General features: G+C 46.0%; 6 protein-coding genes across 7 annotated transcripts; 1 reads left to right on the top strand and 5 right to left on the bottom strand.

The window, feature by feature from the left end:
* Nucleotides 1–20,821: 20,821 nt before the first annotated feature.
* Nucleotides 20,822–56,869, bottom strand: LOC122924102. Its single transcript, XM_044275027.1, has 5 exons — nt 56,754–56,869; nt 48,227–49,825; nt 47,109–47,142; nt 43,233–43,290; nt 20,822–23,697 (listed from the first exon to the last, which is right to left on the bottom strand). The coding sequence occupies exons 1-5, from the start codon at nt 56,857–56,859 to the stop codon at nt 22,123–22,125; spliced, it is 3,372 nt and encodes a 1,123-aa protein (XP_044130962.1). The 5' UTR covers nt 56,860–56,869; the 3' UTR covers nt 20,822–22,122.
* Nucleotides 56,870–56,906: 37 nt separating this feature from the next.
* Nucleotides 56,907–58,458, bottom strand: LOC122924111 (E3 ubiquitin-protein ligase TRIM39-like). The gene has a single exon (XM_044275036.1). The coding sequence runs from the start codon at nt 58,446–58,448 to the stop codon at nt 56,907–56,909; it is 1,542 nt and encodes a 513-aa protein (XP_044130971.1). The 5' UTR covers nt 58,449–58,458.
* Nucleotides 58,459–69,530: 11,072 nt separating this feature from the next.
* On the bottom strand, nt 69,531–89,401 carry LOC122924101 (E3 ubiquitin-protein ligase TRIM7-like). The gene is made up of 5 exons (XM_044275026.1): nt 89,249–89,401; nt 88,021–88,135; nt 86,762–86,840; nt 86,526–86,679; nt 69,531–70,607 (listed from the first exon to the last, which is right to left on the bottom strand). Exons 1-5 carry the CDS (start codon nt 89,399–89,401, stop codon nt 69,531–69,533), a joined length of 1,578 nt encoding a protein of 525 aa, XP_044130961.1.
* A 2,423-nt stretch (nt 89,402–91,824) lies between these two features.
* LOC122924106 (E3 ubiquitin/ISG15 ligase TRIM25-like) lies at nt 91,825–94,120 on the bottom strand. The gene has a single exon (XM_044275030.1). The coding sequence runs from the start codon at nt 94,105–94,107 to the stop codon at nt 92,530–92,532; it is 1,578 nt and encodes a 525-aa protein (XP_044130965.1). The 5' UTR covers nt 94,108–94,120; the 3' UTR covers nt 91,825–92,529.
* Nucleotides 94,121–94,762: 642 nt separating this feature from the next.
* On the bottom strand, nt 94,763–102,327 carry TMEM220 (transmembrane protein 220). Of its 2 annotated transcripts, XM_044275031.1 has the most exons (6): nt 102,108–102,327; nt 98,562–98,591; nt 97,778–97,838; nt 97,566–97,692; nt 95,924–95,983; nt 94,763–94,895 (listed from the first exon to the last, which is right to left on the bottom strand). In XM_044275031.1, exons 1-6 carry the CDS (start codon nt 102,240–102,242, stop codon nt 94,763–94,765), a joined length of 546 nt encoding a protein of 181 aa, XP_044130966.1. In that variant the 5' UTR covers nt 102,243–102,327. The 2 variants fall into 2 exon arrangements, with proteins under 2 accessions (XP_044130966.1, XP_044130968.1); XM_044275033.1 differs by lacking the exon at nt 98,562–98,591.
* A 3,105-nt stretch (nt 102,328–105,432) lies between these two features.
* On the top strand, nt 105,433–111,542 carry LOC122924105 (manganese-dependent ADP-ribose/CDP-alcohol diphosphatase-like). The gene is made up of 4 exons (XM_044275029.1): nt 105,433–105,551; nt 108,848–109,447; nt 110,708–110,824; nt 110,993–111,542. The coding sequence occupies exons 2-4, from the start codon at nt 108,877–108,879 to the stop codon at nt 111,337–111,339; spliced, it is 1,035 nt and encodes a 344-aa protein (XP_044130964.1). The 5' UTR covers nt 105,433–105,551; nt 108,848–108,876; the 3' UTR covers nt 111,340–111,542.
* Nucleotides 111,543–123,242: the final 11,700 nt, after the last annotated feature.

Below are 123,242 nucleotides of genomic sequence, written 5' to 3'. Positions count from 1 at the left end.
TGTCTGGTTCACCAGCAGGTGGCAGTGTATCTGGCAGAGAGTTTCTTTACATAGAATGGTACTTCTATATATGATTTTTTCACCCACAGTGAAACAGATGGATTTACTGATTATATTTCACTATCACAAATGCAGTGCAGGCCGCAAAGGTACTTTATGGCCCCCAAAAAGTGTTTTTTTCACCCACAATGTCCAAGTTGTATTTACTGATTGTATTTCAGATTTGCAGTGCAAAGGTACTTTATGGGGGAAAAAAATATGATTTTTTAACCCACAGAGATACAGATGGATTTATTGATTTTATTTCACTATCACAACTGCAGTGCAGGCCGAAAAGGTACTTTATGGAAAAAAATATATGATTTCTTCACCCACAGTGAAACAGATGGATTTACAGATTTTTTTTCACTATCACAACTGCAGCGCAGGCCGCAAAGGTACTTTATGGCCCCAAAAAAGTGTTTTTTCATCCACAATCTCCACTGATTATATTTCACTATCACATTTGCAGTGCAGGCCGCAAATGTACTTTATGGGAAAAAAAATATGATTTTTTTAACCCACAGTGAAACAGATGGATTTACTGATTGTATTTCACTATCACAAATGCAGTGCAGGCTGCAAAGGTACTTTATGGCCCCAAAAAAGTGTTTTTTTGACCCACAATGTCCCAGTTGTATTCACTGATTATATTTCACTATCACAAATGCAGTGCAGGCCGCAAAGGTACTTTATGGGAAAAAAAATATGATTTTTTTCACCCACAGTGAAACAGATGGATTTACTGATTGTATTTCACTATCAGATTTGCAGTGCAGGCCACAAAGGTACTTTATGGCAAAAAATAAAAGTGTTTTTTTTTTCACCCACAATGTCCCAGTTGCAGGCTGCAAAGGTACTATTTTATGTATTTTGTTAAGTGGTTGCCTTGTGGGTTGGATTATATAGTGTTATTTGCATATTGAGGACGGTTGTTATATGTAACAGTGCAGCCGACCTGCTGGGCATTATATGTGTTATGTGGTATGGTGTATTAGCTACCTATGGGACAATTAGGTTTGGATTACAATGTGTAATATGTCATTGATATTAGGATTTTCCATTGCCTACTGTCTCTTGGGGACACACCTTTGTGGATCAGTATCTCCAACATTGCTGCTTATATTTTTATATTTATTATTGTCTCTGATAATGAATTGATTTGCAATAATAAAGATATATTAATTTACTATTCATGTGTGTTTTGTTTTTGGTGATTGAAAAAAATTCCAAATGCAGTGGAATTGGAAAAAAAACAATACTGCCACAGTTTTATGGGGTTTGTTTTTACGGTCTTCCCTATTTGATGAACCTGACCTGTTCCCTTCATTCTTCCGGGTCAGTACGATTACAGAGATACCCAGGGGCGTCACCTCGGCCCTAGAGGTTTTGTCCCAGGCCCCGAATGTACTGCCTTATGATGTAAAAACAAGATGACTACTGACCAGGAAACACTGCAAGAGCTGAAGGACCTGTGATGACATCACAGCCAGGAGATCTGTGCTAGAGACAGAGCTCAGTGGTGGAGAAGGACCTGCGATGATGTCACCGTCATGTGATCCGTGTGGAAGGGGGCGGAGCTCAGCTGTGAAGAGGAGAACTAGTGGAGAAGACCCTGTGATATGAGGAGAGGTAAGTGAAGATATGGATTCAGTGCGAGAGCCAGAGAAATGCTGAGAGTTGTAGTTCTCCTCTCTCACACCACCTCCCTGCTTGGTTGAGGGGGTTAAGTTATCAACATGAGACTGTATGTTAGGGCTGAAAAGAGGGCGTGATGTTATTTACATGGGACTGTATATTGGAGGGGCAGAAGGGAGGGGGTGATGTTATTTACATGGGACTGTATATTGGAGGGGCTGAAGGGAGGGGGATGTTATTTACATGGGACTGTATATTGGAGGGGCTGAAAGGAGGGGGGATGTTATTTACATGGGACTGTATATTGGAGGGGCTAAAAAAAAATTTTACATGGCGAGGGACAGCAGGGTAAGTAGCGTCCATCACACGGCAATTTTTATAACCAATTGCAGTCTGTGTGGCTGTTCAGACGGTGTAACCTATTTTTGGCGGTGAAATCAATGGGACCGTTTTTTACAGCGGTTTAGACAGGAGTGCGCCCGCATAATGGACGATAAAAACAGGTACAGTGCGGATAAATGACATTTCAGGAGTTATTATATTTAATTATATAATTAAAAATACTCACGTCATCCAACGCGCAGGGACACTGACTCCTCATTGGATGCAGCAGGACCTGCACTCCCAGCGTGATGACATCACACGATCACATCAGGTCCTGCTGCATCCAGTGAGGAGCAAGTGGTTTTTTTAGCAGTCAAAAGAAAATGCTGGGGGCCACATTATTAATGCCGGGGGCCACTATTGGGCCATTATTTACAATTGGGGCCATTATGGGGGGTTGGGATAAGCCAATGAAATTCATCCATTTTTAACAGCCAGATGGCAAGAAAATGGTTGTAAAAAAGCTGTGACAGTGTTTCTGCTTCTAACGGCCTATTTATTATATTTTTTTACATTCGTGTGCATGTAGCCTTACATGGGACTGTATGATGGAGGCGGTTTGACAGGGAGTGATGTTTCTTACATGGGACTGTGTGCTGGATGAGGCTGAAGGGAGAAAAGGATGTTTTGTACATGGGGCTGTATGTTGGAGGAGGCAGGAGAGATGGTGTGATGTTATTTACATGGGACTGTAAGGTGGAGGGAGGGATGTAATTTACATGGGCATGTATGTTGGAATGGCTGGTGCATTATAATTTCTGAGGGCACTACAGGGAGTATTATAACTATCGGGGGCATTATAAATACAGGGGACATTATCAGGTTCCTGATTGCTACAGGGGGCACTATAGGAGGCTAATACATCGGCCCTATTACTACTGAGGCGTCTGTAGAGAGTGTTATTACCACTGGGGGAATTATTTCTACTGGTGGCTCTGTGAGGGTATTATTAATACTGGAGGGCTCTTCTACTAATGGGGGCACTCTTGGGGAGCATTATGACTGTTGGGGGCACTGTAGGGGGCAGTATTACTAATGGGGGCATTCTAGAAGGGAATTACTATTGGTGGGACTATGAGGAGCACTATTACTGTGGGAACTCCAAGTTGGGGGATGATGATAGGAATGAGAGGAAGCTAAGATGTCTGTGTGTCACACTCTGCAGAGACGAGGCGGCTGAAAGAACTTGCACAGACCAAATGGAGAAGATGATGACAGAGAAGATCTACATCAGAGGAGACGTCACTTGGGAGGCCCTGGATGTGAGAGGTACGTGCTGCTGTATAGTCCTGTATGATTGACAGTGTCTATGCAGCAAGTAGTGCAAGTGCGGGGGGCGGGAGTGTCAGGCGGTTTGGGTGTTTGGGCCATATGCACTAGGGCTTGGGCCACAGATCTTTTGAGACCCTAGCAATGCCCCTGGCGGCGATACCATATTTATATTGTTTTTCTTGTGTTTTAAAATTAAATTTTTTCCAAAGTTTACTTTTTTTTTCCCTTTTGATTGTCATACAGTATTCTGACCCCCAAAACTGTTTCCCCATTGTGTCTATGCCTTACTCTAATTTTTTGCTGTGCGATCTGTAGGATTTATTGATACCATTTTGGAGTGTGTATAAATTTATGATCACTTTTTATTTATTTATTTGGGAGGTGAAGCAATAAAAAAAGCGGCGATTCGGCCATTTTTAATTTTTTCTCCCATAACGGGCATTTTGGGAAGCGGCAGTGCAAATACCTCCAAAAATAGTTATTACTTTACATTCCCCATATGTCTACTTCATGTTTGGATAATTTTGTGAATGACATTTTATTTTTTGGGGACGTTAGAAGGCTTAGAAGCAAATCTTGAAATTTCTCAAAAAATTTCCAAAACCCACTTTCTAAGGATCAGTTCAGGTCTGAAGTCACTTAGTGAGGCTTACATAATAGAAACCACCCAAAGGAGACCCAATTTTAGAAACTAGACCCCTTAAGGTATTCAAAACTGATTTTACAAGCTTTGTTAACCCTTTAGGTGTTCCACAGAATTTCACTTTTTTGCCAGATTTTCCATTTGAATCCATTTTATTCAGTTACAAATCAAGGGTTAGCAGCCAAACAAAACTCAATATTTATGGCCCTGATTCTGTAGTTTACAGAAACACCCCATTTGTGGTCGTAAACCGCTGTATGGGCACACGGCAGGGCGCAGAAGGAAAGGAGTTTTTTCGGTATGAGATGACAGTTTGATTGGCACTATTTTAGGGTGCATATGACTTTTTGATCGCTTGGTATTACACTTTTTGTGATGTAAGGTGACAAAAAATTGCTTTTTTGACACTGTTTCTATTATTTTATTTACCATGTTCATGTGAGGGGTTAGGTCATGTGGTATTTTTATAGAGCAGGTTGTTACGGACACGGCAATACCTAATATGTCTACTTTTTTTTTTTACATTTAACACAATAATATTATTTTTTAAACAAAAAAAAAAATCATGTTTTAGTGTCCCCACATTCTGAGAGCCATAATTTCTTTTATTTTTTTGGGTGATTGTCTTAGGTAGGATCTCATTGTTTGCGGAATAAAAATGATGGTTTGATTGGTATGATTTTGGTGTGCGTATGACTTTTTGATCGCTTGCTATTACACGTTTTGTGATGTAAGGTGACAAAAAATGGCTTTTTTGACACAGTTTTTTTTTTTTTTTACGGTGTTAACCTGAGGGGTTAGTTCATCTGATATTTTTATAGAGCAGGTCATTACAGACGTGGCAATACCTAATATGTCTACTTTTTATTTAGTTTATTTATTTATTTAAGTTTTACACAATAATATTTTTGAAACAAAAAAAATCATGTTTTAGTGTCTCCATAGACTCAATTGTCTTAGGTAGGGTATCATTTTTGCAGGATGAGATGACGGTTTTATTGGTACTATTTTAGGGTGCATATGAGTTTTTGATAGCTTTCTATTACACTTTTTATGATGTATGGTGACAAAAGGCTTTTTTGACACCGTTTTTATTTTATCTTTTTTATGGTGTTCATCTGAGGGGTTAGGTCATGTGGTATTTTTATAATGCAGGTTGTTACAGACGCGGCGATACTTCATATGTATAATTATTATTTTTTTTACATTTAACACAATATTTTTGAAACAAATAAAAATCATGTTTTAGTGTGTCCAGTCTGAAAGCCATAGTTTTTATTATTTTTTGGGCGATTGTCTTAGGTAGCTTATAATTTTTGCAGGATGAGATGACGGTTTGATTGGTACTATTTTAGGGGGCATATGACTTTTTGATCGCTTGCTATTACACTTTTTGTGATGTAAGGTGTCAAAAAATAGCTTTTTTGACACCATTTTTATTTTATATATTTTACGGTGTTCACCTTAGGGGTTAGGTCACGTACGTGGTATTTTTATAGAGCAGGTTGTTACGAACGCGGCGATACCTAATAGGTCTATTTTTATTTTATATTTAAAACAATATTTTTGAAACAAAAAAATCATGTTTTAGTGTCTCCATAGTCTGAGAGCCATAGTTTTTTTTTTGGGCAATTGTCTTAGGTAGGGTATCATTTTTGCAGGATGAGATGATGGTTTGATTGGTGCTATTTTAGGGTGCATATGACTTTTTGATCGCTTGCTATTACATTTTTTGTGATGTAAGGTGACCAAAAATGGCTTTTTTGACAGCGTTTTAATTTAATTTAATCTTTTTACGGTGTTCACCTGAGGGGTTAGTTCATGTGGTATTTTTATAGAGCAGGTCGTTCCAGACGCAGCGATACCTAATATGTCTACTTATTTTTTTATTTTTTTACATTTAACACAATATTTTTTAAACAAAAAAATCATGTTTTAGTGTCTACATAGTCTGAGAGCCATATTTTTTTTTTTTTTGGCCGATTGTCTTAGGTAGGGGCTTACTTTTTGCGGGATGAGGTGACGGTAAGATTATTACTATTTTGGGGGGCATACGCCTTTTTATTGCTTGGTGTTGCACTTTTAGTCATGTAAAAAAAAAAAAGTGCTTTTTTGACACAATTTATTTTTTTTTTTTTATGGTGTTCACCTGAGGGGTAAGGTCATGTGATATTTTTATAGAGCAGGTCGTTACAGACGTGGCAACACCTAACATGTCAACTTTTTTTATTTATTTAAGTTTTACACAATAATATCATTTTTGAAACAAAAAAATATCATGTTTTAGTGTCTCCGTAGTCTGAGATTCATATTTTTTTGGGTGATTGTCTTAGGTAGGGTATCATTTCTGCAGATGAGATGACGGTTTGATTGGTACTATTTTAGGGTGCATATGATATTTTGATCGCTTGCTATTACACTTTTTGTGATGTAAGGTGTCAAAAAATTGCTTTTTTGACACTGTTTTTATTTTATATTTTTTACGGTGTTCACCTTAGGGGTTAAGTCACGTGGTATTTTTATAGAGCAGGTTGTTACGGACGCGGCGATACCTAATAGGTCTATTTTTATTTTTATTTTATATTTAAAACAATATTTTTGAAACAAAAAAATCATGTTTTAGTGTCTCCAAAGTCTGAGAGCCATAGTTTTTTTTAAAACTTTTTGGGAAATTGTCTTAGGTAGGGTATCATTTTTGCTGGTCGTTACAGACGCGGCGATACCTAATATGTCTACTTATTTTTTATTTATTTACATTTAACACAATATTTTTGAAACCAAAAAATCATTTTTTAGTGTCTACATAGTCTGAGAGCCATAGTTTTATTTATTTTTTGGGCGATTGTCTTAGGTAGGGGCTTACTTTTTGCGGGATGAGGTGACGGTTAGATTATTACTATTTTGGGGGGCATACGCCTTTTTAATTGCTTGCTGTTGCACTTTTAGTGATTTAAGGTGACAAAAAATTTTTTGGGACATCATTTTTATTTTATTTTTTTATGGTGTTCACCTATGGGGTTAGGTCATGTGATATTTTTATAAAGCAGGTCATTACAGACGTGGCAACACCTAATATGTCTAGTTTTTTAATCATTTATTTAAGTTTTACACAATAAAATCATTTTTGAAACAAAAAATATCATGTTTTAGTGTCTCCGCAGTCTGAGAGCCATAGTTTTTTTGTTTTTTGGGCGATTGTCTTAGGTAGGGTATCATTTCTGCAGGATGAGATGACGGTTTGATTGGTACTATTTTAGGGTGCATATGACTTTTTGATCGCTTGCTATTAAACTTTTTGTAATGTAAAGTGTCAAAAAATGTCTTTTTTTTACATCGTTTTTATTTTATATTTTTTACGGTATTCACCTTAGGGGTTAGGTCACGTGGTATTTTATAGAGTGGGTTGTTACGGACGCGGCGATACCTAATAGGTCTACTTATTATTTTTTTATATTTAAAACAACATTTTTGAAACAAAAAAATCATGTTTTAGTGTCTCCATAGTCTGAGAGCCATATATTTATTTTTTTTGGACAATTGTCTTAGGTAGGGTATCATTTTTGCAGGATGAGATAACGGTTTGATTGGTACTATTTTAGGGTGAATATGACTTTTTGATCGCTTGCTATAAAAAAATTTGTGATGTAAGGTGACAAAAAATGGCTTTTTTGACAGCGCTTTAATTTAATCTTTTTACGGTGTTCACCTGAGGGGTTAGTTCATGTGGTATTTTTATAGAACAGGTTGTTACGGATGCGGAGATACCTAATATGTCTACTTATTTTAAAAAAAATTCATTTAACACAATATTTTTGAAACAAAAAAATCATGTTTTAGTGTCTACATAGTCTGAGAGCCATATTTTTTTATTTTTTGGGCGATTGTCTTAAGAAGGGGCTTACTTTTTGCGGGATGAGGTGACGGTTTGATCATTACTATTTTGGGGGGCATACGCCTTTTTGATTGCTTGGTGTTGCACTTTTAGTGATTTAAGGTGACAAAAATAGCTTTTTTGAAATCATTTTTTTATTTTTTTTGATGGGGTTCACCTAAGGGGTTAGGTCACGTGGTATTTTTATAGAGCAGGTTGTTACGGACGCGGCAATACCTAATAGGTCTACTTATTATTGTGTTTTATATTTAAAACAATATTTTTGAAACAAAAAAATCATATTTTAGTGTCTCCATAGTCTGAGAGCCATAGGTTTTTTTTTATTTTTTTGGGCAATTTTCTTAGGTAGGGTATCATTTTTGCAGGATGAGATGACGGTTTGATTGGTACTATTTTAGGGTGCATATGACTTTTTGATCGCTTGCTATTAAATTTTTTGTGATGTAAGGTGTCAAAAAATTGCTTTTTTGACAGCGCTTTAATTTAATCTTTTTACGGTGTTCACCTGAGGAGTTAGTTCATGTTGTATTTTTATAGAGCAGGTTGTTATGGATGCGGAGATACCTAATATGTCTACTTATTTTTTTACATATAACACAATATTTTTTAAACAAAAAAATCATGTTTTAGTGTCTACATAGTCTGAGAGCCATAGTTTTTTTTATTTTTTGGGCGATTGTCTTAAGTAGGGGCTTACTTTTTGCGGGATGAGGTGACGGTTAGATTATTACTATTTCGGGGGCATACACCTTTTTGATTGCTTGGTGTTGCACTTTTAGTGATTTAAGGTGACAAAAATTGCTTTTTTGACATCCTTTTTATTTTATTTTTTGATGGGGTTCACCTAAGGGGTTAGGTCATGTGATTTTTATAGAGCAGGTCGTTACAGACGTGCAACACCTAATATGTCTACTTTTTTTATTTAGTTAAGTTTTACACAATAATATCATTTTTTAAACAAAAAAATATCATGCTTTAGTGTCTCCGTAGTCTGACAGCCATAGATTTTTTTTGTTTTTTGGGCGATTGTCTTAGGTAGGGTATCATTTCTGCAGGATGAGATGATGGCTTGATTGGTACTATTTTAGGGTGCATATGACTTTTTGATCGCTTGCTATTACATTTTCTATGATGTAAGGTGACCAAAAAATACCTTTTTTAAACCGTTTTTATTTAATCTTTTTACGGTGTTCAACTGAGGGGTTCGGTCACGTGTTATTTTTATAGAGCAGGTTGTTACGGACGCGGCGATACCTAATATGTCTACTTATTTTTATTTTTTTATATTTAAAACAACATTTTTTAAACTAAAAAATCATGTTTTAGTGTCTCCATAGTCTGAGAGCCATAGTTTAAAATTTTTTGGGCAATTGTATTTGGAAGGGTATCGTTTTTGCAGGATGAGATGACGGTTTGATTGGTACTATTCTAGGGTGCATATGACTTTTTCATCGCTTGCTATTAAATATTTTGTGATGTAAGGTGACAAAAAATGGCTTTTTTTAAACCGTTTTTATTTTATCTTTTTACGGTGTTCATCTGAGGGGTTCGGTCATGTGGTATTTTTTTAGAGCAGGTTGTTACAGATGCGGCGATACCTAATATGTCTACTTATTATTTTTTTTTACTTTTAACACAATATTTTTGAAACAAAAAAATATTATGTTTTAGTGTCTCTTTTTATTTTTTGGGCGATTGTCTTAGGTAGGGTATAGTTTTTGCTGGATGAGATGACGGTTTGATTGGTACTATTTTTGGGTGCATATATGACTTTTTGATCGCTTGCTATTACATTTTTGTGATGTAAGGTGACAAAAAATTGCTTTTTTTACACCGTTTTTATTTTATATTTTTACGGTGTTCATCTGAGGGGTTTGGTCATGTTGTATTTATAGGTTGTTACGGATGCGGTGATATCTAATATGTCTACTCATTTTATTTATTTTTTTCATTTAACACAATATATTTTTAAACAAAAAAAATCATATTTTTCATCTCCATAGTCTGAGAGCCATAGTTTTCTATTTTTTTGGGGCAATTGTCTTAGGTATGGCTAATTTTTAATTATGGTTACAGTCTGTTTAGAAAGGATCGTCAAAACCGGAGAGGGGGAGGGGTCTGCCTTTATGTAAAGTCTTGTCTAAAGCCCACACTCCGTGAAGATATAAGTGAGGGACATGAACATGTGGAGTCACTGTGGGTAGAAGTATATGAAGACAAAAATAATACATTTCTAATAGGAGTTTATTATAAACCACCTAATATACCAGACTCCACAGAAAATCTACTACTAAACGAGATACACGAGGCGGCAAATCATAATGAGGTGGTTATTATGGGGGAACTCCGCAGATATAGACTGAAACTGAAAGCTGTACATCTCATAAAGGAAACAGGTTCTTGGCAATAACCAAAGACAATTACCTCTCCCAACTGGTTCAGGACACGACTACAGGGTTGGCCATACTGGACTTAGTATTAACCAATAGGCCTGACAGAACAACAGACGTGCAGGTCGGGGGACACCTGGGAAATAGTGGCCATAAAGTAATAACCTTCCAATTATCCTTCAAAAGAGCGTTTCTACAGGGAGGAACAGAAATACCAAACTTCAAAAAAGCTAAATTCAGCCAACTAAGAGAGGCTATAGGCTTAACTACCTGGGACAAAGTCCTTAAAAATAAAAATACAGCCACAAAATTGTATATTTTTAATAGCATCCTAAAATCTCATTGTGAGAGGTACATACCGTATGGGAATAAAAGGTTAAGGAACAAAAAGAAACCAATGTGGATAAATAGAACTGTAAAGAAAGCAATAAATGACAAAAAGAAAGTATTTAAATCACTAAAACAGGAGGATAGCACGGAAGCACTGAAAAACTATAAGGAAAAAAATAGAATATGTAAAAAACAAATAAAAGCGGCCAAACTAGAGACTGAGAGATTAATTGCCAAAGAGAGCAAGACTAACCCTAAAATGTTCTTCAATTATATAAATGGTAAAAAGTATAAATCTGAAGGCGTCGGCCCTTTACAGAGGAAAATAAACTGGTAGATGAAATGCAGAATGTAAAGGTAAATTCCCCATTAAAAGTGTCCTGTCTGACCCAGGAAGAAGTACTACAGCGACTTAAAAAGATTCAAATAGACAAATCGCCAGGGCCAGATGGCATACACCCCCATATCCTAAGGGAATTAAGTAATGTCATAGCCAGACCCTTATTTCGGATATTTGCGGACTCTATACTGAGAGGGAATGTCCCACAGGATTGGCGCATGGCAAATGTGGAGCCAATATTCAAAAAGGGTCCAAAAACAGAGCCTGGTAACTATTGTCACGGCCACGGTTATGGTCGTGACTCCTTGGGAGCCGCATACAGTTGCCCGCGGTTTTGGTTGTTGTGTCAACCGCAGCTGAGGCATAATGTACTTGGCCTCAGTGCGGTTGCCGCGGACATCAGCTTTGTGTGCGGCTCCCGGGGAGTTATGTGTGTATGCACGTTTGTATGTCTGGTGTGCACTGTGTTTTATGTTTGTGTGCGCACGGACATCATTCCCCGCACTGTGGTTGCCCGTGGCAACGTTTGGTTGTTGTGTACATGTGGTGGCACTGTCCCGGCCCTCGGGCTGACTCCCTGGACGGCTGCCACCCATGTCGTTGCCAGCGGCAACAGCCACAGTGTGTTCTGTTGGACACTTTCCCTTTTATGTGAGTTTCCCTTCTGTGGTGTTTGTAGGGTTAACTCCCTTCCCAGTGTGTGTGTGTGATGTCACTGGGTGTGTCCGACTGTGGGTGTGGCTTCTTGGCCTATATAGTCTGGGGCGTTGGCAGGGCTCAGTAGGTTGCTGCAGCCTTGCTAGCTGGAGCAGCCTCCTGTGTTTCCCATTCTGCCTGTGAGAGCCACCACTGTGGTCATAGGTCTATGTGATGGTAAAATGTATTGTTGCTATCTTTATGTCATCTGTGTGTTGTTGGTGGATGTTGTTCTGTTGGGACTTTCATATGTGTCTGTGCAGCATACGGTTCTGGATCCCTGTCTGTTTAGGGATCCAGTCAGCAAGGCTGTGGCAGGTTGGCGAACTTCTGTTCGCCTGCCATTTCCGTATTGCTGTTTCTGTCCCCCTTTTCCCAACAGCTTGGCCATTGAGGCTCCTGCTCCTCCGTGTCAAGGAGGAGTAGGTCGTCTTACCCAGCTCCTAGCGCAGGGATCTGCGGAGGGTAAGATAGGGCTCCGAGGTTCCTGCGCATGGGCCCTCCTACCTTAAAGGTCGGCCCATGCAGGTTAGGAGTTAGGGTCAGGGTAGGGATGCCGTAGGAGGTGACCTGCTCCCTATCCTGTGGCCTCATGGCCGAGTAGCCACTACAACACCTGGCATCTCACGACTGAGGGTTTCCCCCATCCTCAGCCGCGACAACTATAGGCCGGTGAGTTTAACATCTGTTGTGGGTAAATTGTTTGAAGGTTTTCTGAGAGATGCTATGTTAGAGCATCTTAACGGAAATAAGCAAATAACGCCATATCAGCATGGCTTCGTGAGGGATCGGTCATGTCAAACTAATTTAATCATTTTCTATGAGGAGGTAAGTTCTAGACTTGACAGCGGTGAATCAATGGATGTCGTGTATCTGGACTTCTCCAAAGCATTTGACACTGTACCACATAACAGGTTAGTATATAAAATGAGAATGCTCGGACTGGGAGAAAACGTCTGTATGTGGGTAAGTAACTGGCTGAGGGATAGAAAACAGAGGGTGGTTATTAGTGGTACACACTCAGATTGGGTCACTGTCACTAGTGGGGTACCTCAGGGGTCAGTACTGGAGGGGTCACTGTCACTAGTGGGGTACCTCAGGGGTCAGTATTGGAGGGGTCACTGTCACTAGTGGGGTACCTCAGGGGTCAGTACTGGAGGGGGTCACTGTCACTAGTGGGTGTACCTAGGGGTCAGTACTGGAGGGGTCACGTCATAGTGGGGTACCTCATGGGTCATTACTGGAGGGGTCACTGTCACTAGTGGAGAACACAGGGGTCAGTACTGGAGGGGTCACTGTCAGTAGTGGAGTACCCAGGGTCAGTACTGGAGGGGGTCAATGTCACTAGTGGAGAACCACAGGGGTCAGTACTGGAGGGGTCACTGTCAGTAGTGGAGTACCTCAGGGGTCAGTACTGGAGGGGGTCACTGTCACTAGTGGAGAACCACAGGGGTCAGTACTGGGCCCTATTCTCTTCAATATATTTATTAATGATCTTGTAGAAGGCTTGCATAGCAAAATATCAATTTTCACAGATGACACTAAACTGTGTAAAGTAATTAACACTGATGAGGACAGTATACTACTACAGAGGGATCTGGATAGAGTGGAGGCTTGGGCAGATAAGTGGCAGGTGAGGTTTAACGCTGACAAATGTAAGGTTATGCACATGGGAAGGAATAATGCAAGTCACCCGTACATACTAAATGGTAAAACACTCGGTAACACTGACATGGAAAAGGACCTAGGAATTTTAATAAACAGCAAACTAAGCAGTAAAAACTAGGGTTGAGTGAACCCGAACTGTGGAGTTTGGGTTCGTACCGAACTTTAGGATTTTGGGACCCTGGACCTGAACCCGAACATTTCCTCAAAAGTGGGGTACGGTGTTCGGCGCTTTTTTAAAGGCTGCACAGCAGCCAATCAACAAGCGTCATACTACTTGCCCCAAGAGGCCATCACAGCCATGCCTACTAATGGCATGGCTGTGATTGGCCAGAGCAGCATGTGACCCAGCCTCTATATAAGCTGGAGTCACGTAGCGCCGCACGTCACTCTGCTGTTACAAGTGTAGGGAGAGGATGCTGCTGCTGTGAGGGAGAGAATAGGAGAGAATCTAACTCAGCGATCTACAGAGAAATAGTTGTGTGGGTGCAGGGCACTATCGTTTTTCCCTGCCCTGAGCTCATTGACCAAAAATACTAACTTTTAGAATTCTGTTAGTTAAGTGGGTGGCCGCGGCGGCCATGTTATGCATGCTCAGTGCACCAGCACTGCATCTGAGCTTTTGGGACATTGCAAATCACAATTTTTTGGGGGCAAACTACAACATCTGTATTAGTCAGTGTGCAATTTAAGGTAGAAATACACCCATTATTTTCTGGGGTTTTAAAAACACTATTCTTTTCAAAAAACTGTATTTTCAAGATCTGCAAGTGTTAAATTCAAGTTTAATATATACAGCTTTCATATTCTGTTAGCAAAAAAAGACTTTTTTGGCAATCTACAACATCTGTATTAGTCAGTGTGCAATTTAAGGTAGAAATACACCCATCATTTTCTGGGGTTTGAAAAACACACTCTTTTGACAAAAAACACTATTTCAGGCCTTGCAGCATCAGCACGTGTGAGATTACAAGCTTACATACTGCTGTCAAATTCAGTTGTTAAACAAACACTCATTTGGGCACAAAAAATGTAGTTGGCAGCCTTTGATGCAGATGTCATTGTGAGATACATCCTTAATACATTTGGGTTACATTCAGAGATTTTACATACCGCCATTTGGTGCACCAATATTGAATTCAGGCCTACACTGGTTCAGACCGTGTGAGATACACCCTCTACATACAGGGGTTTGAATCAGCCATTTGAAATACAGCCATTTTGTGCAAAGATATATTTACTGCAGGCATACACTGATTCAGGGCGTGTGTGACCCTCCCTATACATACAGGGGTTTGAATAATTCATTTGAAATGCAGCCATTTTGGGCAAAAAAATCTTTAATTGAGGCCTAGTCTGGTTCAGGCCGTGTGAGATACACCCTGTACATAATGTCGTTCTATTCTACTATTAATTAAACACCTATTTAGGGCAAGATCCTAAATTTATAAAATATGAGGAGAGAGTCAAATAAGGGACGTGGCCCCAGTCGTGGTGCTGCTGGTGGAGCTCCTGTTGCATGGAGAGGACGTGGTCGATCTGTGCCAGCTACACACACAAGTGAAACCCCTTCCTCAGGTGCGAGTAGAAGACAGAACCTGCAGCGGTATTTGGTCGGGCCTAATGCGGCTCTACGAATGGTGAGGCCTGAACAAGTACAGGCGATAGTAGATTGGGTTGCTGACAGTAGATCCAGTTCCTTCACATTGTCTCCCACCCAGTCTCCTGTTGAAAGACCACAGTTGGCACCTGCAGCCGATGTCCATCAGTCTTTCACCTCACCCCCTTGCAAATCAGCCAAGCAGTCTGAGTCCCAAGTCATGCAGCAGTCTCTTCTGCTTTTTGATGACTCTGTTAGCAGGGTTTCACAGGCCCATCCACCTAGCCCTGCACCAGAAGTGGAAGAGATTGAGTGCACCGATGCCCAACCACTTATGTTTCAGGATGAGTATATGGGAGGACCATCGCAGCACGTCTCGGATGATGACGAAACACAGGTGCCAACTGCTGGGGCTTTCAAAAGTGTGCAGACCGACAAGGAAGTCAGGGGTGAAGACTGGGTGGAAGATGATGTGGAGGACGATGAGGTCCTTGACCCCACATGGAATCAAGGTCATGCGAGTGACCTGTGTAGTTCGGAGGAAGAGGCGGTGGTCGCACAGAGCCACCAGCACAGCAGAAGAGGGAGCAGGGTGCAAAAGCGGAGCGGCCGTCCTCTAGACAGTACGCCTGCTACTGCCCACTGCAGCAAAGGGACCGAGCACACCAAAGCCAGCTCCAAGGAGTTCCCTGGCGTGGCAGTTCTTCAGACAATGTGCTGATGACAAGACACGAGTGGTTTGCACGCTGTGCAATCAGAGCCTGAAGCGAGGCATAAACGTTCTCAACCTGAGCACAACCTGCATGACCAGGCATCTAAGTGCAAAACAGCTGCAGTGGAGTAGACACGTCAAAAACCAAGAAAGGTCTCTGGCTCTTCCTGCTTCCTCTTCTGCTGCAGTCTCGGGCTCTTCATCCACCTCTGGAGTGACAGTGCCACCCCGTAAACAGAGGATCTGCCAGCAACACCAACACCTGGGTCACCAAGCATCTGCACAATGTCCCACGGAAGCGTTCAGCTCTCCATATCCCAAATGCTGGAGTGGAAGAGGAAGTACCCCCCTACCCACCCGCGATCCCTGGCCCTGAATGCCAGCATTTCTAAATTACTGGCCTTTGAAATGCTGTCATTCCGTCTGGTGGAGACGGATAGTTTTAAAGGCCTTATGGCGGTGGCTGTCCCACAGTACGTCGTGCCCAGCCGCCACTACTTTTACAGGCGAGCCATCCCTTCCCTGCACAACCAAGTGGGGGACAAAATCAGGTGTGCATTGCGCAACGCCATCTGTGGCAAGGTGCACCTGACTGCGGATACGTGGACCAGTAAGCACGGTCAGGACCGTTATATCTCCATAATAGCACACTGGGTAAATGCAGTGGCGGCTGGGCCTGAGGTTGATAGCAGTTTGGCGCATGTCCTTCCACCACCGAGGATTGCAGGGCGCTTCAGTTTGCCTCCTGTTGCTTCCTCCTCCTACTCTGCTTCCTCATCCTCTACCGGCTCCTCATCCGGTCAGCGTAACACCTTCACCACCAATTTCAGCACAGCCAGGGGTAAACGACAGCAGGCAGTTTTAAAACATATCTGTTTGGAGCTGTGGACGGGCCTTGAACAACAGACCGACGAGTGGTTGCTGCCGGTGAGCCTCAAGCCCGGCCTGGTGGTGTGCGATAATGGGCGAAATCTCGTAGCAGCTCTGGGACTAGCCGGTTTGACGCACATCCCTTGCTTGGCGCATGTGCTGAACTTGGTGGTGCAGAGATTCCTTAAAAATTACCCCGACATGTCAGAGCTGCTGCATAAAGTGCGGGCCGTCTGTTCGCGCTTTCGACGTTCTCACCCTGCTGCTGCTCGCCTGTCAGCACTGCAGCGTAACTTCAGCCTTCCCGCTCACCGCCTCATATGCGACGTGCCCACAAGGTGGAACTCCACCTTGCACATGCTGGACAGACTGTGCGAGCAGCAGCAGGCCATAGTGGAGTTTCAGCTGCAGCACGCACGGGTCAGTCGCACTGCGGAACAGCACCACTTCACCACCAATGACTGGGCCTCCATGCGAGACCTGTGTGCCGTGTTGCGCTGTTTCGAGTACTCCACCAACATGGCCAGTGCCGATAACGCCGTTCTCAGCGTTACTATCCAACTTCTATGCCTCCTTGAAAAAACGCTTCTGGCGATGATGGAAGAGGATGTGGCACAGAAGGAGGAGGAGGAAGAGGGATCATTTTGTAGGGTTTCCGGCCAGTCATTCCCAAGTGGCTCTGAAGGTGGGTTCCTGCACCCACAAACCCAAGGTACACAATTGTCCAGCCAGGGCACAGTTCTGGAGGATGAGGAGGTGGAGGATGAGAAGGAAGGAGATGGAGGAGGAGGAACTATGTTCACAGCAGGGTGGCACCCAGACCAGCTCATGGCCATCACTGGTGCGTGGATGGGGGGATACAGAGGACACAGACGATAGATCAACCACAGAGGACAGCTTCTCGTTGCCTCTGGGCAGCCTGGCACACATGAGCGATTACATGCTGCAGTGTCTCCGCACGACCGCCGAGTTGCCCACATTCTAACTTGTGCTGATTACTGGGTGGCCACGCTGCTGGATCCCCGTTACAAGGACAACGTACCGTCCTAAATTCCGTAACTGGAGCGTGATCGTAAGATGTGCGAGTACAAGCGCATGCTGGTAGACGAGCTGCTGGTGGCATTCCCACCTGACAGTGGGGGCACTGTGGAAGCACAAGGCGATGGTAGAGGAAGAGGAAGAAGTCGCCAACGCAGCTGGGGCACCGCCAGCGCCTCAGAAGGCAGGGTTAGCATGGCCGAAATGTGGAAAATCTTTGTCAGCACGCCACAACAACCAGCACCACCAGCTGATATGGAACGTCTTAGCAGGAGGCAGCATTTCACCGACATGGTGGAGCAGTAAGTGTGCACACGCCTACACGTACTGACTGACGGGTCTGCCCCCTTCAACTTCTGGGTCTCCAAATTGGGCACATGGCCTGAGCTTGCCCTTTACGCCTTGGAGGTGCTGGCCTGCACTGCAGCCAGTGTACTCTCTGAACATGTATTTAGCACGGCAGGAGGGGGTTATCACAGACAAGCGCAGCCGCCTGTCCGCAGCCAATGTGGACAAGCTCACGTTCATTAAAATGAACCAGGCATGGATCCCACAGGACTTGTCTGTACCTTGTGCAGAATAGACATTTATACCACCATCAAACATACATTCTTCTACTCAAGTCAAGTGCAATGATTCTTTGTTTCTTTTTTTTTATTTGTCCCAATATTTTGGGGGCTACCTACCCCAATAAAAAATAAAAAAAAACATTGTTGGCTGCCTCCTCCTCCTCCATTGCTGCCTCCACCTACAACACCACATTCACCGCCTCCTCAATCTCCGACTCCATATCCACCTCCTTCTCTGAGTTGCAGGTTAATAATTTGTAATTTTTAGTTATTTTATTTCATTTTTAGTTATTTCCCTATCCACATTTGTTTGCAGAGCAGTTGCCATGCTCCTAAGCACATTTTACTGCCTTTTACATCCCTCTAGTCCTTTTCAAGGACTATTTTAGTGCCCTAAATTGAAAAAAATCTTATTTTCAATTGTCGGGTGACATATTACCATTTTTGGCGTATACAAACCCCTGCTGTGCCTGGGTGACAGGGGCCTAAATCCCTCAAAATCCTCTGTTCTATTGCTGGGTGACATGAACCCCCTTTTGCCGTGAATGAACCCCTGCTCTGCATTGCTGACAGGGAACTAAATTTAGTGAAAACATCTGTTACTGCTGATGGCATTCCCACCTGACAGCGGGGGCACAGTGGAGGCACAAGGTGAAGGCAGAGGAGGAGGAAGAGGTCGCCAACGCAGCCTGGGGCACCGCCAGCACCTGAGAAGGCAGGGTTAGCATGGCCGACATGTGGAAAAGCTTTGTCAGCCTTGGAGGTGCTGACCTGCCCTGCAGCCAGTGTATAGTGTGACCAGTGTGTTTAGCCGGCAGAGAGCATTATCACAGGCCGCAGCCAATGTGGACAAGCTGCCGTTTATTAACATGAACCAGGCATGGATCCCACAGGACTTGTCCGTACCGTGTGCAGATTAGACATTTATACCGGCCTCAACCATCCATTCTTGTACTCAAGTGCACTTATCCAATATTTTGGGGGATACCCCAATTTAAAAATAAAAAATAACACAAATCAGTGTTGGCTACCTATTCCTCCTTCACCGCCGCTTCCAGCTACACCGCCACATCCACCGCCTCCTCAACCTCCTACTCCTAGATCCAGATGGTTATTTTACATTTTTCTGTATTTTATGTTATGTTACATTTCCCTATCCACATTTGTTTGCAGAGCACTTGCCATGCTCTTAAGCACATTTTGATGCCTTTTGCAGCCCTCTAGCCCTTTCCAGGACTATTTTAGAGCCATGTTAGTGCCCGAAAGTTTGGTTCCCCCTTGACTTCAATGGGGTTCGGGTTTGGGGTCAAGTTCGGGTCCTGAACCGGAACTTTTTTTTCAAGTTTGGCCGAACTCGTCGAACCCGAACATCCAGGTGTCCGCTCAACTCTAGTAAAAACCAGTGTCAGGCAGCTGCTGCCAAGGCCAATAAGATAATGGGTTGCATCAGAAGGGGCATAGATGCCCGTGATGAGAACATAGTCCTACCACCTTACACATCATTAGTCAGACCACACATGGAGGACTGTGTACAGTTCTGGGCTCCTGTGAACAAGGCAGACATAGCAGAGCTGGAGAGGGTCCAGAGGAGGGCAACTAAAGTAATACCTGGAATGGGGCAACTACAGGACCCTGAAAGATTATCAACATTAGGGTTATTCACTTTAGAAAAAAGACGACTGAGGGGAGATATAATTACTATGTATAAATATATCAGGGGTCAGTACAGAGATCACTCCCATCATCTATTTATCCCCAGGACTGTGACGAGGGGACATCCTCTGCGTCTGGAGGAAAGAAGGTTTGTACACAAACATAGAAGAGGATTCTTTACGGTAAGAGCAGTGAGACTATGGAGCTCTCTGCCTGAGGAGGTGGTGATGGTGAGTACAATAAAGGAGTTCAGGAGGGGCCTGCCTTCCCTGCCATCGGGTCCCCGTCACAGCAGAGCGGGGACCCGATGGCAACTCACGTGGACATCGCACGTGCTGTGGTCAGCGCTGACCGTGGTACATCAAGGGTTAATGCACCGGCATCAGTGTTTTCACCGATGCCGGTGCATACACCAGGGGTCTGGCTAATAGTGACTGCCGGACCCCGCTGCTGATCCTGTACCCGCCCGATCAGTCCGCCGTACATGTACAGCACTGGGCGTTAAGTCACGTCCGGTTGCGCCGTACATGTACGGAGGAGGTCCTTAAGGCGTTAATTTTTGTTTATTTTTTTTGTTTATTTATATTTTAAAAACTTTTGGGGTAATTTTTCAAACTGGTGTAAAGTAGATTCCACCTTTCATTTTTGACAGCTTCTTTGGAAAATGAAAGGTGGAATCTGATTGGTTGCTATATGCTACTTTATACCAGTTTGATTAAATATCCCATATTTTTTTTACACATATTTTAAGTCCCCTAAGGGGACTTTAACAAGAGATTGTTTGTCTCATAGACTGCAGTAAATTACCATTGCAGCCTATGAAGCCCTGCCACCTACAGGCCTCCATAAGAACTACATACCTCCCAACTTTTGAAAATCGGGACAATATGTGCAGCGCGCATCACAGCAATTTTTTTCATACTAGTCCACGCCTCTAACTCTGCACAAAGCATAATTACTGACTCAGTCAGAACTGCAGCAGCCGGGGATCGGTTGAGTATAAGTTCCTTTATTTTTTTTACAGCATGTGAAGCCTCTGGGTCAATTTTGGGGGTCAATGTGGATGGAGAAACAAAAAACAAGCAATATCAATAATCAAAATTAATTTATTTGACAACATTATTAGAGCACAGTATGGCAGTCTTATTATAGCATTGTACAGCAGTATTATTTGAGCACTGTGTGGCTGTAATACTTGAATGTAATGTGGTTTTATATGAGATATGTAGAGCAGCACCCACCACCTTCCACTCTCCTCGGCCTTTCTCCAGGGTTGCTGTAGCAGCCTCATGGGCTTCATCTACGGTATTTATGTTTCCACTATATCTGCCACCAGGCTACGAGTAATATGTGGATGAGTCTAAACTGGGAGTCGCTGTGTAAGGGGTAACAAAAAGACAAGTGATGTAATTCATCTAAATTTACTTGGCAACATTATCAGTGCACAATATAGCATTATTATGTGAGCATGGTATGGCAGTATGAAATGAACACACTGTGTGGCAGTATTATATGACAATTGCATGGCAGGATTATATGAGCAGGCTGTGTAGCAGTATTATTTGAGCATTGTACGGCATTAGTTGAGCACACTGTATGGCAGTATTACTAGAGCATTGTATGGCAGTGTTAGTTCAGTATTGTGTAGCAGCATTATTATAGCGTTGTATGGCAGTATTACTTGAGCAGAGTATGGTGGTTTTATTTGGGCACTGTATGGCAGTATGTGAACAAACTATATGGCAGTATTATATGAGCGCACTGTACGGCAGTATTAAGCACTGGTTTTGCAGCTATAGAGCATTTTATGTGAGTATTTTTGAGCGCTGTATGGTGCTATTTAGGTACTGTTGTGGTTGTCCAAATTATAGTATCTCATTGATGTGACATTAAAGGGTTAAAGTTTGTATATATGTGTGTATATACTCCTGCCTGTCTACTACAGGTCATTTATGGTCATATCTGGCTAATGCACTATCCGGTGTTCAGCGCCCCCATCCAGCATCAGCATACAGGTCTATGGTAGGTAACATCTAGCCTCAGCTGGGACCATGAACTGTGGATCGGTGCCCAGGACCTCCTTGTCATCTAGTCATATGGGTGTCTACCTGCACCTATTATACAACCGTTGAGGGCATTATTTATGCAGTGTATGGTAGTGGCGGCATTTCATAACATTGGTATTTACACAACTGTATAGAGATGGCTTTTGGGCACCATATAGCATATTTATACCTATACTTTATGACCCTACGGGCAAACGCCAACATGAGATACCACACAGGACATCTGGTTACATTATCAGACAGGTTATTACTGGAATGGTAGACAATCAGACAACCAATAAAGCTGAAGGTTCACTAACCTTCAAGAGAATTACAGGTAGGTCCTTCAGCTTTTGCTTTTGATCCAGTCAGCACTATCAGACCAGAATAAAGCATAAAGGGGCTCAGTGAAGGTGGCAGTGAAGGTGTGCAGGTGTCTAACAGGGTCACCCAGCTGGTAAAAGGACAGCTGCCCGGCCTCGTAATCCAGATATACCCAAAACTTCTGACAACAAAAATTACAGGACAAATGAACAACGTTACTTTCATGAACGGCTAAACACTGGTAATTATTCCTCCTTAAAGTCCAGGAGGCCCCATAGACACCATTTCGATAGGGGTAGGTTGCACCAAACCTCCAGTTCCCCTGTTTACTGGTGTCCACCTCCCAGTAATGTTGGCCAGATGAAAAACTCTGAGTACTTAAAACCTTATTTTCAGGAAACCTCTCTGGGCAATCTGCACCATCTTGGTCTTCATAAATCAATGATGCAGTCTTCAAGTCTTCTGATATACATATATTATTAGCAGCCATATTAACATCCAACGAGAGGTCCACAGGGTCCAGCAAAAACAGCCAGGAGTTGACATGAGATGTCACATCAGATACTTGTTGATGTATGGTTTTCTTTATCAGGTCCTCATCTAGGTCACCTGTACCTTCAAACTTCTGATCACAAAGGTCTTCATCGTCCTCTTGGCCCCAATTGTTTTGAAATTTTGGGTCTTGCAAGACAGTTATATGATCAGTCATCTTACACAGCTCCTCGATTTTACCCATTTTCTTGGACAGATGGTTCTTCTTTATCTCCAGCTGTTGGATCTGGTCCAAGATGAAGACTGATACCTGCTTTTCCTGCCCAGAGATCTCACTGAGGACCCTTCTCTCCACGTCCTCCAGTTGTTTTCTAAGGTCTTTGAGCAGAGCGTTGACTTTACCTTTTATCTTAGCTGCCTTGCCCTTTTCTTTTTTCAGGCGTTCCTGTAGATTCTGGATTTTTGTTTCAGCCTTCTTCTTCTTAGAGGTCAGTGTCTCCAGAACCTTTGTAAGCTTCTCCTTCTTCTCTTCAGAGGCTTCATCCAGAGACTGAACTTGGTGGCCATTGTGGTCTCCATCAACCCGACAGTAGACACAGATACACACCTCATCTTTGGGGCAAAAATACTCCAGGATCTTCTTGTGGTTGGAACATTTTCTGTTCTGCAAGGAAGTGGTGGGCTTGATCAAGACGTGTTCTGATGATTTGTTGTGGACTTTCAGGTGCCTTTCACATAGAGAAGCTTCACACAACACACAGGACTTAACAGCAGGCACCGGGCAGTGTAGACAGTAGGTGCAGATGACTCCAGCCTTTTTTTTCTGTCCTGGTGGAGGCTGGAAATGGTTTGCTATACTTTTCAGAGTAACGTTCCTGTACAATGTTGGCCTATGATTGAACATTTGCCTGCAGTCAGGGCAGCTATAAGAATTCCACTGGGAGTCTAGCACACGATCAATACACTTGAGACAGAAGTTGTGTCCACACCTCAGGGTGACGGGATCTGTGTAGATGTTCAGGCAGATGGAGCATTTCAGCTCGTCTCTCAGATCTGCAGACGCCATTATGGAACTGAAACGTATCTGTGCACCACAATGTGCTTCCTGTGAGCTCAGACATTTGAGATGGGTGGAGACTCTTTTAACCCCTCACAGACCAGGCAAAGCTTTCAGATTTTTGCGAACGTGTGGGGTTTCATTGCTATAGTGTGTCTTTTGTCCGCATGATAAGATGGCTACAGATTGGACCTTGTAGTTCACCCCCAAGGTTCCTATACATGATAGAAATGGCTGATAGAAATCAGAAAAACCTGATCAAAGAGGATGCTTCCATGATTTGGGAGAAGGATGACCTGATGAGGGTTGAAAAAGGTCCACTTAAATTAGCTGATGACCTTCTGCTCTATCCAGTGATCAGCTGCACTGTGTGTGGAAACTTGGCAGCAAGTGTTCAATTTTCCAACAATGCCACCACAGATGAAATTAAGTATTACACAGCAGGGCTGGCATACCCGGGCAAGTTCTGTGGCCCACTGGTCCTGGGAGGGACACAGCTGATTGTAATGGTGAAGCAGAGTGCCATTCGCTCCCTGCTCCACCATTTATCCACTGGCGCTCCACGGCAGCAGCACAATGTCCTCACACATCACACTGCTTGTCTGTGTAGGAGGAGGAGTGGGGCAGCCTGGGCATCAAACCTCTGCTCCTCCTACACAGCAGTGCAATGTGTCACAGTATCGAGATCATCGAAGGAACCAGGTGAGTATTTACTGTTTGTTTGTTTTTCACTTCCTGGGAGGGGGCACATATCTGGGCATAGAGTCTTAAAAAATTAGCAATCTAGACGAGTCCACAGGTGCCCCTGACGAAGTGGAGGCGAAACCCGGGTCGGGCGTTTCATAAGAGCACATGCACATTCTATATGCGTGTTGTTTTATGGATCTTGTGAGTACAATAAATCACGTCACTTAAACTCAGTTGGCGGTATTTCACTATGTTGGGCCGTCTCTTCTTGGACTTTTAGGAGATTTGAGCATTGACCTTAGTGGGAACCAAAACTGAGGAATCACATTGATAGATACCTTTTGTCTCCCTCAGTGTGAACTGCACTCAAAATGAAGCAGCATGGTTTTCTATATTATATACATATCTGGGCATATCTGCTGTGAGGGGACACATATCTTGGCATATCTACTATTAGGGGGCGCATATCTTGGCATATATACTTTGAGGGGACACATATCTTGGCATATCTTCTGTGAGGGGACACATATCTTGGATATTTACTGTCAGGGGACACATATCTTGGATATCTACTGTGAGGGGACACATATCTTGGCATATTGTTGAGCCTTTTTAGAAGTATAAACAGTTATATCTACTTAGTCTAGTTATCATGGATATTTATTGCCTTTAAGAGCAATGTTGGTTTATAGTCACTATTTTTATATGGACTTCTGGGAATGAGACTTCGTTCAGATGAAGTTGTGTTTTTGTAACCAATAATCAATCGTCATTTAGACAGTTAGAAGATACATGACATCTGTGGTAGTAGAGGCTTTATTGTATTTCTTATCTGAACATAAATTCTACAACTTGAGAAGTGTCAAGATGTTCCTCCTAGTCTATATTATAGTTGGTTCATGTATCAAAGTTTGTCCCTCAGCTCCCATATAAGGCTTCCAGATGTCAGGTGTGTATAGGCTTAAAGATCTCAGGCATGTATGAGTTAACCCTTAATGGTATGATGCTTATAGCTTATACAACAGTGCCACCTAGGAATGAGTAGGTAACACTACACCAGTAGAAAAAGTGCATTCTGGGTGGTGTTATGACGTCACATTCCTTATCAATGCACATGCCTATCCGACAATGATTGGAAAGTTCCAAACTAGGAAGGTGTGCTCATCTGATAAGTTTTTGGTTAAGAAACCACATACCAAAAGAGAAAAAAAAAAGGAAGAAAGAACAAAGAAAGAACTGGGAGAAGGATCTTGATATCAGAAAAACCCTTGAGAGCTGACTTCCCCTAGACTCTTCCTATCACCTACATTCTAGGGTCATGTATGATTTTTATGCGTGTGTAGTATTGATAAATTGATTCGCTTAAAATCTAGCCAAAATCCGCATTTTGTGTGGATATAGTGTTAAGGTGCTACATCAATATTGGCGTTGTTCAGTTACGATGCATATAACTGAATAAAGGATCTAATATTGAATTCGGAGAAAACTTCTCCGGTGGGAATCTTTATATTCCCTAGTTTGATATTAAGCCGATGAATTTATAAGCTTTATTGCAATACTACCAATCTGAGATTGGTCATAGTTTTAGCAGAGCAATGGCTCATATCTGTCATTTTCTTGAATGCATTTATGAATGTGCATAAACAATTGATTGGTATATCTCTCGTAAATTGAAAGAAGTATTGCATAATTTTCTTGTGTTGGTTGAATAGTGTTTTGTTGGCACCATCTAGTGGCAAAGTTTGGGTACTGCATATAATTGAAATTTATTTTGATTCATTTTTTATTGTATTAAATTTTTTTGTATAATAAATCATTAATATTTTTGCATAGACGCTTGTACCCTGTTCTTACTGATTGCACAAAATAATTAGGTTCTCGGTCGAACTTTTTGAGGTGTTTATGTGTCCACCTCACGGATCAATATCATTTGAATAATTTTTCTTTTGATCCATTAGTTATTTTTATATAAAAGCATTTATATATAATCTACTACTGCGAGGGGGACACATATTTTGGCATATATACTGTGAAGGGAAAAAGAAAAGGGCTTGGTACTGTATTAGCCAGTAGTGAGAAGTCTTGATGCTCTCAAAAAGAGAAGCAATATACAGTCAGGTCCATAAATATTGGGACATTAACACAATTCTAACATTTTTGGCTCTATACACCACCACAATGGATTTGAAATAAAACAAACAAGATGTGCTTTAACTGCAGACTGTCAGCTTTAATTTGAGGGCATTTACATCCAAATCAGGTGAACGGTGCAGGAATTACAGCAGTTTGCATCTGTGCCTCCCACTTGTTAAGGGATCAAAAGTAATGGGAAATAATAATAAATCATAAATCAAACTTTCACTTTATAATTCTTGGTTGCAAATCCTTTGCAGTCAATTACAGCCTGAAGTCTGGAACGCATAGACATCGCCAGACGCTGGGTTTCATCCCTGGTGATGCTTTGCCAGGCCTCTACTGCAACTGTCTTCAGTTCCTGCTTGTTCTTGGGGTATTTTCCCTTCAGTTTTGTCTTCAGCAAGTAAAATGCATGCTCAATCGGATTCAGGTCCAGTGATTGACTTGGCCATTGCATAACATTCCACTTCTTTCCCTTAAAAAACTCTTTGGTTATGTATGCTTTGGGTCATTGTCCATCTGCACTGCGAAGCGCTGTCCAATGAGTTCTGAAGCATTTGGCTGAATATGAGCAGATAATATTGCCTGAAACACTTCAGAATTCATCCGGCTGCTTTTGTCAGCAGTCACATCATCAATAAATACAAGAGAACCAGTTCCATTGGCAGCCATACATGCCCACGCCATGACACTACCACTACCATGCTTCACTGATGAGGTGGTATGCTTAGGACCATGAGCAGTTCCTTTCCTTCTCCATACTCTTCTCTTCCCATCACTCTGGTACAAGTTGATCTTGGTCTCATCTGTCTAAAGGATGTTGTTCCAGAACTGTGAAGGCTTTTTTAGATGTCGTTTAGCAAACTGTAATCTGGCCTTCCTGTTTTTGAGGCTCACCAATGGTTTACATCTTGTGGTGAACCCTCTGTATTCACTCTGGTGAAGTCTTCTCCTGATTGTTGACTTTGACACACATACACCTACCTCCTGGAGAGTGTTCTTGATCTGGACAACTGTTGTGAAGGGGGTTTACTTCACCAGGTAAAGAATTCTTCGGTCATCCACCACAGTTGTTTTCCGTGGTCTTCCGGGTCTTTTGGTGTTGCTGAGCTCACGGTGCGTTCCTTCTTTTTAAGAATGTTCCAAACAGTTGTTTTGGCCGCACCTAATGTTTTTGCTATCTCTCTGATGGGTTTGTTGTGTTTTTTTCAGCCTAATGATGGCTTCACTGATAGTGACAGCTCTTTGGAAATGAACTCTGGACCTTTTATCTGCTCATTGTAATTGGGATAATGAGGGAATAACACACACCTGGCCATGGGACAGCCGAGAAGACAATTGTCCCATTACTTTTGGTCCCTTAACAAGTAGGAGGCACATATGCAAACTGTTGTAATTCCTGCACCGTTCACCTGATTTGGATGTAAATGCCTCAAAATAAAGCTCTGCAGTTAAAGTGCATCTTGTTTGTTTCATTTCAAATTTTGGAATTGTGTGGATGTCCCAATTTTATGGACCTGACTGTAAAATATTGTAATACAATACCTTTTAATGGCTAACTAAAATACACAATGTTATAAGGCAAGCCTTCGAGACTCTGAGGTTCCTTCTTCAGGCCAGGAATGAAAATAATCTCTAAAGAAACATGGACACAGGAAAGAACAGAGAAGTGGAGTAATAAATTGCATAACACCAACAAACAGAGGAATGGTCTTTTAAAAGGAGTCCTTAAAGAGGACCTTTCATGGGTTTATATCAATTGGGATAAATACCTTTACTTGCGGGGCTGATGCTGCCACCCTGCCTAATTTTTTTAAATATCGCTCCTGCGCCCGGCCGTGCCCCACTGAAATTTTCGCGCTCAGTATGGTAATACTGAGCATCGGTACAGGGAGGAGGAGACGGCAGGGTTTCTCGATGGGCGCCTACTTCTCCCAGGCTGTGACGTTCTCTGCTGTGATGAAAAAAAACTGAGCGGATATCTGTTTCTTTCAAGAGACGCATTTTAAGGAAGGATGTGTTCCCAGTCTGCCCCGAGCCCATTTTCATTCCTGGTATAACAGTTCTTATGTGAAGGTGTCGCGGGGGGTGGGGATTGCAATCTCCAAAAATGTACCATTCATACACATACTCCCCCAGACAGACACAGAAGGCCGATATGTCTTTGAGAAGGGAAAAATAGGAGGAGATTTGGTAACACTGGTCAGTCTATATGGTCCTAATAGAGGACAGCAAAAGTGGGTGGAGAAGACCCTGAGAAGAACATGTTTGCTGAGGGGATTAGATTAGTAGAGGGGGATTTAAATGTGGCACTATACCCGGCACTAGATACATCGGAAGGCTACTCAGGGCACTTTCAAGCCTCCATGATCTCTGAGTCATGCCTGGTTGATACCTGGCGTCTACTCAACCCGACAGAGCGCGATTATAGTTTTTTCTCAGCCCCGCATAATTCCATCCAACGTTTAGATTATATCTTTATCTCAGAAAACCACATTGAATTGCTACATCAGGCAGGCATAGATTCTATTACGGTGTCACATCATGCCCATGTCTCAGCCTTGGTGTCTTTTGTCAGCCTGCCCCCGAGACAGTGGACATGGCGGTTGAATGAAACTTTGTTAGACAAAGGGGAGGATTTAAAGGCCCTCCAGCAAAAGCTCCAATTGTTCTTTCAAGAGAATAAACCAGGGGACACATCGGTGGAGGCGGTTTGGGAAACACATAAAGCTGTCATGAGAAAGGAGCTTATGGCTCTGGGGAGCAGAATCAAAAAAGACAGACAGAAGATATTACATTCTCTGCTGGCTCAGATAGCTACTATAAAATCCCTTCATAAAAGTTCTAAGGCGAGACAGGCACATGAGGATCTGCAGAGGTTGAGGGAGGAGTTGAAAGATCATCTCAATGTATGTAATGCAAAGGCATATCAGTATTACAAGTACTGCTTCTATGCTCACGGGGATAAGGGTACCAAACTCATAGCTAGACTCATAAAGCAAAGGAGAGACTCTGCATTTGTCACCTCGATCAAATCAAAAGGGGGTAAAACAGTCTCAAGAACAAAAGACATAGCTATAGGTTCCAGGAGTTTTATCAGGATCTATATGGGCTTCAGGAATATAGGGGTTTGGTAAGACAGAGTCCAGGTTCAGAGATGGATAGCTTCTTATGCAAGCTGCATCTGCCCCGGCTGTCTGGGGAGGAGGCAGAAACCCTACTTAGGCCGGTTACAGAGGAAGAAGTGGGAAAAGTGATTCAATCAATGCCTTTGGGTAAGAGCCCCGGCCCAGATGGTTTCCCCGTGGGATACTTCAAGAAGTTTATGCCTGTCTTATTACCGCAGTTCACTAATTGGTGTAACTCCATTATGTCAGGTTCACGCCTTCACAAAAAACCCTTAGAGGCAACAATAGCTATACTTCCAAAAGAAGGGGAGGATCCTCATCAATGTGGGAGCTACAGACCCATTTTGCTTCCTAATGTTGACGTGAAGATATGGACCTTGAGATTGAGTCCCTTTCTACCTGAGCTCATACACCCTGAACAAGCGAGATTTGTCCCGAACAGGGAGGGGAACCATAATTCCTGTAGGCTTATATCCAGAATACAGATGGCCAAAAGACAAACACTTTGTGTTATTAGGATTTGATGTGAAAAAGGCCTTCGACAGGGTCAATTGGGTCTTTTTACAGAAAACATTATTGCGCTTTGGAATACCAGAGAGGTTTCAACTGTATATAGCAAACCTAGCACCAGCGTTAGAGTTAATGGGACGCTGCCGGACCCCTTCCTTATTAGGAACGTCACGAGACGGTGTGCCCTCTGTCCCCCACCCTATACATCTTTGTTATGGAAACCCTCTTTCAGGCCATCAGGGACCACCCAGCCATAAAAGGGGTCCAGATTGGAGACAGGGGGCCAAGCTATGTAAATGCAGCATTTGCAGATGATCTTCTCATCATGGTCACAAACCCTATCGAGGCCTTCCCGCACCTGCTAGAGTTATTTGACCTTTATGGGAGCTTGTCCAATTTTAAGGTTAACCACTCCAAATCTGAAGCCATGAACATCTCGCCCCCTCAGACCCTCAAAACCTCAACCCCAGTTACATGGCAAGGGTCTCACATTACCTACCTTGGGGTTAAGATACTCTCCCAACCGGGTAAGCTGTTTTAACTAAATTACTTGCCATTGCTTAAAGACATCCAAACACACTTAAAGGCCCATAGGATCCCATATGTCATATGGATGGGATGGAAACATTTACTAAAAACCTTTATTATGCCCAAACTATTATATGTTCTGCAAATGCTTCCCATTTTTCTGCCCTGCTCTTTTTTCTCTACAATAAGAAATACTTTTTCTGACTTCCTGTGGAATAGGAGGAACCCTAGAATAGATTACCCAAGATTAATACTAAGGAAAGAGCATGGTGGATTTGGCCTCCCAGATGCCCGTACATACTATAGAGCAATACACCTAAAGAGATGGCTCCAAATTCAGATCCCCAACTAGAGAGCTCAAGGCAATGAAATAGAACTAGCATGTCTCACGCATACACAGAGAGCAGATCGGTGGTGTCTTAACGCCTCGCCTATAGAAGACAACCCTCTCTTGAGAGGAACAGTGTCCGTGATACGGACTGTAAATAGCGACCATGATCTCCTTGGACAACCGTCCCTAAATATGCCAGTAGAGCTCATCCCTTTTTCTGTCAGATCTGGGGTAACTGACCTCGCCCCGATCTGGGAAAAGTTTAAGAATTTCACGGTTAGGGATGTCTTGGGAGATATATCTAAGACGGTGGAGTACCCTCCACATACAGTGTCTTGCAAAAGTATTCACCCCCCTTGACTTTTTTCGTACATTACAGCCTTAAGTTCAATGTTTTGTTAATCTGAATTGTATGTGATGGATCAGAACACAATAGTCTAAGTTGGTGAAGTGAAATGAGAAAAATATATAAATAAAACTATTGTTTAGAAATAGAAAACAGAAAATTGTCCTGTGCGTATGTATTCACCCCCTTTGTTAGGAAACCCATAAAACGCTCTGGTGCAACCAATTACCTTCAGAAGTCACATAATTAGTGAAAAGATGTCACCTGTCTGCAATCTAAGTGTCACATGATCTGTCATTACATATACACACCTTTTTTGAAAGGCCCCAGAGGCTGCAACACCTAGGCAAGAGGCATCACTAACCAAACACTGCCATGAAGACCAAGGAACTCTCCAAACAAGTAAGGGCAGTGGTGTAGCTATCAGGGAAGCAGCTGCTTCGGGGCCCGAGCTCAGAAGGGGCCCAGGAGCAGTCCCTGTATTTCGTCACCCCGGGCCCCTGTGGAGGACTCGGCTCTTTATAAACAAGGCACTTTATCTCGCGGTGTGGTTGGTGGACCGATGGCCACGCCCCTCCCTTCTTCCTACTGGCTACTGTACCAGCCTGTCACCTGTGATTAGTGCGTCACCACCTACTTTTCACCGTTAGCCGCCTGTGATTGGCTACTGTATGTGTGGCTCAGGCTCTTTTTTGGTCCCGCTGGATTCCTATTGGCGGAGGACCCTGTCACTGGGCTAGTTGTAGGCTGCGATTGGCTGCCTCCTCCAGCTGTTCCTGCTTCATTCACCATTTTGTCTCCTGGAGTAAGGGGGCCAGACAGCAGTGTGTGGATGTCCATGAGTGATGGCCAGGCGAGTGTCTATGGCTCCCCTCCGGTCACCTTGAGCGCCACCTGGACGTCACTGCTTCCTGGGTGTGTGTGCGCCCTGAGTCCTCCATGCAGCAGCGCCCCCTCCTGTCCTTCCGGGGCAGGACTGTGTGATGGGACTTGTAGTGCTCCCCTCACATTCATAGCACAGGGCTGCACATGTTACATCCATGTGACACTGCGCGTACTACACGCATACTACAGCTCCTGTGACATCCGTGTGAACAAGTACCTGATATGCTGCACACTCTGCATAGTACGTAGCCGGATATTACACGCTAGTACCAGGCCGCTACTTCTAAGACGTGTTTTGTACATGTTACATGCTCCGCACAGGACATATAGAGCTTTGTGTGCGACTCCTGCTCCGTACGTAGTACACGTGACATATTACATACATGTTATGTTCATATTACATTCTCTGCAGTACATGTAACGTATCGTGTGCACCTTGCGGTGAATATCGCTCCGTACATGTGACATATTACATACTCCATAGTATGTGTGGCGAATATTACTCTGTACATATTATATACTCAGCATAGGAAACGCATACACAGAATTTCTACATTTCATGTTAACCTTGTATGTTTCACACATCACATATGTCATATGATTCACGGTTCGCACATGTTTCCTTCAACTGTACCCCCCCCCCCGGTACTGTGTAACGCTGCGTGTCCGTGTGGTGTATGTGGACCTGATGGGGATCTTTTCCCGGCTACGCGTCTCGGGTGCCTCTGTGCAGCCGATTTACTGTGACGTGAGAATGGCCGTGTTGTTTGGAAATGAGGGGGATTCTGGGGGTGTATGGGGTTTGGAGGGTGTGTGGGGGGGTTTCTGGGGGTTGGGAGGGTGTGTGGGGGGTGGGATTCTGGGGGTTCAGAGGGTCTGTGGGGGGAGGATTCTGGGGGTTTGGAGGGTGTGTGTGGGGTGGGATTCTGGGGGTTCAGAGGGTCTGTGGGGGGAGGATTCTGGGGGTTTGGAGGGTGTGTGTGGGGGGATTCTGGGGGTTTGGAGGGTGTGTGGGGGTGGGATTCTGGGGATTCAGAGGGTCTGGGGGGGAGGAGTCTGGGGGTTTGGAGGGTGTGTGTTGGGGATTCTAGGGGTTCGGTAAATCAGACGGGTCTTTACAATTGCAGCGCAGGTTTTAAAGGGGTTGAGTTGAATAGAAACTCCGTCAGCCACTGTGAATGTTAAAAAACAATAAAGTTGCTGAGAGGGGTATGCAGCAAAAAAAAGTCACAAAATAGCTGTATGAGAGGGGTATGCACAGGAGGAGGGGGTTTGGGAAGAAGTGTGTGTGTGTGAGGGGGCCCGTACAAATATTTGCTGTGGGGCCCAGTCAGTTCTAGCTACGCCTCTGAGTAAAGGACAATGTTGTTGAGAAGTACAAGTCAGGGTTAGGTTATAAAAAAATATCCAAATCTTTGATGATCCCCAGGAGCACCATCAAATCTATCATAACCAAATGGAAAGAACATGGCACAACAGCAAACCTGCCAAGAGACAGCCACCCACGCACCAAAACAGGGCAAGGAGGGCATTAATCAGAGAGGCAGCACAGAGACCTGAGGTAACCCTGGAGGAGCTGCAGAGTTCCACAGCAGAGACTGGAGTATCTGTACAGAGGACGACAATAAGCCGTACGCTCCATAGAGTTGGGCTTTATGGCAGAGCGGCCAGAAGAAAGCCATTACTGTCAGCTAGAAACAATAAGGCACGTTGTGAGTTTGGAAAAAAGGCATGTGGGAGACTCCCAAAATGTATGGAGGAAGGGGCTCCGGTCTGATGAGTCTAAGATTGAACTTTTCATCCATCAAAGAAAACGCCAAGTCTAGCACAAACCCAACACATCACCCAAAGAACACCATCCCCACAGTGAGACATGGTGGTGGCAGCATCATACTGGGGGCACTGGGAAACTGGTCAGAGCTGAGGGAAAGATGGATGGTGCTAAATACAGGGATAGTCTTCAGCAGAACCTGCCCCACTGTGCGTGATCTGAGGCTCGGACGGAGGTTCACCTTCCAGCAGGACAATGACCCCAAACATACTGCTGAAACAACACTTGGGTGGTTTAAGGGGAAACATGTAAATGTGTTGGAATGGCCGAGTCACAGCCCAGATCTCCATCCAATAGAACATCTGTGGTCAGACTTAAAGATTGCTGTTCACAAGCGCAAACATCCAACCTGAAGGAGCCGGAGCCGTTTTGCAAGGAGGAATGGGGAAAAATCCCAGTGGTAAGATGGCAAGCTCATAGAGACTTATCCAAAGCTTGGAGCTGTGATTGCCGCAAAAGGCGGCTCTACAAAGTACTGACTTTAGGGGGGTGAATAGTTATGCACATTGACTTTCTGGTATTTTGTCCTAATTGTTGTTTGCTTCACAATAAAACAAAACATCTTCAAAGTTGTCGGCATGTTCTGTAAACTACATAATGCAAATCCTCAAACAATCCTTGTTAATTCCAGGTTGTGAGGCACCAAAACACGAAAAAAGGGGGGGGGGGTGAATACTTTTGCAAGGCACTGTAATCCGCATGCCCTTAAACGTAGTAACTTTCTAGACAAATTGGAAGTTCATTCTGCTGGAAAATTACTATCTAAGAAAATAAGTGTAGATGGGGAACAGACATGGTTTGAGAAACTAATGGATAAAGACTCTGTACCGAGGAAACTAATCTCGTGCCTATCTTTCTCCCTGCTGACACCCAAGACAAAAGTCACACCGCAGTACATACAGACATAGGCCTCAGAGCTGGGAAGAGTCTTCTCAGAAACTGATATCCTGCGTATGCACTTACACTCTCACGGGTTCTCAAAGTGTGTTAGGATTCAAGAGCACTCTCATAAAGTCCTGACGCAATGGTACAAAACTCTCAAACAATTGTACTTGAGAGGTCTTCAAAACTCAGACAAATGTTGGAGATGTAGATCAGGGGAAGGCTCATTGAGCCACATATTTTGGTCATGCCCTAAGGTAATACCTTTCTGGTCAGAAATAATATGCTCAATCAAAAATATTTTAGCACGCCCCTTTACGCTGACTCCAGAGGCCGTCCTCTTATGGCTGCCTACTCCAGACGGGAAGCCCTCTAAATGGGACCTGGTCACTCATCAGATCCAGGCAGCAAGAATTTTAGTCCCAATAAAATGGTTAAGTGAAGATCCTCCCACATGGGAGCAATTCGATCAGATATGTCGATTGGAGGAGCTTGCTAGTTGGGCGGACAAGAAACATGAGAAATTCCTAAGAATGTGGAGTCCCTGGACAACACATAAATTAAATAATTCCCTAGAGGTGAAATATAAATATTGGGTGCTCTCTGAAGTGAGATCTTTCCCGACAACTAGGTATGCATAGGTCATCTTCTGTTCTAGTTGTAATATGTCATGTTTTATCATATAAAGTACTGTCTCATGAATAAAGCCTGAATATGGCTTAAATAGCCAGAAAACCAGGTGTGCTGGTTGGAGGGGGAGTGAGGGGATTATAGCCACTGCCCCCTCCCTTCAACTCCTTTCCTTTAGACCTTCCCCCCCCCCCATCCCGCCAACCACCCTTCCTCCCCCTTTTTGGACCCCCTCTCATCCTTACCTGTGAGGCGGACTGGTTGCTTCCACGTGCAGAGCTGCCTAGGGGGATAAGAGGGAGGGGCCTCATTATACACTACACTGTTCTACAATAGATGGTAATGGTACGATCCTGCCTATGATATGCCATCATGGCTGAGCAGCCTGACAGGAAAACCCACCAATATGTAGTATATACAAGTGCCAGAACGTAATGTGTAGTGAGGCCACGCTCCCTCCCCTCCCAAGCAGCTTTACAAGTGGAGGAAACCATATCTGCTCATATTTTAGGACAGGTTGCTGGCGGCCATTTAAAATCATTCCAGGAGAACTCCTTTAAGAACTCCTTCTCCAAGACCATTCCTCTGTTTGTTGGTGTTATGCAATGTATTACTCCACCTCTCTGTTCTTTTCTGTGTCCATGTTTCTTTAGAGATTTTTTTCATTTTTGGCCTGAAGAAGGGACCTCAGAGTCTCGAAGGCTTGCCTTATAACATTGTGTATTTTAGTTAGCCATTAAAAGGTATCAAATCACAATATTTTATACTGTTTTTCTTTTCTAGAGCATAAAGACTACTTTGACGGGGGCACATATCTTGGCATATCTACTATGAGGGGGGCACATATCTTGGCATATCTACTATGAGGGGGCACATATCTTGGCATATCTACTATGAGGGGGCACATATCTTGGCATATCTACTATGAGGGGGGCACATATCTTGGCATTTCTACTATGAGGGGGCACATATCTTGGCATATCTACTATGAGGGGGCACATATCTTGGCATATCTACTATAAGGGGGCACATATCTTGGCATATCTACTATGAGGGGGCATATACGTGGTCATAACTGCTGTGAGGGGGCATATCTGGGCGTAGCAACTGTGAAGCTTTTCCCGAGTCTGATTGTCCACACATCTCCTCTGTCCTTCTTCTCATCCCCTGGTATGTTGTACTGAACGTTACTGTCTCTATTTCCTGTGGCGAAACCAACCTCGCCACAGTGTTTTGGAGGGGGCTGTTTGCCAGCCTCCTGCCCCAGGATTACGGCCCTTTGAGATACTTTTGCTAACTTTTAAACCCCTGAACCTATTCAAGTGAATTTTGGATAGGTTTGTCCCCAAGTTATACTGTTTAAATTGATGTAAGTTATATGTATAGACAATGTAACCTCACAAAGTTGAAACAATTTATAATAAGTGTAACTTGTCAGCTTGGGAGGAATATGCTGGGTGTGGTTCTATTGTCCCATTGTGTGTTTAAATGGTCCTGTTGTCTCCACATGTGTATTGGCGATCTCCCCTTTGTCCTGAGAGATAATTGGATTGCCCTCGGTTGTCTCTGGGACAGAGAGGAGGAAACCATGATGCATTGTGGGGATGTGTTGTATCTGTTCTGTGTCGCAGTCTCCCTTCTGGTCCTCTAGGGGACGGGAACGATTGGTTGCTGTACTTGCATTGTGTGTGTTGTAAGATATTGATTGGTTGGATTTCAAAACCCTGTGGGCAGTACTATGTTTGTTTTTTATGAATAAAAGAGGCTGTATCTGAAGTACAGTCAGACCACTGGTGACCCTCAACACGGAGCCTTGTCTCGTTACTGGGGGGATTCCCTGTATGCTGTTAGAGACTGATTGCCAGGAGTGTAAGCCGATTGTATGCTTTTCCTGTTCGTCTGCTGGCAGCTATTTGCGAGGTTCCAGTTTGGAGTGCTATTTTGTATCCAGTTCGGGAGTTTGGTGTTCTGCAGTAGCTGTGCCTGTCTCTCCGAAAAGGGCATATCGCCTAAACGGATTTTAACCCCTTGTCTGCTGAAACGGTCCGTTACATTGGTGGCAAGCAGCGGGATCGTTCCTACAGCCAGAAGGTCAGCTACAGGAGACACCATTTCTTTGGATTTTACAACTTAAGGGCAACGCATGTCTCAGTACAGCGACCCTAAAAGCACCAGGATGGAACCAGCAGTGGAGTACAGATACTCTGTGGAGGAATTTGACCGTATGATGTGGTTGCGGCTGAACTTCTTCGGACCCAATCCAGCTGAGAAATACGTGAAGTTCGTGAGGAGTCTAGTGTTCAAGACCCTACTATACCGGGCAGAAGGTGACGGTCAGCTGCCACGTTGGGTGGACCTCCATCGGAAGTTATGGTTGCGGGACAGAGGGAGCCCAGTCTCCATTCCCCAGCGGCAGTGTGAAGTGCAGGGAGAGGAGAGCAGCGGCCTCCCTCCCCAGCGGCAGGCTGAGTTACAGGGGGCAGAGGTAGTTGTTCCTGCCCCCCAGCAGCAAAGTGATATGCCGGGAAGGCAGTGTGAAATGCAGGGAGAGAGCAACATCCTCCCTCCCCAGCGGCAGGCTGAGTTACAGGGGGCAGAGGTAGTTGTTCCTGCCCCCCAGCAGCAGCATGATTTGTTGGGAACTGGGAGCCTAGTCTCCATTCCCCAGCGGCAGCTTAACGCACCAGGGGGAGACAGTAAGCCCCACAACTGTGCAGATGGGACCGTGGTCTCTGCACTTACAGCACAGGGGGTAGGGACAGTCGGTCCTGTCCCTCAGCAACAGGGCTGTTTAGCCAAAAAGGAGACAGTCTGTCTCCCCCTCAAACAACCAGATCTCCAGCCATCTCCGCAGGGATACCAGAAGGAGGAGGTAAGCGAGCCCTCCCCTTCCCAGCTACTTCCCAACCGAGTTCTGGGGGCAGGGGATGAGCCTGCAATACCCACTGATCCCTTCCCAGTGGAAGAGCTGGCATCAGGGCAGAGAGCCGCTAGCCTCTTCTCCACCGACCCCCTTGTTACAGGACTGGCTTGTACCCCCCTCACCCCAGCGGAAGAGCTGGCATCTGGGCAGAGCGCAGTCGGCCTCTGCCCACCAAGTACCTACAGCTCCAAGCTGGAGAACCACAAAGCAAGGAGTAGCAGATGCACACTCAACAGCTGGGGACCTACAGAACAGAGCCAGGCCCCAAAATTCAACAGGTCCAGTATTGGGTTGTGGGTGGGCTGCCAGACTAACTCAGGTACCGACCGGCGTGAGGTCAGGTATCTGGTTAGTCTTCCCTGGGGGGGGGGGGGGGGGAGATGTGTGGCGAAACCAACCTCGCCACAGTGTTTTGGAGGGGGCTGTTTGCCAGCCTCCTGCCCCAGGATTACGGCCCTTTGAGATACTTTTGCTAACTTTTAAACCCCTGAACCTATTCAAGTGAATTTTGGATAAGTTTGTCCCCAAGTTATACTGTTTAAATTGATGTAAGTTATATGTATGGACAATGTAACCTCACAAAGTTGTAACAATTTATAATAAGTGTAACTTGTCAGCTTGGGAGGAATATGCTGGGTGTGGTTCTATTGTCCCATTGTGTGTTTAAATGGTGATGTCTGTCCTGTTGTCTCCACATGTGTATTGGCGATCTCCCCTTTGTCCTGAGAGATAATTGGATTGCCCTCGGTTGTCTCTGGGACAGAGAGGAGGAAACCATGATGCATTGTGGGGATGTGTTGTATCTGTTCTGTGTCGCAGTCTCCCTTCTGGTCCTCTAGGGGGCGGGAACGATTGGTTGCTGTACTTGCATTGTGTGTGTTGTAAGATATTGATTGGTTGGATTTCAAAACCCTGTGGGCAGTACTATGTTTGTTTTTTATGAATAAAAGAGGCTGTATCTGCCAGCAGCTATTCGCAAGGTTCCAGTTTGGAGTGCTATTTTGTATCCAGTTCGGGAGTTTGGTGTTCTGCAGTAGCTGTGCCTGTCTCTCAGAAAGGGGCATATCGCCTAAACGGATTTTAACCCCTTTTCTGCTGAAACGGTCCATTACATTTCCCTTCTGGGTTTATTAGGTATTTCTTTACATTGACTATTTCAATCCAGTATCTGGTTCTTCTATGATTAGGTCAGATGTAGACCCCTCCACTCTCCTTCACACCTGATTGAACTCTAAGGCCTCTTTCACACGAGGGTGACGGATTAGGTCCAGATGCGTTCAGTGAAACTCGCACCATTTTGCAAGCAAGTTCAGTTAGTTTTGTCTGCGATTGCGTTCAGTTTTTTCCACACGAGTGCAATGCGTTTTGATGCGTTTTTCACTGGCGTGATAAAAACTGTAGGTTTACAAACAACATCTCCTAGCAACCATCAGTGAAAAACGCATTGCATCCACACTTGCTTCCAGATGCAATGCGTTTTTCACTAAAGCCCCATTCACTTTTATGGGGCCCAGGGCTGCGTGAAAAATGCAGAGTATAGAACATGCTGCGATTTTCACACTCATGTACACAACCCATTGAAACGAATGGCTCAGGATTCAGTGCGGGTGCTATGGGTTCACGTCACTCATTGCACCCGTGCAGAAAACTTGCTCGTGTGAAAGGGGCCTAAGTGGTATCTTGTCTTTCAGACCTTGGTCTTTTCAATGCAACATCTTTTAAGTGCGAATCTATAAAAGAAACCTGCCATGTGATGATTGCCTCAATTCAATTCTCATATAGTATAATGTACCCTTAATTCCTCGTAGTTCTGCTGTGTCAACGGATTCACTGCTGAATTATCTCGCACTGCATGCTAATGAGGCGAATAGAGTTCAGCGTGACATATTCCTCACACTTGAGTTCAGCATTTTGTCTGCTATAAGCACTCCCCTAATCGATTCAACAGATAAACCCCTGTAACTCCATATTCCGAGCATGCGCGTAGTAGTACCAGTCTTCCGACGCCCTTTCCATTCTCCTAGTGCGCACGCCTGGTCTTCTCCTCCAGGAAGTGACGACACAGCGCTTCAAAAATTTGAAGAGAAGAAGAACAGGAGCATGCGCTGCGTACACTAGGAGGATAGAAAGGACGCCAGGAGACTGGTACTACTGCATGCATGCGCGGAATTTCTAACGACACTTGGGGAAAAAAAGGAGGTCTCAATCATTATAAGAAAAGCGGGGAAAAAGAGCGCTAAAGGTTAAACTAGTGACATCAGTACTTCATTTCCATGATTAGAGGGAAATGCACTCCGGTGGATTACAAAAATACAATATGCCTAGTGCTAAAATCAAATGCGATATACTGTTCTAGTCATGAATTAAACAAAGGGCAAGTTGGTTAATAGGGTAAAAATGATATGACACGTTCCGAGGTACCAGTCGGAACTGAAGCTGGGTTTGGTTTCAAGTTTTAAAGTCTTTTTCCACTTTAAACATCAGTTACCAAAGTTATTCAACGAAGACACGTGTGACTTCACAAATAACTAATTTCGGCTCATCGGAGCCCATACATTTTAATATAGTACAGTCGGATCTCCGTACAGTATTAGTCCGCAGTTTTGAACAGAGACTTCAGATGTAACGTACAGTACAGACCAAAAGTTTGGACACACCTTCTCATTCAAAGAGTTTTCTTTATTTTCATGACTATGAAAATTGTAGATTCACACTGAAGGCATCAAAACTATGAATTAACACATGTGGAATTATATACATAGCAAAAAAGTGTGAAACAACTGAAAATATGTCATATTCTAGGTTCTGCAAAGTAGCCACCTTTTGCTTTGATTACTGCTTTGCACACTCTTGGCATTCTTCTTGAGGAGCTTCAAGAGGTAGTCACCTGAAATGGTTTTCACTTCACAGGTGTGCCCTGTCAGGTTTAATAAGTGGGATTTCTTGCCTTATAAATGGGGTTGGGACCATCAGTTGCGTTGTGGAGAAGTCAGGTGGATACACACCTGATAGTCCTACTAAATAGACTGTTAGAATTTGTATTATGGCAAGAAAAAAGCAGCTAAGTAAAGAAAAATGAGTGGCCATCATTACTTTAAGAAATTAAGGTCAGTCAGTCCGAAAAATTAGCAAAACGTTGAAAGTGTCCCCAAGTGCAGTCACAAAAACCATCAAGCGCTACAAAGAAACTGGCTCACATGCGGACCACCCCAGGAAAGGAAGACCAAGAGTCACCTCTGCTGCGGAGGATAAGTTCATCCGAGTCACCAGCCTCAGAAATCGCAGGTTAACAGCAGCTCAGATTAGAGACCAGGCCAATGCCACACAGAGTTCTAGCAGCAGACACATCTCTAGAACAACTGTTAAGAGGAGACTGTGTGAATCAGGCCTTCATGGTAGAATATCTGCTAGGAATCCACTGCTAAGGACAGGCAACAAGCAGAAGAGACTTGTTTGGGCTAAAGAACACAAGGAATGGACATTAGACCAGTGGAAATCTGTGCTTTGGTCTGATGAGTCTAAATTTGAGATCTTTGGCTCCAACCACCATGTCTTTGTGTGATGCAGAAAAGGTGAACGGATGGACTCTACATGCCTGGTTCCCACCGTGAAGCATGGAGGAGGAGGTGTGATGGTGTGGGGGTGCTTTGCTGGTGACACTGTTGGGGATTTATTCAAAATTGAAGGCATACTGAACAAGCATGGCTACCACAGCATCTTGCAGCGGCATGCTATTCCATCCGGTTTGCGTTTAGTTGGACCATCATTTATTTTTCAACAGGACAATGACCCCAAATACACCTCCAGGCTGTGTAAGGGCTATTTGACCATGAAGGAGAGTGATGGGATGCTGCGCCAGATGACCTGGCCTCCACAGTCACCGGACCTAAACCCAATCGAGATGGTTTAGGGTGAGCTGGACCGCAGAGTGAAGGCAAAAGGGCCAACAAGTGCTAAGCATGTCTGGGAACTCCTTCAAGACTGTTGGAAGACCATTTCAGGTGACTACCTCTTGAAGCTCATCAAGAGAATGCCAAGAGTGTGCAAAGCAGTAATCAAAGCAAAAGGTGGCTACTTTGAAGAACCTAGAATATGACACATTTTCAGTTGTTTCACACTTTTTTGTTATGTATATAATTCCACATGTGTTAATTCATAGTTTTGATGCCTTCAGTGTGAATCTACAATTTTCATAGTCATGAAAATAAAGAAAACTCTTTGAATGAGAAGGTGTGTCCAAACTTTTGGTCTGTACTGTATATCTCCAAATCGAGTCCCTCCTCAGCAGATCCCCACAATCATATCTTCCTCCCACTATCCATCTCCTTCTACAACCCCTTAAACCTGAGAACCATTCCATCGACCCTTGCTCCCTTTCTCCCTCTTGCAGGAGCTCGCTCTATCTGTAACAAACTCTCCTACATTCATGACCTTTTGATCTCTCACAAACTTTGCTTTCTGGGTTTAACAGAAACGTGGCTGGCACACTTGGACACTGCCCCCCCTGTCTTAGAGGGTTTCCTTTTATGCACACACCTCCCTGCCCTGGCAGCAAACATGGTGGAGAACTTGGTCTTTTCCGATCAACTGCTCCTACAGCTCAACTCCACTGACATCCTCCATTATTCTCACTTTGTTTTAAGTATACAGTGTTCACATCTACTCTCCCTCCAACCACCAAGTAGTTGTCATCTGTTTTAATTCACATGATCAAATTGTATGGTGTCAATCAGATAGTCTTTACAGGTCAATAAGATGTAACTCACCTGACCCAGATCTATTGCCTTGCTCCCTCCTTCTTGCTTGCTCTGATTCTTCTCATTCCTGTTCGAGAGGCAGGACGTAGTCTGATAATTCAGATTTTTCTTTGTGTCCCTGTTACACCAGACATCCAGCCCTTCTACAACGACCAACCCGCTCTACTACACTGGCCATCAAGCTCTACTACACAGACTATCCAGCTCTACTACACAGACCATCCAGCTCTACTACACAGACCATCCAGCTCTACTACACTGGTGTCCTAGTAGGACCTGTTCCTAGGCCAGACTACAGTAAAGGGAGCAGGCCACAACCTACAGCCGCCCTAATCCTGACCCTGAACTCCTGACCGCATGAGCGAACCCTGAAGGCTCATGCACTGGAACCTGGATCCTGCTGACCCTGACGGTCCCTGGCATAGGGGTCAGGAATAGGAGACAAACGGTTCCTCAGGGAATCAGACGAACCAGAGTCTCCAGCTGCCTAGTAACAGGTGGAGGGAAAAGACCATATGCAGCAACTGAACGGCAGGTAAGTAGACAGTGTAACAACAGAACACTAGCAACAACCAACACTTCCCTGCCGCAGCAGAGATGAATAGACGGCACCATCTAACCGGACCTCCATGCGAACACCAGATGCACGGAAGCTCCAGGCAGCGCTGCAAACAGGCTTCAACATACAGGGAAAACATCTTGCACACATGCAGGGACAAACACCAACAACATCCCAGACATGCAACAAACAAGACGTACAACCCTGAACATAAACCCACACCAAACATACAAGTGAGGTTGGGTACATAGAGGATACAAGGGAGAAACTGGGGAGACCTTGATGACCACAAGGGTGGATCTCACTGGACAGATGGTAAAGCCAGGAGCAGTGAACCACCAGCACACACCAAACCTGGAGGAACACACAGGCTTCCAGCAGAAGCTAAATAGCCCGAAGCGACCACACCCAATCAGGGAGGTAACCCTTACAGCACCAGACAGGGGAAGGCTACAACTTAAAGTGGAAGTGCACACACCAGCCACCACGTTGCCACCGGCAACCGCAAGCATGGCACAATTGTCACGGCGCACACAGCAAAGGCCGTGACACCAGACCATCCAGCTCTACTACACAGACCATCCAGCTCTACTACACAGACCATCCAGCTCTACTACACAGACCATCCAGCTCTACTACACCGACCATCCAGCTCTACTACACCGACCATCCAGCTCTACTACACCGACCATCCAGCTCTACTACACCGACCATCCAGCTTTACTACACCAGCCATCCAGCTCTCCTACACCTACCATCCAGCTCTACTACACAGACCACCCAGCTCTACTACACAGACCACCCAGCCCTTCTACACCGACCATCCAGCTCTACTACACCAAATATCCAGCTCTACTACACAGACCATCCAGCTCTACACCGACCATCCAGCTCTCCTACATCAGCCATTTAGCACATATCTGAGTCTACAGTTCAGTTACTCCAGCACTGACAACCACCCTGCTACACCAGCAGTGTTTAACCTACCTGCTCTTCTACGCCAGCACCACCTACCATTGTCAGCTTTACTGCATAAGAGGTTTAGTGGATCCACCTCACCAGGTGAAAGTGTAACAGAAAGGTTAGGTCCTGGATCCTTAATTGAAGAACAAGAAGACCCTCATCTTTGGAGAGTCAGAGTCCACATGACCCAGCCAATTCCTTTCTGCAGAGAGTGCACATGAAGTCCCCACTAGACCAATAGCCATGACTGAGGCCACCTTAATCAGTGGAGGTCTCAGCTGTGAAATCTCACGAGTCACAAAGTACTCCCATCATCCTCCATATATTTATCTGGGGTGATCTGTAGGGTTTCCACCACAAACCCTCTGGGCTCAGTACAAGTGTGTGATGGGTCACCGAGCTCCTAGAATTGTGGTGGCTAACCTCCGGCACTCCAGCTGGTGTAAAACTACAACTCCCAAGATGTACACTTGCTTGGCTGTTCTCAGAACTCCATAGAAATGAATGGAGCATGGAGTCGAAGTTTCACCACAGCTGGAGAGCCGAAGATAAGCCATCACTGTCCTAGAAGGATGTGCGTCCACCTTCATAGTCCAGATGGATTCCTGGTTTATGATGGGACATGTAGTAAGGCATCAGAACTTCTCTACCTTCATGTATGGATTACCTACATACAATCCCAATGTGGGACAGACAGACTTTCATGGCGTAACTCAGACCGACTATCCAGCCTCCTGATCTTTGGCCTCCATGCATTGGAAATGATGTCCTGAAAAGAATGAAAACGTGTTTAAAGTGGTTGTCTAGGACTTTGATGACTTCTCATCAGTACAAGTAATCAATTTTCTGATTATTGTAGGTCGACCTTCCGCCACCCCTAGCAGTCAGCTGTTGGCTGGGGGTCTTGCCCATCAGTTCCTTCGCCTTTGTTCGGCTCAGTCCACTTGAAGAAAATGGGATTGAGTTTCCGTACCAAGCACAGCCAATATGCAATCTGGAACCAAGTCTATAGTGCTAGGAGGTGAGAGGGTCATCTGGTGATGGGTAGGCCAGTGATGTGGTCACACTAAATAGAGGAACATGCTGGCTCCAGGAGATTCGGGCAACAACCCAACCAATCTCATAGGGGCCTCAGTGTGTTCTGGGTGGGCAAACCTCTATAGCAAAAATCAAACTGAACCCCCTTTCTGGTGCTGAATCATGCCACCACATACCCCAGGGACAGTAGGTCTTGCTTCTTCTTTGTCTCCCCCCACCACCTTCCACTCTCCTCGGCCTTCTTCCAGGGGAGCTGTAGCAGCCTCATGTGCTTCCTCTACTGGTTATATGTATCCACTATATCTGCCACCAGTAGAGGTAACAGGTCATATGTGAGTCATTTTAAACTGAGGGCAATAAAAACAAGTGATGGTAATAATCTAAATTTATTTGGCAACATTATCTGAACATCGTATGGCAGTATTATCTGAGCACAGTCTGACTGTATTATTATATCATTCTATGGCAGTATTATTTCAGCAGACTGTATGACCGTATTAAATGAACTTCTAAAGCTGTATTACTTGATCACTGTATGGCAGTATTACTTGAGCAAAGTATGGTGGTTTTACGGGAGCACTGTATAGCAGCATTATATCATGGTATGGCAGTATTATTTGACCACAGTATTAGTTGAGCTTTGTATATGAGCATTATTATAGCATTGTATTGCAGTACTAGTTGGGCACACTGTATAGCACTATTAGTTAAGTAATGTATGGCAGTGTTACTTGAGCACATTGTATGGCAGTATTATATGAGCACTGTATGTTGCTATTTAGGCATGTATATGTGAATATACTCCCGCCTGTCTACTACTGGTCATTTATGGTCATGTCCGACTGCTGCTCCATCCATTGTTGAGCGCCCTCATTCAACGTCAGCATACAGGTCTCTGGCAGGTAACATTTAGCCTCAACTGGGATCATAAACTGTGGATCGGTGCCCAGGACCTTCTTATCATCTAGTGCAGAGCTCCTCAACTCCAGTCCTCAGGGCCCACCTGGCGGTCATGTTTTCAGGATCTCCTTAGTATTAGGTAGGTGATATAATTAGTGTTAATGCATCAGGACCTACCACAGGTCTTCATTCTGTGGGATATTCTCAAATCATGACCGGTAGGTGGGCCCTGAGGACTGGAGTTGAGGAGATGGGTGTCTACCTGCTCCGCGCATTATTGTGGCTCGTCTGTAACTGCAGCGAAGAATCTTCTCATTTCTTAAACCTTTCTATTTTGTCATATTCCGTTCTGCTTGTAGCTCTTTGACCATCATATATCGGGTACAGCACAGGACATCATCCACAGGAAGGCCCGCCCTGCTTACATCGTCAGATATTCCAGTTCAGACAATAGGACAACTATTAGAAGTGAAGATCACTAATATTCAAGAGAAATACAGGTGAGTCCTTCAGCCTTTGATCCAGTCAGTGCAATGACCCCAGAACAGGGGACTTACAAAGTGCTATTGTTATTTGATGCATTGTACACACCTAGCATGGGTTTGTATGAATTAGTCGGGGTTAACAATCCTGAGTCTGCCCCTGTAGAAAGTTAGGAGATGGACCTAGGTCCGCCCCTAGCTCAGACCTTTATGTCTGAGAGAACTGCAGAGCTCCAGGAAAAGAGAAAGAAAAAACTAAGAGGTCCAGAATCTGCATGGCCGAGCATTGGACTCAGTCAGCAAGGTATTTGTTATTTAAGGCTGATAGAAACTTTACTGCTGTGAGGGGCACATTGCTAAGGCACCCTTTACCCTTGGATACGGTCCAGGCCTGTTATATCTTAATCCTGTACACCTCAGCTGGGAATTACAGCCACTATTGCAAAAACTTTATTACCAGCCTTCGATTTTTCAGAGAGAGAGAGAGACTTGGCGAGATGGAGTACTACAACTAGGGATGAGCAAATCGACTTCGGATAAAACATCAATTCGAATAAAACTTCGTTGTAATACTGTACCGAGCAGGACCTCCGTACAGTATTAGAATGTACTGGCTCCGATAAGCCGAAGTTATTTCTTCACTAAGTCTCGCGATACTAACTTCATAAATTAATTTGTACTGTAAAAAAAAAAATCCGGTTCGGTTCCAAGGTACCACTCATCAGAGCCAATACATTCTAATACTGTACGGAGCTCCAGCTCCGTACAATATTACAACAAAGTTTTGTGCGAATCGACTTTGGATGTTTCATCCGAAGTCGATTCGCTCATCCCTAACTACAACCCCCACCCTGGCTTATATCTATACATTTTTATCTGGGAAAATTTGCACTGAGAATTGTTTTGAACTGTTTTGAGACTTTTGGATGTACTACAACTCCCATTCTGTTTATCTTCTACAACTGGTCTGGTTACTAATTCCATGAACATGCACTGACCACAGCACCTACATCTCATGCCTTGCACCCTCACCAAATCCACAACACCAGGGGCACCTTAACTACCATCAGGCAGAAGACCCAACATTAGGGTGTTCCCCTGTCGTCTGCTCCACTTCTCTAGGGCCACAGCATCAGGACTATCTGACCAGAAGAAAGCATAAAGGGGCTTAGTGAAGGTGGCAGTGAAAGTGTGCAGGTGTCTAACAGGGACACCCAGCTGGTAAATGGACAGCTGCCCGGCCTCGTAAGCCAGATAAACCCCAAACTTCCGACAACATAAATTACAGGACAAATGGACAATGTTACTCTCATGAACAGCTAAACACTGGTTAGAATTCCTCTGAAAAGTCCAGGAGGCCCCATAGACACAATTTTCATAAGGGTAGGTCACACCAAACCTCCAGGTCCCCAGATCACTGGTGTCCACCTCCCAGTAATGTTGGCCAGACGAAAAACTCTGAGTACTTAAAACCTCATTTTCAGGAAACCTCTCTGGGCAATCTGGAACTTCTTCGTCTTCATAATTCAATGATGCAGTCTTCAAGTTTTCTGATGTACATAGATTATTAGCAGCCATATTAACATCCAGCGAGAGCTCCACAGGGTCCAGCAAAAACAGCCAGGGATTGACATGGGATGTCACATTAGATAATTGTTGATGTATGGACTTCTTGATCAGGTCCTCATCTAGGCCACTTGTATCTTCAACCTTCTGATCACAAAGATCTTCATCGTCCTCTTGACCCCAATTGTTTTGACATTTTGGGTCTTGCAAGACAGTTATGGGATCAGTCATCTTACACAACTCCTCGATTTCACCCATTTTCTTGGACAGATGGTTCTTCTTTATCTCCAGCTGTTGGATCTGGTCCAAGATGAAGACTGATACCTGCTTTTCCTGTCCAGAGATCTCACTAAGGACCCTTCTCTCCACGTCCTCCAGTTGTTTTCTGAGGTCTGTGAGCAGAGCGTTGACTTTACCTTTTATCTTAGCTGCCTTGCCCTTCTCTTTTTCCAGGCGTTCTTGTAGATTCTGGATTTTTGTCTCAGACTCCTTCTTCTTAGAGGTCAACGTCTCCAGAACCTTTGTAAGATTATCTTTCTTCTCTTCAGAGGCTTCATCCAAAGACTGAACTTGGTGTCCATTGTGGTCTCCATAAACCTGACAGTAAACACAGATGCACATCTCATCTTTGAGGCAGTAATACTCCAGGATTCCATTGTGGGTGGAGCATTTTCGGTTCTCCAGGCAAGTGGTGGGCTCAATCAAGGCATGTTTTGGTGATTTGTTGTGGACTTTCAGGTGTTTTCCACACAGAGAAGCTTCACACAACACACAGGACTTCACAGCAGGCACCGGGCAGTGCAGACAGTAGGTACAGATGACCTCGGCCTTTCTTTTCTGTCCTGGTGGAGGCAGGAAATGCTTTGCTATACTTTTCAGAGTAACGTTCTTGTACAATGATGGCCGCTTATTGAACACTTGTCTGCAGTCAGGGCAGCTATAAGCTCCTTTCCCCCACTGTACATCCAACACACGATCGATGCACCCCCGGCAGAAGTTGTGTCCGCACCTCAGGGTGACGGGGTCTGTGTAGACGTTCAGGCAGATGGAGCAGTTCAGCTCGTCTCTCAGATCAGCAGACGCCATTGTGGACTCTGCAATGAAACAGAAACTTTTCTATAAAAACCACAACGTTCTTCCTGTGAGCTCAGGGTTTCGAGATGGGTGGAGACTCTTTAACCCTTTACAGATCAGGTAAATGTTACAGACTTAGGTGCTGGGCCTTGGCTCATTCGCTTCCAGGCCTCCGCTGCATGTCTTGGGTTTCTCAATTAAAACTTTTATCTTGAAACCGCTGCAGCCAATCACTGGCCACAGTGGAGATCACATGACTATTTAACATAATGCAAGGGAAGCAGTGGTCAGTTATTGGCTGTAACGGCATCAAACAGGAAGTTTTCATCAAGGTACTCAAGACAAGCAACGGGGGCTGGGGAGCAAACGATCTGGGGCCCCGCACTGGGGATCAGGTAAGTATGATCACCAACAAATGTCCTGTCAGTCTCAAAAATTAGTGTATACAAACCCTTTAAGGAGTTAATTTTTTAAGGGTGTTTTATACCAGTATTCTTCTATATGCGACACAGAATGGGTTCAAGTAAACTAACCCCACTGCACTCCTTAAAAGGCCAATCACTTAAAGGGGTTGTCTCATTACAGACAATGGGGGCGTATTGCTAGGATGTGGCCCCATTGTTTTATAGATGCGGGCCCACCGCTGGGACCCGCACCTATATAGAGAACTGAGCCGAGAAGGAGGGGGCACTGCGCATGCGCCGCCGCCCTCCATTCATTTTCTATGAGGCCGCCATAAATAGTTATGCAGCCAGGTGCCCCACTATATGTTAGTTATGCCCCCTATATATACTAGTTAGAGCCAGGTGCCCCCCCTATACTATTTATGCAGCCAGGTGCCCCCCTATATGTTAGTTATGCTCCCTATATATACTAGTTAGAGCCAGGTGCCCCCCCCCCAATATACTATTTATGCAGCCAGGTGCCCCCCCCCCTTATATACTATTTATGCAGCCATGTGCCCCCCCCCATATATACTATTTATGCAGCCATGTGCCCCCCCTATATACTAGTTATGCAGCCATGCCCCCCCCATATACTAGTTATGCAGCCATGTGCACCTCCATATACTAGTTATGCAGCCATGTGCCCCTCCATATACTAGTTATGCAGCCATGTGCCCCCCCCCCCATATACAAACCGGATTCCAAAAAACGTTGGGACACTATACAAATCGTGAATAAAAACTGAATGCAATGATGTGGAGGTGCCAACTTCTAATATTTTTTTCAGAATAGAACATAAATCACGGAACAAAAGTTTAAACTGAGAAAATGTACCATTTTAAGGGAAAAATATGTTGAATCAGAATTTCATGGTGTCAACAAATCCCCAAAAAGTTGGGACAAGGCCATTTTCACCACTGTGTGGCATCTCCCCTTCTTCTTACAACACTCAACAGACGTCTGGGGACCGAGGAGACCAGTTTCTCAGGTTTAGAAATAGGAATGCTCTCCCATTCTTGTCTAATACAGGCCTCTAATTGTCCAATCGTCTTGGGCCTTCTTTGTTGCACCTTCCTCTTTATGATGCGCCAAATGTCCTCTATAGGTGACAGATCTGGACTGCAGACCGGCCATTTCAGTCCCCGGATCCTTCTCCTACGCAGCCATGATGCTGTGATTGATGCAGAATGTGGTCTGGCATTATCTTGTTGAAAAATGCAGGGTCTTCCCTGAAAGAGATGACGTCTGGATGGAGCAGATGTTGTTCTAGAACCTGAATATATTTTTCTGCATTGATGGTGCCTTTCCAGACATGCAAGCTGCCCATGCCACACGCACTCATGCCACCCCATACCATCAGAGATGCAGGCTTCTGAACTGAGCGTTGATAACAACTTGGGTTGTCCTTGTCCTCTTTGGTCCGGATGACATGGCGTCCCAGATTTCCAAAAAGAACTTTGAATCGTGACTCGTCTGACCACAGAACAGTCTTCCATTTTGCCACACTCCATTTTAAATGATCCCTGGCCCAGTGAAAACGCCTGAGCTTGTGGATCTTGCTTAGAAATGGCTTCTTCTTTGCACTGTAGAGTTTCAGCTGGCAACGGCGGATGGCACGGTGGATTGTGTTCACTGACAATGGTTTCTGGAAGTATTCCTGAGCCCATTCTGTGATTTCCTTTACAGTAGCATTCCTGTTTGTGGTGCAGTGTCGTTTAAGGGCCCGGAGATCACGGGCATCCAGTATGGTTTTACGGCCTTGACCCTTACGCACAGAGATTGTCCCAGATTCTCTGAATCTTCGGATGATGTTATGCACAGTTGATGATGATAGATGCAAAGTCTTTGCAATGTTTCGCTGGGTAACACCTTTCTGATATTGCTCCACTATCTTTCTGCGCAACATTGTGGGAATTGGTGATCCTCTACCCATCTTGGCTTCTGAGAGACACGGCCGCTCTGAGAAGCTCTTTTTATACCCAATCATGTTGCCAATTGACCTAATTAGTGTTAATTGGTCTTCCAGCTCTTCGTTATGCTCAAATATACTCTTTCCAGCCTCTTATTGCTACTTGTCCCAACTTTTTTGGGATTTGTTGACACCGTGAAAATTTGAATCAACGTATTTTTCCTTTAAAATGATACATTTACTCTGATTAAACGTTTGATCCGTCATCTACGTTCTATTACACATAAAATACTGACATTTGCATCTCCACATCATTGCATTCAGTTTTTATTCACAATTTGTTTAGTGTCCCAACTTTTTGGGAATCCGGTTTGTACTAGTTATGCAGCCATGCCCCCCTATATACTAGTTATGCAGCCATGTCCCCCCTATATACTAGTTATGCAGCCATGTCCCCCCTATATACTAGTTATGCAACCATGTCTCCCCCTATATACTAGTTATGCAGCCATGTCCCCCCTATATACTAGTTATGCAGCCATGTCCCCCCTATATACTAGTTATGCAGCCATGCCCCCCCTATATACTAGTTATGCAGCCATGTCCCCCCCTATATACTAGTTATGCAGCCATGTCCCCCCCTATATACTAGTTATGCATCCATGTCCCCCCCTATATACTAGTTATGCAGCCATGTCCCCTCCATATACAAGTTATGCAACCTTGTCTCCCCCCTATATACTAGTTATGCAGCCATGTCCCCCCTATATACTAGTTATGCAGCCATGTCCCCCCTATATACTAGTTATGCAGCCATGCCCCCCCTATATACTAGTTATGCAGCCATGCCCCCCCTATATACTAGTTATGCAGCCATGTCCCCCCTATATACTAGTTATGCAGCCATGTCCCCCCTATATACTAGTTATGCAGCCATGCCCCCCTATATACTAGTTATGCAGCCATGTCCCCCTATATACTAGTTATGCAGCCATGTCCCCCTATATACTAGTTATGCAGCCATGTCCCCCCTATATACTAGTTATGCAGCCATGTCCCCCCCTATATACTAGTTATGCAGCCATGTCCCCCCCTATATACTAGTTATGCAGCCATGTCCCCTCCATATACAAGTTATGCAACCATGTCTCCCCCCTATATACTAGTTATGCAGCCATGTCCCCCCCTATATACTAGTTATGCAGCCATGTCCCCCCTATATACTAGTTATGCAGCCATGCCCCCCCTATATACTAGTTATGCAGCCATGCCCCCCCTATATACTAGTTATGCAGCCATGCCCCCCCTATATACTAGTTATGCAGCCATGTCCCCCCTATATACTAGTTATGCAGCCATGTCCCCCTATATACTAGTTATGCAGCCATGTCCCCCTATATACTAGTTATGCAGCCATGTCCCCCCCTATATACCAGTTATGCAGCCATGTCCCCCCTATATACTAGTTATGCAGCCATGTCCCCCCTATATACTAGTTATGCAGCCATGTCCCCCTATAAGGTCCAGCCCCCTATATACTAGTTATGCAGCCATGTCCCCCCTATATACTAGTTATGCAGCCATGTCCCCCTATATACTAGTTATGCAGCCAGGTCGGTGTCCTCTACATCATAGCTATAAATCCTCCCCTGGCTCCTCGGCCCCAGCAGCGCGGTGCAGTTACATGGGGCTGCTGTGTAGGAGGACGAGCCGTACCCCTCACTACACAGACCAGCAGCCATGTCTGACACTATATCGCAGACTGCTTCACCATTACAGCTGAGATAAGGATAGAGAAACATGGGGGAGTACAGCGCTGAGGTGGCAGCCATTAGTGAGGGGGGATGAGGAAAGGACACAGAGCAGTACCTAGTGCATCCGACTGGCGGGAAACAGAGGCCAAGACGCGGGAACCCAAGCCCCGCCCACCGAGTGCGAGGGGCGGGGCTTCGTCCTGCAGACGTCTGCAGCGTGTGTCTGCCGGATGGCAGCGGCGGGTCAGGCGCAAATGGCGGCCGGACTAAGAAGTCTTGTCGCCATTTTCCAATACTAAGTCACATTGGCGGCCATTTTGGTCGCCATCTGGAGGCCTGCATTATTGTCGCATGACAGTTTTTATAATGGCAGTCTATGGTGTTGCACTGTAACATGCTGCGACTGTCACAAAAAACCCATTCAAGATGGTCGCAGCATGTGGCAGTGCGACACCATAGACCGCCAGTATAAACATTGTTCCAATTGCATTGCTGTCCTTTACTAAGGCTAGGTCTTCTTGACGACATTATGTTGCACTAATGTCGCGTGACAATTTTTATAATGGCAGTCTATGGTGTCGCACTGCGACTGCGACGCAACAGTCGCAGAAAAAGCCATCTCGAATGGATTTTCTGCGACTGTTGCGTCGCTGTCGCAGCATGTTGCAGTGCGACACCATAGACTGCCTTTATAAAAATTGTCGCGCGACAAATGTCGTCGTGTAGACCTAGTCTTAGGGACGGCACATGGCTGCGTCTGGTGAGCAGGACATGGAGTCACCTGGTCTGGTCTCCTCTGTGGCCGGTCACTGTTCTGGTCCAGGTAGCCACCACCTTCCATTGCCCTTGGCCTGGGCTCTATAGGTGCACCATGGTACGGCACATACGTATCCACTATGGCTGTCGCCAGTACCGGCAGTGGGTGACATGTGGGGCTCACTGATGGGGTCACATAGACCAGGCCATGTTAACGCCGTACATTTATTCACGTACAATAACAGTCCTTCACGTACATGACGCATCAGATCCGGCACCAGATGTGACCGAGGACTGTATATATTCATCATGTGGATACCGCATCGCGTACCTGCACGTATTACATGGCGGACTTTACCATTTATTTACATCTCAATTATAGCAAAAGTCTTGTAATGTCGCCTGGAAACCATCAGCAAGTAGGCCGACTGCTGTGGACTGACGCTTTCCGGTCACATGGGCTCCGCTCCTCTGAACGGGCGGCACATCTGTACAAGGCGGAGTAATAAGAAGAGATCCTGCAGCAGCTGCAGCCTACATGGTGACGGCTTCTAGTGGTTTATAAACAGAAGCTGTGACTATGGTTTATCATAGGTTCAGGAGGGGGTTATGTTAGTCACAAGAGTTCTGGGCTGATTGGAGCACTGTGTGGTGGTATTATATGAGCACTGCATTGCAGTATTATCAGAGTGTGGTCTGGCAGTATTATATGAGCACTGTGTGGTGGTATTATATGAGCACTGCATTGCAGCATTATCAGAGTGTGGTCTGGCAGTATTATATGAGCACTGTGTGGTGGTATTATTTGAGCACTGCATTGCAGCATTATCAGAGTGTGGTCTGGCAGTATTATATGAGCACTGTGTGGTGGTATTATGGTCTGGCAGTATTATATGAGCACTGTGTGGTGGTATTATTTGAGCACTGCATTGCAGCATTATCAGAGTGTGGTCTGGCAGTATTATATGAGCACTGTGTGGTGGTATTATTTGAGCACTGCATTGCAGCGTTATCAGAGTGTGGTCTGGCAGTATTATATGAGCGCTGTGTGGTGGTATTACTTGAGAGCTGTATGGTTGTATCCACTGAGCACTGCACTGCATCATTATCACAGTATGGTATGGCAGTATTATATGAGCGCTGTGTGGTGGTATTATTTGAGCAGTGTATGGTCACGAGTATCGTGTTGCAGCGTTCTCAGAGTATGGTGTGGCAGTATTATATGAGCGCTGTGTGGTGGTATTATTTGAGCAGTGTATGGTGCTATTATATGAGCATTGTGTAGTGATAATATTTGAGCACCGTGTGGTGGTAATATTTCAGCACTGTATGGTCATGAGCACTGCATTGCGGCATTATCAGAGTATAGTGTGGCAGTATTATATGAGTGCTGTGTGGTGGTATTATTTGAACAGTGCATGGTGCTATTTTATAAGCATTGTGTGGTGGTAATATTTGAGCACTATGTGGCAGTATTATTTGAGCACTGTGTGGTGGAAATATTTGAGCACTGTGTGGTTGTGAGCCATGCATTGCGGCATTATCAGAATATGGTGTGACAGTATTATATGAGTGCTGTGTGGTGGTAATATTTAAGCACTATATGGTCATGAGCATTGTGTTGCAGCATTCTCAGAGTATGGTGTGGCAGTATTATATGAGTGCTGTGTGATGGTATTATTTGAACAGTGTATGGTGCTATTATTTGAGCACTATGTGGCAGTATTATTTGATCACTGTGTGGTGGTAATATTTGAGCACTGTATGGTCAAGAGCATTGCTTTGCAGCATTATTAGAGTATGGTGTGGCAGAATTATATGAGCATTGTGTGGTGCTATTATTTAAGCATTGAAGATCTGTATTATTTGGCAGTTGTATGGCAGCATTATCAGAACATTGTAAGGCAGTATGATTAGAGCATGCTATGGCGTTAGTAGGCACTGTACAGTATATTATATGTGTAGTGTATGGCAGTGGCGGCATTTCATAATATTGTCATTTACATTACTGTATACAGATGGTCTTTGGCCACCGTTAGGCACCGTATTTTATACATATACTACAATATGGGCTGAAGCCAACCTGAGGTACCGCACAGGACATCATCGGCTCTGGTTACATTATCAGATAGGTTATTACTGGAATGGCTTCCTTTACAAGTGGGGACAATCAGATAACAGACAACCATTAGAGGTGAAGCTTCAGTGACCTTCAAGAGACATACAGGTCGGTCCTTCAGCTTTTGATTTTGACCCAAGCAGCGCAGTCTTCATTATTTATCCAGAATAAAGCATGGACTGGCTCAGTAAAGGTGGCAGTGAAGGTGTGCAGATGTCTAATGGGGTCACCCAGAAGGTAAAAGGACAGCTGCCCGGCCTCGTAATCCAGATACACCCCGAACCTCTGACAACATAAATTATAGGACAAACGGACAATGCTACTCTTATGAACGGCTAAACACTGGTTATAATTCCTCCGCAAAGTCCAGGAGGCCCCATGGGCACCATTTCGATAGGGGTAGGTCACACCCAATCTCCAGTTTCCAAGTTTACTGATGTCAACTTCCCAATAATGTCGCCTGGATGAAAAGCACTGGGTGCTTAAAATCTCATTTCTCGGACACCAATCTGGGCAAGGGGGCCGTTCTTCTTCTACATAAGTCAACGATGCAGTCTTCAAGTCTTCTGATATACGTAGATTATTAGCAGCTGTATATACATCCAACGAGAGGTCCACAGGGTCCAGCAAAAACAGCCAGGGGTTGATATGGGCTATCACATTAGATACTTGTTCATGTATGGTCTTTTTGATCAGGTCCTCATCTAGGTCAACTGTACCTTCAACCTTCTGATCATTGTGGTCCTCTTGAACCCAATTGTTTTCACATTTCGGGTCTAGTAAGACAGTTATGGGATCAGTCATCTTACACCGCTCCTCAATTTCACACATTTTATTGGACAGATGGTTCTTCTTTATGTCCAGCTGTTGGATCTGGTCCAAGATGAAGACTGATACCTGCTTTTCCTGCCCAGAGATCTCACTGAGGACCCTTCTCTCCACGTCCTCCAATTGTTTTCTAAGGTCTGTGAACAGAGCGTTGACTTTACCTTTTATCTTAGCTGCCTTGCCCTTTTCTTTTTTCAGGCGTTCTTGTAGATTCTGGATTTTTGTCTCAGCCTCCTTCTTCTTCGAGGTCAGTGTCTCCAGAACCTTTGTCAGTTTCTTCTTCTTCTCTTTAGAGGCTTCATCCAGAGACTGAACTTGGTGGCCATTGTGGTCTCCATCAACCCGACAGTAGACACAGATGCACACCTGATCTTTGGGGCAGTAATACTCCAGGATCTTCTTGTGAGTAGAGCATTTTCTGTTCTCCAAGGAAGTGGTGGGCTCAATCAAGACGTGTTCCGGCGATTTGTTGTGGGCTTTCAGGTGCCTTCCACATAGAGAAGCTTCACACAACACACAAGACTTCACAGCAGGTACCGGGCAGTGTAGACAGTAGGTGCAGATGACCCCGGCCTTTCCTCTTTGTCCTGGTGGAGGCTGGAAATGCTTCACTATACTTCTCAGAGTAACGTTCGTGCACAGTGATGGTCGCTGATTGAACACTTGCCTGCAGTCAGGGCAGTTATAAACTCTTGACCTCCTCTGTGAATTCAACGCCAGATCGATGCACCCCCGGCAGAAGTTGTGTCCGCACCTCAGGGTGACGGGATCTGTGTAGATGTTCAGGCAGATGGAGCAGTTCAGCTCGTCTCTCAGCTCAGCAGACGCCATTGTGGACTGAGCAATGAAACCGAAACTTGTCTATGAAAGTCAACGTGCTTCCTGTGAGCTCACAGCTTCGAGATTAGGCGGAGACTGTTTAACCCCTGTGAGACAGTGACAGAGAAAGTGGTCAGAGGTCACTATATTTTGCCAAGTTTCCGCTCATATGTGTACTAAGTTCTAACAAGTAGGTATCTCATCCGGGGAAAGCTGGATGAGATGCTGCATATGGAGCCCTGGAAAGCTGAGTAGTTTGCTAAGGGATTGTTTAAGTCCTGTTTTGGGGTCTGGATTTTTATGGTCTGATAAGCAGGTTGGTAGTTGGGCCTATCATTCCCTTCTAGTCCAGTCCAGAGGTTTTCTGCAGCCCTCAATCAGTTTAGATGTTGGAGCTCAGCAGTGGCCTATAAAATATGGGCATTGTGTGCACTTTAGGGGAAGGCCCTGGTTTGTGGGACGATGACCAGCTGCAGCCAAGTGGACATTTGCCGTTGGGTAACGTGTTGTTTTCGCTTGGTAGTATACCACTTGTGTAGTCAGGGAAACTTGCTTATTAGAGCTCAGATAAGCGGGGGTTAATTTTTGTGCTGTGCCTGGAGGTAAGGGCTATATGGTTAGGGTGGCTTCACATGTGGCTCAATCCATAGGTGGAAAAATCTGCATCGTAAAGTTCCTCACATGGTCCTTTGGAGTTTCACTCTGTCTTCTCTAAAAACCTGATGTCTTGTGGATTTTGTGAGGCCCAATGTCTGGCCACATAAACCTAAAAATATGCAGATTGTATTTTTTGGTCTGCAAAATGTCGACAGAGTAACTGGTATGTGTGAACAGGCCCTTATGCTGTCTGCACGCATTCATTGATTTTCTGCGGATTTGCCCCAGACTTTGTGCAGCAGTGAAAATCCACCCAAAGAATTGAAGCAGTGTGGCTTATCCGTCGTGTTTAGTGAACTTGTGTTTTAAGTTCAGCGTCTAAAGTTCGAGTTCGGGTTATCGGAGTATCCCGTTATGGATTCCGCTACCACAGACCATAACGGAATTTAGAATCCATAACGGGATACTTCGATAACCCGAACTCGAACTTTAGACGCCGAACTTAAAACACAAGTTCGCTCAACACTAGTTGTGTTTTCTGCGCCATGTGAACGCACCCGTATTATACTACGCTGCAGATATGGCGCCTAACAGGGGTGGCGGCATACGGTGCAGAATACTGCACAAAAAAACCATGTAAATCCAAACTATTTATCGTGTTTTTGGCGTGGATCTTCCGCAGATCTCACCCTTCCACTGAAACGAGTGAAATCCGCGCAAGAAAAACGTGACAACAATTGACCTGCTGTGAATTTCAGAATCCGCAGATCGGGTCAATTTCTGCACCTAAGAAAAAAGCAAAGTGCAGGTAAGATTTTGTATCTCATTCACTTCTGTATCCACAGAAAGTCCACATGAAAAAACGCACGTAATACGCACCGTGCGCAGCCATCTTAAGTCCGCGTGGAGGCCGCTTGAGGTCTGGTTCACACACGGTTAAAAGCGGCAGTTTCTTTGTTGGTTTTTTTTTTTACAAAGCCAGAAGTGAATTCAAAAGGAGTGAGAGCTGTAAAGGGAGGACGTCTTCTTCTCCTCCCCCCGGAATCCTGGCTTTGACTAAAAAAACTGCTGTGTGTGAAGCTGCCCTTACAGAGAGGGTGGACTTTGCAGACCTTTAGCTATAGGGTGGTCACAGAAGGTTCTAGACTGGAACTTGTAGTCCTCCTCCTTTGGCCGTAGAGTAAGAACTGATCGTTCCTGCTAGAAACAAACCGAATGTTCTTGGTAATCTCCACTATTGTGAACTTCTCATCCAGCTTTTCCAGAATCAGATATAACTAAGAATCGGCTGAAGGAATTGGAAATACCTTGATTAAAGAGGACGCTGTGGGGCCTGATGTCCTTCTGACCTCCTGACAATCACTGATCACAATGTGTTCCTGCTGAGATCCCAGCGATCAGTGGTGAAGAGACCAGGCAGTAAGTGTTCAATTTCCCTGCAGCGCCATCACAGGGGAAATCAGGAATTACAGCGCGGGTTCTGTATAATGCAGGAAAGTAAAGGTCCTCCAGAGTGGGAGACGCCCTTTATACCTCTGACCATTCTGCCCAAAGATGGGGGTACTAATAGGGTATATATAAAAGACCTCCTTTAAGGAGATCATCTCTATATTTCCTAGTGTTTAGTAGAACCCCCCGAGAGAAGCTGCGTGGAGGAGACCTCATGGGGGGCTACTGCTCCGTCAGTGTCTATTGGGCTCACGGAGATGGCCAGTGGTCCGCAGTCACTGGATGGGGCGTCAGCATCATGCTTCAGACTCCTCCTGCAGTTACTTTAGGAACCAGATTCTAGTGATCGGAGAACCCAGGGATCAGACATCATCCATCCTGTGGGTCATGAAGCTCTGCGGGCATCATCATGTGCCAGGTGCTGAGGACTATGGACGGACAGATCTCCTCGGAAGGCACCACCCTGACCGCATAATGCTGGAGTTTTTTTTTGGGGGGGGGGGGGGTTAACAAGTATTTTTGACAAAAAATGCAAATTTATTGAAATATCCATTCACACAATGCACCAATAAGCAGAGAGGAGAAACTCCCAAGATCTAAGCAGAAGACCATCAATCATCTCAGCGTGGACGGATCACTTACTGGTATAGTCACGTGGGCTCAGGAGGAAGGTTCCAGATTCTCTGACATCTCAGGAAGATATTCCTTAAAGGGGTGATCCCGTGATCAATGTAAAAATGAGAATCAGACAATATATAGAACATGACAACCTTCTTTTCAGGAAGTGTCCTTTCTGCTGCAGCTCTCTCCCTTTCACAGTCCGAGGGTGTGTCCTTTCTGCTGCAGCTCCCAGGGCATGTCCTTTCTGCTGCAGCTCTCCCACCATCACAGCTCAGGCAGCATGTCCTTATTGCTGGAGCTCTCCCCCTTTCATAGCTGAGGGGGAGTGTCCTTTCTGCTGAAGATTTCAGGGCACATCCTTTCTGCTGCAGCTCTATTCCTATCACAGCTCAGGGGACATGTCCTTTCTGATGCAGCTCTCTCTGTCCATATTACAGCTCAGGGGACATGCCCTTTCTTCTGCAGCTCTCTCTCCATATTACAGCTAAAGAGGCATGTCCTTTCTGCTGCAGCTCTCTCCCTATCACATTCCGAGGGTGTGTCCTTTCTGCTGCAGCTCCCAGGGCATGTCCTTTCTGCCGCAGCTCTATTCCTATCACAGCTCAGGGGGCATGTCCTTTCTGCTGAAGCTCTCTCCATATTACAACTCAAGGGGGATGTCCTTTCTGCTGCATATCTTTTACCTGCAGCTGTCAAAGCTTTTGCACTACATTTTGCTGGTGACAGCTAATGGTTGGAACTAAGCATGTGCGACCATCTCAACAATGTTATTGCGGTGGACGTAGAACTAAGGAAAAAAACAACAACAGGTGGCGCTACACAGTTAATTTCTAGTGAATAACTCAGGGGCTGTACTAAATGTTTAATTACTTGCAATTACAAAGGTTTTCTGGTCCAGGTGCTGGTTTGAAAACTTTTTTCATGGGACAACCCGGTCGCTGGCACCTCCGCTGAAGGACGTTGGCCTGGCCTGCAGTGCACAGGCAGCCGTCTCACCACCAAGAGCCATGACTGAGGCCACCCAATCAGTGGAGGTCTCAGCGGTAGTATCTCACCATACACAAAGTACTCCCATCATGCTCCTCCGTAGTCTTCTTTATCTGGACATTCTCTAGGGTTTCTACCACACAAACCCTCTTAGTTTCACAATGGAGCAGTTCTATACATAGAAGGCAGCATGGAGGGGTTCGGTGAAGGTGTACAAGTGTCTGATGGGTCACCGAGCTCCTAGAAGGATGTGCGTCCACCTTCACAGTCCAGGTCGGTTCCTGATACATGAGGCAGCAGAACTTCTCTACCTTCATGTATTGATTTCTGATGTGGGACAGACAGCCTTTCATAGTGAGAATCTGATAGCTCAGCTTTACCGAGGAGAGGGCTAGGCGACCCCCTATGGTGCAAGCCCACATTTTTATATAAGAAAACAATAATTATAGTGAATTGTTGAACATCATAGTTCTGATGTCGTGGTTTTTTTTTTGCCTCAAATTGCCTAACTCTGATGGAAGGCACAAGCCAGGCCTAAGGCGGCGATACAGAGCAGCCTCCATGCAATTCAAAGAATGGGGGCACATCCAACAATAAAAAAGGAAGCGTGCCGGCTCACGGTATATAATGCACAATATGGCAAAAAGAAAGAAAAAGAATACCGAAATAGGAACCGCACATCTAAAATATGACAAATTTATTCAAGGAAACAGACACAACACAAACTAAGTTAAAATCGTTGTATACAACAAATCAAGGCCATGTGAACCATGTATCGGCACATGCCAACCTGACTCACCACAGACTCATAGACAGACCCCCACATCCATAAGCATATAACGTTGTAAAGTGCATGTAATCCATCAACAATAAATAGAGCTCAAATACTATCATAAAAATGGCATGATGGGGGGGGCGTGCGTGGTGGTCAGGAGAAAAGCCCAACGCGTATCGCCAGACTTGCTGGCTTCCTCAGGAGTGCCTAGTCCTTGGTAGCCCATAATCAGATATATATGAGAGGAGGGGGCGGTGGCCACCTCATTAGCATGGAGGAGCAGAGAGGAGTAGGAGGAGAACTCGAAAAATACACACATGTAACAGATAAAGGACGTCAGCAGACGAACGGCGTCCGGATGTGCCGTCCGCGCATGCGTCCAACCGAGCCGGCACGCGCAGGCTCGTAAGGCACTCACTGCGTGTCAGCAGCTGGAAGTGCCATAGCGCACGTGAAAGACGGGGTATACATTGGCGAGGAGAGCTGCGGGCACACACAAAGCAGCGGAGAAAGGAAAGGGAGAAAAGATATGCACAAAATAAGACAACATTTATAAGCAAAAATTTAATGGACAAAAGATCAAAGAATCAATAACAGAAAAGATACAAAAAATATAAAAATCGAAAGCACAAAAATAATAATAAAGACAAGTCAAGAAGGGGACAAAGATGAAAATGAGGCACAATAGTGAAATAAACTAATATATAAAAATAGTGATAATAAAATAGTGATCCGTGTGAATAATACAATAAAATATACCTAGATTCATGTGCGCTATGGCACTTCCGGCTGCTGACACGCAGTGAGTGCCTTATGAGCCTGCGCGTGCTGCTGTATCCGGTGTGTGGAACGCAGCGCGTGCCGGCTCGGTTGGACGCATGCGCGGACGGCACATCCGGACGCCGTTCGTCTGCTGACGTCCTTTATCTGTTACATGTGTGTATTTTTCGAGTTCTCCTCCTACTCCTCTCTGCTCCTCCATGCTAATGAGGTGGCCACCGCCCCCTCCTCTCATATATATCTGATTATGGGCTACCAAGGACTAGGCACTCCTGAGGAAGCCAGCAAGTCTGGCGATACGCGTTGGGCTTTTCTTCTGACCACCACGCATGCCCCCCATCATGCCATTTTTATGATAGTATTTGAGCCTTATTTATTGTTGATGGATTACATGCACTTTATAACGTTATATGCTTATGGATGTGGGGGTCTGTCTATGAGTTTGTGGTGAGTCAGATGGGCATGTGCTGATACATGGTTCACATGGCCTTGATTTGTTGTATACAACGATTTTAACTTATTCTGTGTTGTGTCTGTTTCCTTGAATAAATTTGTCATATTTTAGATGTGCGGTTCCTGTTTCGGTATTCTTTTCTTTCTTTCCGCCACAGAGCAGCCTCCAATAAATATTAATGTACAAGTCCTTATAATTAGCTGGTCTACGCAGTGAGGGGTTAGTGTCATGATCTGTGGTGGTCTAAGCCTGTGAAGAGGTTAATGTCAGGCTCCCTGGTGGTCTAGGACATTGAGGGGGCTAATGTCAGGATACTTGGTGATGTATGGCAATGAACAGGTTAATGTCAGAATGCCTGGTGGTCTATGGTAGCAAAGATGTTAATGTCAGGATCCATGGTGGTCTATGGCAGTAAAGAGGTTAATGTCAGGATCCACGGTGGTCTATGGCAGTGAAAAGGTTAATGTCAGGATCCACTGTGGTCTATGGCAGTGAAGGGGTTAATGTCAGGATCCACGATGGTCTATGGCAGTGAAGAGGTTAATGTCAGGATCCACGGTGGTCTATGGCAGTGAAGAGGTTAATGTCAGGATCCACGGTGGTCTATGGCAGTGAAGGTGGTGCATGGGGGCGGAGATCGGGCCCTGTTGTAGAGCAGATTGATCTTGTTGCTATCTCCAGGTCATGTGATTTGATCGCATGATCGGAACCTCGGATGTGATCCCGCTGATTATTGCGGGATCGCGCAGTCTTTGCGATGCGCAGTGTGTTATGTGGCGTCCCACCACTCGTCTTCTATTGGAGATAGTATGATTAGACAGGTGTGGGAATGATTTTCAGCTGGGTATGGTGTATAAAGGGTGTGGGTATAATTCAGAGGCACAAGCCCCTTTGAGAAAGCTAGGCGAAACGTACGTCAGGGGAATTCCGGTCCCCCCTTGGATATTGGGTTTGCATGTTATTCGATCTCGTCTACATGATTGTGTGTTGATTTAATTTGTTCATACCAGTAAACAGCATCCTGGTTGGACTTTGGAGCCGCGTTTACGGACTATATATAGTAAGTTGTTTATAGTACAGTAGATTTTTTCATACTACGTGTGTGGTTCACTATATTCCGTTGGCTAGGCAATTCTGGTTCCACATATGACCCATTCTTTATACTTGTGTTAGCTGTGTTTTGGTTTTCTAAGAGCAGGTAAAACCGGCAGATGGGAAAACCCCTTTAAATGTTGTGGGTAGGTAGGAGGCGAGTTGAGTTTTTCCTGTAGCTGAGGGTAGAACCTATGACCTTCGAGCCTGAACCCAGTATAGCTTTTCTTGGAGCACACAATGCATACCTTTCCTCTACCATCAGGGCCTACATCTACCTTCTTATCTACAACCAGCCCCATTACATGGTGACATTAATCTTGCAAGGTGAAAAACAGAAGAACTAGCTCTCCATACAATTTAGGAACATTTTCTATAACTTCTCTTCTATGGCATCTGCTGATCTGAGAGAGGAGGTGATCTGCTTCACCAGTCAGAACTTTCATACAGAACCTACAATGCAGAGATGTGGATCCCACCTCTACCGAGACTGCACTGACTGTACCATGGACCATGATTCATAGCACTCTTACTATGTCATTTTGGTGTTTTGTATATTATGACTCTGTCTATAATAAAGTAGGCTTTTACCTCCTCTTGCCTGCACTTGTGCTGTGGCCGGGATGCTTGTTTTTGATTGACAGTTTGGCTTGCAGATCGTGCACGCTCCCGCTGCTGGTAGTGTAGCAGCATGTGGAAAAATAAGAATAGTGAAGCAGGTCTTGGATCGTGACAACCAGCGTTGAAAAATGTGGCTGTCACGATCCCTCAGTTATATTGTTCGGCCCCTGCAGAGGTGCTGCCCAGACCGAGAGTGAGCGGTCTCTAAACTAAACGCTGTTACCTCTATATTTACATATAGAGATAACAGCAATTTAGAGACGGACTCACTGCTCGATCTTAGGGCTCTTTCACACGAGTGGATCTCGTGCGGGTGATCGACTGCATGAAAGAGAGCCAAGATCCGTTCCGGACAGCAGAGACACGGAGCAGTAACATGATTGATAACGCTCCGTGTCTCTTTGTGACCTTTTTGCTACAAAATCACGGTGACAACTTTATCTCATTGTGATTTTGTAGTAAAGAGATCACAGAGAGACACGGAGCTTTATCAGTCATGTTACTGCTTCGTGTCTCTGCTGTTCGCAGCAGGGCTTGGCTGTCATTCACGCAGCGGATTACCCGCACAGCATCCGCTCATGTGGGAGAGCCCTTATCTATAGCTACGTGCGGCAGGCAGATCTAGAACTCTTTCTATGGAACAGTGCATGCCCCGAAGCCTTCCATAGACATCTATGCAGCTGAGTAGAGGTGGCCGGGCAGAAGGCTCTGACGTGCGTGCTCCCAAGGTGCCTTTGTCACAACCATGGTTATGGTCGTGACTCTTGTGGTCGCATGCGGTTGTCAGTGGTTTGTTCTGTGTTGTCAACCACAGGTGAGGGCTCTGGCTTTGTTGCCTCACATGTGGTTGCCGTTGGCAACATATAGTTTGGCGGTGTAGCAGCTGGAGCTGGTTGCTGGGCTGCTCACTGTGTATGCATGCGGTTGCCTAGGGCAACGTGTGTTTATATGTCTGCACTTTCCTTGTCTGGTGTGCACAGGGTTTATTGTGTGTGTATTCCCCTTTAAGTTGCTGTCTTCCCTTCCCTGGTGTTGGAAGGGTTAAATTCCTTCCTAGTGTGTGTGCAGTGGGTGTGTCTGTGTGTGGCTACATGGGCTATTTAGCCTCTGCTGTGATCACCAGTCTGAGGGGTACTTCAGCCATGGCTAGCTGGAGTCATCCTCCTGTGATATACCATCTGCCAGTGAGGGCCACCCTTGTGGTCATAAGTTATGTTACATGGTGTTATGAAGGTGTGTGTTTGGTCTCCTTGTTATTGCAGCTTATGGTCCTGAGTTCCTGTGTGAAGCGTTTCTGCATGGGTTCCAGGCTTTGTGTCTGTGGCAGGTAGGTGTTACTTGTTGCATTTACCTGCCATTGCCATAAGCTGTTCATGTTTCCCTTTTTATGTAGCTTGGCCAGTGAGACTCCTGTTTCTACGTGTCTAGGAGGAACAGCTAGTCTTACCCTGCTTCTAGTCCAGGGCCACCCTGAGGGCTAGTAGGAATATTAGGTTCCGGAGTATGAGCCCTCCTACCATCAGGGTCGGCTCATACGGCTAGGAGACAGGGTCAGAATTAGGGATTGATAGGAGGTGACCTGCTCCCTGATTCCTGTCCTGGCCTTGCATCGACCATCCATCTTCTGGCATCGCACTGCTGAGGGTTTTCCCCATCCTCAGCTGTGACAGCCTTCCACCCATGGAAAACAGCACAGCTACATGAAACTGCGCAATCGCTGCCACCACTGCTGTATCGCTGTGGTGGCCATAACTGTAGGCTACCAAGTGTAAAGACAACAAAGATCAGAGTCCAGATATCTGAAACAGGATCGAAGACTAAAAATTGAATATATTTACTAAGTTATCATTTATGCTATTTGGAATTTAATTAAACACCTGATTCACAAGATGGGAATACCCCTTTAAGGCCCCAATATACATTAGACCATTGTAGGCCGAACCTGCTGAGAATGGCGGGTTCAGCCGACAATTTAATGTGCGGGTGACTCTCCACCGACCGGTGATATTGGAGGTGAGAAGGATCGGTCAAAATTAATATTTTCACCCAATCCTTTTCTACTTCTGGGAGAAATGCCACCACCAGAAATGTCTAAAAAAGCTTTCTCTCCTCTTCCCATTGGGAAATATATGTTCGACCGGGCTGGGAGGGAGTCAGGGAAGAGAGTTGTCAGCTGGATGATCCAACGTTCCACCGACAGCTATAAGATAAGATGCCTTTATTGTCACTGTACAATACAATGAAAGTTGTTTGGAGCAATCCTAGATGCCATGGACAGAGGAACAAGAACTGACATTTAAACTAAAGCATTGCACTAGAAAAAAACAAAACATTGCACTAGAAGGCATTACTATTCACAGTTCACAGCATATATATAGTAAGTGCTTGTGAGTGTATATATACACTGATCAGACACCACTGCAGACAAGAGGTCATCCTGGGGCCATGAATGCAGCAGTCACTTTCAGTCTGTGGTATTTTCTATCCTAGGAAGGGGCAATAATCTCCGAGCATTTAGGAGCCTGATTGCTTTGGGGGTAAAAGCTGTTCTTCAGCCTAGTGGTGCGGGCATGTAGGGCTCTATTGAATGTGTATAGCCGCACTTCGTTCCTAGCAGCTCAGTTGTAGGACTCTTGGAATTTCTTTGGTATAACGGGCACATTTTGGAAAGTCCATAGCACAGTAGAAATAAAAATAAAAAATTGTCACAACTTGTCCTTCACCGGCATCAGGTTGGAGAATAACAGGTGAATCTGTGCACCCACGGGAGGCTATGGGCATTGAGACATTGATTTCTGCAAGTGGTTAAAGGTGTTTTCAAGGGAATAATTTAAAATGTACTAGAATATGAGCAGAGATGTCCTGGGTGGTCAGGGGGTGAGGCTTCACTACGCTCTGGCACTTGCATACACAACATATTGGTGAGCGTTGCTGTCAGGCTGCTCAGCCATGATGGTGTATCATAGGCACAATTGCATTAGTATTATTATTGTCTATTGTAAAGCAGCATAGTGTGTAGTGAGGCCTCAACCCCTAACCACCATAGGCAGATCTGCAAGAGGAAGCAATCGATCCTTCTCACATTCTGGGGGTAATTTAAATTTACTCCCGGAGAACCTCTTTGATAATAGTAATGGTTGTCCTAATATACGTCCCCTGTGCCCAATGGCCTTTGGATTGAAAGGTGGGATAAAAAGTTCCCTTGCAGCCACCACCGTCCAGTTATAGTGCGAGGAACAGGGTGTCCAGCAACACAGAGTATTTTAGGAACATAATTGACACTGCTGTATCATAATTACTGCTAGACATAGGTTTTTGGACAAATGTCCGATTTATTGATATTTAAATGAAACCGATCAAAGTATGTACAGAATCCAGACTTTATCCAATCACAGAGAGGGCACAGAACTGCACAAGAGCTGACAATCTAGAGCTCCACCCCATGATTGTACATGTTTCTGCTTATAATCTACATTTCTCAGCATCTTCCCGGCAGGATTATCCCGAGGGCTGGCTTTATACATTACCCGTCAGGTCATTGCCCTCCATTCTGCACAACTTTTACTTGGAGCGAACACATTTACAACGTAATAAACACCTACCAGTCTCTCTCTATATCCAAGAGTTTCCTGGATGGGCCACCTGGTTTAATACTTTAGGGCATTCCAGAATTATTCATACCCCAGTAGTAGGTTATTACATAGGCAATGCGCTCAAGTTATTTTATCTTCTTGCAACGTTTTATTCTCACCACACAATCTTTCTGGTCTTTATTTCCTCTCACCCAAAATGCAGCATGAAGAGGCTCGGTGAAGTTGGCGGTGAAGGTGTGGAGGTGTCTCACTAAGTCATCCCTCTCACTGAAGGACAACTGGCCGGCCTCATAATCTAGATCTATCCTCAGTCTGCGGCAGGAGCCATTCTGTGGTGATATTACTATCCTCTTACCGTCATGCCTCAAGAAGAACTTATTAATAAACCCCCATAAACCCCATGACTTACTATTGTCCCCAATGTCCGAGAGGTCCCCCTTCCTCTCTATGCTGGGATAACACATCCCGACCGCCCAACCTCCTGATTTACTCATCTCCACTTCCCAGAGATGGCGTCCTGATGAGAAACTCTTGATGCTCAAGACTTGAAAGCTCTGGAATCTCTGTGGTGTCTCTGGACGGTTCCAGTTTTCTTCTGACCAGGAGACGGTCTTTAAGTCCTCTGATACGTGCAGATAATTACCTGCCGTGTCTATGTCCAGCAGTAGGTCTGTATATTCCCGCCAGTCTTTGACTTCCTGTGCAACTTTCATTACATTAGATAAACCCTCATGCAGTGTCTGTGAGATGAGACTTTCATCCAGATCACCCATGACATATGGCTCTTTATCATACTCGTCCTCTTCCTCTTCATCTTCATTACAAAAGTCATTTCCTTTTGATTCCTGTATGACCATTACTGGATCAGAAACATTAAACAACTGTCCGACATGGTCCATCTTACTGTACAGCTCATCCTTCTTAATTTCCAAGTGTTTGATTAGGTTGAGTGTGAGAGACATTTGTTCTGCTTGTCTGGAGACCTCCTTCAGGACGTCGTTGAACAGAACATTCAACTGGTCCTTCATGTCTATATGCATGGTGTTCAGTCTTCTTGTTATACCTATTGCTTTTGCATTAATCTTTTTGTCATGCCACTTCAGACTCTGGATCTTCTCCTCAGCCCTTCCCCTCTTAGAAGACAATTTATCATAGATGTTTCTCAATGTCTTCTTCTTACTCTTGGCTGCTTCATCTAGTGACTGTAAGTCATGACCACGGAGCTCACAATCTTGCTTGCATAGCACACACAGACTGTCATGGTCTTACCTTCTTGCTGTTCTCCTTCGTTTGACATGTGCTGGCGGCCATCTTGGTTTCTGGGTTTCTTGTAGCCTCCCACCCTGCGGCTTCTCCTTCCCACTGGGAGGAGCTGGATGCCTAGCTCATATATATAGGAGGTCTGTGGCTTCAGTTCCTTGCTTGGTCCTCCTGTGTTCACATGCTTCTAAGACTGCAGCTGCTTCTGGTTCCTGATCCTGGCTTCGTCTGACTACCCTTCTGGTTCCTGATCCTGGCTTCGTCTGACTACCCTGCTGGTTCCTGATCCAGGCTTCGTCTGACTACCCTGCTGGTTCCTGATCCTGGCTTCGTCTGACTACCCTTCTGGTTCCTGACCTCTGGCTTCGCAAGACCCTGCTTCGGTTTAGCCATCCGTTTGGACTTTTGCCTCACAGCTTGATTTTCAATAAAGCCTTCTTATTTCCACTTATCTCTTGTTGTACGTCTGGTTCATGGTTCCATGACATTAGGACCAAGCCATGAATTCTGACGGTACAGGGCCATCCTTGCTACCTACGCTGGTTGCCAGACTTGATCAGCAGGATCACCTGTTGGGTCGGTTCGCTGTGGCGTTGCAAACCCTGCTTGAACGCACGGCTCATTTAGCTTCCATTGCCGATGGGTCGGTTGTCGCTCCTGGGCCCGCTCCTACTGCCGCTCCGGTTGTTGCGCCAGAGTCTACCCCGACACCTGTTGCTGCGCCTGCGGTGTTTCGGGGTATGACCGGTTCTGCCCCCCTTCCACAGCGCTTTGGGGGAGAGCCAACTCAGTGCCGAGGTTTCCTTAACCAGGTGGGCATCTATTTCGAGTTGCTGCCACATGCCTTTCCTACTGAGAGATCAAAGGTGGGCTTCTTGATCTCACTGCTCTCGGACAAGGCCTTGGCCTGGGCCAGCCCTTTATGGGAGAACAACAATCCGGTGGTTGCCGTGTTTTCCGGTTTTGTTGCTTCTCTTCGGAAGGTATTCGATGTGCCGGCTCGTGCTGCCTCTGCTGCGAAGCTCCTTATGTCCATCAGACAGGGTTCACGATCCGTAGCTGAATACGCCATTGAGTTTCGTACCCTGGCAGCAGAGGTGGGCTGGAATAATGAGGCTCTGGTCGCTGCTTTCTCTCATGGTCTCTCGGATGCCTTGAAGGATGAGGTTGCAGCTAAGGACCTACCAGTGGAGCTCGAGTCTCTTATTTCTTTCCTGATTTTGATTGACACCAGACTCAGGGAGAGACCTTCCTTTAAGGAGAGCCTGCGGAGGTCTTCTAACAGATTGGCGCCTACGTTTGTTGTCCCACCCGTGCCTCCCTCTCCTCCCACGCCTCCTGGGGATGACTTGTCTGGGGGTGAACCCATGCAGCTGGGGTTTGCTCGCCTGTCCGAGGGGGAGAGGGTACTCCGGAGACGCGAGGGCCGATGCATGTACTGTGGTCTCGGTGGGCATTTTCGGTTGGCATGCCCGAACCGTCCGGGAAACGCTCGCACCTGAGATCCTGTCGGGGGCAGATCTTGGGTGGAGTCTCCTCGTCCCCGGTTTCCCGTGTTGACAAACCACTGATTACTGTTGTCCTCTCCTGGGTCGGGGGCTCGGTGACGACCCAGGCGTTGGTGGACTCTGGTGCTGGTGGTTTGTTCATTGATAGAGTGTTCGTTGCCGCCAATTCCATTCCTCTGCAGCCTCGAGGTTCCCCACTGGCTCTTGAGGCGATAGACGGCAGACCCCTTCTGCCGCCACACGTGACTCAGGAGACCCTTCCAGTGGGGATGCCCATTGGTGCCGTTCACAGAGAATCGGTCTGTCTCCAGGTTATTTCGTCTCCACACTACTCGGTGGTCTTGGGGTACCCCTGGCTCCAGAAGCATAATCCGACTTTCGATTGGAGATCGGCCGAGATCCTCTCGTGGTCACCGCAGTGTGGGGCTAGTTGCATCCATGGGCCTGTCAAGTTGCTGTGTACTTCCTCGGACTCTCTGTTGCCTCCTGAATACGAGGAGTACCGGGATGTATTCGATAAGGTGCGTGCGGTTGCCCTACCTCCGCACCGCCCATACGATTGTGCCATAGAGTTACAATCTGGTGCCGTTCCTCCTCATGGCAAAGTCTATCCACTGTCGGTAGCGGAGAATGAGGCCATGGAGGAGTACGTGAGGGAGGCGCTTTCACGCGGACACATTCGCAAATCCTCGTCCCCGGCAGGGGCTGGATTTTTCTTTGTGAAAAAGAAGGGCGGTGAGTTGAGGCCTTGCATCGACTACAGGGGTCTCAATCGCATCACGATCAAGAACGCTTACCCGATACCCTTGATTTCCGAGCTGTTCGATCGCCTCAAAGGGGCCACGGTCTTTACCAAACTCGACCTGAGGGCGGCATATAACCTGGTAAGGATCAAGGCGGGCGATGAATGGAAGACCGCGTTTAACACCAGGACCGGTCATTATGAATCCTTGGTTATGCCCTTTGGGTTGTGCAATGCGCCCGCAGTCTTCCAGGAATTCATCAACGATGTTTTCCGTGACCTGTTGCAGCAGTGTGTGGTGGTCTATTTGGATGACATCTTGGTATATTCTGAATCCATGGAGGCCCACATTCTGGATGTCAGACGAGTGTTGCAACGGTTACGAGAGAACAAGCTGTTCGGTAAGCTTGAGAAATGCGAATTTCACCGATCCCAGGTAACCTTCTTAGGTTACATCATTTCCGCTGAGGGGTTCTCCATGGATCCTGAGAAGGTTTCGGCTGTATTACAGTGGCCCCAGCCCAGTGGTCTTCGTGCCCTGCAGCGCTTTTTGGGTTTCGCCAATTATTATCGGAAGTTCATCAGGGACTTTTCCATGCTAGCCAAGCCTCTCACGGATCTGACCAGGAAGGGCAGTAATCCCCAGGTCTGGCCGCTCGAGGCCATCCGAGCTTTTGAGGCTCTAAAGTCTGCCTTTGTGTCGGCTCCGATTCTGTCGCATCCCAACCCTGGGTTGCCTTTTGTCCTCGAGGTGGACGCGTCTGAGACGGGAGTAGGCGCCCTTCTGTCTCAGCGTAGAACACCAGAGGGTCCTCTGCTTCCTTGTGGGTTTTACTCCCGGAAACTGTCTTCCGCGGAGTGCAACTATCAGATTGGTGACAGGGAGTTATTGGCCATCGTGCAGGCCCTTAAAGAATGGAGGCACTTGCTCGAGGGCTCGGTGGTTCCGGTTCTCATCCTGACGGACCACAAGAATCTGACCTGAGGCCAAGAGATTGACACCACGTCAGGCCAGATGGGCTCTGTTCTTGTCACGTTTTAATTACGTGGTCTCCTACCTACCCGGTTCCAAGAACATCAGAGCGGATGCCTTATCACGGCAGTACTCCGAGCTGTCCGGGGAGGAGTCGATTCCGACTTCGGTCATACCTCCGAATCAGATCCTGGCCGCCATTCGTACCAGCCTGACCTCTCCCCTGGGTGAGCAGATTTTGGCGGCTCAATCTGGTGCTCCCTCTGGGAGACCCAACGGCAGATGTTTTGTGCCTGAGGAGTTGCGCACTCGGTTGTTGCGAACCTACCATAACTCCAAGGCCGCGGGGCATCCTGGAAAGAATCAGCTGTCCTGGGCTGTTTCACGTCTGTTCTGGTGGCCTTCTCTACGTTCCGACATCGCCGCATATGTAGCGGCATGCTCCGTTTGTGCCCAGAGTAAGTCCCCTCGGCACCTTCCGTTGGGCCTTTTGCAACCCATAGCCACCGGGGAGCGTCCATGGTCACACCTGGGGATGGATTTCATTGTGGACCTCCCTGCATCCCGAGGCCATACGGTCATTCTCATGATTGTGGATCGGTTTTCCAAAATGTGCCACTGTGTTCCTCTCAAGAAGTTACCCTCTGCACAAGAGTTGGCCTCGATTTTTGCCAGGGAGGTCTTCCGGTTGCACGGTTTGCCCAAGGAGATTGTGTCGGATCGGGGGAGTCAGTTTGTGTCCAGGTTCTGGCGCGCCTTTTGCTCCCAGTTGGGGATTCATCTCTCTTTCTCCTCGGCCTACCACCCTCAGTCCAATGGGGCCGCAGAACGATCCAATCAGGCCTTGGAGCAATTCCTTCGTTGCTATGTCTCCGATCACCAAGACAATTGGGTTGACCTCCTGCCTTGGGCTGAGTTTGCCAGGAACACGGCGGTGAACTCTTCCTCTGGGACGTCTCCCTTCATGGCCAATTATGGGTTCCAACCTGCCGTGTTACCGGAGGTATTCTCTCCCCAGGATATTCCGGCTGTGGAGGATCACCTTTCCGTCCTACGTGCTTCTTGGGTACAGATCCAGAGGTCCCTTGAGGTCTCTGCGCAGCGCCAGAGACTCCAGGCTGATCGCAGACGAGCGCCCGCTCCTTCCTACCAGGTCGGAGACCGCGTATGGTTGTCCACCCGCAACCTCACCCACTCCCAAGCTGGCGCCTCGCTTTGTTGGTCCCTTCCGAGTGCTTCGCAGGGTAAACCCGGTAGCCTATGCCCTTGCGCTTCCTCCTGGCATGCGGATCTCCAACGTGTTTCATGTCTCCCTGTTGAAGCCACTGGTGTGTAATCGTTTCACTTCCTCGGTTCCTCGGCCTCGTCCGGTCCAAGTGGGCAATCGTGAGGAGTATGAGGTGAGCAATATCCTGGACTCACGCCTGGTCCGCGGTCGGGTGCAGTTTTTGGTCCATTGGCGTGGTTATGGTCCAGAGGAGCGTTCCTGGGTTCCCTCCGCAGATGTCCATGCTCCTGCCTTGCTCCGAGCCTTCCACGCACGCTTCCCTCAGAAACCGTTCTTTACTCCGCGGAGGAGGGGCCCTTGAGGGGGAGGTACTGTCATGGTCTTACCTTCTTGCTGTTCTCCTTCGTTTGACATGTGCTGGCGGCCATCTTGGTTTCTGGGTTTCTTGTAGCCTCCCACCCTGCGGCTTCTCCTTCCCACTGGGAGGAGCTGGATGCCTAGCTCATATATATAGGAGGTCTGTGGCTTCAGTTCCTTGCTTGGTCCTCCTGTGTTCACATGCTTCTAAGACTGCAGCTGCTTCTGGTTCCTGATCCTGGCTTCGTCTGACTACCCTTCTGGTTCCTGATCCTGGCTTCGTCTGACTACCCTGCTGGTTCCTGATCCAGGCTTCGTCTGACTACCCTGCTGGTTCCTGATCCTGGCTTCGTCTGACTACCCTTCTGGTTCCTGACCTCTGGCTTCGCAAGACCCTGCTTCGGTTTAGCCATCCGTTTGGACTTTTGCCTCACAGCTTGATTTTCAATAAAGCCTTCTTATTTCCACTTATCTCTTGTTGTACGTCTGGTTCATGGTTCCATGACACAGACAAGCAGAGTCCACAGAGCAGAAATACTCTAGGGGCTTCTTGTGGACAGAGCATCGTTTGTGCTCTGGGAATGTTGTGGGCTCAGAGAAGACATGTTTTGATGACTTGCTGTGGAATCTTAGATGGCGGTCACAAAGAAAAGCTTTGCAGTATTGGCAGCAAATAACAGCACATACTTCATCTGGAAGACAGAAGGCACAGACATTGGCTTCCGCTGGTGGTAAAGATTGAAAACGTTGGGCTATGTTGCTCAGGACTGAATTCTTCATCAGTGCAGGACGATCTGGTAGATGTTTTCTACAGTTGGGGCAGCTGTAGACCCTGATTTCCTCCTGAGAATTCAGCACAGGATCAATACACTCCTGGCAGAAGTTGTGTCCACACATAAGGGTGACTGGGTCTTTAAAGATGCTAAGGCAGAGGGAGCAATTCAGTTCTTCTCTCAGATCAGCAGCTGCCATCTCGGAGTATAAGGGGAAACAAGCTGAAGAAGTGTATATACAATATATGGTATGTAGTCCTCACTGAGATGACGTTAGTGAAATTTGCATAGTCTGAGAACTTTGATGCTGTTACAAGGAAACTTTACAATGTGATATTACTGATAATTCACTTCTCTGTCACAACCAGACAGCTGAGAAGCTCTGACAGAGGCCTTTCAGAACCTCCTCCTTGAATTTCTGTGTTGTGGTATTCAGCTCCTCCTCTCGTCAGCCTCTCTCAGCTGTCATGTCTTAATTGCTTCCCTTTAAATGCCTCCCCAGAATGCTTTTCTGGGCGGCTTATATTTCTTCCTGGAGTGTGTGTGCACGCTGATCTGTCCTCCTGTTTGCTTCAAAGCTAAGTGTACTTTTATATGTTAATATCTGTTTGCTGGATCTCAGATGACCCTGACTCCCTCTGTGTCTTGTGTAGGGAGCCGGTGGTCGTGTCCCCTCACTATAGTAGGGTGCTCAGGGCTTTATAGTCAAGGTTCGTGGATATGCAAACCTCCACCATTAGGATCTTTGCATAGGCTGAGCAGCCAGGGAAAGTGCCAGGTCTTCTGCAGGGGTCTCCCTTGGTTCCTTAGTTTTTGGATCCAGCGAGTCGTTTATACATGTTGCTTTGCCTTGTTACCTGTACACATTCCGTGACATTATAAGCCGCCAAAACCGTCTTAAGCATGGATCCGGTTTCACTTTTGGCTGAACGCTTCCAGGGTCTTTCATTGGAGGTAGCTGACCTCCGTAAGACTTTGTCTCAGCTTCAAGTGACCGGTTCAGCTTGCGTTCATGGAGCTTGTTCTGAGCCTAAGATCTCGCTCCCGGATACGTTCTCCGGGGGTAGTGAGAATTTTGTGCGTTTTAGAGAGGCTTGCAAACTCCATTTTCGCCTTCTTCCCCATTCTTCTGGTGATGAGGAACGGAGGGTGGGGATCATTATATCGCTGCTCAGGGGTAACGCTCAGTCCTGGGCCTTTTCGCTGCCGGAGGGGGCACGGCCCCTCCGTTCAGTGGATGAATTCTTTTTAGCCCTGGGTCAGATATATGATGATCCGGATCGTATTGCTCTGGCGGAGTCTAGACTACGTCTCCTATGCCAGGGTAAACAATCCGCAGAAATATACTGCTCAGAATTTCGGAGTTGGGCAGCTGATACTGGTTGGAATGATGCTGCACTCCGAAGTCAATTTTGCCATGGTCTTTCAGAGGGATTGAAAGATGCATTTGCCTTTCATGAAAGGCCTATTTCTTTGGACTCTGCTATGTCTCAGGCCGTTCGTATTGACAGGCGTCTTAGAGAGAGAGGAGAGATCTCTCTTTCCTGTCATACTCGGTCCCAGGACTGTGCAGCGGTCCCATTCTCTGCGCAGGGGTCTCAGTCGCTGTCAGCCCCTTCTGAGCAGGAGCCCATACAGCTGGGGTTGATTGCTTCTGACAATAGAAGATTCAGCCCGCATGAGAGGGTTTGTTTTTGTTGTGGAGGTATTAATCATTTGGCAAATATTTGTCCCTCTAGGAGATTCAGGCAGTTCTCTGGGTATAATAAAGAAACAAAGAGGAAAAAATCTTTGAAAAATGTTCCGTCTGTTACTATTGGCAGGATTGAGGCGGAAATTGAAGATTTTCCGTTTGCTTCTAGTTCCCGTTTTGTCCTGCCGGCTAGGGTGGCGCTAGAGAGCAAGAACATTTTTTGTGAGATTTTTGTGGATAGTGGAGCAGCGGTTAATCTCATTGATAATCACTTTGCGATAACTCATGGTTTCCAGGTGTGCGCTTTGAGAAAGGATATTCCTGTGTTTTCTATCGATTCCGCTCCACTTTCTCAGAAGTCATTAAAGGGCATAGTTCACAATATCCGTTTAATTGTGAGTGATGCTCATGTTGAGGATGTGTCATGTTTCGTCCTTAGCGGTTTGCCGACTCCTCTAGTGTTGGGGCTACCCTGGCTCACTAAACATAACCCCACCATTGATTGGCAAGCAAGGCAAATAAATGGTTGGAGTGACTTTTGCAGAGAGAATTGCCTCACGACATCTGTTTCTGAGGTTGCTACTAAGACTGTACCATCTTTTCTCTCTGAATTTTCGGATGTCTTCTCTGAGAGTGGAGTTCAGGATTTGCCCCCGCACAGGGAGTACGATTGCCCTATTAATCTCATCCCAGACGCCAAGCTGCCTAAATCTCGTTTATACAATCTTTCCCAACCTGAGAGGATCGCTATGCGTACTTATATCTCTGAGAGTCTGAGAAAGGGACACATACGACCCTCAAAGTCACCTGTTGCCGCTGGTTTTTTCTTTGTTAAGAAAAAAGATGGTTCTTTAAGACCTTGTCTGGATTTCAGGGAGCTGAACAGTATCACAATTCGTGACCCTTATCCGCTTCCTCTGATCCCGGACCTGTTTAACCAGGTTGTTGGGGCTAAAGTCTTTTCCAAATTAGATTTAAGAGGGGCATACAACCTGGTCAGGGTCAGAGAAGGGGACGAATGGAAGACGGCCTTCAATACCCCTGAGGGCCATTTTGAGAATTTGGTTATGCCTTTTGGGTTGATGAATGCCCCAGCCGTTTTTCAGCATTTCGTGAACAGCATTTTTTATCATTTGATGGGAAAATTTGTATTGGTGTATTTGGATGACATTTTGATTTTTTCTCCCGATTTCAAAACTCATAAGGAACATTTACGTCAGGTCTTGCTCATCCTGCGGGAGAATAAATTATATGCGAAACTGGAAAAATGTGTGTTTGCGGTTCCAGAAATTCAATTTCTGGGGTTTCTTCTCTCCGCTTCTGGTTTTCGCATGGACCCCGAGAAGGTCCGCGCTGTGCTTGAGTGGGAGCTTCCTGAGAATCAAAAGGCGCTGATGCGTTTTTTGGGCTTTGCCAATTATTACAGGAAGTTCATTTTGAATTATTCTTCTATTGTTAAACCACTCACTGATATGACCAGAAAGGGGGTAGATTTTTCTTCTTGGTCAGTAGAGGCGCGTAAGGCCTTTTCTGATATCAAGGAGAGTTTTGCTTCCGCTCCCATCTTGGTGCAACCTGATGTTTCATTACCCTTCATAGTTGAGGTTGATGCTTCTGAGGTGGGTGTGGGGGCGGTCTTGTCTCAGGGTTCCTCTCCTGCCAATTGGCGACCGTGTGCCTTTTTCTCAAGAAAACTCTCCTCCGCAGAGAGAAATTACGATGTGGGAGATAGGGAATTGTTGGCCATCAAGTTGGCTTTTGAGGAATGGCGCCATTGGCTAGAGGGGGCCAGACACCCTATTACCGTATTTACTGACCATAAAAATCTGGCCTACTTGGAGTCAGCCAAGCGTCTGAACCCGAGACAGGCCAGATGGTCGTTGTTCTTTTCTAGGTTTAATTTTGTTGTCACGTTCCGCCCTGGAGTTAAGAATGTGAAGGCAGATGCCCTGTCACGTTGTTTTCCGGGAGGCGGGAATTTTGAAGACCCGGGTCCCATTTTGGCTGAAGGTGTGGTGGTCTCTGCTCTTTTTCCTGAATTGGAGGCAGAGGTGCAGGCAGCCCAGTCAGAGGCTCCTGATCTTTGTCCTCCTGGGAGGTTGTTTGTGCCTCTCGCTTTAAGACACAAGATTTTTAAAGAACACCACGATACGGTCCTTGCTGGGCACCCGGGGGTAAGAGCCACACTGGATCTCATCGCTCGGAGATTCTGGTGGCCTGCGCTTCGTAAGTCGGTTGAGGGTTTTGTGGCAGCCTGCGAGACTTGCGCTCGTGCCAAGGTCCCTCATTCACGGCCATCAGGTCCTCTCCTTCCCTTACCCATTCCTTCCCGTCCTTGGACACATCTGTCCATGGACTTTATCACGGACCTGCCTCGTTCCTCGGGGAAGACTGTGATTCTGGTGGTGGTGGACCGTTTTAGCAAAATGGTGCATTTCATCCCTTTTCCTGGTTTGCCCAATGCTAAGACGCTGGCGCAGGCATTTGTTGATCACATTGTCAAGTTGCACGGTATTCCTTCAGACATAGTCTCTGATAGGGGCACGCAGTTTGTTTCCAGATTCTGGAAGGCTTTCTGTTCTCGCTTGGGGGTTCGGTTGTCATTCTCTTCTGCTTTCCACCCGCAGTCGAATGGCCAGACAGAGCGCGTCAATCAGAATCTGGAGACATATCTGCGTTGTTTTGTGGCGGAGAATCAAGAGGATTGGTGTTCTTTTTTGTCCCTTGCTGAGTTTGCTTTAAATAACCGTCGTCAGGAGTCCTCTGATAAGTCACCATTTTTTGGTGCATATGGGTTTCATCCACAGTTTGGGACTTTCTCGGGAGAGGGGTCTTCTGGTTTACCTGATGAGGACAGATTCTCCTCGTCTTTGTCATCTATTTGGCAAAAGATTCAAGATAATCTAAAGAGCATGAGTGAGAGATATAAGCGTGTGGCTGATAAGAGACGTGTGCTTGGTCCGGACCTGAATGTTGGTGATCTGGTGTGGTTGTCTACCAAGAATATCAAATTGAAGGTTCCCTCCTGGAAGTTGGGTCCTAGGTTTATTGGGCCTTACAAAATCCTGTCTGTCATCAATCCTGTTGCATACCGTCTTGATCTTCCTCAGACTTGGAAGATCCATAATGTTTTTCATAAGTCCTTATTGAAACCTTATGTTCAACCCATTGTACCCTCGCCTTTGCCTCCTCCTCCGATTATGGTTGATGGGAATCTTGAATTTCAGGTCTCTAGGATTGTGGATTCTCGTCTTGTCCGCGGTTCTCTTCAGTACCTTGTTCAGTGGGAGGGGTATGGTCCTGAGGAGAGGATGTGGGTCCCAGTGACGGACATTAAGGCCTCTCGTCTCATCAGGGCATTCCATAGGTCCCATCCTGAGAAGGTGGGCTCTGAGTGTCCGGAGTCCACTCGTAGAGGGAGGGGTACTGTCACAACCAGACAGCTGAGAAGCTCTGACAGAGGCCTTTCAGAACCTCCTCCTTGAATTTCTGTGTTGTGGTATTCAGCTCCTCCTCTCGTCAGCCTCTCTCAGCTGTCATGTCTTAATTGCTTCCCTTTAAATGCCTCCCCAGAATGCTTTTCTGGGCGGCTTATATTTCTTCCTGGAGTGTGTGTGCACGCTGATCTGTCCTCCTGTTTGCTTCAAAGCTAAGTGTACTTTTATATGTTAATATCTATTTGCTGGATCTCAGATGACCCTGACTCCCTCTGTGTCTTGTGTAGGGAGCCGGTGGTCGTGTCCCCTCACTATAGTAGGGTGCTCAGGGCTTTATAGTCAAGGTTCGTGGATATGCAAACCTCCACCATTAGGATCTTTGCATAGGCTGAGCAGCCAGGGAAAGTGCCAGGTCTTCTGCAGGGGTCTCCCTTGGTTCCTTAGTTTTTGGATCCAGCGAGTCGTTTATACATGTTGCTTTGCCTTGTTACCTGTACACATTCCGTGACATTCTCTTCCTGACCAAGGGTGTAAAAACAGATGGAGAACTCCTGGCCCATCATATTTGGTTAAAGTATAACTGTCATATTTTTATTATTTGCTAGTTTATTAGAGCTAGGCATGTATACCTGAGTTAGTCTGTCAATGATTGCCAAAAGATCTGTAATTGCCTTATAATAACAGCTTTCATTAATGTCCTCTGTCCATTTTCACTGCTCCCTTAAAAGACCGTTGCTCTGGCTTGTCTGTCTTCCTTTTAGTATAAACAGAAGACAGAGGGGCAGCCCCTCCACACCGCATACCTGCATTAGGCTTCAGAGTGAGGAGGCGTGTCTCTCTGTAAGCCAATCTAATTGGCTGGCAGGGAGCTGCTGGCTACAGCAAGTGTGCATGGGAAATGACGGAAAGCAGTTTTGGCCTCAGAGAACTGGCAGAGGAGCCATATTGTAAATGTCGGTTAAACAGCCGTAACTAGGGAAACAGTGATTTGTGAAGAAACTAAAGATTGCTTTATGCATAATGCTGCTGCAACATATGCTAAAATTGATTTTGCTTATGAAAACATTACCGTTACACTTTAAATAAGGTCCTAAATTTAGGGGCTGTGTCATGATTTGGCTGTGTTAGTCTCTCTGCCCAGCCATTCCAGGCCTTGCAATGGTGCTGCAAGAGATCAGGAGCAGCGCAACCTCTCGCTGGTATTCCTATTGGAGAGACGGGAGGCAAAGCCAATCAGAGCTCTGTCATGGCGTCCAGAGATCTAGGTCGGGGATTTAAGTCATGCACTGATGGTGTCCTGGCTCCTGTTCTTCCATGAACAGCAAGATGATCCAAGGCTTGAGACTTGAGGGTTTGTGACCCAGTAGTGATGCGAGGACTCATAGACTAAAGGAAAGCAGCATTCCTCATGTGGGTTGAGTGGCTGATTTTATATAAGGGGCTGGTTTTCCCACCACCGGATAGAAGGGCTTATGCCAAAGATGTGGACAAGACCTCAGTCAAGGTCTGTTATATCCACAGCAGAGAAGGATTGCTGAATCCTCCACTGATCATGAGAGCACCATTCAAACTTTGGGTGTAGGACCCTTGATCTCATGACCTGAGAGGATCCCAGGGGCTGGATCCCCTCAGATCTAACAGTTATTCAGTGGATAGGGGATAATGTATACTAACTGGAATACCCTTTTAAGAATATTTTCTCCCTTGATAACAGCTGAAGAGGAGCCAAACTTCAACCATAGGGACCATAGTAACTGACCACTTCAAGTCTAATAGAACATAGGTTTCCGTTTGGTAAGTAAAAGCAGTTGATAGATGTCACCAAAGTGGATGACACTGGGGAGTCTCTCATTGGACTTGGTGGGCAACATATGGGATCTGTAATACAGTCCTGATCAAAAGTTTAAGACCACTTGAAAAATTGCAAAAAATCATATTTTACATTGTTGGATCTTAACAAGGTTCCAAGTGGAGCTTCAACATGCAACAAGAAGAAATGGGAGTGAGACGGGACATTTTTTGAGCATTCAATTAGTTGAAAATAACGATTAAACTGAAACAGGCTGTTTTTCAGCTGATCCAAATTTTAGGACCACATGCCTTTAAAAGGCCAAATCTGTGCAAAGATGTAGATTTATTGTAATTCTCTGTCAGGTAGTCACACGTTGTGATGGCAAAGACAAAAAAAACTCTCCCTTTTTGAACGTGGTCGGGTTGTTGAACTGCATAAGCAGAGTCTCTCACAGCGCACCATCGCTGCTGAGGTGGACGCAGGAAGACAGTCATTTGGAATTTCTTAAATGATCCTGAGGGTTATGGAAAAAAAAAGGCAAGTGGAAGACCCAAAATGTCCAGATGTTGCAGAGAGCATTCCTCATGACTGAGGGCCCTCGTCTGTGTGGTAACGACTGGGTTTTTCAACAGGACAACGCTACAGTACACAATGCCCGCAGGACAAGGGACTTCTTCCAGGAGAAAAACATGACTCCTTTGGCCCATCCTGCGTGTTCCCCTGATCTAAAGCCAATTGAGAACCTTTGGGGATGGATGGCAAGGGAAGTTTGCAAAAATGGACAACAGTTCCAGACAGTAGATGGCCTTCGTGCAGCCGTCTTCACCACTTGGAGAAATGTTCCCACTCGCCTCATGGAAACGCTTGCATCAAGCATGCCGAAACAAATTTTGGAAGAGATAAACAATAACGGCGGAGCTACTCATTACCGAGTTCATGTTTGGAAGTTGGATTTCTGTTTTGTGGGGGTTTAGTTTTTTTTTTTGAGGTGTGGTCCTAAACTTTTGATCAGCTGAAAAACAGCCTGTTTCAGTTTATTTATTGTTTGCATTAAATTGAAAGCTCAAAAAATGTTTAGTCTCCCTCCCATTTCTTCCTGTTGTATGTTGAAGCTCTACTTGGAACCTTGTTAAGATCCAGCCATGCTAAATAGGATTATTTTGCCATTTTTCAAGTGGTCTTAAATTTTTGATCAGGACTGTATGTTCTCATTAAGGGTACTTTCACACTTGCGTTGTTTGATTCCGGCAGGCAGTTCCGTTGCCTGAACTGACTGCCTGATCAGGCAAACTGTATGCAAACGGATGTCATTTTTTCTGACTGATCAGGCATTTTTCTGACTGATCAGGATCCTGATCAGTCAGAAAAATGCCTGATCAGTCAGAAAAATGCATTGCAATACCGGATCCGTTTTTCCGGTGTCATCAGGCAAAACGGATCCGTTTTTTTTTTTTTTTTTCATTTTTAAAGGTCTGCGCATGCGCAGACCGGAAGGACGGATCCGGCATTCCGGTATTTTGAATGCCGGATCCGGCACTAATACATTCCTATGGAAAAAAATGCCGGATCCGGCATTCAGGCAAGTCTTCAGTTTTTTTCGCCGGAGATAAAACCGTAGCATGCTACGGTTTTCTCTTTTGCCTGATCAGTCAAAACGACGGAACTGAAGACATCCTGATGCAAACTGAACGGATTACTCTCCATTCAGAATGCATGGGGATATGCCTGATCAGTTCTTTTCCGGTATAGAGCCCCTGTGACGGAACTCTATGCCGGAAAAGAAAAACGCAAGTGTGAAAGTACCCTTAATGATGGTTCCAAACATCATTATAAATGAAGGACAAACCTGTTCTACAGGGAAAGACAGCAGCTGGTTGGAGAGATGGCATCCACATCCAGAATTTGAAGAATGTAGATCAGGGATGGGCAAACTCGGCTCTCCAGCTGTTGTAAAACTACAAATCCCACAATTCCCAGTCTGCCTACAGCAGGGCATGATGGGATTTGTAGTTTTAAAACAGCTGGAGGGCTGAGTTTGTCCATCCCTGGTGTAGATTGTAGAGGAACTGTATGCTCACAGATAAGCTATACTGGGTTCAGGCTCAAAGGTCATAGGTTCTACCCACAGCTACAGGAAAAACTCAACTCAACTCCTACCTATCCACAACATTTAACGCCCCAATATACATTAGAGCATTGTTTGCCGAACCTGCTGAGAATGGCGGGTTCACCCAACAATTTAATGTGTGGGTGACTCTCCACCAACAGGTGATATTGGAGGTGAGAAGGATCTGTCAAAATTAATATTTTCACCCAATGTGTTTGTCCTTCTGGGAGAAATGTCACCACCAGAAATGTCTAAAACAGCTTTCTCTCCTCTCCCCATTGGAAAATACATATTTAACCGGGCTGGGAGGGAGTCGGGGAAGAGAGTTGTCAGCAAAAAGATCGTTCCACTGACAGCTATTGAATGTGTATAGCAGCCCTCAGTCCCCAGCAGCTCAGTTGTAGGACTCTTGGAATTTCTTTGGTATAGCGGGCACATTTTGGAAAGTCCATAGCACAGTGGAAATAAATAAATTCATTGTCACCACTTGTCCTTCACCAGCATCAGGTTGGAGAATACTAGTGGTTAAAGGTGTTCTTAAGGGAACAATTTAAAATGGCCTCTAGCAACCTGTACTAGAATATGAGCAGAGATGTCCTGGGTGGTCAGGGGGTGAGGCTTCACTACGCTCTGGCACTTGCATACACAACATATTGGTGAGCGTTGCTGTCAGGCTGCTCAGCCATGATGGTGTATCATAGGCAGGATTGCATTATTATTGTCTATTGTAAAGCAGCATAGTGTGTAGTGAGGCCCCAACCCCTATCCACCATAGGCAGATCTGCAAGTGGAGGCAACTGATCCTTCTCACAATCTAGGACAGGTTGCTAGCGGTAATTTTAAATAATTCCGGGAGAACCTCTTTGATAATAGTAATGATTGCCCTAATAGACATCCCTTGTGGGATAAAAAGTTCCCTTGCAGCCACCACCGTCCAGTTATAGTGTGAGGAACAGGGTGTCCAGTAGCCCAGAGTATTTTAGCAACATCATTGACACTGCTGTATCTGACCATAATTACATTACTGCTAGACATAGGTTTTTGGACAAATGTCTGATTTAGGATAGATCTATCCTTAGTCTGTGGCAGGAGCCGTTCTGTGGTGATACTACCATCTGTTTACCGTCATGCCTCAAGAAGAACTTATTAATAACCCTGCTTAAACCCCAGGACTTACTATTGGCCTCAATGAGCGAGAGGTCCCCCTTCCGCTCTATGCTAGGATAACACATCCTGACCGACCAACCTACTGATTTACTCATCTCCACCTCCCAGTCTGGACGGTTCCAGTTTTCTTCTGACCAGGAGACGGTCTTCAGGTCCTCCGATACATGTAGATAATTACCTGCCGTGTCTATGTCCAGCAGTAGGTCTTTATATTCCTTCCCGCCAGTCTTTGATTTCCTGTGCAACTTTCATCAGATTAGATAAACCCTCATGCAGTGTCTGTGAGATCAGACTCTGATCTAGATCACCTATGACATACGGCTCTTTATCATACTCGTCATCTTCCTCTTTATCTTCATTACAAAAATAATTTCCTTTTGATTCCTGTATGACCATTACTGGATCAGAAACATTAAACAACTGTCCGACATTGTCACGGCCATGACCGTGACTCCTCAACCGCATGCGGTTACCTGCGGTTTGTTTTTGGTGTTCAATCACAGGTGAGGGCCGCTGGTGTGAGGCCTCACTTGTGCTTGCCGCGGGGAACCTCTTGTATGAGTTGGTTTCTGCAGAGCAGCCTGAGCGGTGCTGGGCAGCTTGCTGCATGGCATGCGGTTGCACCTAGCAACCTTTCTGTTAGGTGTGTGTGTGTGTACACTTGGTTTTATGTGTGATGTGCACTGACCCTTCCCTTCACTGTGGTTGTCCGTGGCAACGCTTGGTCGTTGTTGTACATGTGGTGGCAGTGTCCCGGCCTTCGGGCTGACTCCCAGGACATGAGTGCCACCCATGTCGTTGCCTGCGGCAACAGCCACAGTGTGTGTTAGTGAGTTGGACACTTTCCCTTTTATGTGTGTTTCCCTTCTCTGGTGCTGGAAGGGTTAACTCCCTTCCCAGTGTGTGTGTGTCACTGGGTGTGTCCGACTGTGGGGTGTGGCTTCTTGGCCTATAAAGTCTCACTGTAAGCACAGGTCTGAGGTTGCTTCAGCCATGCTTTGCTGGAGCAGCCTCCTGTGTTTTTCACCTGCCAGTGAGAGCCACCCCTGTGGTCATAACCATTATGTCACATTTATGTTTATGTCCAGTTATGTGTGATGTCTATTTGATGTTTCCTTGTGATTTTGTGCAGCTATGGATCTGGGTCCCTGTGTGCGGATGCGTTGTGTACTCCACCTTGCCAGCACAGGGATCCAGTCAGCAAGGCTGTGGCAGGTAGGTGGAACTCCTTGTTCACCTGCCATATCCATAGAGCTGTTTATGTTCCCTCTTTTCCAGCAGCTTGGCCATTGAGACTCCTGCTCCTTCCGTGCCTAGGAGGAGTAGGTTGTCTTACCCTGACTCCTAGCTAGGGACCGGACAGAGGGTAAGTCAGGGCTCCTAGGTTCCTGCTCATGGGTCCTCCTACCTTTAAGGTCAGCCCATGCAGATAGGAGTTAGGGTCAGGTTAGGGACGCTGTAGGAGGTTACCTGCTCCCTAATCCTGTTGTCCTGGCCGAGCAGCCATAGCATCATCTGGCATCGCACGGCTGAGGATTTTCCCCCATCCTCAGCAGTGACAGACATGGTCCATCTTACTGTACAGCTCATCCTTCTCAATTTCCAAGTGTTTAATTAGGTCCAAGAGTGTGAGAGACATTTGTTCTGCTTGTCTGGAGACCTCGCTCAGGGTGGCGTTGAACAGAACATTCAACTGTTAGTAATAAAGAATACTGAAGGTCAAGAGGTCTATAGTCGTGGCCCAGTGTATTATGACTCAGAGGTGTCTATAATTATAATTATTGCGCTGAGTGTACCTATATTATAGTTATTTTAAAACATACCTTTTATTTTGTCGATATTTAGAATATAAAGACACTTGTATTAAAACAATGCTTGTGTTGCACTGCTTTCTTAGGGGAGTGTCAGGCGTGACAAAGAGATTCCGATTTTTTTCAGGCAGCGGTTTTTAGAACAGGGGTCGCTTTCAAACAAATATTCAGTTGGGTTGCTCTGCCTGAGTTCTATCCCTACATATACTAGTCGTGATGAGTGGGGAGAACCCTATCTTGCTGTATTCCGGGCACCCGCCCTTATAAGGGCGACCCACAACCGCTGGAACCTCGGATCTATCGCTGTTTCACCCTGACAACTGAATTCCCTCTAGACTGTCCGACGCGTTTCACCAATGGAAGCAGTGGTTCTTCAGGGACAAGGAAAGAACAAAAGCGCCTAGTGCAGTGGCAGCGCTCCCGCACGCATATCAAGGCAGTGGCCCAACATTCAACTGTTCCTTCATGTCTATATGCATGGTATTCAGTCTTCTGGTGATACCTATTGCTTTTGCATTAATCTTTTTGTCATGTCACTTCAGACTCTGGATCTTCTCCTCAGCCGTTCCCCTCTTAGAAGACACATTATCATAGATGCTTCCGAATGTCTTCTTTTTACTCTTGGCCGCATCATCTAAGTCATGACCACTGAGCTCACAATCATGCTTGCATAACACACACAGACATGCAGAGTCCACAGAGCAGAAATACTCTAGGGCAGGGGGGATGCTCAACCTGCGCCCCTTCAGCTGTTGCAAAACTACAACTCCCTAATAGCTGTAGGCTGTCCAGGCATGTTGGCAGTTGTAGTTTTGCAACAGCCGGAGGGCCACAGGTTGGGCATCCCTGCTCTAGGGGCTTCTTGTGGACAGCATCGCATGTTCTCTGGGAATGATATGGGCTCAAGAAGACATGTTTTGGTGACATGTTGTGGAATCTTAGATTAGTTCACAAAGAAAAGCTTGGCAGTTTTCTCAGCAAATAACAGCACATACTTCATCTGTAAGACAGAAGGCACAGACATTGGCTTCCGCTGGTGTTGAAGATTGGAAACGTTGGGCTATGTTGCTCAGGGTTGAGTTCTTCCTCAGGATGTGCAGGACGTTCTGGTAGATGTTCTCTACAGTTGGGGCAGCTGTAGACCCCATTTTCCTCCTGAGAATCCAGCACAGGATCAATACACTCCTGGCAGAAGTTGTGTCCACACCTAAGAGTGACTGGGTCTTTATAGATGCTCAGGCAGAGGGAGAAATTCAGTTCTTCTCTCAGATCAGCAGCTTCTGTCTTAGAGTATAATGGGAAACAAGCTGAAGAAGTGTATGTACAATACTACGATATGTAGTCCTCACTGAGATGACGTTAGTGATGTTTGCATGGTTGTAGAGTCTGAGAAATTTGTTGCGGTTACAAGGAAACTTTACAATGTGAGATTACTGATAATTCACTTCTCTTCCTGACCAAGGGTGTGAAGAGAGATGGTGAACTCCTTGTTTGGTTAAATTAGGTCCTGAATTTTGGGGCTGTGTCATGAACTTACCTAACCATGATTTGGCGATGTCAGTCTCTCTGCCCAGCAGCCACTGTTCCAGGCCTTGCAATGGTGCTGCAAGAGATCAGGAGCAGCGCAACCTCTAGCTGGTATTCCTATTGGAAAGCCAAGCCAATCAGGGCCCTGTCATGGCGTCCAGAGAGCTAGGTAGGGGATTTAAATCAGGCACTGATGGTGTCCTGGCTCCTGTTCTTCCATGAAGAGTGAGATGATCCAAGGCTTCATACTTGAGGCTTTGCGGCCCAGAAGTGATGTGAGGACTCAGACGTAGGGGGAGCAGCGTTCCTCATGTGGCTCGAGTGACTGATTGATTTTATATAAAGGGCAGTTTTTCCCACCACCAGATAAATGGGCTTATGCCAAAGATGTGGACAGGACCCCAGTCCACAACCTGTCTTCTCCATTCACCTGTGACCTAATCTCCTGATATTTCCTCATATCTCTGACCTGGCCTCTCCATACATGTCTGAGCTAATCTTCTAATACCTCTCCACATGAAATCTCCAGTCCACAACCCAGGGGCGTAGCGATAGGGGGTGGGGGAGACCGTTGGCTCCCTGCTTCACCCTTCTGCTGGGTTCCGGTACTCCCACGTAAGCCACACATCGCGTTTCCGTCTGTGGGGGAGAAGCGGTGAAAGCCCAGGAACCAGCCTCCTGCACAGTCACTGGTGCGTTGTGGTGTGTGGGGGCGCGTCCTGTTGCTGGATGTGCCGATCATCCGGGAAGCAGCTAAGTATTTGTGTTATTTTTTTTTTTTCACAAGGTGGGCATAGCTACAGTGAAGGGGCACAAAGGTGGGCATTAGTACTGTGTATCATTAACCCTATAGTGTGTTGTTCAGGGGTGGGAGTGATTTTTGTTCAGTTGCAACCAAGTGATCCACCAACCCCCGACCAACTAGGCCTCCCCCCAAGAGTGAAAGAGACAAGCAATGCATAGCACAACACAACCAGTGGTTTACCTCCCATGGAAGCAGACCACGTGACTGCTATGGGGCCCAGCACTGAACTCCTTCTTCTGTTCCTGACATGAAAACACTTATTTTTCATCACCCCTAGAGATTTTACAGCTTCCATTGCTGTAACTGTATAAATTGTTAGGCACTGAGCTCCCCCTAGTGGTGGCTTCACTGCTATAATTCACTTTATGGAGCAGCAGACATAGAGCTGTACGTGGAGGTTTATCAATGTATTTATGCTAGTTCTGGTTCAGAATGAGCACAATATTTATGAAGCACCTATTCTACTTTTTCCAACAATGTTGGACTTTATCAAGTCGTTTAAGGTGGAGGAGGCAGAGGGTGCCTTTTTTTAATTAAAATTTCTTCTGTTATACGACACTCATGTACGGAGAAATGTGCTGGAGCGGGGAAGTTTTGCTCTGGGGTCTTATAAGATTTGTGTGCACCCCTAAGCACAAGAACTTACCGGAAAGGACATTATATGCACTGCGAATTGCTTTAGTTTGTTATTAAAATGTCAGTGCACCAGCCTTAGGTGCCCCCTTTACAGCCTGTACTAGTCACAGATGCCCCCACTATACCTTGGCCCATTCACAGGAGCTCCTGGTGTAGCCGACCATAGGTCAGGTGTGGTACAAAGCCTTTAGGTTTTAAGAATGGTGGCAATGAAACATTGTGGGTGTCTGAAATAATGATCTACTAGACAATACAAATCAGTCACCCATCAGATCACGATGGACTTGGAGGCCATCCACGGTGTAGATCCAGATCACTATCCACGTCAATGTCCAAATATAAGCAAGATTGATTGGAATAAACTTGGTTGTGGACATCAATATTGAATCCATGCAATATCTCTATTATAACGCAGAACAACCCTGCACTGAGGTCTCTAGGAGGAACCAAATGGAAGATGATCCAACATGAACCATCTTCAGGGCAGCAATCAGGCATTTGGCAGCCATATATGCTTGATATGTTCCACTGAGGCAACCATCATATTAGTCTTAATATGACAAAGATAAATAATACTGAGATGAAGAAGAACCAAGGAGAACATACAACAGATGAAGACATTTAATGTCTAGATTACAGAGGAAGTTTCTGTATTGCATCAAAGTTCATTTGAAAGAGAAATGTCTGATTAGCGCCACCTTTTGGAAGTGGCTCCCTATGAGTCAAAGCCTAACCTTTTGTTTAGCAAGCCATGGAACATAATGGGAAAATAGCTAAGCCAAATATCCATCCTCAGCTATTTCAGGGTGCTTGAAGATGCATATTTGGCTTGGCTATTTTTCCTCGGCATGTTCCAAGGCTTGATAAAAAGTCAGACTTTGACTCCTAGGGAGCTACTTCCAAAAAGGTGACACTAGTGAGATGGTTCTCCTCCTTGGAGATACCAGTAAACCCCTCTTTCCTCCCCCAAATGAAGTTAATTTGAAAAATAAAGGGTTGAAGATCATGTGACCCCAGAGCAAGTCATGGATGTTGTGCGATCTATGAATGTGGTTTGAAGTACTGATAGGGCTCCAAAGTAATAACTCTCCCGTAGGCCATGGGTAGATGGCAAAATATTATGCCATCTGTGGTGGAGCCAGTAGATTTCCCATAAATATTGATAGGGAACAATTTTAATTTAAGAACAACCAATATGACTTTGAAGCACCATATGAATAAACCAAACCTACAAAACCTGCATGATGGTCACAGGAGATCTTCAAAATAAGAGGCCCCTTATATTATCACAAGAGTCAAATTTTTTACCTAGGTTTTCAGTTTTACCCAGATGTCCGTTGATGACCCATCCCAGCCTACCCATAGTGCAGCATGGAGGGGCTCGGTGAAGGTAGCAGTGAAGGTATACAAGTGTCTGATGGGGTCACCAAGCTCATAAAACAACAACTTGCCAGCCTCATAGTCCAGGTACACTCTTATCTTATTACAGGACATTCTTGAAGGTAGCTGGATCACTTTGCCATCATGTGACACTGAATATGCACAAAACCAGCACAAACTCCATGACTTCTGGTTATTCCCAATCCATGAGCGGTCTCCTGTTCTTTCTATACTGGGGTAACTCATCCCAATCATCCACCACCCAAAGTTGCTGGTTTCTACATCCCAGTAGTGTTTACCTGAGGAGAAGCTTCTGGTGCTTAGAACCTGGTTATACTGGAACCTCTCAGATGTTTTGGGGAGATTCTGGGCAATATTTGAGCAGGATACCCTTTTGAAGTCATGTGAAATGTGGACATGTTTACCGGCCGTGTTCACATCTAGGAATAGCTCAGCCGGTTTCATGGTATAGAACCATATGTTGGCACTTGTCATAATGTGAGATAAGCCTGTGTGTAACAATTCTGAGATCAGACCGATATCCAGATCACCTGCATCATAGACTATTTTATTGTAGCTCTCTCCTTCCTCCTTCTCGCTCTCCTTGGTACAACAGAAGTCACCTTGCTCGGACTCTTCTTCTTGTATGACTCTTACTGTATCAGTCACTTGACTCAACTCCTCAGCGTAACACATTTTACTGTACAACTCATCCATTTTTATTTCCAGCCGCTCGATCAAATTGGAGACCAAGACTGACAGCCTATCCCCCTGTTTGGCAACCTCCTTGAGGACTTGGTTTTCTAGGTCATCCAGTTGTTTCCTGAGGTCGCCAAACAGAGCCATTACCTTCTCTGCACCTGCAGATATTTTCTTGGTCACTTCTGTGTGATACTGCTTCAAATGTTGGACTCTTTCCTCCGTTTCTTTTCTACTTAAAGTAAGAGTCCTATAAATGGTCCTCAAAGTCTCTCTCTTTTTCTTGAAGGCTCCATCCAACAACTCCACTTGATGTCCTCTATGTTCTCCAACCTGGTAACAGGTAATGCAGGTAGGGACTGAGTCCTGAAAGCAGTAGTACTCCAAGAACTTGTTGTGGACTGGACATTTTGTGATGGGCTCCACCAGCATGTGCTCCACTGAATGGTTATGTTTCTTTAAGTGCTTTTCACACATGGAGGTTTTACACTGAAGACAAGACTTCACAGCAGCTACGGGCAGGTCACAATATGTACAGTAGATACACCCCACCACGAGGTTTGGCTTAACAGACATGAAGTGCTGAGCTATGTTACTCAGGGTAGTGTTCTTCCGCAGCATGGGACGTTCCATAAATTCCTCCCGGCAGTCTGGGCAGGTGTAGACTCCAGATCCATCCTGGGTGTCCAGCACGTCTTTAATACACTTCTGGCAGAAGTTGTGGCCACATCTGAGGGTGACGGGATCAATATAGATGCTTAGGCAGATGGAGCAGTTTAGCTCCTCTCTCAGATCAGCAGTTGACATGTCTGACGGTCAGAGCGGGAAATGAAACCTAACAGTACAGACCGTTATCTGATTAGCTCTTAAAGGGCCAGACCCATTTTTTAAACATATTCTGTATATTCTTAAACATTGCAATTTATTGTCAATTATTTTTGACAATAATTTTCTAAAACATTAAATGCTTTTTTTTTTTTAAAGTTCAAGTCATCTTCTGCCTGTATTCTCTGGTGGTCCAGCCCTTACACGAGTCTTAGCCCAACCTTTCCCCCTACACCCCCTACCCAAACCAAAAATGGAGAAATCTCTTCAAAAATGTAATTCTGGTTTTGCTAATGCTGGTTCCTAATCCATTGAAGAGAACTTATGATGAGGATAGACACCATTACATGTTGGTCCCAAAGAAGAACGGATTGGTGGGGGCCTGTTTTATAACACCTTCACTGAAATAGACCAGTTCAAGGTACTGAGGTCCAAAAACATCAAATACACGATCTGTCCTCGACTCTTGGGCTTTACGTTGGGCTTTGAAGGAGGTGGAAGAATTTACTCAATTCCAGCTTTGATGGCACAATGATAAGAGCCACACGCAGTAAATAGACAACTGTCCCAGGCCCGGTGGACTCCATGGTAAGACTCTATCCATCTGTAGACCCATCAAAACCTTGATGTTCTGATCTCATATGACGGTTTTGCAGTGCTGAGGCCAAGATGTCCTCATCTCCTTGTTAATGTAGATGTAGATCCAAGTCAAGAAGGGAAAAACTGAGATGGATGTGGCCACCAATAATCTGAACGCACCAACCGAGGCTCTGTAACAACCAGCAAAAATTATTATAGCAGTTGTAATATAGTACACCGAAAGCAGTATTATAGTAGTTATATTCTTGTACATAGGAGACAGTATTATAGTAGTTATATTCTTGTACATATGAGCAGTATTATAGTAGTTATACTCTTGTACATAGGAGGCAGTATTATAGTAGTTATATTCTTGTACATAGGAGCAGTATTATAGTAGTTATATTCTTGTACATAGGAGGCAGTATTTTAGTAGTTATATTCTTGTACATAAGAGGCAGTATTATAGTAGTTATATTCTTGTACATAGGAGGCAGTATTATAGTAGTTATATTCTTGTACATAGGAGGCAGTATTATAGTAGTTATATTCTTGTACATAGGAGGCAGTATTATAGTAGTTATATTCTTGTACATATGAGCAGTATTATAGTAGTTATACTCTTGTACATAGGAGGCAGTATTATAGTAGTTATATTCTTGTACATAGGAGCAGTATTATAGTAGTTATATTCTTGTACATAGGAGGCAGTATTATAGTAGTTATATTCTTGTACATATGAGCAGTATTATAGTAGTTATACTCTTGTACATAGGAGGCAGTATTATAGTAGTTATAGTCTTGTACATAGGCGGTAGTATTATAGTAGTTATATTCTTGTACATAGGAGGCAGTATTATAGTAGTTATATTCTTGTACATAGGAGCAGTATTATAGTAGTTATATTCTTGTACATAGGAGGCAGTATTATAGTAGTTATACTCTTGTACATAGGAGGCAGTATTATAGCAGTTATATTCTTGTACATAGGAGCAGTATTATAGTAGTTATATTCTTGTACATAGGAGGCAGTATTATAGTAGTTATATTCTTGTACATAGGAGCAGTATTATAGTAGTTATATTCTTGTACATAGGAGCAGTATTATAGTAGTTATATTCTTGTACATAGGAGCAGTATTATAGTAGTTATATTCTTGTACATAGGAGCAGTATTATAGTAGTTATATTCCTTTATGTAGGGACAGATGTAGACTTACCTTCTGGAATCTTTACAGAGGAACATCCAGAGTGCAATGATTAGTAATCCAGATAGCTCTCTAGAAGACAATGACAGTTAGACCTGTATTACATTTGCCGATTGTCAGATACTTTATCGTTAACGGGCGCTCGGAGTAAAGCCTCTTTCACACGGGCTTTGCGAGAAAAGGTGCGAGTGCGTTGCGGGACATGCGCGATTTTTCCGCGCAAGTGCAAAACATTGCAATGCGTTTTGCACTCGCGTGAGAAAAATCTGCATGTTTGGTACCCAAACCCGAACTTCTTCACAGAAGTTCGGGATCGGTGTAGATTGTATTATTTTCCCTTATAACATAGCTATAAGGGAAAATAATAGCATTCTGAATACAGACTGCATAGTACAAATAATTAAACTCGCCTTAATCCACTTGCTCGCGCAGCCCGGCTTCTCTTCTGTCTTCTTCTTTGCTCTATGCAGGAACAGGACCTGTGGTGATGTCACTCCGGTCATCACATGGTCCATCACATGATCCATCACCATGGTAAAAGATCATGTAACGGACCATGTGATGACCGGAGTGACGTCACCACAGGTCCTGTTCCTGCACACAGCAAAGAAGAAGACAGAAGAGAAGCCGGCTGCGCGAGCAAGTGAATTACGTGGAGTTTAATAAAAAAAAATTTTTTTAAACCCCTCCCTCCAGCGCTATTGTACTATGCAGTCTGTATTCAGAATGCTATTATTTTCCCTTATAACCATGTTATAAGGGAAAATAATAATGATCGGGTCTCTATCTCGATCGTCTCCTAGCAACTTGCTTGCGGATGCTTGCGATTTTCACGCAACCCCATTCATTTCTATGGGGCCTGCGTTACGTGAAAAACGCACAAAGAGAAGCATGCTGCGATTTTCACGCAACGCACAAGTGATGCGTGAAATCACCGCTCATGTGCACAGCCCCATAGAAATGAATGGGTCAGGATTCAGTGCGGGTGCAATGCGTTCAACTCGCACATCGCATCCGCGCGGAATACTCGCCCGTGTGAAAGGGGCCTAAGGCTTGTAGCGATGATCTGGCAATGTCATAACGCCATCGATTTACCAATGAACGATCACAATCTGCTGCCAGCAAACAATGATGCAGTATAGCAGAGATGGCCAACCTGCGGCTCTCCAGTCGTTGTAAAACTACAACTCCCACCATCCCCTGCTGTAGGCTGATAGCTGCAGGCAGGGTGGGCATGCTGGGTGTTGTAGTTTTGCAACAGCTGGAGATCCTCAGGTTGGCCATCCCTGCAGTATAGGGAGTAGCAGTGGCATAGTGATCGCTCCTCTCCATCCCGTAGGACAATGGTGCTGAATGCGTTTTCTGGGACACAAAAGAAAACGGACCTGGCGCCCACTGACTTACAATGGTTTCAGGGCCGGATCCGTCATGGCCATTTAGAGATAATACAACCAGATTTGTTTATAACGGACGCAGACGGTTGCATTATCATGACGGATCCAGCAAAAATGCAGATGGAAAAGAAGCCTAATACAGCCCTTACTTTCCACCTCCACTCCCTTTTTCTAGGACTGTCTGTGTGTCAGTCTTCACTGTCATTTTACAATTCTATTCATAAACCACAGACGTGACATCAAGCGGTCATTCTTCTTACCTGCCCTCTTCCTCATGTAAAATGCTTCTTATATTACCAGAAACCAGCAACGGCACCAGTAGATAAGACGCTCCCATCAAACAGACGCCGCTGTGGAGACCGGACAAAGTCCTCCAGATCACATGACCTACGAGTTCAAATGACGACGTTTATTAGTAACTGTGGAACCATCTGGGTGTCAGATATGGGTGGCCCTGGTTCGTGTCACTCACCCGTTATGTCTGGGTTCACACTGAGGAGGAAGATCAGGGCGGCCGGGACCATATAGATCACCTGGAGATGATATCGAAACACGTAATGGAGTGTGCGCCCCGAAAATATGATAATGAGCCTCAATGGACACCGGGGCGCGAGTCGCCCCCTACTGACAAGTTGTCAGATGTCATTCAACTGCTTCTTAGTTGTATCTGTATCTGGGAAAGATGGGTGACAACCACCATGGCCGCTATTACAAGGGAGTATTGGTTTGTGGTGACAGCTTTCCCAGTACACATCTCATATACCATATCTGCTCCAGGAAATAATGAGAGGCAAGCAATATGGTCGCCTTAATGGCTTCTTCAGGGGTTGTTACTCAGCTTTCCTGGAGTCCTGAACGGCAAATCTGCCTGGTTATATAATGATATATTCATCATGACCCCCTATAAACCACACGACACACGTCCACCACTACCGGGGTCTGCCTTCCCTCCATAACAGCGCCACACTTCTCCATAGGCTGGGTCTGGTATCGGAATCTAATGGGGTCATTTATCAAACTGGTGTAAAGTAGAACTGGCTTAGTTGCCCATAGCAACCAATCAGATTCCTGCTCTCATTTTCCAAAAGAGCTGTAAAAATGAAAGGTGGAATCTGATTGGCTGCTATGGGCAACTAAGCCAGTTCTCCTTTACACCAGTTTGATATGTGACCCAATAGATTTATATTTTTTTCAAAAAAACTTTATTGACATGGCCCATTTAACAGAATGAAACATGTTTGCTCGGAGTTACTCACAATCCACATTTCAGGATCTGGATCATTGATCTGTAGAAAAGAAAGCGGAGACTGAAGAGGGAGCGACATACAGAATAGTGTCCATTACCAGCACGGTATCACTGCAGAAATCCTCTGTGCTGCTGGGAGGACCCTGATCCTTCCACTATGTAACTCTCAGCCTGTGACCTCCCACTAGATCAGCACACTCCTCTCCTGAAATCCTCTGTGCTGCTGGGAGGACCCTGCTCCTTCCACTATGTAACTCTCAGTCTGTGACCTCCACAAGATCAGCACACTCCTCTCCTAAAATCCTCTGTACTGCTGGGAGGACCCTGCCCCTCCCACTATGTAACTCTCAGCCTGTGACCTCCACAAGATCACCACACTCCTCTCCTGAAATCCTCTGTGCTGCTGGGAGGACCTGCTCCTTCCTCTATGTAACTCTCATCCTGTGACCTCCACAAGATCAGCACACTCCTCTCCTGAAATCCTCTGTGCTGCTGGGAGGACCCTGCTCCTTCCACTATGTAACTCTAATCCTGTGACCTCCACAAGATCAGCACACTGTTCTCCTGAAATCCTCTGTGCTGCTGGGAGGACCCTGCTCTTTCCACTATGTAACTCTCATCCTGTGACCTCCACAAGATCAGCACACTGCTCTCCTGAAATCCTCTGTGCTGCTGGGAGGACCCTGCTCCTTCCACTATGTAACTCTAATCCTGTGACCTCCACAAGATCAGCACACTCCTCTCCTGAAATCCTCTGTGCTGTTGGGAGGACCCTGCTCCTTCCACTATGTAACTCTAATCCTGTGACCTCCACAAGATCAGCACACTGCTCTCCTGAAATCCTCTGTGCTGCTGGGAGGACCCTGATCCTTCCACTATGTAACTCTCAGCCTGTGACCTCCACAAGATCAGCACGCTCCTCTCCTGAAATCCTCTGTGCTGCTGGGAGGACCCTGCTCCTTCCACTATGTAACTCTCAGCCTGTGACCCCCACAAGATCAGCACACTCCTCTCCTGAAATCCTCTGTGCTGCTGGGAGGACCCTGCTCCTTCCACTATGTAACTCTTACCCTGTGACCTCCTACAAGATCAGCACACTCCTCTCCTGAAATCCTCTGTGCTGCTGGGAGGACCCTGCTCCTTCCACTATGTAACTCTAATCCTGTGACCTCCACAAGATCAGCACACTGCTCTCCTGAAATCCTCTGTGCTGCTGGGAGGACCCTGATCCTTCCACTATGTAACTCTCAGCCTGTGACCTCCCACTAGATCAGCACACTCCTCTCCTGAAATCCTCTGTGCTGCTGGGAGGACCCTGCTCCTTCCACTATGTAACTCTCAGTCTGTGACCTCCACAAGATCAGCACACTCCTCTCCTAAAATCCTCTGTACTGCTGGGAGGACCCTGCTCTTTCCACTATGTAACTCTCATCCTGTGACCTCCACAAGATCACCACACTCCTCTCCTGAAATCCTCTGTGCTGCTGGGAGGACCTGCTCCTTCCTCTATGTAACTCTCATCCTGTGACCTCCACAAGATCAGCACACTCCTCTCCTGAAATCCTCTGTGCTGCTGGGAGGACCCTGCTCCTTCCACTATGTAACTCTAATCCTGTGACCTCCACAAGATCAGCACACTGTTCTCCTGAAATCCTCTGTGCTGCTGGGAGGACCCTGCTCTTTCCACTATGTAACTCTCATCCTGTGACCTCCACAAGATCAGCACACTGCTCTCCTGAAATCCTCTGTGCTGCTGGGAGGACCCTGCTCCTTCCACTATGTAACTCTAATCCTGTGACCTCCACAAGATCAGCACACTCCTCTCCTGAAATCCTCTGTGCTGCTGGGAGGACCCTGCTCCTTCCACTATGTAACTCTAATCCTGTGACCTCCACAAGATCAGCACACTGCTCTCCTGAAATCCTCTGTGCTGCTGGGAGGACCCTGCTCCTTCCACTATGTAACTCTCATCCTGTGACCTCCACAAGATCAGCACACTCCTCTCCTGAAATCCTCTGTGCTGCTGGGAGGACCCTGCTCCTTCCACTATGTAACTCTCATCCTGTGACCTCCACAAGATCAGCACACTCCTCTCCTGAAATCCTCTGTGCTGCTAGGAGGACCCTGCTCCTTCCATTATGTAACTCTCATCCTGTGACCTCCACAACATCAGCACACTGCTCTCCTGAAATCCTCTGTGCTGCTGGGAGGACCCTGCTCCTTCCAATATGTAACTCTCATCCTGTGACCTCCACAAGATCAGCACACTCCTCTCCTGAAATCCTCTGTGCTGCTGGGAGGACCCTGCTCCTTCCAATATGTAACTCTCATCCTGTGACCTCCACAAGATCAGCACACTCCTCTCCTGAAATCCTCTGTGTTGCCAGGAGGACCCTGCTCCTTCCACTATGTAACAGTCTGTGACCTCCACAGGATTAGCACACTCCTCTCCTGACATCCTCTGTGCTGCTGGGGGTCCCTACTCCTTTCACTATATAACTCTCAGCCTGTGACCTCCACAAGATCAGCACACTACTCTCCTGAAGTCCTCTGTGCTGCTGGGAGGACCCTGCTCCTTCCACTATGTAACTCTCACCCTGTGACCTCCACAAGATCAGCACACTCCTCTCCTGAAATCCTCTGTGCTGCTGGGAGGACCCTGCTCCTTCCACTATGTAACTCTCATCCTGTGACCTCCACAAGATCAGCACACTCCTCTCCTGAAATCCTCTGTGCTGCTGGGAGGACCCTGCTCCTTCCTCTATGTAAGGCCTAGTTCACACGAACGTTTTTTTTGCGGGTGTACGGGCCGTTTTTTTGTGTTCAGTATACGGTCCGTATACGGAACCATTCATTTCAATGGTTCCGCAAAAAAAACGGAATGTGTTCCGTATGCATTCCGTTTCCGTATTTCCGTTTTTCCGTTCCGTTGAAAGATAGAGCTTGTCCTATATTTGGCCGTAAATCACGGGTCGTGACTCCATTCAAGTCAATGGGTCCGCAAAAAAAACGGAACACATACGGAAATGCATCCGTATGTCTTCCGTTTCCGTTCCGTTTTTTCTGAACCATCTATTGAAAATGTTATGCCCAGCCCAATTTTTTCTATGTAATTACTGTATACTGTATATGCCATACGGAAAAACGGAACAGAAACGGAAACACAACGGAACTCAAAAACGGAACAACGGATCCGTGAAAAACGGACCGCAAAAAACTATAAAAGCCATACGTTCGTGTGAACTAGGCCTAACTCTCATCCTGTGACCTCCACAAGATCAGCACACTCCTCTCCTGAAATCCTCTGTGCTGCTGGGAGGACCCTGCTCCTTCCACTATGTAACTCTCAGTCTGTGACCTCCACAAGATCAGCACACTCCTCTCCTGAAATCCTCTGTGCTGCTGGGAGGACCCTGCTCCTTCCACTATGTAACTCTCATCCTGTGACCTCCACAAGATCTGCACACCCCACTCCTGAAACCCTCTGTGCTGCTATGCACATGCTATCATTGCTTCCAGCTTCAGTTTGCTCCAGCAGATGCAGGGTTAATCTTACTTGCACATAAGCAGCCAGGGCAAAAAATGCCGCCATCAGTCCGTTGCAGACCCTCCATAGTCTCTGCTGATATTGGGGGCTGAGGACTGGGTCGGCCTTTGGACTGGAGCCCGAGTCTCTATCTGCTGGTTCCATGTTCTCAGGGCTCCTGCAGGGTGATGTGGCCCCTCAGTCCTCCATGCAGATTCTGTGTCCCCCTGGATCTCACTCCCATTCGTCCAATCACTTCCTGCTGAGTAAACTCCGCCTATAACTACAGAGAAGCCGCCCATTACCTTAACCCCTTCCCTGCCCGTCCTCTGTAACCCCTGCAGTTTCTGCATGGACACCCCCCTCAGGTTTATCTGGACACATATGGCTATTACTTCTCACAGCTGAGGGTTTGTTACAATTTGTCTGGATAGTCCCCTGTGCAGTGATCACACTGTCCTCCTCGTTACAATGTATCAGTGCATGTAATATGTATCAGTCTGTTCATCTGCCAGAGTACTGTCCATACTGGATACAACTGTAACAAACCCACACCTGTGATAAATACTAGGCTTGAACAAGCATATTCCTGTTCACTGACAGCAAGCAGAGGAATTAAAAAACAGTGCATTAGAAAGTCGCGGATCTGTTCAACCGCCTATCAGATGTAGCAGAGCTGTGTCTTCCCGCAGCCCCATGTAAACCAGCAGGTCCTGTGCAGCTGTCACATTGGACCACAGCTCCCATCTTGTGTCTGTGAGGGAATGCTTCTCTCCTGAAATCCTCTGTGCTGCTGGGAGGACCCTGCTACTTCCACTATGTAACTGTCATCCTGTGACCGCCACAAGATCAGCACACTCCTCTCCTGAAATCCTCTGTGCTGCTGGGAGGACCCTGCTCCTTCCACTATGTAACTCTCAGCCTGTGACCTCCACAAAATCAGCACACTCCTCTCCTGAAATACTCTGTGCTGCTGGGAGGACCCTGCTCCTTCCACTATGTAACTCTCAGTCTGTGACCTCCACAAGATAAGAACACTGCTCCCCTGAAATCCTCTGTGCTGCTGGGAGGACCCTGCTCCTTCCACTATGTAACTCTCAGTCTGTGACCTCCACAAGATAAGAACACTGCTCTCCTGAAATCCTCTGTGCTGCTGGGAGGACCCTGCTCCTTCCACTATGTAACTCTAATCCTGTGACCTCCACAAGATCAGCACGCTCCTCTCCTGAAATCCTCTGTGTTGCTGGGAGGACCCTGCTCCTTCCACTATGTAACAGTCTGTGACCTCCACAAGATCAGCACACTCCTCTCCTGAAATCCTCTGTGCTGCTGGGAGGACTCTGCTCCTTCCACTATGTAACTCTCAGCCTGTGATCTCCACAAGATCAGCACACTCTTCTCCTGAAATCCTCTGTGCTGCTGGGAGGACCCTGCTCCTTCCACTATGTAACTCTCATCCTGTGACCTCCACAAGATCAGCACACGTCTCTCCTGACATCCTCTGTGCTGCTGGGAGGACCCTGCTCCTTCCACTATGTAACCCTCATCTTGTGACCTCCACAAGATCAGCACACTGCTCTCCTGAAATCCTCTGTGCTGCTGGGAGGACCCTGCTCCTTCCTCTATGTAACCCTCATCCTGTGATCTCCACAAGATCAGCACACTCCTCTCCTGACATCCTCTGTGCTGCTGGGAGGACCCTGCTCCTTCCTCTTTGTAACAGTCTGTGACCTCCACAAGATCAGCACACTCCTCTCCTGAAATCCTCTGTGCTGCTGGGAGGACCCTGCTCCTTCCTCTATGTAACTCTCATCCTGTGACCTCCACAAGATCGGCACACTCCTCTCCTGAAATCCTCTGTGCTGCTGGGAGGATCCTGCTCCTTCCACTATGTAACTCTCATCCTGTGACCTCCACAAGATCGGCACACTCCTCTCCTGAAATCCTCTGTGCTGCTGGGAGGACCTTGCTCCTTCCACTATGTAACTCTCAGCCTGTGACCTCCACAGGATCAGCACACTCCTCTCCTGAAATCCTCTGTTCTGCTGGGAGAACCCTGCTCCTTCCACTGTGTAACTCTCAGCCTGTGACCTCCACAGGATCAGCACACTCCTCTCCTGAAATCCTCTGTGCTGCTGGGAGGACCGTGCTCCTTCCACTATGTAACTCTCATCCTGTGACCTCCACAAGATCAGCACACTGCTCTCCTGAAATCCTCTGTGCTGCTGGGAGGACCCTGCTCCTTCCACTATGTAACTCTTACCCTGTGACCTCCTACAAGATCAGCACACTCCTCTCCTGAAATCCTCTGTGCTGCTGGGAGGACCCTGCTCCTTCCACTATGTAACTCTCATCCTGTGACCTCCACAAGATCAGCACACTGCTCTCCTGAAATCCTCTGTGCTGCTGGGAAGACCCTGCTCCTTCCACTATGTAACTCTTACCCTGTGACCTCCTACAAGATCAGCACACTCCTCTCCTGAAATCCTCTGTGCTGCTGGGAGGACCTTGCTCCTTCCACTATGTAACTCTCAGCCTGTGACCTCCACAGGATCAGCACACTCCTCTCCTGAAATCCTCTGTTCTGCTGGGAGAAACCTGCTCCTTCCACTGTGTAACTCTCAGCCTGTGACCTCCACAGGATCAGCACACTCCTCTCCTGAAATCCTCTGTGCTGCTGGGAGGACCCTGCTCCTTCCACTATGTAACTCTCATCCTGTGACCTCCACAAGATCAGCACACTGCTCTTCTGAAATCCTCTGTGCTGCTGGGAGGACCCTTCTCCTTCCACTATGTAACTCTTACCCTGTGACCTCCACAAGATCAGCACACTCCTCTCCTGAAATCCTCTGTGCTGGGAGGACCCTGCTCCTTCCACTATGTAACTCTCAGTCTGTGACCTCCACAGGACCAGCACACTCCTCTCCTGAAATCCTCTGTGCTGCTGGGAGAACCCTGCTCCTTCCACTATGTAACTCTCATCCTGTGACCTCCACAAGATCAGCACACTCCTCTCCTGACATCCTCTGTGCTGCTGGGAGGACCCTGCTCCTTCCTCTATGTAGCAGTCTGTGAGCTCCATAAGATCAGCACACTCCTCTCCTGAAATCCTCTGTGCTGCTGGGAGGTCCCTGCTCCTTCCACTATGTAACTCTCAGCATGAGACCTCCACAAGATCAGCACACTGCTCTCCTGACATGCTCTGTGCTGCTGGGAGGACCCTGCTCCTTCCTCTATACGGTTGCAGTATATATATGCTGATTTTGCATTGGAGCCCAGGAGCTTCACGTTACATCACACTCCTGTGCCTGCTCAGGGCTAGGGGCGTGTCCTCACGTGTCACTGTGGGTGGAGCCTGGACTCCAGTCATGTGGGGGCGGCCTGTGAGAAGGAAGGACTTCCCTGTGTGAGCAGACATGGTCCCTGCAATGCAGCCTTGTGTGGTAGCCCCCCTGACGTCGGGCAGCATGCTGGGTAAGAGAGACCCTCGTACCCCTTGGCCTCCAGGCAGGGTTAACCCTTTCAGTGCCGGGCACGGCTCTACTTGAAGCACCTTTGTATCGCATTATGCACAGTCCTGAATAGGTTAATTTTTAGCCCATTGCCCTGTAGCCGGGTCAGATGTCGGTTCTCCTGGGGGTCAGTCTAAATGCCCACGGGCTGGTGATTTGAACATGCCGGAGAATGTGCCCAGGGTGACATCGGGCAGAGCTCTGGGGGTGGCACATATACTTTCGGTAGGGGGACCATGCCCACCAGGTGGGCCCCAAAAGCCAGGATTGAACATGGGTAGGAACGAGACACGACTTCCCATGGCAGAGCAGCCCATATCTTGGCAGCAGCGCCCCGGGGGGCATCACTAGCTGGAGATTTGACAGTCCGGTGCCCCGTTCCACATGGGAAGACCTCATCCTCTCCAGACATCACCCCAGATAGAGAAGAGATGGGTTACGTCCCCGTAGATTGCACACCCGCTAGAGACAGATGCCCTAGATCAACACCCTATATATTAGGGGGCTGCATCTCTTGAGGTTCACCTCATCCTGAAATCACCTCCAGCTGTAGGGAGCAGGTCCCAGGGGAAACCAGGAGGAAGGTCCAAAAAGAGAAAAATGCCTACAAGTTTTATGTCTAAGTACGAGAAGACATGTCATAGAATATCTGGGAGGAACTGAAAACTCTTCATCCTGAGCTTCATGGTTCATGAATGGAATGCCGGAACGACAGTAAAGACTGACACACGCGTAGCATGATGGATGAGAACCTAACTGCATAGCATTCCATTAGTTCCTAGGCCATTCTCTAACAATGTGATGGCTCCTAGGTCCAGATGCCAAATCTGTGCCAGCCTTCCCCCAACTATCGAAGTTATAGCACTCAGAGGACAGGGGGCACCCCTTTCTTCACTAGTGTACCCCAGCCTTCCTAGTGGTTCACAATTCCTACAGTCCATCACCTCACTAAGATGTGATGATGCCCATGTGCCCTGAGCTGGGGCATTGGTATACCTCGCCCCTCCTCATCCCACCCATGTAGACTCCGCACCTGTGGCCATGACACCGAGGTTCCCCCCCCCTCACACCGAGTTTATAGGGTGTCCACCCGGTGCTGAGTATGACTGTACCCACCACAGGGCCCTGAAATGTACCAGGCCATTCCAACCAGAAGACATCTTGTCGGGGCGTGAGGCACAACGCGGGTCAGCGCTCTGGTGGTTCCCATGCTTCATGTAGACTGTCATATGAACGTCATACTGTGTACATGTATGTTGGGATCCTGGTTCCAGACATGATACAGCGGCGATCACTACACGTATATCACATCATGCCGCCATCATCTACTCTTACACACCTTCTGGTTTTCTGTATGAAGCCTGATGAAGGGTTTTCTGTCACCTGAAATGTGCTCGGAAACAGTGGCGCCATATGGATTTTCCGTTAGGTTCTCCAGTCTGATGTCTGGAGTTGTCTACAGCAGTGACGCCAACTTCTGTTCCCTCCGGGACCCCCAAAAGGAAGCTTTTCTGCTTGGAATGGCCTTATACATTTGGGGAGCAATGTGGTGAGCACAGTATTTCCTGTACCCAGAACGGTGTTAGGGGATGACCTTGGTGTCATGGCCACAAGTACAGAGTCTATATGGTATGTGGAGGTGACCTTGGTGTCATGGCCACAAGTACAGAGTCTATATGGTATGTGGACGTGACCTCGGTGTCATGGCCACAAGTGCAGAGTCTACATGGTGTGCGGGGGTGACCTCAGTGTCATGGCCACAAGTGCAGAGTCTACATGGTGTGCGGAGGTGACCTCGGTGTCATGGACACAAGTGCAGAGTCTACATGGTGTGCGGACGTTACCTCGGTGTCATGGCCACAAGTGCAGAGTCTACATGGTGTGCGGGGGTGACCTCGGTGTCATGGCCACAAGTGCAGAGTCTACATGGTGTGCGGGGGTGACCTCAGTGTCATGGCCACAAGTGCAGAGTCTACATGGTGTGCGGGGGTGACCTCGGTGTCATGGCCACAAGTGCAGAGTCTACATGGTGTGCGGGGGTGACCTCAGTGTCATGGCCACAAGTGCAGAGTCTACATGGTGTGCGGGGGTGACCTCGGTGTCATGGCCACAAGTGCAGAGTCTACATGGTGTGTGGGGGTGACCTCGGTGTCATGGCCACAAGTACAGATTCTACATACTATGCGGCGGTAACGACAGTGTCAGGGCCACAAGTACAGAGTCCATATGGTGTGCGGACGTTACCTCGGTGTCATGGCCACAAGTGCAGAGTCTACATGGTGTGCGGGGGTGACCTCGGTGTCATGGCCACAAGTGCAGAGTCTACATGGTGTGCGGGGGTGACCTCGGTGTCATGGCCACAAGTGCAGAGTCTACATGGTGTGCGGGGGTGACCTCAGTGTCATGGCCACAAGTGCAGAGTCTACATGGTGTGCGGGGGTGACCTCGGTGTCATGGCCACAAGTGCAGAGTCTACATGGTGTGTGGGGGTGACCTCGGTGTCATGGCCACAAGTACAGATTCTACATACTATGCGGCGGTAACGACAGTGTCAGGGCCACAAGTACAGAGTCCATATGGTGTACGGGGTGACCTCGGTGTGACGGACAGAAGTGCAGAGTCTATATGGTGTGCGGAGGTGACCTTGGTGTCATGGACACAAGTGCAGAGTCTACATACTGGGTGGGGGTGACCACAGTGTTAGATGTGGAGTCTACATGGGTGCGATGTAGAGGGGTGAATTATACTAATGCCCCAGGGGGAATTTAACGCTTCTCCGCTCAGGGCAACAATACACCTTCACCGGTCACCGCAGATCGGACTAACATGGTTCCTCCTAGATATGATATGATGCCTTAGGGATATCGATTTTATAAAGCTTTGAAATTTTAATTCAAGGGAACACATGACCCTTATTTCTGACCCTTCGCCAAAGCTTTCCTGCCATCAGCACCCCAAAACTAGAAGTAATAGATGAGGTGTACCCCAAAGGGATGATGCTTCCTAATGAATCGGGTGTTTATCTATTGTATCTATCTCTAGCATAGACCACAGAAGGGTCAACCTCAGGGTATATTTTTTGCACCTTCCGACTGGTCTCAAGGGCAAGCAGGTTACAGGGTGCCATTTGGGGCGTGCCCCCTAGTTCACCCATCTAGTGTCCTCCTATCATCAGTGGGTGCCATCGATTCTCATTAAATCTTAGTTTGAATCATCTCCCTGCATTACTTCTGACCCTTCTATGATCTTGTTTTCCAGAATATGAGGTGTTGTAGCCCCTGTAAAGAATGGATGACCCCTTATTTACATTTGGCATCATCGCCGATATCCAGTACGCCGACATGGACGATGGGTACAACTACACCAAGACAAGAGTGAGATTCTACAGGAATAGTCTATCGCTGCTTCAAGGAGCCGTACGAGAGTGGGCTTCAGAAGAAGTCACCCCTCAGTTCATCCTCCAACTCGGGGACCTCATAGACGGTTACAATGTCTTGCACAAGTCGTCGGAGGCGTCACTAAAGAAGGTCTTGACAGAGATCGATAAACTGAAGACCCCCGTCCATCATATCTGGGGGAACCATGAGTTCTACAACTTCAGTAGGAAACAGCTGATGGAGTCAAGGCTGAACAGTTCAAGAGTCCAGGCCACACTGACTACAGTCCCTGAAGATGGTAGTGACCCCCTAGACTGGTTTTACACGTATCACTTCAGTCCTTCCTCCAAATTTCGACTTCTTCTAATTGACTCATATGACTTCAGTGTAATCGGAAGAGATCCGTCCAGTGAGAAGCATATCAAGTCCTCGAAGCTCCTGAGACAGAAAAACCCAAATGAGGATAAGAACAGTCCGAAAGGTATCGAAAGGGGAACATGACAGTAACAGGACAGGGGATTACAGAGCGCATCATGTGACTCACTTGTTATAATGAACTATCACCTGGAGGAACAAGGTCAACTTCTGAGGAACATCTACCATCCTCCTCCTGTAACCCTCAGAAGGACTGGGTAATAGAAACCTTGGGTGGTGCCTTAAATCAGCGTACGGTGCTGTCTAGTGTCCACTCCTTAAAAGATGGGCAGAGCTCTGACAACTTCTCAGTATTTTTCAGGGTTCAGGGTGTCATTAGGCCTCTTTCACACGGGTGTCGCGTATGAGGGCTGGATGCGGGTGCGTTACGGGAAAATGCGCAATCTTTCCACGCGAGTACAAAGTGTTTTAATGCGCTTCACACTCGCGGGAGAAAAATCGGCATGTTTGGTACCCAGATCCGAACTTGGACTTCTTCACTGAAGTTCGGGTTTGGGTTAGGTATTCTGTAGATTTTAATATTTTCCCTTATAAAATGGTTATAAGGGAAAATAATTGCATTCTTAATACAGAATGTGAAGTAAATTAGGGGTTGAGGGGTTAAAAAAATAAAATAAATAAATAAACTCACCTCATCCACTTGTTCGCGTAGCTCGGCTCATCTTCATTCTTATTCTACGAGGAACTGGGAGAAAAGGACCTTTGGTGACGTCACTGCGCTCATCACATGGTCCGTCACTGCGCTAATCACATGGTCTATCACCATGGTGATGGACCGTGTGACGAGCGCAGTGACGTCACCAAAGGTCCTTTTCTCCCAGTTCCTCAAAGAAGACAAGCCGAGCTGCGCGAACAAGTGGATGAGGTGAGTTTATTTTTTTATTTTATGTTTTAACCCCTCCAGCGCTATTGTTCTATGCATTCTGTATTAAGAATGCTATTATTTTCCCTTATAACCATGTTATAAGGGAAAATAATAAAGATCGGGTCCCCATCCCGATCGTCACCTAGCAACCATGCGTGAAAATCGCACCGCATCCGCACTTGCTTGTGGATGCTTGCGATTTTCACGCAACCCCATTCACTTCTATGGGGCCTACGTTGCGTGATAAACGCACAATATAGAACCTGCTGCGATTTTCACGCAACGCACAAGTGATGCGTGAAAATCACCGCTCATGTGCACAGTGAATTGAATGGGTTCGGATTCAGTGCGGGTGCAATGCGTTTACTTCGTGCATTGCACCCGCGCGGAATACTCACCCGTGTGAAAGGGGCCTAATTGTTTTTATGTTTAATTTTTTAGATCTCGCAGAAACTCGGTTTGTTCAGTTTAATGGAGGGATCAGCGCCGCTCAGCTCAGCTGGATAAAGGATGTTCTCGAGACCGCCGATAAAAATAAGGAAAAAGTAATTGTGGCAGGTAAGTTACCTTGTGAGGAGACCACACATAAGGCAGATGTAGCAGGTACCTGCCGAATTAGTGTGTAATGCCTCCAGAGGGTGTTGCATTATATGAAGATGTGGCCATCTGGTGGCTTCTCCTCTGATGAAGCACACAATTATAATAAACATATCTTGTCCTTCCCAGGTCACCTCCCTGTCCACCCCAGCTCCACAGATCCAATATGTCTGACTTGGAACTATCAGGAGGTCCTAGATCTTCTACAGTCCCATCCCTGTGTGGTGGCCTACTTTTCGGGGCACGATCACGATGGTGGCTACCACCAGGACGAGTGCGGAATCCACCACTTAACCTTTAACGGCATCATTGAAACTCCCCCGGAGAGCCAGGCTTTTGGCACCATGTATGTCTACCAGGACAAAATGGTCCTAAAAGGCCGAGGACTCGTCCCAGACAGAACACTACTCTACCGGCAGAAACAGAGGATGGCGGGAAAAAGCTGCAGGCAATCTGCTGGGAAGACGGAGAAATGAAGCTGGAGCACAGGATGAACAAAAAGAAACAGTAAGGCGGACCCGGAATGTCAGAGCTCCGTCCAAAGGAAAGAATACTACACGATCTGTGCAACATGCTGTCTACTGCTCATACATGTAACATGTAAACCTGTATAATACCTAATGTGACATAGGAGACATATTTTCCACGTGTAATACTTAATAAATTATTTTAGAATTGGTGTAATGTGTCATTCTTCTCTATACAGTATAAGCAGTATTATAGTAGTTATATTCTTGTACATAGGAGCAGTATTATAGTAGTTATATTCTTGTACATAGGAGGCAGTATTATAGTAGTTATATTCTTGTACATAGGAGCAGTATTATAGTAGTTATATTCTTGTAAATAGGAGCAATATTATAGTAGTTATATTCTTGTACATAGGAGCAGTATTATAGTAGTTATATTCTTGTACATAGGAACAGTTTTATAGTAGTTATATTCTTGTACATAGGAGGCAGTATTATAGTAGTTATATTCTTGTACATAGGAGCAGTATTATAGTAGTTATATTCTTGTACATAGTAGGCAGTATTACAGTAGTTATATTCTTGTACATAGGAGGCAGTATTATAGTAGTTATATTCTTGTACATAGGAGGCAGTATTATAGTAGTTATATCCTTGTACATAGGAGCAGTATTATAGTAGTTATATTCTTGTACATAGGAGCAGTATTATAGTAGTTATATTCTTGTACATAGTAGGCAGTATTATAGTAGTTATATTCTTGTACATAGGATCAGTATTATAGTAGTTATATTCTTGTACATAGGAGCAGTATTATATTAGTTATATTCTTGTACATAGGAGCAGTATTACAGTAGTTATATTCTTGTACATAGGAGGCAGTATTATATTAGTTATATTCTTGTACATAGGAGCAGTATTACAGTAGTTATATTCTTGTACATAGGAGGCAGTATTATAGTAGTTATATTCTTGTACATAGGAGGCAGTATTATAGTACTTATATTCCTGTACATAGGAGCAGTATTATAGTAGTTATATTCTTGTACATAGGAGCAGTATTATAGTAGTTATATTCTTGTACATAGGAACAGTTTTATAGTAGTTATATTCTTGTACATAGGAGGCAGTATTATAGTAGTTATATTCTTTGTCAAATTTCTTTTTATTGAGCAGAAATGACATTAAATGAAAGAAACAACAAAGGAAAGGATCCAACCCCTCTCCATAATGCACATACAGTACAAATAAATGAGGTATACATAGACATGTGGTCATTAAGTACATACATTCAGGTTTACATTCATGACATATTTGATGCAAAGTGCAATGTAGACAACCTCTGTTAACAGTCTCGCATACAGAAAATCTCCCTACTTATCAGGATGATATGTGCAGAAATGTAATCCTGTGCATACAGAATGGTTATAGCAATTACTTGTTTATATTTGTCTCCTGGGTACTAAGCGGGCCTAAACCCTTCACACTTAGATGTAAGCAAAGGTTATGGACAGGACCAGAGTTCAGGAGTGGCATGAAGAGAAAAGGAGAGGGAGAAGGTCACGAACCCGCAACCGGGGACAGGGGGGGGGGGGGGGGGGAAACAGAACAAGTAGGCCCTATGTAGTGGGCCCTCCTGGACTCGCATGTCTCAAATGCTTTCTGTAGGAACTATACCTTAGGAGTACTCAAGTAAGCGGCACCATTGACTGGCAGACCAAACTGAGCTCAGAAGCGGGTGACAAGCATTGCTCAGACACCTTATCCCAACCCACGACTCTCTACACTCGACCCCTGTATGTCAGCCAAGGGGTCCAGATTTTGAGGTAGTTCTCATGCCGTCTAGCCTCCCACCCAGCCAGCTCCTCCAATCTGCACAACTGGTCCACCTTCACTTCCCAGTGCGATAGTGATGGCGGCTCCTCACTAAGCCATTTCTGTGGAATAAGTAGCCTCGCTGCCTGTATCAAGTGTGTGGTCAGATTTCGTTTAGAAGGAAATAAGGCCGATGTGGGAAGCCAGAGAAGCACTAGTTCTGGTGTCAGCTGGATGTGAGTATTCATGACTTTGTCTATCGCAGCTGAGACCCCATCCCAGTACGGGCGAAGTTTTGGGCAAGCCCAAAATATGTGGGTTTGCGATCCAGTTGCTTCTTTGCACCTCCAGCATAGGTCAGAGGTACTGAGGCCCTTTGTGAAAAGTTGCTTAGGTGTCTGGTACCACTGGGTCATCATCTTGTATGAGTGCTCCTGCACCCTCACGCATCTCGAGAAGCCATGGGAATGTGCGTGAATGCGTAGAATGTCTGTTTCAGAGAAGTCTAGCCCTAATTCCATGGCCCAAGTCTTTAAATAGTATGGGATCCCAATAGGGGCTTGTACATTAAGTGCCAAGTACAACTTGGAGATCATTTTACTAGGGGGAGAGTTCAGCTGCAAAAGCTTCTCAAACCAAGTAGCATCTACTGTGCCCTGTCTACTATCCAGCAATGGCTTACCAACAGAGTTAAGTTCAATAGTATCTAGGAAGTTACTAGAAGACAGAATACGGAGAATGGGGTGCTGTTCCTGAAGGGTGCCAGAGGCCCCGTCCAAGAATTCAGTGATGGTGTATTTATGTAGCTTGCTCCACGCCGGCGATGTATTGTCTGCTGTGGGTCTGGCAATGAAAGGGGCAAGGTCAGCTGGCATCAGTGGTGACGGTGTATGAAGCAAGCTGCCGTCCTTATTCAGTTGTCTAATGACGGCCACTGTACCCCTAAGTAGGATATGTGAATGAAGCGAAGAAGAGTTCAGGCCCCACAACCCCGCTCTCTGCTTCCTATCCAGCTGGGAGATTTCGAGCTCTTTACCCAAAATGCGTGACCAGGAGGCGTGTAAGTGTAGCCACCTCTTCAGGTGTATGGCCTGATAATATAGCTGGGCGTCAGGTAGAGCCATGCCCCCTTGGGCCTTCCTCAGGATCAGTATGCGATGTGCCAGTCTCGCTCCCCTCCACCCCCCAAAGAAATATGCTAAAAAGCCTTCTGATCTGCGTGAAGAAGGAAGAGGGGAGAAAGACAGGCAGCATCTGCATGGTGTACAATAACTTAGGCATAATGAATGCCTTCAATAAGTTCTTCCGGCCCATCCATGAGACATACGGGATTCGCAGTGTGTGCAACTGTTGCTGAATATCTTTCAGTAGCGAAGCGTAGTTTAGCGGAAATATTTTATCTAATTTGCAAGGAATCTTGGTACCCAGGTAGGACAGGTGAGAGGTTTGCCATAGGAAAGGCGTTTTGGATTTAAGTAAGTGGATCTGCTTGGCGGGTGTAGACACATTCATGGCCTCTGATTTAGTATAATTTACTTTAAAGTTGGACACCCGTCCATATTGCTCGAACAAGGACAACAGATGCGGGAAGGCCTCGACCGGGTTAGAAACCATAACCAGAAGGTCATCAGCGTAAGCTGCGTTAAGGTATTCAATGGGGCTATTTTCCAACTTAAGACCCCTAATACCGGGATGTTCCCTAATAGCCTGAAGCAAGGTTTCCATAACAAGAATGTACAAGGCAGGTGATAAAGGACAGCCCTGCCTCGTCCCATTCCTTATAGGGAAAGAAGGTGACAGGGTACCATTAACTCTAATCCTAGCGCTTGGGTCACCATATAGTGACATGACCGCTCTTTGAAACTGTTGGGGGAAGCCAAACTTTTGCAAGGTACTTGTCATATAGGCCCAATTCACCCGGTCAAAGGCCTTCTCCGCATCCATGCCAAGCAGAACCAGAGGGATGCGTTTGTTTATCGCTAGCTGTATAGCGGATATAATTCTACAGGAGTTATGACTTCCTTCCCTACCAGGTACAAAACCCGCCTGTTCGGGGTTTATGAGTTTCGGCAGAAGGACACTTAACCGAGTTGCCAGGAGTTTTGCCCAGACCTTAACGTCCACGTTCAAAAGTGAGATCGGTCTATAGCTGCCACACAATTTTGGATCCTTTCCTGGCTTAGGGAGTATAGTGACTGTGGCCTCGAGGGACTGCTTAGGCAGAATAGACCCATTCATGAGCTCATTGCACCAGGCAGCCATGTAAGGAGTAAGGGTACTTGCAAATTTTTTAAAATATCCCACTGGGAAGCCATCGGGACCTGGGCTCTTCCCTAGTGGCATAGAACCCAGAATGCCAGTGATCTCTTTTTCTGTTACAGGGGAGAGCAGCGCTTGGCCTTCCTCCTTTGTCAAGGATGGGAGGTGAAGACGTTGCAGAAAATTATCTATCAGTGTATTCCTATCCGTAGTGGACCCAGGTACTTCATCAGAGAGGCCATAGAGGCCGCGGTAAAATTTCTGAAATTCGTCTGCTATATCTGACGTTTTATGCACAGTAGTGCCATCAGCCCTGTTGATTCCCGCAATGTACATCGACTCCTTTTTTTGCTTAAGAAGTGAGGACATGAGTTTCGTACCCTTGTCTCCATGTGAATAGAAGCGAAATTGTGAATATTGGTATGTTTTAGCATACCCAACGTTCAGGTGGTCTGTCAGCTGCTTACGCAACATGGTCAGCTGCTCTTGGGCACTCTGGGCTCTAGATCGTTTATGCACAGATTCAATAGCTGCAATCTTTTTGAGTAGAGAGTTCAAATGCTCCTGTCTGTCCTTTTTAACTTTACTGCCTAGTGCAATGAGCTCGCCCCTCATGACCTGCTTGTGTGTCTCCCACACAGTTGTGAGTGGCATTCCTTCTGTGCAGTTCTCCTGAAAGAACCATGTCATTTTCTGTGTAAGTTTGTCTAGATCCGCCTTTTTATCCAAGAGTGTTTCATTTAACCGCCATTGTCTGGCATGCGTTGGTAGAGTTGGGAACTGGAGGGAGGCAGTCACTGGAGCATGGTCGGAGACCACTATGGGTTCAATGGTAGATCGCTCCACCCTGTCAGCACAGCTACCCGAGATCAGGACATAGTCCAGCCTCTTATGAGTGTTATGCGGGGCTGAAAAGAAAGTATAGTCTTTCTCGGCAGGGTGTAGCAACCTCCATGCATCCACCAAGTTGGCATCAGCCAAGTATGTATTAACCCGTCCCAAGGCCGCCTGCGTCAATTGAGATGTGCCATCAGACGCGTCTATCAAGGGGTTAAGAGTCATATTGAGGTCGCCTCCTATTAACCTGATACCTTCCGCAAAAGATGTGAGTGTTTTCAGTGTGTTAATGAGCCAATTTGTCTGGCCACGATTAGGGGCATATAGACTGGCAAGGGTCACTACCTGGGTACCAATTGTGCCCTTAACAAATACATATCGCCCATCAGGATCGGTTTGTGTGCAGTTTAGCTGGAAAGGGACCTTCCTCGATATAGCTATACCCACCCCCCTTGCTGCCCTACAATACTCGCTAGTAAACCAGTGCTGGAAGTAACTTTTGGGAAGGGTAGGAACATTCGTTGACTTAAAGTGCAATTCTTGCAGGAAACAGATATCTGTGTGCAATTTCCTCATCATGCGTATTACCTGCGACCTTTTCTGTGGGGTGTTGAACCCCCTAACATTAAATGAAGTACATGTAATTGATGCCATTGTACAGTCTAGATGAGTACCCTAACGCTACCAGCAATATGGATACATGCGTGTGACCAGGGAAACATGTGGGAACAATAACCAGTAACAAAAACCAGATAATGGAGTAAAACTCCGACATAATGTGCGGATGACTTGTGCCTAACGCGCAGCCCATCTGAAGGAGGCAAAGCGCGAATGGCCCAAGCCAACCGTTGTGAAGGCGCTCGCACCAGGATTGCGCCTGGAAATCCCTGGTGGTCATTATCTGACGGTGGGGGGGAGGGAGTCACTCATTCTCCCGCGCCATAGCAAACATTTTCATTGTAAAACGAATAGCTTGGTAATCTAGCTCTCAATCTAATAGTCAAGCTAACTCAAGGACTTTTTAGTAGGCCCCAACAGATCTTACCCCCTTACCTCAGCAAGGAAGTAATGCAACCAGTTATATTAATCGCCGATAAATCCCTGAATGGGGGGGACGTGGCCCACCCAGGTCTGCCTGCGGTACCGTTGTGCCCCCTATCGACGGTACAGGGGGTGGCATTACACAGAGAAATACCATGAACCTCATAGCTGAATCGGAACACTCATGAGCTGCGCCGCTGCCACCCAGCCCACTATTGTATCCCATCTGGGGCTCCGCAACTCGGGGTGACGGCTGTGCAACTCCTATCAATATTAAACAAACAGTCATGTATCACGTAGAATATACTTGCATAACTAGACGTTGAAAGTGTCCGTGGCACAAGTTGGCCCGAGCTCTCTGGGCCAGGCAGCCGCCCTCAGCCAGCAAGATGAACGCTGGAAATCTGGCATACTAATCAGGGCCTGTTGTTGAATCTTCTCTTCGCCGCCGCTTTGATCCACCTCTGCTCCGCTGGCAAATCAGGTAGAGGGACTCCCGTGTCTGCAGACGGGAGCCATGACGGAATGTCCAGGGGAGTTGTCTGCAGCAGAGTCCATGCCGCCGGTAGATCCGCTGGGGTGCGGATTGTGCACCTTTTCCCCTCCGATGAGAATGTCAGTCCAAATGGGAAGAGCCACTTGTAGGGAAGCTTGATAGCCCTCAGATGGTCTGTGAGCGGCCTCAGGGTTCTCCGCTTGGCTAATGTCGACGGTGCTAAGTCCTGAAACAGGAGAACTTTGGCTCCTTCGTAGAGCGGCTCCTTCTGCTCCCTGGCGGCCTTAAGGATCGCCGCTGTGTCGGTGTACCGAAGGAGACCACAGACTACGTCTCTCGGCGGGTCATTCTCCTTTGGCTTCGGCCGTAATGCCCTGTGGATGCGTTCCACGCAGACTTCTGCGGCCCTGTCGGCGCCCAGTAAGTTGGAGAATATGGCTGCCGCCGCTTCCGGAAGGGCTTCATGCGGCACTAGCTCTGGGAGACCCCGCAGCCTGATGTTCTTCCTCCGACTGCGGTTCTCCTGGTCTTCTATCAGAGCAAACGCAGTGTCCAAGGAGGAGGCAAGCGCTGTGCTGTTGTCACCTAGCGTCTGAGCGAAGGTAAGTATGGCCTCTTGTGTGTGCTCCAATTTTTCCACACGGTGCCCAATGTGCTTTACGTCGCTCTTGATTTCATTCAAATCTTGAATCACCGGAGCTAACGCCGAGGTCAGGGCTTGCTGTATGAATTGGCGCGAGATGGGTGCTGAGGAATAATCCCGGGACCCGGCGTCTATTTCTGAGGAGATGCCGTCCGCTCCCTCTGCGTCTTGGAGCCAGGCCTCATGTTCCGGCGGCGCCATCTTGGCCGCCCTCACGGCTGGAAGCTTCTTATTCAGAAATTTGTCCATTTCTTGCGGACCGCGGTCCAATCTGTGGGGTTCAGGCTTGTCACTGGGTATATATCGACCCACCTTGCCCATTCTTTCCGAGCTAGATAGCGAAATTAACGTGTTTGCTGGCTCACATGAAGAGGAGCTCTCTCACATGCGTCTGGCTTGGCCGGAAGTCAGGCTCCGCCCCATAGTAGTTATATTCTTGTACATAGGAGCAGTATTATAGTAGTTATATTCTTGTACATAGGAGCAGTATTATAGTAGTTATATTCTTGTACATAGGAGGCAGTATTATAGTAGTTATTCTTGTACATAGGAGCAGTATTATAGTAGTTATATTCTTGTACATAGGAGGCAGTATTATAGTAGTTATATTCTTGTACATAGGAGCAGTATTATAGTAGTTATATTCTTGTACATAGGAGCAGTATTATAGTAGTTATATTCTTGTACATAGGAGGCAGTATTATAGTAGTTATATTCTTGTACATAGGAGCAGTATTATAGTAGTTATATTCTTGTACATAGGAGCAGTATTATAGTAGTTATATTCTTGTACATAGGAGGCAGTATTATAGTAGTTATATTCTTGTACATAGGAGGCAGTATTATAGTAGTTATATTCTTGTACATAGGAGCAGTATTATAGTAGTTATATTCTTGTATATAGGAGCAGTATTATAGTAGTTATATTCTTTGAAAATTTTCTTTTTATTAAGAAAATAGCAAAAGATACACACTACATCATCACACAGTGACATTGACCAGTAGTCGAGAGCGTACAGTATCAAGCACATACAATACAGGGCATCAGTCCATAAACATGGGCCTGAGTAGACTTCTGCACAGAAATACAGGGCAATAACGACTTACATAGCTCAGGTACAGAGAATGTCCCCATCACATTGTGCTAGTGCGGTATAGCAGATACAAACGTACCCTTCAGGTATACATAGATCATGTAGCATGCCCAATGACCATAGAAGCATAAGAAACAGGGAGAAAAGGGGTGGGAAGGAAGGGACAGGAAGGGAGGGTCAGAAAGGAGAAGGGTGAAGGAAGGGAAGGAGAAAAAGGGAGAACCAAAAACAACATTCCATCCATGACATTTGTACATCAAAAGCACATTAGGTGAATAAAGTGCAATGTGAAGAATGAACATAATCACAGGTACAATTTAGCAACGACTCAGTCATGCGCTAAGAAGACTTGTTAAAATTCTGGAGAACAACACCTACTGGTGAGCCCCTGAGACATCACCTCTAGGAGGCTCGAGCACCCCATCCCTAAACAATAGCCAAGGTGTCCATAACTTAACATATTTTTTGTGGTTCCTGTCCTCCCAGCTCGCAAGCTCCTCCATGCGACAGATATGATCTACCTTCTTAAGCCATGCCTCAACTGAAGGAGGCTCTGTGCTCAACCAGTATTGCGGGATGAGCACTCTCGCAGCCTGGAGTAATTGAGTGGTCAAGCATCTTTTTGAAGGGGAGAAGGAGGGAGTCGGGAGCCACAGGAGCACGAGGGTAGGAGGCACATCCACCTTGACTTTCGTTATCTTCTGAATAGTGGACAGGACCCCTTCCCAATATGGCCTTATCTTTGCACAAAACCATAGGATGTGGGACAGAGTGCCTATACCCTCTAGACATCTCCAGCACACGTCATCCTATCTCATACCCCTAATAAACATCTGCTTTGGAGTTAGGTACCATTGGGTAAGGACCTTATATGTGTGTTCTTGCACCCTGGTGCACCGTGAAAAGCCGTGAGAGTGCGCGTGTATGCGCAAGATGTCAGTTTCGCTCAGCTCAGTTCCTAGTTCAGCAGCCCAGTGCCTCAAATACTGCGGCATTCCAGGGGAGCGGGGGTTAACCAATGCCAAATAACACAAAGAAATCAATTTACGTGGAATAGACTCAAGTGACAGTAGTTTTTCAAACCACGACCGAGTAGGCTTATGTCTATTGCTCTCTAATAGTGGTTTAGAGACTGAGTTGAATTCAATCAGTTCCAGAAAATTACACGATTTTATAAGGTTGTGCAGAGGATGTTGGGCAGGTGTATCTCCCGAGGCTTCTCCCAAAAATTCCTCTGTGGTGAACCTACGCAGTCTCTGCCATGTCGTAGCTATCTGTTTCGAATTTGGTCTCATAGCAAAGGGTAGAAGGTCAGCTGGCATAGAGGGAGAGGGGCTGTTTAATAGGTTCAGTTTACCGGATACCTGTTGAATGACCGAAGCAGTGCCTCTGAGTAGGATCTGTGATCTGAGATTAGAAGAAGTGAGACCCCAGATGCCCGCCCTCTGAACAGAGGAGAGCTGGGCCATTTCCAAGTCACAACCCCAAGTTTGATATGTAGCAGCGTGTAACTGAAGCCATCTTTTTAGATGAATCGCCTGATAATATAAGTGTGCATCCGGCAACCCAAACCCTCCCGTGTTCTTGCGTTGTATCAGCCTATTATGGGCCAATCTAGCTGACTTTCCCCCCCCATAGGAACGTTCTGAACAGTCTCCTAACCTGACAAAAGAAGGACATGGGCAGGAAAATTGGCAGCATCTGCATAACGTAGAGGAGCCTGGGCATGATGAAAGCCTTCAGAAGGTTCTTTCTTCCCATCCAAGAAACGTATGGGATTTTAAGCGAGTGAAGCTGTTTCTGCACCTCACCTAGAAGGGGTTGATAATTTAAACTAAAAGTGTGGTCTAGATCCGCCGGAAGCTTGATCCCTAGGTAAGAAAGATGGGAGTCCTGCCAGATGAACGGGGTTGTGCCCTTCAGAGAGGAAATCACTTTACTTGGGGCAGAAACGTTCATCGCCTCTGACTTCGTGTAGTTGACTTTAAAATTCGAGATCCTCCCGTAAAGTTCAAAAAGGGATAGAAGATGCGGAAAGGCCTCGACAGGGTTTGCAATCATAACCAGGAGGTCGTCTGCATAGGCGGCATTTGTATATTCAGCAGTACTACCTCTGACTTTTAGGCCCTTTATACCAGGGTGTTCTCTTATAGCTTGCAACAATGTCTCCATCACCATGACATATAGTGTAGGTGACAAAGGGCAACCCTGACGGGTCCCGTTTGTAATCGAAAATGGCTGAGATAAAGTACCGTTCACCCGAATACGAGCGCTAGGTTCATGGTAAAGAGACATGACGGCAGTTTGGAATTGTTCCGGAATGCCAAATTTATGTAGAGTTTTCCTCATGTAACCCCAGCTCACCCTGTCAAAGGCCTTTTCCGCATCCACACCCAAAAGGACCAGTGAGGCCCTCTCCTTTTTAGCAAGTTGCATTGCTGATAGAACCCTGCAAGAGTTCTGATTTCCCTCTCGTCCAGGCACAAATCCGGCCTGGTCCGGATGGATTAGCTTAGTCAGAAGGGGAGCAAGGCGGGAAGCCAAAAGCTTTGCCCATATTTTAACGTCTACGTTGAGAAGCGAAATCGGCCTATAACTGCCGCATTGATTAGGATCCTTGCCCGCTTTCGGTAGGATTGTGACCGTCGCTTCTAGGGATTGCCTATGGAGGGTAGAACCACTCAGGAGGGAATTACACCAAGTGACCAGTCGTGGGGCCAGAACCGATGATAGTTTTTTATAGTACCCCACAGAAAACCCGTCGGGTCCCGGGCATTTCCCCATTGGCATAAAGCTCAGAATTTTTGTTATTTCCTCTATTGTGACGGGAGCAATGAGTTGTTCCCTCTCCTTGGTTTCCAGTGTGGGCAGACTAAGGTCCCTTAAAAACCTATCAGCCGTCTCCTCTATACCAGCCTCCGTATCTCCTTCTGGACATGTGAGACCATAAAGCTTACTATAGAATATATGGAATTCTCTGGCAATATCTGAGGTTCTATGTACTAGTTTGCCATCTTTATCTTTAATTCCAGCTATATATGAAGCATCCTTTCTCTGTTTTAGGAGCGCCGCCATAAGCCTCGTCCCCTTGTCCCCGTGAGCATAAAAGCGGAATTGGGCATACTGATAGGACTTAGCCTGGTGGTAGTTAAGGTGGTCTTTCAGTTTTTTCCTAGTTAGTGTCAGCTCCTGCTGGGCCTCAATAGATTTGGATTTCTTATGCAGAGATTCTAAAGCTGATATCTTCTCTAACAATGTAAGAAGTGTTTTTTGTCTTTCTTTCTTTTTCCTACTGCCTAAAGCAATCAGCTCCCCTCTAATGACCGCCTTGTGTGTTTCCCAGACCGTGGTGACAGAAACGTCATCCGTGGTGTTCTCTTTAAAAAACTGCTGTAGTTTAGTTTCAATGTCACTCACCACCGCCGCGTCATCCAACAATGTTTCGTTCAATCTCCACTGTCGAGAAGGCTGAGGTAACTCAGAGAACACCACGGATGTCGTGACAGGGGCGTGATCAGACACCGTCATAGGATCAATGGTAGAGCCACTTACCAAACCGGCATTTATATCAGTAACAAAAATATAATCTAGCCTGGAGTAAGCCTTATGAGGAGCTGAAAAGAATGTGTAATCTAAATCTGTAGGATGGGTCAGTCTCCAGGTGTCCACTAAGTGGGCCCCTGCTAAGAGCTTGTTAATCCTACCAATGGCTGCTTGAGTCAGC

This window comes from Bufo gargarizans, unplaced genomic scaffold (genome assembly GCF_014858855.1).
Source record: "Bufo gargarizans isolate SCDJY-AF-19 unplaced genomic scaffold, ASM1485885v1 original_scaffold_813_pilon, whole genome shotgun sequence".
Lineage (NCBI taxonomy): Eukaryota > Metazoa > Chordata > Amphibia > Anura > Bufonidae > Bufo > Bufo gargarizans.
Note: the sequence above shows the minus strand (reverse complement) of the source record. Positions and strands in the feature narration are given on the sequence as shown.

Bases quoted from the DNA above. Each gene is read 5' to 3' on its own strand.
- LOC122924102 (XM_044275027.1), bottom strand. From the start codon at position 56,859: ATGGTTGTCTGTTATCTGATTGTCCCCACTTGTAAAGGAAGCCATTCC. The intron at 49,826-56,753 runs GTTGGCTTCAGC...GTTTCATTGCAG, and splicing joins TGTCCTGTGCGGTACCTCAG to AGTCCACAATGGCGTCTGCT. The intron at 47,143-48,226 runs GTTAAGGTGCCC...CACTTCTAATAG, and splicing joins GGGTCTTCTGCCTGATGGTA to TTGTCCTATTGTCTGAACTG.
- LOC122924111 (XM_044275036.1), bottom strand. From the start codon at position 58,448: ATGGCGTCTGCTGAGCTGAGAGACGAGCTGAACTGCTCCATCTGCCTG.
- LOC122924101 (XM_044275026.1), bottom strand. From the start codon at position 89,401: ATGGGGTCTACAGCTGCCCCAACTGTAGAGAACATCTACCAGAACGTC. The intron at 88,136-89,248 runs GTATGTGCTGTT...TATTACTAACAG, and splicing joins CCTTCTGTCTTACAGATGAA to TTGAATGTTCTGTTCAACGC. The intron at 86,680-86,761 runs GTATGTCATAGG...AAAGTTGCACAG, and splicing joins GACGAGTATGATAAAGAGCC to GAAATCAAAGACTGGCGGGA.
- LOC122924106 (XM_044275030.1), bottom strand. From the start codon at position 94,107: ATGTCAACTGCTGATCTGAGAGAGGAGCTAAACTGCTCCATCTGCCTA.
- TMEM220 (XM_044275031.1), bottom strand. From the start codon at position 102,242: ATGGAACCAGCAGATAGAGACTCGGGCTCCAGTCCAAAGGCCGACCCA. The intron at 98,592-102,107 runs GTAAGATTAACC...TCTTTTCTACAG, and splicing joins CCCTGGCTGCTTATGTGCAA to ATCAATGATCCAGATCCTGA. The intron at 95,984-97,565 runs GTAAGAAGAATG...ATTGTCTTCTAG, and splicing joins TTACATGAGGAAGAGGGCAG to AGAGCTATCTGGATTACTAA.
- LOC122924105 (XM_044275029.1), top strand. From the start codon at position 108,877: ATGGATGACCCCTTATTTACATTTGGCATCATCGCCGATATCCAGTAC. The intron at 109,448-110,707 runs GTATCGAAAGGG...TTAATTTTTTAG, and splicing joins GGATAAGAACAGTCCGAAAG to ATCTCGCAGAAACTCGGTTT. The intron at 110,825-110,992 runs GTAAGTTACCTT...TGTCCTTCCCAG, and splicing joins GGAAAAAGTAATTGTGGCAG to GTCACCTCCCTGTCCACCCC.